The sequence below is a fragment of the Metopolophium dirhodum genome, chromosome 2 (assembly GCF_019925205.1).
Source record: "Metopolophium dirhodum isolate CAU chromosome 2, ASM1992520v1, whole genome shotgun sequence".
Taxonomy (NCBI): Eukaryota; Metazoa; Arthropoda; class Insecta; order Hemiptera; family Aphididae; genus Metopolophium; species Metopolophium dirhodum.
The window spans coordinates 41,345,507-41,489,685 of NC_083561.1; the positions used below are offsets into that span (position 1 = coordinate 41,345,507).

The 144,179-nt window shown below is 30.1% G+C and overlaps 4 protein-coding genes and 1 pseudogene across 9 annotated transcripts; 2 read left to right on the plus strand and 3 right to left on the minus strand.

Annotated features, from left to right (window-relative positions):
- The first annotated feature begins 8,732 nt into the window (after nucleotides 1-8,732).
- On the plus strand, nucleotides 8,733-62,791 carry LOC132939229 (2,3-bisphosphoglycerate-dependent phosphoglycerate mutase-like). 3 transcript variants are annotated; one of them, XM_061006301.1, is made up of 5 exons: nucleotides 8,733-8,846; nucleotides 57,733-57,837; nucleotides 58,311-58,543; nucleotides 62,096-62,366; nucleotides 62,448-62,791. In XM_061006301.1, the coding sequence occupies exons 1-5, from the start codon at nucleotides 8,822-8,824 to the stop codon at nucleotides 62,609-62,611; spliced, it is 798 nt and encodes a 265-aa protein (XP_060862284.1). In that variant the 5' UTR covers nucleotides 8,733-8,821; the 3' UTR covers nucleotides 62,612-62,791. The 3 variants fall into 3 exon arrangements, with proteins under 3 accessions (XP_060862284.1, XP_060862285.1, XP_060862286.1); XM_061006302.1 differs by lacking the exon at nucleotides 8,733-8,846 and adding an exon at nucleotides 44,805-45,975; XM_061006303.1 differs by lacking the exon at nucleotides 8,733-8,846 and adding an exon at nucleotides 45,982-46,199.
- LOC132939231 (uncharacterized) lies at nucleotides 18,153-77,488 on the minus strand. Of its 2 annotated transcripts, none has more exons than XM_061006304.1 (3): nucleotides 77,332-77,488; nucleotides 22,685-23,117; nucleotides 18,153-18,531 (listed from the first exon to the last, which is right to left on the minus strand). In XM_061006304.1, the coding sequence occupies exons 1-3, from the start codon at nucleotides 77,382-77,384 to the stop codon at nucleotides 18,379-18,381; spliced, it is 639 nt and encodes a 212-aa protein (XP_060862287.1). In that variant the 5' UTR covers nucleotides 77,385-77,488; the 3' UTR covers nucleotides 18,153-18,378. The 2 variants fall into 2 exon arrangements, with proteins under 2 accessions (XP_060862287.1, XP_060862288.1); XM_061006305.1 differs by lacking the exon at nucleotides 77,332-77,488 and adding an exon at nucleotides 28,821-29,134.
- Nucleotides 32,960-50,622, minus strand: LOC132939232 (uncharacterized; annotated as a pseudogene).
- On the plus strand, nucleotides 66,454-99,589 carry LOC132939228 (protein neuralized). Of its 3 annotated transcripts, none has more exons than XM_061006300.1 (6): nucleotides 66,454-66,898; nucleotides 95,735-96,016; nucleotides 96,161-96,416; nucleotides 97,138-97,586; nucleotides 97,886-98,370; nucleotides 98,499-99,589. In XM_061006300.1, the coding sequence occupies exons 1-6, from the start codon at nucleotides 66,871-66,873 to the stop codon at nucleotides 98,676-98,678; spliced, it is 1,680 nt and encodes a 559-aa protein (XP_060862283.1). In that variant the 5' UTR covers nucleotides 66,454-66,870; the 3' UTR covers nucleotides 98,679-99,589. The 3 variants fall into 3 exon arrangements, with proteins under 3 accessions (XP_060862283.1, XP_060862281.1, XP_060862282.1); XM_061006298.1 differs by lacking the exon at nucleotides 66,454-66,898 and adding an exon at nucleotides 90,359-90,895; XM_061006299.1 differs by lacking the exon at nucleotides 66,454-66,898 and adding an exon at nucleotides 92,135-92,276.
- Nucleotides 99,590-111,670: 12,081 nt separating this feature from the next.
- Nucleotides 111,671-112,283, minus strand: LOC132938939 (uncharacterized). Its single transcript, XM_061005919.1, has 2 exons — nucleotides 111,921-112,283; nucleotides 111,671-111,781 (listed from the first exon to the last, which is right to left on the minus strand). Exons 1-2 carry the CDS (start codon nucleotides 112,281-112,283, stop codon nucleotides 111,671-111,673), a joined length of 474 nt encoding a protein of 157 aa, XP_060861902.1.
- Nucleotides 112,284-144,179: the final 31,896 nt, after the last annotated feature.

Here is a 144,179-nt window from a genome sequence, read left to right on the forward strand (position 1 = left end):
GGTTGGTGTTCCTGATTTTTACAATATTGTACCAATACGATATGTAGGAACTCGTAGATTTGCTAGTAAAATTATTTCTATGTTTAGTAGTAATTATCAATGTGAGCAACTTTTTTCAATAATGAACAGTAATAAATCACCCGTTAGATCCAGATTAATCGACACGCATCTAAATGCAGTATTAAAAGTGGCTTCGTAAAATAATATTTCTCCCGAAATTGAAAATTTGGTGGGAGAAAATAGATGTCAAATATCGTTTAAAAACAATTATTATTATGTTTTTTTTGTAATTTATATATCACCTATTTAAATAAATAATTAGTATGATTTATATTTTATTTAAATGTTAATGTTCATTTTTTTTTCATTTTTTAATTTAGTTGTAATTGCTGTATTCGTAAACATAAAGAATACAATTGAAAAATGTGTACAAAATATTTAGTTTTTCGCTAAATTTTTATGTGTGGCCCAAATAGTAAACTATTCAATATATTTGGCCCACTTGATACTTTATTGAGTTTGACATGCCTGCACTACAGTGTGTGCGCACACACACTAATGTTCATTTACACTCGCACACATTGGCATGGTCCGGTTGTACTCGCCACATAATTTGCCTAATTCTTACTCCTTAGAAAATAACTGACTGGAACCCAATTTTGCAAATTTATGCAATTTTATAAAACCCCAAGACAAAGTTTGACGTAATTTATCAAAATTTCGAAAATTTTCAAACTATTTTTCAGTTAGAAATTCATAAAAATTTTTTCTTTCACAGGTATAGCTAACATAAGACATTTTGATAAAATATTCCTCACAAATTTTCTTATCTTCAACTAAAAAAAAAAAAGCTTAGCGGAAAGTAACATTATATGTTTATAAGCATATGATTTTAAAATGTTTACGATATTGGATTTTCATCGGTAAATTAACGAATTTTATCCATACATTTTTGATAATATATTCTTGTAATTCAAAAACGAATATCCCTAGACAGTTGACATTTTTACCAAACGTTCAAATTACCATTTCCCATACATGTTACAATTGTCAAAAAATGTTGCTCTTTTGCGCTATTTATAGCCATGAGACATTTTTTAAATTTTGTGAGTTATTTTTTAGTTAGATTTTCATAAAATTTTTTATTTTCATAACTAAGATTAACAATGTTAATAGAAGATTTCACATAAGTTTTTCTACCTATAACTTATAACAAAGAAAAAAAGGTTACAGTACAATGGGTTTTTGATTACGTGGGGCTACTTTGATAGTTTGATATACTTGTAGTTTTATTCACAAGAGTACCATGATGATTTAATTTTTTCTATAAAGTGGGGTTACTTTTATATCACATTAAGAAATATAGGTATCAAAGTTGCTCACGACGTTGTGTAACTTTGATAGCATATTAAAAAGATTGATATTTCTGAAGATAATATAAAAAAATTTAAAAATTAAAACATTAAAAAATTGTGTGCTAAAACTAGCTGCAACTAGGATTTAATTTTGACTTTTGAGAGTTATATCACTAAGGCTATTGTATTTTTTTTACATATTTTTATTTATCTATATTGATATTGTTTTATTTATATTTATTTTAAAATAGACAAATTTAACAATATTTTAGTCCAAACCTAATTAATATAATATCAAAAACAAATGTATCAAATATCAATGTAGGTATTCCAGAGGTGAAACAATCCTACTAACTTTTCAATTAGATACTGGACGGTTTACCCTATCCCTATAGTCTATGGCCTACGAGTATTGGCTTATTGCTGTGTTAGCCATAAGGTCAGTCCCACGGTACCTACTAAAATCATTGAGTGAATTTATGGAGAACCACACAACATCTAATTTTCCCTGTCAGGTAAATTATTAATTTATTTTTTAAAAATGTTTACAAATAACAGAATTTAATTGTTTTCACATATTCTTCATGATCTCAATTCTTAATACATATTATTATTATACAGACGTACACTGGTACTCAGACACTCGCATTAGTCAATACTACTCGGTAGGTAGTATAATAGCCAATAGGTTCCTACTCGCTAATCACTGTATTATAGTCACTGGTCATTAGCTCAGTATCCACTAGTCACTAGTCAGTGGAAATTTTGCTGTCGCACTACAAATTTACAATCTTCATCGTTTGGTAATTATTGATAATTAACAAATCCAATTTATTATTTTTAATTTTAAATGTCTCAAAAAAATATGCATGGTAGTGTAGAGTATAAAAAAATGTAGGCATATTTGAACTTTTCATAGAATTATCATACTTAAAGGTACCTATGAATATTATTATCTGTATTCTCTCGTTGGTTTATTATCTTATTTTAATTTTTAAACTGAATAATATTATACCTAATAGTATTTAAAATATTACAACTTAAAAATGTAAGTAGGTAATGTAACTAGATCCAATTTACAACCAGAAAACACACACAAGAGCTGAAAACTGCAGCATTTTAATTGCTCCGAAAAGGCGATTTTAGTCTTACAAAAAAAAAAAAACGCTTCAGTTTAAAACCAATAATCATTCATTGATTCGTTCAAAATCTAAGAACAACAATATAATACATTTTTTTTTCTTTATACCGACTGCATTCGTATTGATACATTTTTTGTAGGGATCTATAATATTGATTATTTATTTTAAGTAAAACCTTTGTCCACCGAGTGTCTAAAATGGGTGTTCCCGCGGACTCCAGTGCAGTGTCTATTTGGAATTTGGATACGGAAAACCCCTTAAAATATGCCCAGACTACAATCGCGTAGTGCAGTGGTAAGTGGTCCTTCGCACACGGCATCGTATTTTTTTTTGTGCACCTGCACCTGCCTTCAAAGCGTTGATTTTTAAACCGATTTCGTCATTTATCAAAACCATCTTGTTCGTGGCCACCTGCCGACGACCGCCGCGCGCGGTCCACCAGATGACGCTCTTATAGGTAATCATCGTCAATCAGTGTTGTCCGTAGTTTTGGATTACAGGTACGCCGTTGATATTCGTGTTTCGTAATCACTAATCATTAGGTTGAGAAAATGCTGGAACAGCTGCTGCGGTGGATCGTTGCCGGCGGCGGTCCGTCTGTATCAGAAACAATATTTTGTATTGACATTGTGTATCGTTTAGGTGCGTTGTAATATAATTATGTCATTATAAATTGTAAATGTATTAAATATATATGGCTAAAAATTAACTTACTAGTTGCTTATGTAGTGATATATAGCGGAACACTGTACGATTACGGGATATAATAAATTTAATGTTTTATAACTACCGAAATGCTCATCCCCTGGGATTAATTTTTACGCGCGTTTACTAAAATCATAATAGTGGTGTTAAAGTCTTAGAAGAAAAACTGTTTATACAACATATTATGTCTATATGATATACGTGTGAATGTGAACCTATATTTTTTCAAAATATTCAGTATTTTGTAATATTTATTTATAGTCAAGTCAAAATAGGTAAACAATCGTAATAAATAATAACAGTTACCTCATTAGATCTGGCGTTCCACGGAGTATAGTTGCCAGTAGCCAGCGTAGGTAGGTACTTATACAGTCTTCCTTATTACATATTATATTATTATTATATATTTATAAGTAACTAGAAATTGGCATAATTAAGCTTAACATTGGTAATTCTTTAGATCGTGTATTTTAAACGGTAGAATTATTTTTAGTAAGAGTAATAGAATGATTTTATAATAACAATATTTCAATGCTAAAAACAAAATAACTTTTTATACATTTTTCATATTCAATTGGTAACACTACGATTACAAACATTTTTATTCGTTATATTTCATTATAATATATACCATATTATAATAACCTATCAGTAAATCAATACACAATGTAATTATTGAGATTTGCGACAGTTTAAACAGAGTAACTAACAGTTAACACTAAGTATTCGGGTAGGTATTATCGTATAGTTACATATTTTGATCAGAATTTACATTGAATTCAATAATAAAAAATCGTAGTCCAATCTCCGAGTCTACCGGTTTTAAATGTAAAATTTTTGTGGATCAATTATACGGTACCTTTTTGAAAAAAGGTTCATTGTGGCTTAATCCGGGTACCCTCACTATACTCGGCGATTGTAAACTGCGCCCAAGGTACAGGTAAACTCGAAATCATATATGTAAGCTGCGCCGAGTTTTTATCAAAATATGTAAAAAGGTGACATATGTTACATATTATGTAAACTGCGCCCGGCTAAACTTTTAAAATTGAATAACTATATTTTTGCAAAATTAAACAAAATTACAGAGTTACTTATCTAAAATTACAATCTTTAATTTATAACTATTTAATTCGTTACAGCCATATTATAGTAGGTATAATTGTATAAATATAAAATAATTAATAGAATTAAATTTTAAATTATAAAAAGATATATAATCTCAAAAAATATAATATTAGTACAAAAATAAAACATATTGACATATTGTTGATACATAATATTCATCAATTGGAGTTTGACCACTATTATATTTATTAATTAAATGTAGCGTTTAGCGTTTATTTTTTGTTTTAAAATTTTGATATTTAAAGGGTTTATTTATATTATTTAGTTTAATATATGTTTCTATTTTAACTTCATTTAACTTTTCTAAGAACATGAAAATATTTGGATGAGTAGTACCTATAAAAGCTAGAATTAGAGTGAGAATGAAATGACTCGCATGCCTTAGTGGTTAAAGTTGGCTCTGCTGATATTCCAGGTGAATACTGAGCTTCTTCACTTATATACCTACCTACCCTACTTACATCTACCAAATAAATTCGAATGCAGTTTACATTATACCTTTCTAACATAGATAAACATTTGGGCGCAGTTTACAAAAAAAGGTCATTTGGGCGCAGTTTACGTCTGCCCATTATATTACTACCTACACAAATATGTTAACACGAGGTACATTATTAAAAATGATTTATAATAAACCCAGACTTAACTTTATTGAATAAACAATTATTCTACGAAGCCAGTAGTATTCAGTATACCAGGTAACCTAACCTAACCTTCAGGGATAAGGAACAGCTACCCCAAACCTAATAACTATCTAGTTTAAAAATGTTTTAGTTGTTTACTTGTTTATAGTTAATTTTTCAATTTGTCTGTTTCTGAATACTGATCAATTATACTGATTATATTAATACGAATTAAATTTCTTTTACACGTTTAAATGCATAATGAGTAATATTACAAATAATAAGTTAAATGGTCACACAGGTCTCTATGGCTAAATAAAAATACAAAGATATACCAGCTACCTAAAACCTAAGTGCAATACTCATATCTCAGTTAAATATTTTTATGTTGACCTCAAATACAATAACTAAAATATTAATTTTTTTTTAGCATGTAGGACGTAGCAAAATAATTGTTTAATTCTTCAATTACAGAGATAAATGATTTCGCTCTCGTTCTTATTAAATGGTTCAACATTAAGCAGTTTATAAAAACTATTTGTGTAGGTCTCACTGTCTCAGAGTTAATAATTATAGCATAATCATCATGTTGATAATAAATTAATAAAGTAAATGTATATTTTAATTTTAAAGTGAGTTATGAGTATTTTAAAATTGTAAATTGTTTGTACATCTTAAAGTACTCATAACTCACTTAAAAATTAAAATATAATGAAAAGCTCAAGTGGTTGCCTAGATAATAATCTTACCTTTAGATTTTATAAGAGGTCAATTCATTCTAATTTTTAAATTAATGGAGCTACACGTGTTCTGCTGAGCGTAAAATTTGCTATGTTACGCACTTGTAAGACAGAGACAACATATGCGGGTATCACGTCCTCTTAAGAATCGTCACACACGCATGTATTGTTTTTTAACTAACGCACAAAATATTAAATTTAAGTTCATAATAATCTTTTTTACTATGCTGTTTTTAATATTTTAGTCATTTTACCTGTTATTAAAATAAAAATCTTTAGTGATAGTTGAATAGATTATGATGCAGTGTTATTCAGTTATATTACCATGTAATAATTATTACAATTTTATTATAGGTACTACTAAATAAATATTAAATTTACTATAATAATAGACAATATCATGTACCTAAGTATGATAAACATTTATCAATAAATTTGTCCAAACATAAAAAAATATACATCTGTTAGCGATTGGTATATACCTAATTTACATTTTACGGTATCTATTGTATATTAATAATTTATTATGATAGATTTTAGGTGGACACGTGAAACATAATACAATAATATTATATAGGTAAGCACAATTTATCAAATTATCAACGTTCAATATTTAAAACAAATATTAAACAAGCTCAATAGTCCATATATTATGTATACCTAATGATATTGAACCAATCCCATTTTTTAAAAATAAATAAAGAAACAATTCCATTCTTTTAAAGGATTAATTGAGAGTGAATGAATTTATTTTTTTAAAAAAGAACAAATACCTATATTATGATACTGTTAATTTGTTTGTCACACCTACACTGAATGTTTTATTTGTTTCCTAGCCACTGTGAAGCCAGATTGATATACATGTTTGAAGGAATGTTTTTTCTAATACGTCGAGTTCTGGAGGTATGCATTATTCACTGGTTTTTGTCGTGCTGTTCTAGAATCTATATTACGTTTATTGGCTTATCTAATGAAAGAAATATGCGTATTTGAGAGTGAACTTCGTGGGATGGGGCAAAGGAAGGCAAAGATACGGTTATATTTATTAACTTGTACACATTCTGGTGGACCTATTATTATACCAATACCATAACATAATTTTGTATTATACATACCAAATATTTTTTTATACAGAAAAAAAGAATTATTATTTGTTTAGTCATTAAATATAGAGACTTATAAAACAACATAAAATATGATTTGTAAAAAAATATCGGTGGGTTGATTTCCCCTATCCCTAATTTAAATACACCATTGCTGAGTGTTGAGAGCTGTTGGTTATACAGTACTACAGTAGAATACCTATAATTGGTACTATTTTTCTCAAAATTGTGTTTCAAACATAACGAAAGTCAGGAAGTGAAGTATATTTTTCTAGTTATCTGCAGTATTCCTTATTATTTGAATTTTATAAATTAATTAAGTATTTTATTATACTATGGAATTGTAAAAATGTTAGGGCAATCACTGAACGAGTATACGGAATGTTCAATTTTAACCAAAATAAATATATCGTTGGTACCTAAACAATATGATATATATATATATATTATAAACTTTGAATAATGTCGATGTCCGGAATTAATAATTAAAAGTTATCTATGTAAGTTATAACTGTATTGTAGGGTGTAATAGGTATGTATCATAATGTTCGGCGTACCTACGTATTAGGGAAGAACAAAATTATTCCCAATTTCTTTCTAAAAATGAAATTGATATTGTGTGTGAGTTTAAAAAGTCCTATTATGTGCATTTAGGAAATAAATACCATCAAAAACTAGTCGGAAAAAGGCCTTTGGTGAATTCCCCTCAGAAAATGTTCGGGTAAAATTATATATGTGAACTGTACAAGCATATAATATCTATTAACTGTATAGAAATCTGTGTTTTGTTTACGTTAAAAATTAAATTGTTAAGTATAACTATAATACCACACTATACTATAAATACCTATTATATTATTACCCTTTTCTGATCATTTCAGCGGATTTGACATGTACACAAAATTTACCTAAAGTGCCCTTGGTGGAGACTAACTTAAATTGAAAATTTGTTGGTGTTTTTTTTAAATTTTATATGCCAAGTAAATAAATTATAAAGAATTCTTGATGTCGAATACCGGAGCCGTTTGGGCATTTACGTATTCGTGAAACCTTTTTGGATGGGAGCCGTTTGGGAACAAACACACAATGGATGCGAGCCGTTTGGGTGGCACCTACAGTTTTCGTCTGCAGGTGACCGTTTAAACGCTTTCCTATCAGCAGGACAGATTTTTGTCTATGGAGTCTTTTAATCGTTATAATTTCGGTGGCTAAAGTTTTTCATAATAAGTCATAAGTGTAGGATATGGAATATTAAAATATTTTTATAACTATAGAATATTCTGTTATTTACTCTTAAAAATATACATTTTTATAGCATAATATGGTTTTTGTTTACTGTAAATAGTTAGTACATCTAGATAGGTAAATCGTGGTTTTATGTATTGCGTTATTTGGATAGAAAGTGGAGGGATGAAAATGTAAACTAAAAAAGAAGTAGGATGGCATCCCCCCGAACTCCTCCCATACTTCGTCTACCACATATACTTATATATACCGTAGTCTTCATTATTACAATGTTGCCATAGAACGAATAAAAATATAGAATATTGCTAACACCGATGGCGTTAAATTCGTGTTCCTCAAAATTGGATTCATAAATAATAATAATAATAATAACAATAATAATAAAGTGTTTCCAAAAACGTACTAAATTTCCTGTACGTTAAAAGCAAAACGAGGATAATATCGTTTCTGAATATACACTAAATGTTACATTGTTCACCGTATAGGAGGGTTCAAATCCAGCACATTTACCTGGAATTCTACCGATCTGGCAACGCCGGACCTTATAATGACAATAGGCCGGGACGAGCCGCTGCAGCCACCTGCCAGGTGTGATTTTATTGGCCGCCGTGCCCTTGGTCCTCGACAATCGTGGCCATATCGACGACGGGTAACGACTATTATCGTTATAGGTTAGGTACTCCCGTGGGTGTGCAGTGCTCTAGACGAAAACGCTCGTCATATTGAAGATTCGTCCAGCAACGACTACGTGAACGTCCCTTCCGCAAAATCCACTCCAAGATGGCGGGTTCAAGTTCATGGTCAGGTCGGTATAATATAATATAATAATACATAACATAGTGATCCTTAGTTTTAATTATTATACCTATAGATATGAGCGTTAGTTCACAAAAATATAGTCGAGCGCATATCATAAGATACCGCTTAATATTTGTCGACATAATAGTCCCCATGGCGATGCCATAAAATTCAGTCATCCAATTAATGTATTATTACATACTTATATGTAGGTGAAGTAGGATATTAAATTAATTTGGAGTTTCTCGAGGCTTCGAGCCCCGAATTTAATTTTTACAAACAATATATAATTGTGAACTAGGTGAATAAATACAAATATTTTTATTAGAAAAATAAATATTTACAGCCAGGGCTCAGATATATGTTTTTATATAATGAATAATATATAATACTCTTAACTATATAAATAACTAAAATAAATACAATGTGTGTTTGTAGGAGCTAATTTAATGTTTGGTATGGTGGTTATAGCTTAGCCCCACCAACGGTAATAAAATTGGTAGTATGGATACATTTTTGGACTGTTTATAATACTAACACCTATACACTATATCCGATTAACTATGACTAATCTAAAACGCACTATGCGTTTTTCTAAAAAACTGAATGGGGGTCTCGGCAAACGACTCCGATACTGTAATTTTACACTGTTGTATGAGGACGGTAAAAGAGGACATTTAACGTCTAATTTTATCGACCATTTTAATGACGGGTCTGTTTAATGATATTTTAGTATGTTCAATGTTGTATGATTAACCATCAAATATATTTTTCGTTGCCTTTATTAATCGTCAATCATCATAACTCATTATGTTGTATTTAGACGGAAATAGTATCAACAATTTTTGGATTCAAATTGTATAATTGTTATTTGGATATAAATGTATAATACGTATATTAGGTAATCAACGTTTATCTACTTCGTTGTCCTATCCAACAATGTGGAGTAGTATTATAATATCGTATACAGCTGGTAACACGGACGTCATGGTGGACGGATGACATATAATACCTTAGTGCGTTAGGTAGGTACATATTTTTGTCGCGGTGATTATTGTCAAGTGGGGAAAAATTCATGTAATGTATCGATTTTGTGTTTATGTTTCGCTGCCGTTTCCGGTCTATATTTTCTCAGTTAATAGGTTCTATAGCGCCATATTTTTAGCAGAAAAATATTCATTCGAATTCCAGCAATATACTTACTTGATCTTTAATCTAAAAAATATTTTAATTATCCCTGACATGTCGAATTAGGTTATGATCAAGCCATATTTTTATTTTTCGTCATTTGAATATTGATATTTGTCATTTGCGCCGAATAACATTGTTATAGTAGAAACGCCACAAATTTATCGGCACACGAATTCGGTTAACGTCGCCGTCGCTATAAAGGTACGAGCAGCGTGCAGGATTATAAGTGTATGGCGGGGGGTTCACTGAATACTGGGTGTGGCCCTGTGGTGGGAATGGCCGACGACGGTTACATTTTTGTCCGAAACGGAATAGGTACAATGAAAAAAAATATGTTCTTACGACTGAACGACCCACTGCGTGTGAAAACAGGAGTGTTGTTTTCTATATGCATGTATCAGAACATTATAGGATATCGAGTGATATTCATATACATACGGTGCATATAATACAATTTAACACAATTTCTTCTTTTAATAGGAATTCCTTAGTTAGATCCCAAATCCTGCACAGGAAATTTGATGATATATTATAGTAATATAAATATTAGATATACCTATATACAATGTATGATATATTATACATGATATGAGTTTTGTTATTTAAAACCAAAATTCGTATACCAAATGAATATGCTCACTTAGTGTACCTACCCATCTAATTATTATGTTATCCACGCAAATAATGACCAACACCTACTCAGTTCAAATCAGTACGTAGTTATAATGCGTGCAATTTTACATAACTTATCATTGTTTATTATCTAAGATTGTATTATGTATACGCATACAGTGCAATTATTTTAATGACATGTCATCAGTGTCAATATGCTAAAAACAAAAAAAAATATAGAATATTTGTTAAAAATTATAAACGTAAAAACCGGCTATAAATATACGTAGGTACCTTCATAATTAAACCAACAGTACATTTTTAAGTAATAATATGGTAGTGTTTTGTTAGTTGTTAATAACTTGATTGATTATCGTTGGAAATGTAAAGGTATTTCAAAATGATTAGGTCTATTTTTTTCGTTTAAAAGTAGTTAATGCAACAATCTATTACCTACATATTTACATTTCTGTAAAGCAATTAAAACGGTATTTGGTGTAATTTATTCGAGAAGTTCAATGTTTTTAAGATGATGGAACTGACTGGTTAAAAAATCTAAACTATGATACAAGAATTCTTAAGACCCTGCATGATCATGATCAATATAGAGGTCAACCAAGACCTCATTATAGTAGGTACAAAAATAAGCATCAAAGATCTCAACACAAATACATATGCTTACTTCTAATAATGTAAACATAATAATAACAATAATAATAGGTAATAATTATAATAATCTTAAAAATTAGTAGAAGAAAAATCTTGTATAATATATTAGTATGTAGGTACCTCATTGTACCTGGTACATGCTATTTATTTGAATATTTCAATTAAAATGTAATGAAACTACAGGCGAGTAACGGCAATTGCCTATTATCATAATACCTAGTATATTAAAAACATTCATTTTACTTATCTAAGTCAAGAATTTCATTCAATGTTTTCCATTTTTTTCCACGAGAACAGTCGTACCTATCTATGATAATTAAAAATAGTCTAGCCGACTAGCCAGCTGCTTTTATCAAAGATTGTAAAGCTGTAGACACTAGACACATCAAATATTCAAATGATAATTTAAAATCATCTATATAGGTAGGTACTTATGGATATAATTCCTGTAAGATAACAATGACCTTATTGTTGTAACAAAACGTAAGTTATCAGTTATCACAATAGTTTAATGTCATTCTAACTATGGTAATATTTTAATAACTAATATGTTATAATTATCGTTTATGAATATATTATATTATATTATGTTATTATCATTGAGTATATATTGTAAAATATAAACCACAGTTATCATAAAAAGTTCCATGACATATTTTGTTATAATTATAATTTATTAATTATATTTACAAATTAATATTATCTTAAATTATAATATATTTTAGATTCTGAGCAAAGCGATGAATGTATTGATTCTACAATGATGTGTGTTTTTTAGATTCTGAGCGAAGCGATGAATGTATTGATTCTACAATGATGTGTGTTTTTTTTTTATTTTTTTTTTATTTTTTTTTTATTTTTGTGTCTGTCATCACCTTTTAGGACAGTAAAAGTGCTTGGATTTTCTTCAATAGTAACTTTTCTGATAGGAAAGTGAATCTAGTTGGTACTTTGGGGGGTCAAAAGTAAAAATTTCCCAGTAATTTTCACAAGCGACGTGAAAAACAAAAGAAAAATTAAGGAAAAACGGGAATTTTTACGCAAAATCTGTTTTCGAGAAAATCGATTTTGGTTTTTGGTGTAACTCTAAAACAAATGACCGTAGGGACATGAAATTTTGACTGAATGTTTATATTAGAATTTTCTATACACCATAAAATTTACAAAATATTTTGACTCTTTTTGAGCTGTTTACGGCCATTGTCAGTTTTCAATTTTTTTAGTTTTTTTTTCTATAAATATCAATAAAATTTTATCTGTTGATGAAAAAAGCTTGAAAATTTAATAGAAGGCTCCTAGGTTATTGTTTCAAAGGCAGATGAAAAAAATTAAAAATCCTTAGTCACAGTTTTTAATTATAAGCATTTAAAGTTCAAATTTTGACAAAATACGGAAAAATCACGAAAAATAGCAAATTATTTTGAGTTGAGAATTCATAAAAATTTTTCTTTTTAAATCTAAGATTTGAAAATGTAATATAAGATTACTCATAAGTTTGTCTACCTTTATGAAAAAAAAAATGTCTAGAAGAAACTTAAATTAAATTTTTATGAGCGTCTGAAATTTATATTTTTCAACATTTGATATTTACTCGATTTCTCATGTAACAATTTTCTTATTTTATTGTAATTAAAAAACGAATGACTGTAGATACTTGAAAATTTCACTGAATGTTTATATTAGCATTTTCTATACACCATAACATTTTGAAAATATTTGACTCTTTTTGAGCGGTTAACGGACATTGTGATTTTCAATTTTTTTAGTTTTTCTTTCTATAAATATCAATAAAAAATTTTTTGTTGGGTAAAAAAGCGTGAAAATGTAATATAAGGCTCCTGATATATCGTTCTAATAGCAGTTGAAAAATATTAAAAATACATAGGCACAATTTTTTTTTATAAGCATTTAAAGTTCAAATTTTGACAACATTTATCAAATTTATAATTTATTAATTATTTTGTGGTTAAAAATGTATAAAATGTTTAACTTTTATGGCTAAAGATTGAAAATTTAAAACAAGGCTCCGAGTAAATAGGTTATATATAAATTACCTTATTCACAATAATATCATCAAATATACTTGGTAAAATCATAGGCTGACTGACTGTTTTTGCTCAGAATCGTTTTTCTTATACAATGTATATTATATCATTGAATTCAAATTTAACACCATCCATTACAGTGACCCACTTGTAACCTACTGTACAGCAGAGCGACATCCACTTATCCACCTTTTTTTTATTGCTTGCTTAACTACTCAAGTTTGGTCTGTTTATTAAACATACCAGAAATTAATTTCGATTCTTCAGCAGTTTGCGGTAATTTTATATTTTTAGCCGCACCACCCATTTATTTTTTTTAGGTCATATTTTGCTCAAATTAAAAGATTAATGTAAACACGCGTCACGCAAAAAATTAATTTTAATTTAGGTAGAATAAGGTACTCAACTAAATTAACACAATACGCAGAATAGTTGAATCATACACGATTGTCGCAAGTTAGCGTCCGTGACCAATAATAATTAATAAGAGTGCCAATCGGTTGTTGTTTTTAGAATTTGTATTAATTTTAGATTTTTGAAATTAAACTATACGAGATTATGATACTAATTATTATTATTGTTGTGCATACAACAATATTAATATGTTAATTTTTCTTCACAAAACACACTCACACAAACAAACATGAATAAATACATACCCATACATACAATGTGTACGTCCCCGCATACGTCTAAATATAAATGTATTCCAACTACATAGGTAGTATAATATTTTCTGAAAATATTATAAAATAGGCATGTTTTTGTGCTAATAAAATATAATAATGGTAAAACGGCAACAACTGGGCCGCTCTTAAAATCAAACAGGGCAAATGCCCAACAGTTATTGAGCAGGCAATTTGTTTTGCTCTTTAAAAACGTTGTGTATTTCTAGTAGTAAATTTCACCTACTTGGTACTTTATAGAGTCAAAAGTGCAAAAATTACATTTCATTTCCTAAAAATATTGAAAAAAAACAACTGTAAAACGGGAATATATTTTAGTTCACAACATCAGTTTTTGAGAAAATGTATTTGATTTTTTTGTAGTACACATAGTACATACCTTCTACCTTCATACCCAAATTATTAACTGTAGAGACTTGAAGTTTCTATTAAACATTCATGATGATTGATGACATTGTATAGACAAGTATAATTTTCAAAATATTTTCAAAATATTTTGAATTTTATTGATCTGTTTATAGACATTTTAAATGTTTTAGTTTTTTTAGTTTTTTTTTTTTGTTCTATGTAGATAATATTTCATTTTTAGCCTGAAAGCTTTAAAATGTAATGCAAGGTTCATAATTTTTTTTAAAAAATTTTTTAAGAATCTGAAGTTCAATTGTTTACTAAATTTGTTGAAATCACGAAAATTTGCAAAAAAATTTGTGGTTAAGAATGTACCTATAATACCTGTACCCAGTTTTTAATTTGAATGCTTAAAGGTTTGAAAATGAAATAGAAAGTTAATCTGTTAATTCGGAAATTAAAAATATCGACAATCGACATCCTAAACTTTTTGTTTCATTCAATCATTAGAAATAGATGCTGCTGGACCCGTCTCCTTCGCTGACAATTGTTTTTTCGTATAAAATTATTTATCATTGAATTCAAAATATTAATACATACATCACAGTGACCTCCTCAATAACTAAATAAATTCAAAACCTACTATATATCTGATGTGAGTTCACTGGTTTGTTTTACTAAATTCTTGCATGATTATAGGATAGACATTTAAAACCAGTAAGTACTAATCAAACCAGTATATAGCCAATGGCCAATGCCATTAACTTATTATCCAGTTTGCATTTAGAATTTTTTTTATGATTGTACATGACATTTTATGATTAAAATACTTTAACTTGGTTTAATATGTTCAGTTTGGTTTTTAAATAATGAAGATTTTTTACTTTTTGATGTACCTATAATCGTATTCTAGAATCTAGATACTACTAATAATATTATATGTACACACATCTACTTCCAACATCTAGATTTCATGTGTCCATGAATTTAGATGATTTATTTCAAAATATATAAACGATTTATATAAATAATACGCAATAACGCACTAGTGCTCTACTACGCAGTATTTTATTTAAACGTTTATAAAAATAAAGAGTAGTATTATATTTTGTATATCTTACTAAAAAATTTATAAAAATAAAGAGTAGTATTATGTTTCGTATATCTTATAAAAAAATCAAAAAAACCGGTCGGTTGCTACACCATGCAATAATATGTTTATACGTAGTATTTTAAAATGTTTAAATAAATAGGTACGTTCTGTTTTATCATCATTCATCTTACGGCAATAGGATTAGATTTGGAATAAACAATTATAAGTATAGGCATAATATTATATTGTAAACTGTGATATTTTGAACTAGAGATTAATCATTAATGTACTTCGATTTGGAATGATTGTAATTGTATTTGGAAATGTGGTTTGAGATTAGAATTATATGATTCTAATTTGTATTATGAAACAAAACATCATATTTAAGTATCCATAGTTTGGTGAAATCTGTATGAGTCCGTAACATCAACTCAAATCATTTTTAGCGAAACTGTTTTAATTAACTATGTACTTTTCGGGTTGTTCCTAAAAAAAAGTGATATATAACGGAAAATGAAAATCGAAGAATAATATTACTTGAATAAGGAAGGGTCTAGTAAGTTTCAAGGATTGAATTAATATAAACTGAATATACCAAACCAACAAAATGCTGTCTTTTGATGAAAAATAATAAGTACCTACCTACTTAATGTTTTTTTTCTTGCAGCAAATGAAACATATTAAAAACACAGAGTAAATACTAAATAGTAACACATAGAGATTCGTAAAAATCGCGAATATTTTTGACATGTAGGCTGCCTAGGTTCAGAATCGTTTTTCATTATATTTAATAAATTACAATTGAATTAAAATTAAAATATTAATACATCCATTAGTGATGTATATACATTCATTTATTATGGTATCGATATTACAGACAAATTTAGATTAAGATTAATGTAAGGCTATTAAGTTCATATATACATTTACACCAAAGGCCCACATTCAGATCCATTCAGGATTCATCAGTTTTAAAAATATTTATATTTGCATATTTATTTAAATGTTAATATGGTCTGAAAGTGTCACGTGTTAGACAAATAATTATATGTAATACAATTTAAAGCTTTGTAAATAAAAAAATGTATTGAATTTGCATATTTACAGTATATTTTTTTATGATACATTATATTATTACAATATTTCACTTCAATAATGCCATTTAGTTTATTCTTCCTATATAGCATTATATTGTGGTAAAATAAATCATAAAATAAATTATGCAAGATGAATGAAATGCATAATATGACGAAAACAAATTATTATTATAGTTAATATTTTTTATTTTATTTTGATTCAAATGTTATTTTATAAATTTAAATTGTTTAAAATTGTTGGCCTAATTTTCTTTCCGTTGATCCAGTCAGTGGTTGATACGGGGGAAGGCGATAGGGTGATCGCTCCACCACCGCTTAGACCATGATTTTTAACGTACCTAATTCTATTAATATTATATAATTGTTTATATGGTACTAATATTAATATAAAATAATTTGATGGTAATAGAAAATATCATATAGGTAGTACAAATCTGATAGTATCTTATAAATATTTTTTGAAACCTCCCACTCGAACAACCTTTGGATCCGGTAACTTATTCCTGCCTTGATAATTTGCTGGTGGAGTAAGAATAGTACCTAAAGGACAACAGACCTCCTGTATTTTCTATATTTTGAGAATAAACATGTACCTTATATTAAGGGTCCCGGTGCCAGTTTTTCAAGTTTTCCACAATTCAATAAAATTTGAAAATAAAATATTATATTTTAGTTGCCCTTTCAATTATAAGACTTTTCCACTTATCTACTACTCGATACCTATTTAGGGGGGTTGATAGGGTGTATTACATCGAAAAAACGACTACGGGAATAACTCTTGCAAGCTTTGTAGAATTGTCGGATTTTAATGACTATTTTTTTATCTGAAAGAAGAAGACTTCCTACAGCCCGCATCGATCTCTGATTTTGTATTTTATTTCAAATAGTTATATTAAAAAAATTGTAAAAAAAATGCTTTTTATCTTGTATTTTTTTAGATATATTATGAAGTTTGAGAATAAAATATTGAAAAACAGAGATCAATGCGGGCTGTAGAATATTTCCCTCTAGCAATTAAAAAAAAAAATTATGAAATTTGGTTGATTCTACAAGGTGGTATCGTTATTCCCGCAGAGTGTATTTTTGAGGACAAGATGACATCGGCACTGGGCGCCTTAAAGTATAATATAGCGTATGTAAATGTACGATTAATATACAACCATACTATATTCAATTTTTAGTTGTATTTGTTTAATGTTTATAGTTTATTGATTGACTATTGTTATAAGTACTTTTGTATTAATCGATAAATAATATTATATAACACATAATGAGATAGGTACCTCTCACCTCTACCTATTAGTAAGTACCAACTTTATATTATATTATTATTGTTTGTAAGTTTGAATTTAATTGTTATAAATAAAAATATTTATACAGATATAATCAGCTCTTTTAAGTTTGTTCCGTACACATATTTAAAGAACTATAGTTTATAGGAAAAATATAATTTTAAATGTGGGCTATTTTTGTTTGAAAATAGATTCAATTTAGAAATATAGTCTGAAATATTACAAGTTGTGATAAAATGTCAAATATCATGTATAAAAATACAAAAAAAAACATAGGTAGTTGTAAACATTATTGTTGTTTTATATGTATTTCTATTGTATCATTAAATTTAAAAATATTCCCCAATGTATTGGTTTTAACTTATAAATTATACAATAAATCATGCCACGAATAAATATTTTTTGGATAACTCTCGGCAGGTTTAGGCCAACCGATGTAGAGGCAGTGTAGAAAGTTTGAAGTAGATTATATCATAATATAAATTTAATTCATGAAATTAGTTATTTTAAACTAGTTGTTTTTGAATATTATCCTTTTCTTTGTGTAGTATATTTTCAGACACCAATGCCATTTCACCATCGTTATTAAATACAAACAACGATGAATATCTTGGGGCGCTTTCTACCACATCTTCGTACTTAGGCGGAGATTCTAATTCCTATACAAAAAAACATAGGTATCGTTAGTTAATTAAATTAATTAACACGTATTTGAAAACCATAAACACACACTTTTAAAAGTAGGTTAGGTAGTTTAGGTAGGTACATAATACATATATCTACATTTAACATAACGCCGAGCTGTCGCCGTGGCATGTTATATAATATACAATGAAGTAGGCTGTAGCATTATTATCTTATCCCTATTGTAAATTTGTCAATATTTTTATGTGAATTGTTCCAAGTATGAATATTCATTAAAAGAAATTATTAATAGTATTGTTATTTTTTCAGAAGAGAGACGATGTATTATTTTCCTATATATACATTATACATATAGGTCTCTTGTTGTTAGTACAATGACATCATCAATAACAGTTGGCAACAACTGACAATAAACATACAGTTTAAAAAATTTGTATAGGTATGTGAATGTTAACTATTATTTATCGATGTACAAATACTAAGCTTTATTACAATTAATTTTAAATCACAGAGTTAAGTTTCGTGATCGGATTTAGTGGCGGACGGGAAAAATTGTAGCCCTGTAAATTAAAAAATTTAATTTACTAACTTTTGTTATAATTTGTAATAATTTGGGATTATTATTTGTTTAGGTTATAAGTTATAAGTTTTTTTTTTTTTTTTTATTAGAACTTCAAGTATATAACTATTATAGTTCGACAATTATTACAATATATAATATAGATAAGGTTTATAATATATAGCATCTTATTCTAGCATAATTTAGATAATTAGATAATTAGAAAGAATATAAAATGAAATGATACAATATATTATGGTGGACGTATAACGGTATATGGAATTACAATTTACCTTTATTTAATAAAGCCGTTAGCAGAGACAGGAGGGGTTTTATGATTGCAGTGAACTCGGTATGAGTTATAAGTTATAAGCAATAATATTATATTAGTGTATAGTATATCGTGTGTTAAACTTGTGAACTGTGACTTGTGTGTACAAAACATGTATCTATGTCGTATATATTACGTATATATATATTAGGTAGACAAATGTATTTATTATTTAAGTAGCATTAAAATAACAAATTATAAAATAAATATTTTAGGGACCTTATTCGTTTTTATTCTATTCTATTCAGTATGATTCTGTTAAATATTTTATACACGTTTTTATATTTTATTTTGTTCACTATCTAACTAGTGTGATAATTTTTAATGGATTAAATTATTGTTAAATTTAAAACTATAGTAGCGAAATTCTGGAAAAATTTAAATATAATATTGTACATAAACATAATTTAACATTTTCAACATATTTAACTGATCGGAATGTCGACGTAATCATCTTGTTTTCGAAGATAATTTTTATAATTCTGACTTTCTGAATCTTTTTAAGGAATTTCAAACTTCTTCATAATATTTAATTGGTTAACAGAATTCTAGAATTTTCAGCTTAGATATAAATGTAATAAATATAATATATTAAGCAGATCAAGATCGAATCATTCAAACTGTTAAAACAAATCACATTTAACTCATAATATTATGAAATCTAAAAATTCTTGTGGATAACCAGCCGTCTATAATATTCGAACCCTACTTTGAAAAAATTATAAAATGTTCAATTACTTTTGAATACTTCTGGTATGCCACCGAGGCACCGTTCCAATTCGTGACTGATCATATGATCTATATAATATTTTTATCTGTTTTAAAGCATTTCAATATTATATAATATTACATATTGGAATACATTCAGTTAATGATTTAATTCTGAATACTTGATGAGTATTATAGGTAATGTAGGCAGGTGGTACTTGTTGTAAGATGTAAAAAAATATATAATCTATAATAGTTATTTAAAAAATTCATCTCGTCTGGCAGTCTCAGGCGTGTTAAATAATTATTATTTTCAAGGCGTTGTATTATCAGAGTAAATAATATGAAATTATATCAAGTATTTTTTTAAGCATTATAATAATATATAGTAAAATATAAATTACCATATTAATGTAATAAAAAAACTAGTTGTGTACACCGGGGTAAATAAATTACCTACCATCAATATGACAAAAGCATCGTGGTTGTTTCGGTAAATGATTAATTGTTCGGAAATTGCAATTTCTCTGTTAATGTCTTGACGATATACAATAAACAAAACAAATGCGTTTCGATTACAATAATTATTACCGCTGTCGCGTAATACCATTGATTATAATAAATATACCAAAGCAGTATACTTAATACTTATACTTAATCAATAGTAATACACTATAGCGTGGGAAAGCGATTAGAGCTGTAATTTTGGTCCCTAATAATGACTTGACCTATCTACGTATAGAGTGCGCCGAATATCAAATAACTCTAAAGACAGAGGGGTGCACCGCGTGTGCAGCAATAAGATGTGCTTTCGATACATCTGATCGCGTTTAGTTAGAATGGGTGGAAGTATCCTGGTGGTAGTCGCTGCGGGTATTTATAAGCTATAATAGGCTAATAGCGATATGGAAATTATATTATAATAATATACTGATTGGACCTCAAAAGTTAAAATATTACCACAATATAACGCATATTATGTAACATTATTATTTATTATAGAAGTACTTACATTATATTAAAAACTAATAATTTAAGTATACCTTAAGTTATAGGTAATGATTTTCTAATGATTTAATTCGCGTAAAACTTGATTAGAAATACAATTTTTTAAAAAAATATTTTTATTTGACGTAAACAATCTATAGAAATTAGCACAATAAATTTAAATGATGATAGACGATGAGAGTAGTATATGACATGAAAGGTATGATTAAAGTAGCCACCCGTTAGTTTTTTTTTTATAGTTATTTTGGTACCCGCCGTTTTTCCCGAATCGAAATTCCCGAATGAACTTTTTCCCGAATGCGTTTTTCCCGACGATTATTGTTCCCGAAACAAAAAATTTCAAAATTTAATTAATAGCATATTGTCACGGTTCATTACTGCTGATTTTAATACATATCAGGAGCTACAATTGCTGAGGGCGATCGCGCATAATATTGTTTTGTAAGTAATAAATATTATATTGTTTATTTTATTTTAGATTCTGAGCGGAGCGAGGAAGCTAGTGGTTTTACAATGGTGTTTATTTTTTTTTCCTGTATACAAAATTTCTACCAGATAGAGTGCTTTGATTTTAACATATAGTACCTTATCTTTTAGCAAATCGGATCAAGATGGTACTTTAAAGAGGTCATTTTTCGATTTTCTCAATAGTTATTTAATGCCACGGGAAAAACTACCGACAAATTACGAAAAACCGCTTAAAATGGGATCTTAATTTCTAACGATTTGTTTATCACCGTAGCAACAAATAAAAATTATAATATTATAATATTAATTCTACTTAAAGGCTATGATAAATAATAATAATTTAAAAAATCCAGACTGATACACCGTCTCCGCTCAGAATTGTTTTTCTTATACAATGATATTATATCATTGAATTCAAGTTTAATACAATCCATCATACATTGTCCCACTTGTAACCTACTGTACAGCAGAGCGACATCCACTTTTAGGGTATACGGACTTGTGGAAAAAATACCATTCGAAATAAAGTTTATTCGGGAATTTCGATTCGAGAAAAAGGCGTTCGGGAAAATAGGTTACGGGTTTTCGGATTTTCGGGCAAAATACCACTGACAATAACCTAATCTGACCGTCTCCGCTAAGAATCCTTTTTCGTGTACGATGGTATTATATCATTGAATTCAAATTTAATACCATTATCCATTATAGAGTGACCCACTTGCAAACCTACTGTACAGCAGAGCGACATCCACTCTTAGGTACCCATATTTTTATGTTTATGCTTAAGTTTCGTTATAATCTGTACTCTGTATGACCGTCTCCATTATAACATGTATTATCAAAATTATTTGCAAACAAATACATATTATGTGAATGTTGTAATAATATCAATAATTAACGCGTTCAATTATTACCTACAATGATACTGAGATGGCCCTTTTGTAGGGAAGAAGAACCGATAAAAATACTTCACCCGAAACTATTATGTACGTAGACGACCAACTACCAAAATAATAATATAACCTGCTGAACACCTATATAATATTATAATTAAGTTTTACGTTCGTTTTTTGTATCGACGCGCTATGCTCACCGTGTCCAGGATCCTTTTCTTGCGTTTCTCGATCATTTTCATCACCATGATCGTGGGACTGATGATCAACATGATCACCGCGATCGCGATCATCACTACGCCGGCCACCACGGCAGGCGCACCGTTTTCGTCGAACGACTTTTCCGGCGTCCCTTGATGATGGTGGCCGGTGTCCGTGGCCGCGGTCGATGTCGCGTTGCTGTCGCCGAACGCTGCGACCGAACCGCCGTACGGTTTGCTGCCGTACGGTGACGACGGCGGTTGCTGCGAGCTAGCGTTCACCTGGTTCAGGCCCCTCCGCAACAGCATCGCGCTAACCGTGCACCAAGCGATCACTTGCGACACCATGACCAAGTACTTGGCCAACGCGTTGCCGTTTATCGGCATCACGCTCGCTCTTCGGTTTCTCCGCAAACATTGCTGTCCATCGTTTCTGAAAAAATCGAGAATCGTACACTAAGTATGCATACCTATATCTACTTCTTGAATAACTTAAGATGACGCCATAACCAGTGACGGAACTAGGATTTTTTAATGGTGGATGCTATGTTGATAATAAAGCTCCTTAGGTTTACCTACTTATCATGAACAACACAACTTCGGTGTAGAAACAAATTTAACCTATTTTTTTGGTAGTTGCTTACATTAATACGTTTAGTTCTACCTTCTATACGTGATAGGTACCTGACATCTAAGTAATTTATAATTTAAAAAAAGTTAATATGCGGAGCGGTAGGTGCTTCAATTCCCAAGAAACCCCCTCCCCCCTTTAAATCCACCACTGCACCATACCCACATGGGCCACATGTGTTGTACTATTGTCTCCGTCTTACTATATAACGTACAGCATAGCAAATTTTACGTTCACAATATTCCTTTATTTTACTGTTATTTTTAAAATTAGAGTGAACTGACCATATATATTTGTATTGAGTGTAGGTATAATAGAATTTAAAAGTGATATTATTATTATATTATCTATCGGAGCTTTTATGGATATTTTAATTTTAAAGAAAGTTATGACTTATATGATCACTTAAAAATGTACAGATTTAAAATGCTCATTACTTGCTTCGCAATTAAAATAACAATACAAGCCTACCAGATAGCATAGATAATAAATAAGATAAAATTTTACCTTAAAATTACATAATAGGTCAATTCACTTTAATTTTAAAAATTCAGAGTAAAATGAAGTATTGTGAACCTACAATTTGCCATGTTGTAGGAACGTAAGACGGATACGATACAATGTAATGCGGATGTGGGGTCCTCTTATAAGTAACTCAAGTTCTATATCTAATATCTAATATCTATAGTATAATTAACGCGTATCACATAGGTAGACAATTTATGTATTATATTATAAGATCTTCTTATTGTTCTTATACATTTACCGGCTTACAAATACTATTTTGTATTTATTTTCTATTAGGTAAAAAATTTAATATTATTTTCATCTCTATCAATAATTAAGTAGGTACGTATATAGAACTATAGTTAGATAGCTCGTCAAGCTAGTCATTAAAGTATTTTTTTAAACAATTTTTAAACACATCCCGACTGACTCGGCCGACTTTTTATCTGCTTTATTTTTTTTTGTTTTTTTTCGGCGTCACAACAAATATTTTATCTTTGCAAATAGTTCCTTCACGAATTTATTATTTTTCAGTCGTTTTGTAGACTTTAGTTTACTAACACTCATCAGTCAACTATTCTTTGTACATACACTTATATTTGCATTTCTACATTTTATATTTTTAATACATTCTTAACGATACTAAGCAGAGTTCATACTTTAATGCAGCAGTCCCCACTAGGATTTTAGAAAGGGCCAAATATTATTTTTGAAAACTAATGAGGGCCGCATGCAGTAAATAAATTTAAATTTGCGTATAATATTGACCAAAGGCATATTTTTTCCGCCGGGACCAGGGTGTAAAGATTCCTAGTTTCTAGTTACATTTTAAATGATAATAATTATAAGTTATGTATCTATGCACTATTAACTAATTTTAAGCGTATCGTTCTTATATAAAAAAAATACCTTATACATATCGAGCAATAAGTAATAATTTAGTATGAATGAAAACAAGTATTGCATTGACACAAGTATTTCTGTTTTTTAAACGCACGTGTGTGATATTATATTTTAATTTTAATCTTGTTGTGTTAGGTATAACTTATAAACTTAAAATGCAAGTCAATACCTACGTTTTTACTACTTATAAAATCCTATATATCTGCAGGTTACTATAGCTTATGACGACTTGAACTATATACTATATAGTTTTAATACTATAATTGGATCAAGAACTGTAGGTATATAAACTATAAAGTTACAAATATACTGTAGTAGTTTAAGTATTTGTATAGCCTCTATCATTATATTGTAGGTACCTACCTATATTAATTATTTTACTAGGAGTGAAACCTTTATCATCCGATTTTATACAAATTAATCATTCAATTTAACACGTGCCCTAGTAAAATATATTTTTCTCAAAATAAAGTTTACATGCAGAAAATAAAAATGTATTATTGTACAGTATTACGTCTTAAATATAAGGTATTCAGAAAATTAAGTCCAGGCTTTTAAAGCATTTAGATATGATTATATGAACACCTTTCAACTCCCGTTAACGAGTGGATAAATATAAAATATAATAATTTCAAAATAATTAAAATTGTGCAATCTATTCAATTTAGTATTAGATTAATTTAATATTTTAAGATGTTTCAACGTTGGACAACATCATATCCAAATATTTAATTTATAGTGAAATTGAACGTTTATTATTCAAGACGAGAGTTTTATTCTCTTGTTGCTGAATATTAAAATCATTACAATTTAAAATTAAAATAAAAGTAACGTTTGCTTTTCTGGGTTAATAATAAAAATAATTGTATATTGATATTACACACATAATATGATTTAGGGGCTAAGCTCCCCCCCCCCCCCCAAATGTCCATAGCCCTCACAAACATTTCTTACATTAAGCTTATTCAATATTATCAAAGTAAGGCTTTAGCCCCGCCAAATCCCAAACGCTATTTGCGCCTATGATTACACACATATTATCCAGCCTGATCTGGGTAAAAATAACCATGATATAATTGATGTTATAGCACTCGATGAAAAATGTCATCTGTGTGTTTAAACTATATCGATTTTCTAATAATCAATTTAATACCTACGACTTACGTCCTACATTAATACATAACAGTGTCATATCAAATATAATTTTTTTTAAACCCCTTTAGAATAGCAATTAAATATTTTTATCAGTGGAGTATTCAATAATAGACAGCTTTTTTTTTTGCAACAAAGAATTTTGTGGAACAAATTTAATGTACCTATCATCTATTTTATTTTTATCTCGAGCCTCGAGGGTGGTATCCAGTGTCTCTTTCATGGGCCCACGCTTAGTACGTCATGTTTCCCCTCTGTATAGGCCTAAGTGGGTAAATAGTTTAAAGTAGAATTTTTGGCCAAAATGATATTGCACCCCCCCCCCCCCCCCGCCCAAAAAAAAAGACTAATCAAATCCGCTACTGCCTCTCTCCCCAAGACAAATCAAATCCGCTATTGCCCCTCTCCTTGTCTATATAGTAGGAGTAAGGGCCCTCTACAAGCATAGGCGGATATTTGGTCACATCCGTGGGGGGCTTAACATTTTTGTCTTATCCATTAGCGTAAACATACATTTTTAAACGCTTCAACCTACTAACTAGTGGCTACTCAGTACTCCTATTTTATTCTAGCAGAGGTACCAAGTATATATAGGTATATTAAAATACACAATTTATTTTGAAATCTAGTGTGGTTTGTTACATTCAGGGGGGGGCTTAAGCAAGGGGCTTACCCCCCCCCCAATATCCGCCTATGTCTACAAGTCTACAAGATTCTATATAGTATAGGGATATACCTACGACCTACCTATTGGCTAGCAATATAATTATTATAGTGCTTACTGATTGGGAAAAATATGATTGTCATTAGTTTTCGATTGAACGTTTCCATATTATATAGTGTTACGTGGTTTCCGGCCTTCTTGGATAGATGCCTTCTTATCAGTACAATACTACCTATAGTGACTAGTACCTAGTCTGTATAACGACCGTGGAAGCAGTGATTGACATTATAATATAATATATTTCTAGATTGTAATCGCCACAACAGCGAATGGCTTTGAAATCCTAATCACGTGTGTGGTTTGTTTGCAAAATATACGATCGTGTATTCGTGTCCTTGACTTTTTCAATAACGCGCGGACGCGCACTGCGCAGTCACGACTCGCGATGAACAACAACGAAATAATAAACAATAGATACCTACCTCATACCTACTACCTACTAATATAATAAAATTGAAATGAATCGTTATGATATTATAATAAATAAAACCTCAAACTTTCATTGACATTACCATCGTGCATTTTTTTAGATAATGACCTCGCGTACTTGCTCCTTTACGTTACTTATTCTAACAGAATACCTACTTAAATATTATAAATTCTTCAGGTGGTCGAATGGATCTCGTCATGCACCTCGTGAGTTTGTGGTTTGTTCCATACTTAGAAATTCAATATAATAAAGCGACTGTGACATTGTATACCATCTGCAACGACAATATTACGCTAACGACGACGCAATACGCATTGTTCACTATACGTCATAATCATTTATGATTTATCATACAATATGCATGTTTATCGTTTGTATAAATATTAGAAATATTATCGTAGATACTTAAATATTAGTCAACGTAGGCGTACAAAACAACAACTTAAAATTTTACAATGAAATCGTTTAATTTTCTAAATTGTGTTAATGTTGGTAATTTGTCAAAAAGTATGAACATAATTTTGATTATATTTTTAATCAAATCCATTGTATGTTAAACATATTTAAAGAACTTAAACGCAATAATTGCAGTAGTCATTACTTTTTTATACAACTAATTTATTATGGTAGCATACCTATAATATTATATATTATAATATATTTTTAATTATTCAACTATAATTATACATAATTTCCTTTAACAAACTATTGATAAGACTTTAGTACGAAATGAGCTTTGTACGTTTTTACGTCAGTCATACACTCATACCGGTGTAAAAATATTAATAAATTATTTATATTTTTATACAATTTATTATAATTGCGGAATTCAATGTTTGTAATCGTATATCGTTGATACTGTTAAGAAATGTTAATGTTTTTAATAGTATAGTGGCTTATGGCGGTATTAATTATAAGTATAATTATTACAAATTTATTTTATAACGGAGAATGACAAATATTTATTGACTTGTGTAATTTGTTACAAATAACAACACGTCTTATTGTTATTGATTAGAAAAAATTTAATTTTAATATTACAAGTGGAAATAAAAGTAAAACTGAAAATCATATTTTTAATCAACGGCTTTTTTTTTAATACGTATCCAAGTGACAAAAATACGCATTATACCTATGAATAAGCCAGCATAACTGTCTCTGTTATATTAGTAAGGAAAAATAAATAATGAATCGATCATTTTTAAATGAATAATAGCCAATAATTACACGTAAGAAAGTATATACATAGGTATTAGTCAGATCTCAGCAGAATGTCAAGTTAGTGTATGTACATATATTTAAACAAATGATTTTGGTAATTATGATTTATAATAAATATTATTAAGCATATTATAGTTATTAATTACAAGCATTTGAATAGTCTTAAATAAGTTTCAACGAAAACATGCAATTTTAAATGTTGAAAGAAATTAAATGATTTTTAGAAAAAAAATTATTTTTATCATATAACGACTGTATACAACAATAAAAAGGTTGGAAGTACAAAAATAATAAAATAAAATAATTTGTGATCAATTGTTCAACTACTCGTCACCATATATTGTTAACTTGATAGTATCGTGAATCATTGTATAATAATGTGGCCGATGCTGTTTGATTAATTGAAACAATATATATTTTCACAGTTCTTTAATTAACGTAGAGTATATATTCATATTTCATGCTGACATTCGAACAAATAGTAAACGAAAATGCAAAATGTCCAAAGCAAAAAACATATGCGTGATAACTGATAAAAGCTAGTATAATATGGATATAAGATACTTACTATTAAAACTAGGCGCGTATAGAAAAGAATTCGGTTGTGCGTTTATCATGTTATTATAATGTATTATTAAGTATTTGATTGACATTTATAATTTAAATGCGAATCCACATTGACACTGTACACAGTCACCGTTCGATTTTTGTCACTATGTCATATTATTTTGAGTACTTTTAATGAAATTTCTCAGTCAAACTCATCTCAGCGTACAATGTCCTGATGTCTGCTGGAAGAATATATAATATAAACTGCGCACAGAAACGTCCATGAGTCACTAAAACCGGCAATTTAATATTTTAGCGTACAACCTTAGTCGTTCCTATATTGTGAGCCACTATAATAGTGTTTATTGTTTTTTTCCCCCGATGCTGACGAATTGTATATGCAGTGTAGCCTCTATTGATTTCTTAACTGTTCATAGATTCTCGGCGATTTTGCTCTTATAATTTTCTTGTAGGCGGGTAGGCATCGATCACATATATTTTCATATTAAATCAATTATTTTATAATGTATAATAAATAATTTGTACATTGTATGCATTGAGAAATTATTGTTTTGTGTTTTTCGGGAAGGGGAGATGTAATTTTATTTAACAGTGCCTAATAAATATAACAAATATTTTTAATTGTATTATAATTTTTAATGTAGAACTGTATTATATAAACTTGTAGCTCAAGAGGATATTATTCTTCATAACTCAACTCTCTCTACCCTCGCAAATACGCCACTTTTCAGTGCAGCTCAGAATAAAACATGTTTTACGATACTTGTCATTCATCACAAATTCCATTACATTTTTTATCGTTCAGTTTGTATAAATTCATATTAAAATATTTTGTACCTATAGGTAATTAGAATTTTTTTTTAATTTGTAACGTTGTAATATGATAATATTGTTATATGTTATTATTATTTGACTATGCATAATATTTAAATAGTCCACAGTCCTCGTAATATTATACAAAATACAAAAAAATATCAAACTGGTAAATTTAATTTGTTTACGTAGATATTGTATATATATATTTATAGCTATTGCAACAATTGCAACTATTGCAATATGCAACCATATATATTTTTAATATGATTTTACCCAAAACCAGTATATTATAATAAAAGTATACAATTTCCAGAATCTATTTTAATTTTTAGTATAATATTAATTTGTTATTTCCATATTTTATAAATATTTAAACTACCATGGATAAATTAATATGTCAAACAGTTAATATAGGTATTTATAAATCGTCAGTATTCGCATGTTAATGTTTCGGAGAAAACCTTCTTAAAGTAACTAGATACGTTCCGTAAAATAATTTAGTTTTGACGTAGAAGTAATTTTTTACTTAAATGGTGTACGTTTGTACCTAAATATTCATACAAATTTATCACTTTTATATTTTCATTTAGATATAGTCATATAGGCATTATAGTACATTGTACATAGTAAAACATTCCGTATTTACGTCTGACATTTATTAAAACGAAAGATAGTGATAGTTCAATTTTTATTCATTTATCGGTTATTTGGTTTTGTCCTGTTTATTTTACTGATATACATTGTGCCTACGCATTACTTTTTATTTAAGATTACAACTTAACCTATTTTAATTTTATTCATTATTTTTATGATATAACGGGTGCTATATTATCCTAGTTTGAATGTTCAATTACTTAAAATTATTATACCTAGTAGTTTTCTTAAGTTACTATCAAAACCGGAGCTATGACATAGTGATTTACGATCTTTTAAATTCTGAAAAAGTTCAAATCTTTTACTAGATTGTTAGAGACTTTAATATCCTTAAGAATGCAATATAATATTTACCACAAATTATAATACATCTTTGTTTGAGCTTTACGCAATTGTTATCTTATATGTATGTTATATTATTGGTGTAAAAGCTGATTTGAATGTTATACATTATGAATGAGGTGTACGTGTAAATAAATTAATGAATATTGTTAATTGTACCTATGCAACTTATTTAATTACAATAATATATAATATAGATTGCACGCTGAAACAAGGGAATTAATATTAATAAATTGTTATGCGATACATTTTTTTCTATACAAATATTTATTTTAAGTATAAGGATCTGAAGATAGGCAGGTAAATCTATTTAAATTAATAATTATTTCATAGTTTTATATTTATAGGTTTATAATTATAAGATTTACACTTTAAATTAGAATCTGGTGTTACTTTTGTTTATCATAATTAAAAATTTGCTACCTACTTGTTTTCATTAGATAAAAATTACATCTAAAGATCGTAATGCAATATCATCAATATGTGTACATATTATTTTCTACATTTTGACCTAGTTAAAGAAGTTATTGATATATTTAGCCTAAAGACATATGACTATGAAAGTATGGCAAAATAATTTTGACATTCCACTGCACGTTTTCCTTAATAGATTTCATTCCAAACCATAGGCTATAATATAATATAAAAACCAAGTTATGTGATTTTTTTTATTTTAAGCTTATCAATGAAAATTTCTGAAATAATTGAGGAATTTAAATATTTATACGGTATGAATAAAAATTAATCAATTTGTCGGAACATTCTTAGATTTATAGATTTATTTAATTCTGTAAAAATTATTTTATTATCATGCAATATATTCATTAAGCATTTAGCAATATAATATTATAATAATGTATAATTTGTTTATTGCATATATGATATAATATGATATTTGGTGGTCACCTTCAATAATAATGTCAAACATGACATGTTTCTGAGGAGTTAAGACCTGGATAGTGATAAACCATTGAAATAATATTGAATCTGTAGTGATGTAAATTATAAAGTTGGTGTTGAGAATTACCAACCTATTATTTTTAATTTTGTATTTCATATTGGGTCCCAAGCAAAAATAAAAATAAACTCTTTTGGGTGGGTAGGTACTTTATATTTATATATTCAATATAATATTTCAAATAAAATAAAATTTTATGAAGCTTATAAAAATAATAATTTGAAATATAATAAAGATAATAACTAGATACAGCCAAGGTTGGGCCAGTTAATGAAAATAATTAACTATGACAAGTTAAGTTAATTTAATTAAATTTCCTTCAGTTAAAAGTTAACAAAAGTTGAGTTAATAAGTTAAAAACAAAAAAAATTTACTAATTACTGTCATCCATAGAAAAAAATACTAATAAAATTGGAAACTGAAAATGTCCGTAAACTCGATTTCTCATGTAACATTTTTCTTATTTTATTGTAATTAAAAAACGAATGACTGTAGATACTTGAAAATTTCACTGAATGTTTATATTAGCATTTTCTATACACCATAACATTTTGAAAATATTTGACTCTTTTTGAGCGGTTAACGGACATTGTGATTTTCAATTTTTTTAGTTTTTTTTTCTATAAATATCAATAAAAAATTTTTTGTTGGGTAAAAAAGCGTGAAAATGTAATATAAGGCTCCTGATATATCGTTCTAATAGCAGTTGAAATATATTAAAAATACATAGGCACAATTTTTTCTTATAAGCTTTCAAAGTTCAAATTTTGACAACATTTATCAAATGTATAATTTAATAATTATTTTGTAGTTAAAAATTTATAAAATGTTCAACTTTTATAGCTAAGGAATGAAAATTTAAAACAAGGCTCCACGTAAATAGGTTATATTATATAAATTACTTTATTCACAATAATATCATCAAATATACTTAGTGATGTCATAGGCTGAGTGCTGACTGACCGTTTTCGCTCAGAATCGTTTTTCTTATACAATGATGTTATATCATTGAATTCAAATTTAACACCATCCATTACAGTGACCCACTTTAACCTACTGTACATCAGAGACATCCACTTATCCATTTTTTTTTTTTAATAATCTAAGTAAATACTAAATAAAAGTATTTTTGTTTTTTGCACTCAACCTATTACTTACCACTGTTGAAGACACATTTAATTCGTTTCAATATAAGGATCTAGGACTGGTTGAATAAATGTTTTATGAAACATGATTTATAACTCAGGCTGAGTAAACGTATTCGGAAAAAATCAAAACAATTAGGCTTTTGTAAAACAACCATCAATTTATTCTTAAATAATTTACAATTTATTTTATTTAATTAGATATGTAGGTTTTTTTTTCAAGTGTATCTATATAATATAGTCTTCTGTATTTGACAATAATAACTCGTTAAAATCAAATGTATTTTGTATTTTAAGACAAATTTTGAAAGTATTTCGCCAATTCCTGATTTACACTATTGTAATTGTTCAACCGGTCGATTACCGTCGAGTAGAAACGCTGGTTTTTGATATCAGGGAATGTCCGGCTTAAGGACATATTGCACTGAGGACGACGAGAGGACATTTTTCGGCGCGCTGTCGGACCAGGACACCTGGCGGCCACTGAGCCACCCCCGCGGGGGGTTCTCATCAGGCCGCGACGACGGCGCGAGGTGCACTACAACAAGCGGCCGAACCAAGCCGGCAGTTTTCTGGAGAGGAGAATGCTCTGGTGCTCGACGGCGATTTCTATGGCATGCAGCGGCGGCAGTAGCCTGCACGGGACCAAGCAGAGGACAAGTCTGGAAACCAACCTTTGCCGGAGGACCACCACAACGGAAATGCTGCCCGCGTTCGCGAAACCGGCCCGAGTGTTCGTTCTGGGGTCCGGCAGGCGGTCGGCCGGGCGGTTTGGACTAGAAAGCTTCTACTGCAGATCGAAGTGCAGCCCGTGCGTGCCGGAACCGGAGATGGTGACTAGAGGAGGATGAGGAACTTTCGGAGATGACGGTGAAACTGATAAAAGGGTAAGATGGTTTGAAGACGATGGCAGTTCCGAGGAGTGCGATATGGCTTTAAGAATTCCAGCGAGCATTTCATTTGGAAGCTCGCCGGTCAATCGTAGGCATGCTGAAATTGTAATTTTGAGAATAATTATTAACAATTTTGACGATTTTTCGACACACTGTTATGATATAGTATATTATATTATAATAAGTCGTAACACTTTTACTTCATAAATACTGTATACTTATAACTTACGTTATAATGTAATGTGTTGTCATGTTGTCTGTTTGGTAATTGGTAGTATAGGTAATATTTGATTTGGATTTTGAACATGGGTTTGGCTGATCTATAAGTGCCGACTTTTGCTGTTATGTATAAAAATTATATAGTCCTTTTCTATCGGAACTGCTACGTCTCTTCTTACCCCGTTCAGTTTCACCGTCACTCCGTTTGTTCCTCCTCAACTTCGACTCTGTTGTCACCATCTCCCGGTCCCGACACCTGCAACTCTAGCACGCGCACCTCGACATCTGCAGCAGGCTTTCTAGTCCCGTTCGCCCGGCTGCTTGCCCGCCCCGACCACAGCAGAACGAACACCATCCTCGCTCACCGGCGGGCCGGTTTCCCGGACGCGGGCAGCATTTCCATGACATTATGCCTTCGGTGGTCCTCCGGCGGCGGCTGATCTCCAAACTCGTCCTCGCCGATCCCGATCCTCTTCTTCAGCTGCTGCAAGTGCCGCTGCACGCCATAGTTTTTTTTATCCATCTCCACCGTCGAGCTCGCATCTCCTCCTCCGCCGCCGGCCATTCGGCCGCATATTACGTTGTAGTACACCAATCCTAAGCCGTCGTCGCTGCCCAACGAGAACGTGGCCCGGTCACCGCAGAGGAGGCCGACCGCGTCCACTCAGGATCGGCCTCGTGGCGTCCAGGTCCGTCTGCCCGTCGCTAGTCCTCTCTTTGTCCTCGGTGCAGTATGTCTCATTATTGTATAGGCGCCATTCCAGTCTGGCGCCACTGCAGTTCCTGGACATTCCCCGATGATTCTATCTAACTCAACCAGCGTTTCTCTCTAAGTTCGTCCGGTATGGGTTTGATCGGACGCCTGTGGTCGTGTACATAATTAATTCTAAAAACTTAAATTTAAATAAGCAAATCTCGTTACTATGGTCCAAGATATTATTTATTACATTATGGCATTATATTTAATATTATATTAGTTCGTTTTTAGCATTTAAAACGGTAAAGTTGTTTATTCAATTATAGCCAGATGCCTATTATATTATAGTTGTGTAACTATGTATACGATATTAATGTTATACCTACCTAATAAGTTATACGTTTTAGAATTAATATGACAATGAACAACGGATATAGATTATGGACATAAGCTCAACTAAGGAGGCTGGAATGGTGGAGTGGCCAGGCACTTTCAAAAGTTACGCATAGCCTCCTTCCCTCCTAAATGAATTAATCTCTGAACTCACATGGTATTATTAAAGGAAAATTAATAAATAAAAAATTGAATTTACTTGAATTTTTTTTTATCATAACCTATGGTAATAAATATAGTTACGACATAAAAAATACTGAATTCGATCGAAATAATATAATATGTTGTACTCGTGAAGTGCTTGTAAAATGTACGAGCGTGTATAAAAATAGCATATATTTTTAAGCACATTAAAACGATTGGTAAAAAAAAATGTCTACTAGTTCAATTTATTTTTACGTCTTAAACTCTTGAAACCTCTCGGAACGTTTCATTTTTTAGATTCTGAGCGAAGCGATGAATGTATTGATTTTACAATGATGTGTGTTTTTTTTTTTATTTTTATGTCTGTCATCACCTTTTAGGACAGTAAAAATGCTTCGATTTTCTTCAACAGTAACTTTTCTGATAGGAAAGTGAATCTAGTTGGTACTTTTGAGGGTCAAAAGTAAAAATTTCCCAGTAGTTTTCAAAAGTGACGTGAAAAACAAAAGAAAGATTAAGGAAAAACGGGAATTTTTACGCAAAATCTGTTTTCGAGAAAATCGATTTTGGTTTTTGGTGTAACTCTAAAACAAATGACCGTAGGGACATGAAATTTTGACTGAATGTTTATAATTGCATTTCCTATACACCATAACATTTTCCAAATATTTTGACTTATTTTGAGCAGTTTACTGACATTGTCAATTTCCATTTTTTTTAGTTTTTTTTTTCTATAAATATCAATAAAATTTTATCTGTTGAGTAAAAATGCTTGAAAATTTAATAGAAGGCTCCTAGGTTATTGTTTCAAAGGCAGATGAAAAAAATTAAAAATCCTTAGTCACAGTTTTTATTTATAAGCATTTAAAGTTCAAATTTTGACAAAATACGGAAATATCACGAAAATTAGCAAATTATTTTGAGTTGAGAATTCATAAAAATTTTTCTTTTTAAATCTAAGATTTGAAAATGTAATACAAGATTATCCATTAGTTTGTCTACCTTTATCAAAAAAAAAAGTCCACAAGAAAGTCAAATTAAATTTTTATGAGCGTTTGAAATTCATATTTTTACAACATTTGATATTCACTCGATTTCTCGTGTAAAGATTTTCTCATTTTGTTGTAATTAAAAAACGTATGACTGTATATACTTGAAAATTTCACTGAATGTTTATATTAGCATTTTCTATACACGATAAAATTTTGAAAGTAATTTGACACTTTTTGAGCTGTTTACGGACATTGTCTGTTATAAATTTTTTTAGTTTTTTTTTTCTATAAATATCATTAAAATTGTATTTGTTGGGTAAAAAAGCGTGAAAATTTAATATAAGGCTCCTGATATTTTGTTACAATAGCAGCTGAAAAATATTGAAAATATAAAGGCACAACTTTTGTTTACAAGCATTTAAAGTTCAAATTTTGACAAAATTTAACAAATTTATAATGTAATAATTATTTTGTAGATAAACATTTATAAAATGTTCAACTTTTGTAGCTAAGGATTAAAAATTTAAAACAAGGTTCCACGTAAATAGGTTATATATAAATTACTTTATTCACAATAATATCATCAAATATACTTGGTAAAATCATAGGCTGACGGACCGTTTTCGCTCAGAATCGTTTTTCTTATACAATGATATTATATCATTGAATTCAAATTTAATACCATCCATTACAGTGACCCACTTGTAACATACTGTACAGCAGAGCGACATCCACTTACCCAACTTTTCTAGTTTTTTTCTATAAAGTTAATAACATTTTTTTCGTCGGTCGAAATGCTTGAAAGTTAAATACAAGATTCCTTATAAGTTTTTATGATAGCAGTTGATAAATATTAAAGGTCAATAGTCCCATTTTTTTTTATAAGTATTTAAAGTTCAGATAGCTAATATACATCAGAGCGTTACCCGTCTACCCATTTTTTTATAAAATGATAATGTTGTCAAATAATATAATATAATATTATTTAATGAAAACTTTTACAATTGAAACTCGATATCTAGTGTATAGCCGTATAATTCTGCAACAATAAAAATATTCCGTCGTAGACTTGTAGCCCGTAGGTATGTAGAGTTAAATATATTTTGTATGTACCTACTGGCTACTACCAGACTATCTATCTACCTACTACCTAGTTACATGTACTGTGGTCCTAATTATTAAATTATGTATCATTATGTTGTATAAAAGTATAGTATATATAGACGTGACACGTGTAGTCGTGTTAAGTGTATAGTGTATACTGTATACACAATATTGCTATAAACTATATAATTATTATAATTGTAGTCTGTTATGTTCAGTAGATATATTGTAAATTTGTAACTATACGGTAAGCTACAATAAATTTTAAGATAGGCTTTTATATAGTATTTTAATTTGAAAAATATAGATGCAATCATGTAGCTTCTGATATCTTTGACTTTAATACATTGTAGAATTTTAGATTCTGAGCTGAGCGATGAATGTATTGATTTTACAATGATGTGTGTTTTTTTTTATTATTTATTTATTTTTTTTTTTTGCGTGTCTGTCATCACTATAATCACCTATTAGAACAGTAAAAATCATTAGATTTTCTTCAACAGTATCTTTTCTGATAGGAACGTGAATCTAGTTGGTACTTTGGGGGGTCAAAAGTGAAAATTTTTCAATAGTTTTCAAAAGCGCCGTGAAAAAAAAAAGAAAAATTAAGGAAAAATGGGAATTTTTACACAAAATCTGTTTTTGAGAAAATCGATTTTGGTTTTTGGTTTAACTCTTAAACAAATGACTGTAGGTACATGAAATGTTGACTAAATGTTTATATTAGCATTTTCTATACCCCATAATATTTTCCAAATATTTTGACTTATTTTGAGCGGTTCACGGACATTTTCGGTTTTCAATTTTTTGAATTTTATTTGTTGGTTAAAAAAGCTTGAAAATTTAATAGAAGGCTCCTAGTATATTGTTTCAAAGGCAGATGAAAAAAATTGAAAATCCAGTCACAATTTTTTTTATAAGCATTTAAAGTTCAAATATTAACAAAATACGGAAAAATCACGAAAATTAGCAAATTATTTTAAGTTGAAAATTTATAAAAATTTTTTTTTTTTAATCTATGATTTAAAAGTGTAATACAATATTTGCTCATAAGTTTGTCTATCTTTATCAAAAAAGAAATGTCTACAAGTAAATCAAATTAAATTTTTATGAGCGTTTGAAGTTCATATTTTTACAATATTGGATATTCACTCGATTTCTCATATAACGGTTTTGTTATTTTATTGTTATTGAAAAACGAATAACTAGTAGATACATGAATATTTTACTGAATGTTTATATTTTCATTTTCTATACACCATAACATTTTGACTTTTTTTGAGCTGTTTACGGACATTGTCAGTTTTCAATGTTTTTAGTTTTTTTTTCTATAAATTACAATAAAATTTTATTTGTTTGGTAAAAAAGCGTGAAAATGTAATGCAAGGCTCTTGATATATTGTTACAATAGAATTTGAAAAATATTAAAAGTACACAGGCACAATTTTATTTTATAAGGATTTAAAAATCGAAAATTGGCAAAATGTATCAAATTTAAAATTTAATAATTATTTTGTAGTTAAAAATTTATAAAATGTTCAAATTTTATAGCTAAGGATTGAAAATTTAAAACAAAGTTCCACGTAAATATGTTATATATAAATTAATTTATGCACAATAATATCATCTAATATACTTAGTAATATCATCGTTTTCGCTCAGAATCGTTTTTCTTATAAAATGATATTATATCATTGAATTCAAATTTAACACCATCCATTACAGCGACCCACTTGTAACTACTGTACAGAAGAGCGACATCCACTTACCCACCTTTTTACTATTGTTTTTGTAAGCTATTTGTTGTAAAAATTAATAATAATAAAATAAATGGGGACACGGGGTTACGAAAATTTAGCAATATAGTTAAGGTAAATAATAATATTGGATCCATTTAAACTATTTGTGTATAATTCATTTTTGAACACATGTAATATTGTAGTAATACTATAATAAACATCTTGACTAAATATTCAGTTAATATAGTAAGATAAAAACGTGATTTGTAGAATAATTCGGTGCATCCCAAACGGCTCCCATCGAAAAAGGTTTCACACAAATTTACCCAATGTATGATTTTTATATAATTATATATTTTTTTATTTTTTAACGCTACAATTTAAAACATAATAACACATTTTATTATATCAAATATGAACTACCTATATATATGGTTTGTTATAATTTTCATAAAATATTAAATGTAAAACAACACCACCACATTTTTAACCACACCTCTTTTAAGACAGTCCTAAGTTTCTGTATGAAGTGGGAAGGAATTGATGTTGTGAAAAACCAGAGCCGTCTGGGAATTAACCTTTAGTAAAACGGGAGCCGAATGTGCTACGTCCAAATACATGTGTATAAATTATATATAGGCAATTACAGTTACATATTTATATTACATTATATTATTATAATAATGTTGTAAGTTTCAACCAATTAAAATAAAAATAATAAAAATATTTTATATAACATTAATTTCATCAATATGGTAAATGTTGATCATGAAATGTGAATAGATAAAATAAACGTCCAAGAATTTGTTCAACACTCAATGCTCATGTAATTATATGTGCTAATAAAACATAAAAACAAAATTGAATGTTAGAATATTAAATATACTATAATAGGTATAGGTAGGTACCTATTATTATCATTATTATTTATTAAAATTTTAATTCTGTATATTATGCTTGTAACTAAACAATAAAATAGATAAACTCGATAAATCATGAAACTATGTGTATGGTATCGATTACATTTAAAAGTTTATAATATTATATTATAAAATCAACATATTTATTGCCAATGTTGGACCCTTAATACATAGTAATAGAGCAGTATTAAAATATATTACATGTAATGTGTTAAAAAAAATTATGATAACGAAAAGTGGCCAGGATTTTTGATTGGAAGGGAGAGGCAGTCATATCACGTATACCTACCTATATATATACTTAGTTCACTAGAAAAATATGTCACAAATGTTAATATTTTGTCTAGTAACTTGTGAGGAAATACTTTACAAGGTTAAAATTTGTTTGAATGGTAATTTTTTTTTTGATTGACATACGTAATAAAAATCATTTTAAGTTTAAAACTAACAGGTATATAGACAGAAATCGTCCAGAATCAGAGTGGTCCATCACCTTCCACTTAAGGTAAAATAATTGTTTTTGTATTTTTTTATTAAAAATAAAAAATATTTACATTCGTATAGATTTATCATTTATATAAAAAAATTAATTTTGTTGTAAAGAAATAACAAAACATGGTCGCGTGAAACATGCAGTGGCACTACTTTAAGGATACGATCTCAGGGTTTGATTGAAAATAATTTGTAACTTATAATTTATATTTATTAATAATAATGCATTATAACATTTACTTTTTAACCAGACGAAAACTAAATGTACCTTTGAAACTAAGTGTTTAGTAAATTATGTATTATGTATTGTGTAATTCTTATACTTACATAAATACATATTTTAATCTGGATCAAATAGAACCATAAAAAAAAAGTCCTGATATTTTTGTATTGGATCTTTATATTTTCAATTTTATCGGCAAAAAATAGGCCAACATTTTTCAATCAGGATAATTCTTTAACTGTTATAATATTATAGATGCGTGTCCCTCATATTATATGCATCTGTCAACTTATTGTAATATCATATTTTACTTAATGGAATACCGAAAGCTTATGGTACTATTGGTACTTTAATATCAATAATTTGTAATGTGATTTATTTTATTGATAGATATCCGAAAATCAATTAATATACGACGAGCCGTGACACGCATTTTGTGATTTAGTCTGTATTTGTTGTTTATGCGCTATCAAAAAAAGGATTGATAATATTTTATATTCATAGGCGTTGCTAGGAGAGTGGAAGTTTACACCCTCAATATATTTCCAAGCCTACCACCAAAAAAATAATGAATAACCACGTTGTAGAGTAAGTTAGGTTAGATCTTGATAATATTTTTTTTTATAATAATTTTAAATTGTTGTAAAATTGGAACGATTTATTATCGGTATAATTTACAAATTTGATTAAATTTTGGTCTGTTATTACTTTTTGGAGTCGATATTAATTTATTCTTTGATTAACTTGTCTTTTCCTGGAAATAAAAATCGTTTAAAATGTCAAACAAAAAGGAGTATCACATTATACATATTAATATATACTTTTGTAGACTGTAGGTTAGTTTAGGTTAAGTACAGAGCATCGGAACTGTGATCGTAACTATATCGTTTTGAAAAAAAAAATGTTTGCTAATTTTCCGTTTTAGTAATAGCTACACTCACTGTTATTTTAAGCCCATCACTTACAAATCGTGTTTTTTATAAATTGAAATGTATTCATAATGGAAAAAATTTGTTTGATATTTTGAAATATAAACAAACTTCAAATAGAGAGCTGTCATCTAGTGATAATTTGTCTACGAGTTATGACTAGTAATAGTATAAGCGTATTAAATTCGCCATATTTGCATGTTTCTAAAACTACTATCGTCTATTGAGCAATATATTATTTTATTGAAGTAGGTGTATTTCTAGGTACCTAATGTCCTAATTGTATATGTGTAGATGTATAATGTATTAAACTCTTTTTCATAAAACAATAGAAATATTGCTATTAAGTAATTAATTGTTATTTTTACCATAAAAAAAAAATGCAGCCAATAATAACTTTTACATTTTACTGTTTAGAAATAATATATTTGTAATTATTATTATAATTATTATTTATTATTTGTAACTTTAATTTATACGTCTTATATATAATATTCTATTGAAAGATAGTACCTCTACCTATTTACTATTTATGACAGAGGAAACATAAACGTTTCAGATATTATTATTTATTAGGGGATGTGATTAGGTATGTGAATTTCTTCGACACTTTACAATAACATATTTTGTTAAAAGAAAATTATCAATAATTGTTGAATCAATATAAGTCAGCTTTTCACATCTAAATTGGCGATCATTTTTAATAAATCATACATTTTAAAATGTAAGTACATGTATGTGATATCCATTGCAATTATAAAGGTAATTCAATTTTATGACATTAATGTTTCGTAATAGTAAGTATAAACTTGTATTTAATTTATTAATAGTTAAAAATTATAAATAAATAAAATATGTTGATTTTGTAGCATATATTTATGCATACAAAGTACATGAGCTTTTGATGTAATAAATACATACAAATCTAATCCTTACATATTACTATATTAGAAACCGTGATAATATAATTAATTACATCGGAACACTTACATCCAATCGTTGTAAATAATCACTGCGTGAACTTCAATAAACTATGACGTATATAAAAAACGATTAAAAAATGAAAGTATGTTAATTTATACAAATCGTCTGTATTAGGTGTTATAATGATTTGATCATTGTACTTTGCATTAATATTAGTAGTCGATCCGGTAATGAATCTTTATCTGTTTTTTAAATATACCTAAACATTAATTATAGAGATATGTCCTCTCCAAATGATGGTTATCCACAAACACGATTCAATTTCGAAAACGTTCGCGCTTGCCACAATATGAGGCACAATTATGCGAATGGGGAGGGATAACGACGCGTCGTTGTGTTCGATAGAAAAAATTGGTACTTAAATAATTACGAAAACGATTATAATATATTATGCCGATGTGCATAAATTATATTAATGGTGGTCGATATTATTATATAGTTACAATAGATATAACGTATTTTAATTTTTGATCGCGGTGCATTTTTTATCGGTGGTGTATATTCTTGTACATACAAAGAGTATACCTATACGTGACTACATGTTGATATAATATCATATACTGTGATACTAGTTAATGACGAGTAGTTGATATCGTGGTCGCGTGTTGACTGTCGAGAGGGGCACGGATCAGTTTAACTGTACATCGCAAAGTACCTACGCATGGAACGTGTCGGTTTATGTGCGGGCGAAAAGGGGAGAATTTTCGCGGTAGAGAAAGTGTGATAACTGATAATACGTGACAGCACACGAAGGCGGATTAGCCGTGAACAGGGCCGGCGCTATACATTTTTTTAGGAGGGGGTGTATTCACTATAATTTGCTGACTGAAAATTAAGTGATTTGCCGACTATATTATTCTATATATACACATATATATATATATATTATATACTATATACATTCAACATACTCAATGACTCACGTAATTTACATACTTCAAGTAAAATTTTTATCAAATACATTTAACTTGTTCGTCTCATGAAAACAGGATATTTGTATCGTTATTCGTTGAGATACTATCCAATGAATTAATAATATCCGCAATTAGGTTGAATAAGTTACTAAATAAGTTAGAGGGGCCTCGCTACGGTGATTACTTAAAGGGCAACAATTAGGCTAATCTTGTCATAGCCACCCGGGATCTATGTGTTAGTTGTAAATGATTAATAGTGTGAGTGAAATTAAATGAGGGTATCCTCTCTCGTACGCGCATGCACATGTCAATAACTCGATAACCATATCAATTTCACTACATGAATTTTACAAAAATATACATTTGTTTTGACAAAATTAAAGTTAGTTAACGTTGTCTGATTTTTATTCTGAAAAAAATATTTGAATTCAGCAGAAAAATGTCTGTAGATCGTACTAAACCTTTTCCGTTTTTAATATTAATTTTAATTATGATTCGAAAAAGTCGATATTTTCAAGTTTTTAATTACAGTTCACAATAATATAAAATTTAGATTTTACAAAGTGCTTCATAGGATCTATAGACAATTTTCTGGTGAGCTCAAATTTTTTTCAGAATCAAAATCGGACAACGTTAACTAACTTTTTGTCAATACTTAAGGTCTTCAGCGGCAGTTTGTGTTTTTGTAACACCCCCCCCTCCACACCCCCATACCCCCCACTAAAATCGGCCATGGCCGTGGATGGAACGGCCGTGAATTTCTCGGCGTGTCGCTCAGAAAACTGCAAATCCTGTGGGAAACCGATATGGCGTTCGGACGAAAAACTGATAGGTAATGGATATCTGTGATATGATAAATTGTTCGAATCGCGCCGAAGCGGCAGGAAATATCTGAGAGCTGTTTTCTATCAATACAGCCCACACACACACACACACATTCAGCAGTGGCATAACCACCGGTTGGGTGAGTGGTGGGGTCCAACTGTACAAGGATTACAAAATATCTATTATTATCGTGAGATTAAAAAAGTGTATACATCATTTTAGTGCAAAACTAATTTATTATGGAGTCCAAAATCAGAAAAATATTATTTTATAATACTAAACCTCTACCAACCGTTCCTATAGAAATTACCACGCTCAATTTACAAAATATAAAAAAATGTAATTTAAAAATAAAAAAATTGTATTTTTGATTAATTTTACATTTGACATTCTCCGGGGGCCCCGAGTCTACCGCTTCAGAACGATACTAACACTCACATACCCACACCCACTCACACCTCTCACCCTCAAACACACACACACACACACACACACACACACACACACCGTATACACTGACGATTTTCGACACGATCCGTGTCGGTCTGTCTGACGTTGTTGCACTCGGCGGCCTGCGCGGAGGCGGCTGCGGTGTTTCGGTGTGATCGACCCGATAAAACGAGCGTGGTGCGAGTGTGCGACCGTGTATTTACGTTGTGTTCGGCGGCGGCGCCACGCGACAATACCACCGAGCTCCGCAATTTCGTATAGTGCGTGAACGTGTGCGTGTGCGTGTGCGTGCGCGCATCGAACACTGCGAGGTTGCGGCATCCCTTATACGTCGAAAAAGAGCAAGATATTTCGTCAGCAATAATTTTTACTGCGCACCGTTTTTTAAACATTCCGACATCCCTCCCCTGTGCGGCCGCCGACGCCATCGCGCAGACACACCGCCGCATACCTTATATACGCGGTGTACATTTCATTCACGAAACGAACAATAATAATATAATCCACGCTGTTTCCGGTGCGTTGTGCATGTGCGTGTATAGTATTATACCTATTATAAAATAAAATATAGTGCACGTATAATATGTCCGAGGACACCCGTTAAAACCGCACTCGGCGGCGCTGCAGCGATAGCACATACTACGCGCGCACCAAAAGTCGGCCGTCGGCCACCCGGTTTCTTCCCCTCTCCATGGGTAACATTATTCCCCCGCACTCGCTGACGTCTCCTACCGCCATCACTCGTCGATTAGGACGGCACACAGGTAAAACTTCCCCCGGAAAAACGAATTCAGGGAAGTGGGGGGAGGCCCTCCCCGCCTAAGGCACAATTGCGCCGTACATGTCCGTCTGCAGTGATCGGTGCAACGGCCGCGCGGTGCAGATCCGATTCGAGAAAAAACTAACAACAACAACAACAACAACAAAAACAACAACAACAGCAGCAGCAGCAGCCATAACAACAACGGCGCATCAGTACAGGCTAGTACAGCAGCAGCAGCAGCAGCAGCAGACACAGAGCCAAAACACGCGGTGCGTGTACACAAAACGCCACCGCCGCCGTCTACGAACAGCAGCAGCAGCAGCACCAGCAGGCTGTCGGCTGTGCCGCGCTATTATAACTTCGGTACGGCCGTCCACGTTTAGACGTTTAGTGTTGGAACTGCCCTGGTGTGCAAGCGAACGGCAAGGCGGCGGCGCGTTGCGACCCGCGCGCCACAAACACACGCACACTCACACACACGCAAGCGCGCGATCGGCGCACGCACACACACATACACGGCCACGATATATTATTATATCAGTAGTGCTCTATCGCAAGTAGGTGGTAAACATTACACATTGTTTTGTTTTTGCTATTTCAGTTTGTTTTTAAGTTTTTTTTTTTAGTTCTGTATGCGTTTTTATTTTTGTTAGTGTAATTATTATTTATAATTATTAATGTAATTTTATTATTATTTTTCCATTACTTTTATTTATTTAATTGCTAACGCCGTACATAATATATAATATATATATATAAAATATATATAGCCATATTATAGGTACGTACCTTATACGAAAATAAAATAATACCTACTCATAATATTTAGGTAGGTGCTCTAAACGTTCGCTTAATTGCTCTTTGCTTTGCCCAATATTTAATCGCTATCGTTAATTTTTATTGCAATATTATAATATTATCAGCTATCGTATCGTATTATTATTATTATTATTATTGTTATTCGTACGGCCGTATTTGATGTTTTCACGTAATACTATGCATGTTATTATTGTGCCCGCCCGCCTGTCTCGTTGTAGTCGTCTCGGTCTGCAGCGTGCGTGTGCTTAGAACAATAATTCACGTTTATGGATATTAAGTACATAATATTATATCGTACGTGTGTGCATGATGTGTAAAATTATGTCGATGACCGATGTGGTTCACGTTTTTTTTTTCTGCGTCTTGGTCTTATCTCCGTCGACGTAACCAAAAAATAACAACAAAGTCGTTGTCGCCTGTCGAATAATAATAATATTATATTGATCCCGTCGCCGTGTCTCGCACCGTGTCAGACTGCTTGGAGTGTGGACACACGCAGTAAAAATATGTTTCGGCCGCGTATTGTTTTGGCGCCAATTGTTTAATCAAAATCTCCGACGACGATAACGGCGCCGACACTTTAATTTTTCCGTCACGATCGATTCACCGTGTTCCGACGTTGCTATTCGACACTACAGCAACAATAATAATAATATAACATTATGGGAACGCAATCAATAATCATCGTTTATTATTGTTATTTCGAATCTTGATATTTTTTTTATTCGCTATCTGTCGCATTGCTGTTATCGCTATGTGTTCTTCGCTCTTCCATTCGGTTCGTCTCCGGTTGCGCTACAAAGACACAGACAGACATGTAACCACGGACATCACTATTATAATAATATCGACCAGTTTCCCGATTAATTGTTGCCTGCGATATCCTCCGACGCCACGATAGATTTGCTCAAACACCGCCAAGTCGGTGCGCGAATAAATCGTTTCTGAAGGACCGTGCGCCATGCACATAATACACCATTATCATGCGCGCCCACCCAATTGTTGCGGGCACGGCGTAGTGTACATTAACTACATATAATAATGCCTACTTTATTACGCGTTAAACGGGTATTACGACTTGCTCTTCTTCTCACAAACGATCGACATTGAAAATCTTACGCTCGGAATGATTTATTGTACCCTACTGCGTAATTTTTATACCGCAGTATAATGCGAATATTGACCTATTATCAAATTTAAAGACGAGAACATTGTCGGAGAGACCCACGTGTAGGCTTCGCTTATTAATACTTAAATTTATTCTAAAGCGAGTTATGGGCGTTTAAAAATTGTAAATGTCTTGTAAAATCTAAAGTGCTCATGATTTGCTTCAAAATTAAAATATTAAAACAAGCGGGTCTCCGGCTAATATTCTTACCTTTATATTCTATAGTACCTAAGTACGCCAATTCACTGTGATGTTAAAAATTACTGTGTAAAAGGGATCGTTCTGAATTTCTAACGAATTTTTAACGTTCAATTTGCCGCGTTAGTGGGACGATATTAGTAGGACGGAGATAACGCTATATGCGTGTATAACGTCCTTTTAATTGTTGATTGTTGATGCGTAAATTATGTAGACCATTAATATCAAAATTCCGGTACGTTTAAAAAAAAAATCTAAATCTAATCTATAAAACAGTACAATTACGACTTATATAATAATTATGTGGGTTTCCTAAGATATTTTGCCAAATATTTTTCTCAACAATCCTGACGGTGTAAGATAATAATATAATACAATTATTGTCTTTATAACAGTTAATTTTTTTTATACGCCAATATTAGATATTTAATAGGTACCTCTGTTATGTAATCATTATTTTTCTTCAACGTTTTTTATATTTTATTCATCCAGAAAAAGGTATTACAACCAAGAATACTACTAAAATAAAGATTCCGTTTCGAGTTTTTCCATAAAATAAAATAATCTAGTATCCATGCTTGATTTTAATTGGTGAATTAAAACAAAACTTTAAATAATAATATAAACCATATGATAATGTATTAATGTAACATTAAAGTGTATTAATTTAATCGTACATGGAGATTTTAAGAAAAAATTAAACTTTTTTACATAATTGTAATGTAAGTACCAGTGCTACTGCATTATAATACCAACGAGAATGATTTTTAATTATTATCTTCGTTTGTATACATTTATAATGTCAACGATAGTATTATGAAAACGCGCATACTCGTCTAGTATAATGGGTATTGTATGAATAACCATAACCACAATCTTATCTATACTGTTGTGTTTTGTCTTTAGTATAGGTACACTGTAGTCTGTAGATTATTATAGAAAGGCATTTAATAGTAAAATAGGTACCTAAAAACATGAATATTTGATTCAATAGAATTGTAATAGAAGTAGTAAGTATTAACTTGGAAGTATAGGTACCTATATTACATGTATATATAATCACCTATATAATCACGTATTCACCAAACTATATTAATATAATATTGTGAACTTTCAAAGCGCTAACTGGTAAATCATTATTATAATATTGTATTAATATAGTTTGTTGAAAATTGAAATGTTATGGTTCTGTTTAGATCCAAAATAACTAATATAAATATTTAATAGTAATACCTATGCCAGCATAATATTATGCTTAGATGAAATTAAATATAATAATATAATAATTACGAATTTCAAAGCGCAAACTGGTTAATCATTATTATGATATTGTATTAATATAGTTTGTTGAAAATTGAAATGTTATGGTTCTGTTTAGATCCAAAATAACTAATATAAATATTTAATAGTAATACCTAATACCTATGCTAGCATAATATTATGCTTAGATGAAATTAAATATAATAATATAATAATTAAGAATGAAAAAAGTGCGTATTATATAATTGTATCATATATTCATATGGATAAACAATTTCTTATAGTACCTACATGTACTATAATAGTTTTCCATAATATTATGATTTTTATGTACAATTTATCAAACAAATTGATCAATTATAAATCTATATGAAGTAATTGAATCAATCAATCAAATCGATTTGTTTTTGTTCTGTGGTCAGTTAACAATTAAAATAATAATAAAATGAAACTTATTTTGAAACGTTATAATGAATAATATTGTCGAGTAGGTATCTACCTATTTTTATTTAAAGTAAATATTAAAGTACTTATAGAAAATAAATTATGCTAAAGTAATAATAATCAAGTTGTAGATAAAAGTAACAGTTGAAAATCCAGATTTATATTATGTTATATTTAAATTATATAAAATATTAAAATTATATACCAAAATAACGTCACTGCATGGTTCTTACTTCTTTCCCCACGCCTTCAAGTCTTGTTAATGTATTAAATAAATAAATATCATCACTTATGACAGTTTTATTTTTAAATTTGGTAAATAAAACCTCAACTACAAGGGTTTTAAGACTACATAAACTTCTTATGACTTTTATACTATATAATTTTATAACAGATTGTAAATTGATCAAAAAAAAAAAAAAAATAAAATATTGTATATTGAGTATGTAACATAATACGACTTTGGCTTACTGTTTTCATTGATTTGATAACATAAGCTATATATTAATTTATCTCTTTATAGCTAATTTTTATAAAAGTATTGTAATGTTAAATACGAGATAAGAGTTAAATTCATAAGTAAGTTTGTTTGACAACATTTTGTTTTATATTGATAATTATTTATCTAAAACTATAATATTACCAACATAATATCGCTATTGAATTTCTAAAATATTTTTTATATAATAAATAAAAAACTAAGTTATTCGTGTTAATTAATTAGATAGTTAGGTAGTTTGTCACAAAAGACGTTAAATTATATACAATTTGCCGATAATAACGTCATTAACTATCACTCATGTAGGTAATTCAATTTTAATTTTTAGTTTTTACAACACAATCATAAAAATTGTAGATCAGACAAATTTTATTTTATTACTTGTACACAAATACTACGGGTAATTTTCAAAATTATTTGTATTATGATTTATAATTAAACTTATTAAACTATTTCTACATTCAACTATACGCTATTCCGTTGATTTTGGTATTATTATTACAAAAAAATGTTCATAGTTTTAAAGCAAGCACTTACATAAATTTAATTTTGTTTGTATTATTGATAGTGTTTGCAAAATTGCAAACATACCATGGTATATTTATTCTAATGCAATCAAAAATGAAAACATATTTTGTGAACTAATAAAAAAGTTTGTTTCGTGGTGCATTCATAATGAGCAGGTATTGATTATTCAATTTAAGTGAAAAAAAATTCAAAGTATACTATATAAGATTTTAATAAAACATGATACTTTGGAAACCCCGTTTAAACGATTAAAGAAATTATTTGTACAGTTTTTTTATGTTACCACTTAAGGATATGTAATCAAATTCATATGTTTATTATAAAACCACAATATCAACTTAAATCGTATGTCTAGTGTACACTGTGTAGGAGAGTGAGAGAGAGGTAAAGAGAGGCAAATGCCTCCGGCAGAACAGGGTTCTAAAGTAGATAGGTGCTGTATATAAGTGATAACAATTTAAACTTTAAATTTGTTTTCATTCATTAAATGAGGAACTACTGCTTTATTTCATGTTTCAAAGAAATTATTAAACGTACTATTACTACTTATTTTGATTTTCTTTACAACAAAGAAAAAAAATGTTTATTTATAAATATATTTTAAGTAATTCATACATTGAATAGATTTATGTCTTCCAGAATTTTATCATTATACTATTATAGTTTTTAAATAATTTAATAATAAAACTTATATTTATCACACAATTATCAACGTTTATACTTAATAAGTTCATCATGGTGTCATTTGATTATTAAAATTATATAATTCCTAATTTCTAGGATTTGTTTCTTTGCTAGTTGGTTAATTTAACTTATGTTTAAGTACGAGTATATATATATATATCTGTAAAATTGTATACAAATTAAAGTATAATTCAATTATTTTATCATGGCTAAAACTGATTAAGGAGCTAAATTAAACTATATGTAATGCGTATTTTAAATTTAAAAACTCATCGATAAAAACCTTATATTTTATTATTTTGTTATGAGAATAAAGGAAGTGTTCTTACATTCCTATAGGATTAATAATATTATGTAATTTATATAAAAATGGAGCTTTCGTGCAAATCACATACGAGGGTATTTTAATGTATTAGATAATTATGTTGTAATTTTCATACTATATTATAATATATCACAGATGTAAGTTAAATTGTAGGTATACGTATTGTTAGAAAATTGCAAAAGCAGAACAAATTACTAAGTTATGTTTATAAATACATAGTCAATAGGTAATGTTTATAAATAATCGATTTATTAGTCAACGGTAAGAAAATGATAATCAGTTATAATAAGTATATCGGCAGTATACCTCTCTGGCAGACCATTCTTTGACACTTTGCCAAATGTATACTAATAGGTACATAATATGTATATAATACAATTAATGTATAATTGTATTTAAGGAAGGGATTTTATTAACTTATTTGCTAGTACGTACCTACGTTTATTTCTGAAATATTTATGGAAGATACTTCAGGGTTACAGCCTATCATATTATTTATATTAAATCATTGCAATTGAATTATTTTGTGCGATTTTATAGTCGCAATATAATTTATATTTGAAATTGAAAATATTGAACTTTATCTTCTAACTATTACAGTCGATATTTTATTATGGTAGACATTTTTATCTTATTTTTCGATTCTTTCAATGTTGTTTTAAGAAAATGTAAACAGAAACACAAAACTATAAAAAAATATTAAGTTACTGCTCTTATAATACGGCCCAAGTGCGACGTACACTGCACTGTAGGACATAGTGGTCAGAGACACGGTTCATTGCATTCTATATAGATACAAAATTATATTATGGTATGGACATTTGATATTTAAATAATATATTAATTAATTATATTTTTTATACAATGTAGAACATGTATTGTTAAAATGGGTTGAATAAAAAGTATTCATTTTTAATAAGTTTTCGTAGTGGGTCATACTTTTAAGCTATAACTTAAATTATATTATATATTTATATATATTACATATTAGTCATTTAAAAAAAAAATATGTCGAAATACGTAGTTAAATGATTAATTTTGCATGAGATTTGTTAGTGACTTAAAACGTATATCACTTTCAGTATATTTAGAAAGAAAAAAGATTTATGACCAGATAAATGTATGATACACTTAAACTCACGTCGTTTCTAATGTAAATAATATTATTACTTTTAATGAATTTTGAACAGTATATCATATTATATGTGTTTAGACCTACATTGTATAATATATGTTTGCTTTTGATAAATAACAAATTCGTTGACACATTTTCATTTTGCTATCGTATTACGTAATACATTTATTGAACGGTGTGTGTGATGAATGTGGTTATTAATAATGCTCAGGTATTAATTACTTTATTTTGCAGTTTATTGAATTATTTCAAAACTATGCAAATTAATGAGTTGAGTTACAATACGATATTATAAGTTATTATTATTATTATTATTATTGTTATTATAATTTTTTTAATACACTGCAGTAATTCATTCAACCCGAGTCTGAGGAATTCCAAACGTCCTCGAACTCCTCTTATAATAATACGCCAGCTAATTTATCTCATCTCTTGATTACTGTAGTTAACTTCGTACTTCAAGACCGGCTTTCGTTCCCATACAATCATCCGTGGTATCCTTTACATTTAAAGCATTCCAACTGACAACAATTCAATCGTTTGTATATAATATATCATCGAAAATAACAACAATAACATCTGGAAATTACATTAAAAAAAAAAAGGTCATTCAGAATTCGTATTCGATAGAAAACAAGTCTTCTTAAATATATAAATAAATTAGGAACGATGTAATAGGTATTAAAAACAATTTTCAGATGTTCAAATGTTGATGCCGATTGGTGAATTTATGTAGATTGTAGGTATATTAAAAATGTGCACTATTAATTATTATTATATACAAACATTTAATCCGTCTTTTCGTCTTTATTTGAATTTATATAGATGACCTTCGTTTTTTAAATTTAAAAATATGGCATAACGATGAGACAAGGTACTCTTAAAAATAAATATATTCTTCGACGCATCTTCGCATGTTATGTTTCTGTATAGCTTCGAATAGATTCTGGACGGATCGAGAAAGTTTTCAATTTCACAATAATACATATAGGTATCTAATATTTTCCCCAGAGTGTTTTATTGTTATAGTTATTGTGTATTTCATAGTAGCAATCGTGAACATCTCACTTTGTATACACTATAGTAGTATAGTAAGTAGGTACTATACCTATACGATAATTTGAGATCAGAAACTATCGCTTTAAGAAAATTGAAAATTAGCTAGACGGAAAATATTATGAACAATACAAACATTATTTAATTTATACTATTGATAGTAGTTAGTGTATACTATATATAGTACTCTCAAACTCACAAGTTACAACTACTTTATACATAGTTTGTACCTATTTGATTCGTTGGTTTATGGCAACCTACTAAAATATTGCTAATTTTTTAATATCGAGTTTTTAATACTTTTTTCTATAATTACGAATTTAGATATAAGTAATACTTGTTAGTTGGAACATTTGAACAAATACCAAGTCCTAATTTGTGAAGGGCTTTTACATTTGAATTGTCCATGAAATTATACATATTATGATTTTATAAAAACCAAATAACAAAACATATTTTAATTATTAACTTATTATTATCCAGGCATAAATTCGTATAATATGTTTTTGTAAAGACTCGTTTTATGTTAATATTTATGCACAAAACAAACTGTTACGAAAATGGTTGAATAGAAGGTATAATAATAATAGTGGTACTAACCATACAAACCTTTTATGATTAGTATGTACAACTATAAGTATATATAAACATTTTAGTCATGACTCATGATATTAACCAAAAAGCCTGAAAACATATTTGAATAGGTACACAAATATTAATGAAATGTGTTAAAAAACTTTTAATTATTATTGAAAAGCATAAGCGATTTTCAATGAGTCGACTATATTTAATTTAACCAAGTTTTTTTTCTTCAAATTGTTATGATTTTTGCGTATTTTAGCAGAATTTAAACAATTTCAACGAATAAATAAAAAAATATTTATAATTTATAACTTACTACCTACCTAACTAATTGTTTTGGGTGTTATTTTATTTAAGATTTATTTTAAAAAATATATATATTCTGTTTTGACCTACGTTGTAAATTCAGAAGGATATTATATTAACATATTTATACAATAATAATTCATGATATATAACATGTAAATGGAAATTAATAAAGATTAATAAATAAATTTATGGTTTAATGAATTTTATGCTTTTGCCCATCATGAAAAAAAACTTCAATTTATAATTTTAATTGACGTGTCAGATTATTAAATAATTCTTGTCTGCTTGTAGCAAAATACTATATAATATGTATGAATATGATTTGAAAAATTATGATGTAAATATTAAAACGATAAAACATATTGTATTGAAAACATCCATATTATATTTTATCATTCGATATTCATGATGTTTATTTTAGTAACGATAATTAAAACAGGTTCATTATATTTTAGATTTAATATTATACATTATTTTCCGATCACTAATTAGTATTTAATTTTTATTGATTTTATTGTTTTATGATATAAACTGTTTTATTTTATTAAATTATAATATAAAATATCGTGTTCGATTGTCTAGAAACTACTTATTATTCATTTTATGTTTTGTACGTCGGTCATTTTTTCGTAATGAGAATTTTAATTTTTCCAATTAAATGTTGTTCTAGTTTGGCGTGAGAACTTCACTAAGCAATTTACTATATTTTAATACATTGCATAGTAGATTTAAAAAACTCTGAATTTCTTATTACAATTACAATAATTGAGCTTTCGAGAAAGCTAATTACCTACTGCAGTTTGAAAATGTCTACATAATAAAATCGCGTAAAGGTAATGGTTACTTACTACCTAATTTCTTATGTCGTGCACGGGATATTAATTTTGTGGTTGAAGAATGTTATTATTTTGTACAATATCTACCCAACTCTTGTGAAAATATACACATGTGTGTTAAAATTCGTTTAAAAAAATTTACTTATTTCGATAGCCAATAATTAATTAGGTACAGAAATGCTTATTTCTACAAAATATCTTAAACATTTTTTAAATTTAATTATTATAATATCACTATTAACATTTACTAGCCAATAGGTTTAGGTATATTAATATATTGATAGTAATTAGTAGTATTATTTTATGCTCAATGACCATAATATTATGCAATTCTATGTTTTAAAAAATGCTTATTTTGCACTGAAAAGCCTACCTATAACCTATTACCATGCAATATTATGTTTTCATATTTTTTACAACCTATAGTTTATTGCAAACAAATTTAAAGCTTTATCGATGTAATATAGGAGTGACAATAACTAATTATAATATTTTATAGTTATTACCTTTTTAAACTTGCACTGTTAATTGGACATTTTGTATGAGTAAGGGAGCGAAATATATATAAAAAATAAACTAGGTATGTTCTATGTACCTACTATTCGTCCACATAATTGGAGGAAAAAAGAAGTATCCACACTGCATGTAGATACATCGGTACATCGTGCATGTATGCCTTGTATGCCACGTATGCTACGCTCAGAATCGAAAAAGTACCTAGGAACCTATGAACTTTTTAAGATTAATTTCATCTTTGTTATTGTTTGATTGTCATAGCAATTGGCAACTTTAACGCGTAATCAGAAAAATACAATATATTTTAGACTTCCATCCTCAATGATGACATCACGGTAACGCTCTCCGTGTCGCACAAAATATAAAATGACCCTTGGCCATAAGACAGTTACATGTCAAAATAATTTGCTTTTTAGTAACCTCTGAGTGGAGATTTAATTTAATAATAAAAATCAAAATTATCTTATAAACAGCCTCAGTTTCCGGTGAACTTTTTTTCTTTATAAAAGTATAAAAACTTTTAGAGAATCTTCTATTAAAATGTCTAATTCAAGCTATGTAAAGAAAATAATTATGAATTTCTAACCAAAAAATAATTTACAAATTTTAGGGATTTTTATGAATTTTGATAAAACTTGAACTTTAAATGCTTATAAAAAATAATCGTGCCTATGTATTTTTAATATTTTTGAACTGATATTACAGCATTTTATGTGGAGCCTTGCATTTAATAGTCAACAATATTTACCAAGTAAAAAAGTTTTTATTGACAATAAGTTAAAAAAAATTCTCAAATTTATTAATAGTTCAAAAAGTTATGAAAATGTTCAAATAATTAATATTTGGTAAAAATTACAAGTGTCTACGATTATTAGTTTTTTAGTTGAACCTAAATAAAAAACAAGAATATAACCGATTTTTTCAAAAAATTGGTGTTGCTTAAAAATTAACATTTTAGTTTCACTTTTTTTTTGTTTTTCTTTAAGCTTTTAAAAAGTAATGAGAATTTTCAATGGTTACCTCTTAAAAGTACCAACTATATCAAATTTTCTATCAGAAACCACACTTGAAGTTGAAAATTAAAGCTTTATCTAGACTACTTACCTATCAAGTATACATATAAGTACTTTAAAAATAAAATAAAATAAAAAAACACATCATTGTAAATACAATACATTCATTGCTACGCTCGGAATATAAAATTGTAAATTATATATTATATTATATTATATTATAATGTATTTTAACTAAAATATATTTTTGGGTTTGGGATACACAATAAAATATTTGTGACCGATTTCGCGTAAGGTTTTTGTTGTCATGGTTACTTATTATTAATTAGTTATTAACAAAATCATATTTATGATTCGTAGATTTTCTTTGTAGAGTTGAAAACTATTGTTGAAAACCATCGAGTGGTGTGTCATAGTTTTATGTATTTACTTTGGTATAAAAAGAGATTCATTTTTATTTATTCTGGTGTTGAAAGGTAAGATGTAACTATATGAGATTTTATAATAAAAATAGTGGAATTAGTACATTTAGTTAAAAATAGTACATTTATTATAATTTTAATTTCTTACTATATCTAACTATTAAATAATAATATTGTTGATATAGTAATAATCTTATACATACCTATCTGAAAGTTAAAAGTTGAATCTCTTGTTTATCTTAGTGTAATAAAGTAGTTATTTTTAAAAAATAAATATGCTGATGTATGTGCCTCTATTCGCGGTGCTATACATAATAACAATTATCATTATCTCTGCCTTCCTATAAGAAGGTCGCTTTAATTAAATAAAAGTCGTGTCAAGTCTTGTATCATTCCCTTGCTGTACATGTATTTGTTGTTAAATGTCGAAATATATCGTTGTATATAATTAAAATTATTTTTTTGCTAATCTAATTTTTAAATTTAATAAAACAACAATTTTATTTTTGTAATATTTCAGAAATGACGGGAAGACGAATTGTAGTAATGGCCAGACATGGTGAAAGTGAATGGTCTAAAAACAATGTGTTTTGTGGATGGTACGATTCACATTTATCTGATCGAGGTAATTAAAATTATATGCCTACTCAGTACTCATATAGGTACAAATTAATATGATCTTAATAATATTCATTTATGATAGTAACTTCGAGATAGTTATAAAAGATAAATATTATAATTATTTTATAATGTTAATATTTATAAATTCAAAAACTATATTAGTATAACAGCAAATTAATATCACCTAAATATTTTATAAATGCATAACATATTTATTTAATTTCAATAATTGACAAAACTAAAAATGTTCTATTAAATATTGTTGTAATATTTACCTGATATTAATTACAGTATGTATAATGCATACAAACAAAAATTAATTATTTACTTTAATATTATTAATTATTTTATCTACACAGTACATATTATTATATTAATGTTTCTTACATTATACATTCTATTAGTTACTATTTTATCTTACTAATTGCATACATTTCATAAATGTATATAATTCAAAACGTGTTTTTGGCGTATTAGGTATGAACGAAGCCCTCGAATGCGCAGAATTGTTGAAACAATCAAATTATAAATTTGACAAAGCTTATACATCTCTGTTGACTAGAGCTCATCAGACTTTAAAGATAATCACTGAACACATTGGTCAGCCAACTCTGCCAGTAGAAGAATCATGGAGGCTAAACGAAAGACATTACGGAGCTTTGACAGGATTTAATAAAGCTGAATTAGCTGAAGAATATGGTGAAAGTCAGGTATTATATTATTTACTATAATATAGTTTTTATATGGTGACTCTCTATCTGTAATTATCATAATTTTATTAAAATCTTTATATGACCGAATTGTATTTATAACACTCAGTTTCATTATAACATAACAGTGGATTTGATGGGTTCATATATTTCTTGTGGGTATTAAAAAAATAACCGTGGAAATCGATCCGCTGTAGGTAGGTATATGCATAATAGAATTATTTGAGTGTATCTCGTAATTGTTTACCGATTCTTTGTCCAGCGAGAGAACGCACTGATTCTGTGCATACCCTGCATCACCTTGCTATAGAAACCGTTTCCCCTAAGGCAGGGTGTTGTGTGGGAGAACCAGTTATGGTCGGTGCATGGCGCGTTTTCTCGCTGGACAGGCTATAGGTCACTGCAATAATGGATGTGTTAAACTTTAATTGAATGATTTACAATTTTATCTAAAAAATTATTTTCAGTGGAAAAGATGCAGTCAGATGTCTCTATTTCTGAAGATATTTTATAATTTTTTCAAACTCCTATTAGTATAATTTATTTTTCAATTAGTAATAGGGTGGATCGACATATTTTTTTTTAAAAATACCCCATATATTATAATATTATATAGGTAGGTGGGTATAAATAGAATTATTAGAGTGTGTCTCGTCATAGAGTACCTAGGTCACTGCAATAATGGATATATCGTATATTTCTTGTTATTATCACTTATAAGTTCTAAGTCAATACCGCGATGTATCTTAGTATGGCGTGAATAGGATTGTGGTATAAATATCTTGAAATAAGTCTAAATATTTTGAAAGTTTAGTTATATATAGAAAACAATAACATAAGCCGCTGCAATTAATATTTGTTGAATTACAACAAAATCGCTAAAATCGTTAGATGAAATATCGTTATTTTTCATTTGTGTATACAATTTTTTGAAATTTTTAAACAGATGTTTTCAAAACAAGATTGTCACTAGGCTGACCTGTTTGTAGTCAGTATGTGCCTTTTATTTTCGAATGCTCTTTTTGCCTGTGCTATTCTGCAGTTTATGTTTGTTTTGCTGCGACCATCTTCTGTTATGTTCCTTCCTAAATATTATGTAAAATGTTGTACTTGAGGTATTTTGTTAATTATTTATGTTTATGTTGAGTCGAATGGGTTTAGTATTACTACAAACCATAATTTTTGTATACTTTTTATTAAATTGCATTCTAAACTTATTTTTTAGTATTCTATCTACTGCTATTATGATATTTTGTAGGTTTTCTTCTTTTTCCGCGCAGAATACTATGTCGTCCGCGAATCTAATACCTTCTTGTATTTCTGTTCTTACCTCTTTCATTGCTTCTTAAATATATAAATAGAACACCATCTTGTATTACGGCATCTTGTATTGCGGTTTTTGATTATGTTATAGATAACTCTTATTGTTATACTTCATTCCTATTCCCTTGAGAATTTTAAATAATTCATTCCATTGTAGTCTATAAAAAAACTTTTCTACAAAGGCGATGAAGGTTTCCTTGTTCCGTCTAATTTTTTTTTCTTACATTATCCTTAGTGCTAAAGTCGCCACTCTAGTTCCTATATTTCTTCTAAATCCGAATTGGTCATCGCCGAGGTTTGCATCTATAATTTTCTCCATTTTGTTCTTAATTACTCTAGTTAGTATTTTTGATGCATACGCGTGTTAAGATTTATGGTTATTTGTTCTTCGATGACCACGGTTCCCTTCTTCTTTAGAATATCTATTAAAAGGCCTTTGGTGAAATCTTCGTATATTTCCTCATATATATACATTTCGTTGCATATTTTTCCGAGCTATGATTTTTTATTCATAAAATAATTTGTGTTATTGTTCGTGATTTTGAAAAATGTTGTCTAAATTTGTATTTAAAACTTTTTAGTTATTCTTTTTTGAATTACAACGAACTAACAAAATTTGATTTTGTCAAAAACTGATGTTGCGTGAATATTCCAGTTTTTGATGCTTCTTTTATTTTAAGTTTTTTCAAACTCCAGATATACCAAATAACATATCAACTTCAATATTGAAACATTTCTACTGGTTTTAAACGTGATGACAAAAAAAAAAAATTAATAAAAACACATTATTCTAAAACCAATACATTCAATGATCCGACCAGAATCTATATGTGTAGAGATATACTTACTAAGATGAGTACAAAAAATTTTTTTTAGATTACTCATAAAACGACGGCTAATTAATTTGTTTGTTATGGTATTGTGTCCACATCTAGAGAATTCATAATCAATATTTATGTATACGATAGGATTATAATGTATTATATTTTTTACACTTATTCTTTATACAAATTATTTGTTATATTATTATACAGGCCGATTCACCAAGCATGCTCGCTCCCTTTTTATTCTTCTATAGTGCGGTTAGTCAAAATTTGATTTTTGAAATTATTTAATATACTTTATACTTTAATATACCATATTTTGAAATTCTTGAGATTTTTTGAACTACTTAAGGAGTCTCCCGTGGAGATACAAACTTCTGTTTTTCAAATGAGAACACCCCTTTTCAACTGTAAATTATACAGTGGATACAGGATAATTTTTCTGAAAATGTTGACGTATCAGAATCAAAATTCGTACGAGTAGTTTTTTAGTTATTTATCTTGGTGTTTTAAGGAAAAAACGTTCATGAATAATAGGTTTATAAGATTTAGGGGCTATAGTGATTTTAATATTTTAGTCATTAATATTTATCTATCAATATCAATAATTTGTAAAAATGATGGCCCGTGTATAATAAATACTAGATCCAATTTGACATCTATTTTATATTTTTGTAAAACCATTTTTAAGGACTATTATTCTTTGTACAAATATTTTAACAACTAAGAAACTTACACATTTAAATTTTAAAATTTTAAGTAGGTACATCAAAAATTTAAAAAACAAAAATTATCCACTAAACTATTTACAGTAAAAAAATGGGGGTCTCATTTGAAAAACAAAAGTTTAAATCACCACTGGACACTCTAAACTAGTACTAAAAATTCAAGTATTTGAAAATATGATCTGTCTTTGAGTATATTTACAAAATTCCAAATACCAATTTTTGAATAAATTCATTATTGAAGAAAAAATAGGAGTAAGCATGCTTGGTAAATCACCCTGTCTACGATAATTAAAAAAATTATAATTTTATCAACATATTCAATTTATTTTGAATTTTAAATAATACAAAATATAAAGGTATATATTGTTAGTTACAACAGATAGGTAGGTACTCATATTAGAATTTCAAGTAACTACAATAAATTAATTACTTGTAAGCTGTATGTATTAATTATAAAAACATTTCTATTTGAAAAAATATTTTTTTTAATTATTTTATGATAAGTATAATATCATTTATGTGTTAGTCTTATAAAAGAACCATTGTTATAGGTTTTTGGAGATATTTCACTTTAAATTATTTGTATTAGAGTAAATCAAAATAAATTTACACCTGCATGGCTGCATGATTACACATACATTTTTTATGTAACTAACACATAATTTTGTTATTTTTAGGTACAAATTTGGAGACGAAGTTTTGACGTTCTTCCACCTGTGATGGACAAGTCACATGCATATTATATGTCTATTTGGTGCCACCCAAAAATCGTAGCTCACTCATACACTTCAAGCGAAAAATTTCCTTCAACCGAATCACTTAAAGAGACGATGGAAAGGGTTATACCTTATTGGGATAATTTTATCGTGCCTAATATTAAACGAGGACAACGCGTTTTGATTGTTGCCCATGGTACGGTTTTGCGAAGTCTTATCAAGTATTTAGATGGTAAATATTATTTTTTGTTTTCATATTATGATAAAATATTAAATTCAATAATCATTATTGTTTATTTTTTTTTTAAACCAGGAGTATCAGATAATGACATTTGCTCAATAAACATCCCTTCGGGTATTCCATTCGTTTACGAATTTGATGATGACATGAATGTTGTGTCTTCAAAAAAATTTTTGGGTGATAAAAAACGAATAGAGGAAGGAATAGCAAGAGCTGCATCAATCGGTTCTCATTAAACTGCCAATTATGAAATCGACTTCAGCAAATGACTATTTTTAATCTGAAATTTTGTCAGATTTTTGCTATTTAATTATTACGTTTTATTTAATTTTATAAGTTAATTTTTAAATATATAATTATTGATAAACTATTCTTTTTATAATAAAAATATATTATTAATAATTTAATGAAAATTATGTTTGTGAGTTAAATGCATTGCAGAAAGGTAAAATCATGATCGAAAATCAAAATATAGTTTTCTATAAATTATATACAAAATAAATATTGTACATCAATGTGCCTTAAAAATAATTACCTAATACTCAGTGTATAATGTGGGGGTACAGCCACTTATTTTATAGTAGTATTTTTCCAACCCCCGCTTATTTGTTTCAAGTTACCCTATCACCCCTTTTAGATATTGAAATATTAATTGTTTACATAATCTGTGTCCCTTATTATGAACGATGTCGACTACATCTTTTTTTACAAAAATATCTTTAAATAATCTTAATTGTATAAAATTGATGTTGTTTTCAAAAATGTTAATACATGTCAACGAAAGTCAACGAACCAAAGTCACTTAGTCGCTTAATATATAATTTTGCAATATTTACAATATTAGAATATCACGAAATTCGAATCACTAATCACTGACGTAGATAACCAGTAGTGCACTCAGAACCATACAGATCACTTTTGTACTGTACTGGATCTTACGAAAACACATAATGTAGGAATTAACTGGATTTGTGCCATCCCCCCCACTTCTTTTGATCCACTTCAACAACTGCTAAATGCTAATAGTACTAAAATATTAGCATAAAACTGCAACATTAAATAATCGTTGGTAATAACTTATAAGTTATAAGGTTATAACTGATAATCAACTGTCAATTGTTAAATATCAAAATGTTTTTAATAAAATCGGATTTCTAAAATTCAAAATTCAAAACTAGTTTGGGAAATTTCAAATTTATAATGATCAGAGCATTGTGGACCAAATTTAAAATGTACATTACAAGACACACCCAGTGGTGTATTGGTAAATATATTTATGGGTATACGAACTAATAAAATATGTATGTAAGCTACAAAATTTTTTCTCGCTTAGCTCCAAAACATTAATTAATCTATAATACGTTTAGAACTTCTAATTGATATTACGTTCAAATTATATTATCGTAAATAACGTTATTGCAATTCAATTAGTAGGTACATAGCTTTTAACATTAGGCATTTTATTAATGTTTTAATAATATAACAATAGAAAATAAAACAAAATCAACTTGAATGTCAAAAAAAGAGGTGGACCGTTTATATTTAAAAACTAATAAATCAAATTCTTTGAATTTAAAAATTAAAATGGACACCAGTCACCAGTCAATACACCTTACGGGTTATACATTTTACACACTTGTAGTTTCTTGAGAGTTTAAATTGTTTAATTCTTACATTTTAGGGAAAATACCCATTATTGCAGTAACAATAATTTATAAATAAATACATAAGTAAACCAAAAACAATAAGCCATTCAATTGGCCCATGCCTGATAAACACTTAATAGCGTCAGTGGGTTACCGCTTACCAATATACAACACCGCAAGGAACACGTTTGTCGCATTTAAATTGAACTTTTTTTTATTATTCATTTAAGTAATTTACAATCTATACAACGGTATGTACAATGAGCAAATAGGATATTTAATATAATATAAAGTAACCATAGGCGTGCGCAGACTTTTGGTTCCGGGGGTGCACACTAAAAATTAGGGTCCACAATAATTTTGAAAACAATTATAGATACAGACAAATGTTTTAAAGATATCAAATGCACTAAAAGTATTTATTTTATTTTATTATTCATTCTAATAAATATTACATAACAATATATAGATATACAATCTTATAAGTTATAATGATAATCGACGTTTAAAAAGAACAACGTTTTTGAATTCGTCAATAATTTCGTTAATTTAATTTGCACTTAATTAATAATTGGGGCCCTCGTCGTTTTTGGCGAACGGTCCGGGGGAGCCCAGGCACTCCCGGCACCTCCCGTGCGCACGCCTATGATTAAGTAACAGAATTTAACATTAGTGGGCAGGCACTCAGCAGCACCACCCGACTGAGAACATTTTAGATGTGGTTTTTTTTTTTCATTTTAGTAGGTCTCTAGGCCACTATATTTTAGTAGGTCTTTCTTAACTTACATTAAACACAACGCAAATTGTTATATTCAATACTTCTTCAATAGATAAATAATTCATTAAAACATCATAAAAATGTTTTCCTATGAACTATGAACTTTCCTATTCAATAAAGAAGTTTTAACTTTTATTCGGTTTTCGGGTTATTTTAGGAGCGTAAACCCGTACAATGAGATTTTACATGGGGTATACGCCGAAAAACAAAAATCTGCTGACGGGTATAATACGGCGATACCCACGTATCCGTATCAACGCACCCCTGGACACACCTAAGGAAAATATATTTGAAAATTAATTATCAACGAAACCATAGCACGCGCTACTCGATATTTTTCCTCTTCAAGGAAAATCTATGATCATATTATATAGGGATGTTTTTGTTAATAAATAACCATCATGTCATCAAAATCAGTTGGAAAAAAACATCTGTACCCAGGTACCCAGCCCAATAAACATATTATTATATATGTTATAAAATTCCATACTACTGTATTTAATTCAAAATAAAAACCGAGTATAAAATAAACAACTATTATCGAATCAATTCTTTGTACTTTTTTTAGTAGAATATTTATACATTTAATAAAAATTATCGCTCAATAAAATATTATTTAAACATTCTAATTACTTACTCCCCGAAACATATAACTATATGTATATGTACCTATACAATTTATATAGAACAATATTATTATATGGATAATAAAACCTATTCGGTATTTTTTAAGAGCTAAGACCGATCGACAGTAAATACCATGGTTACATTTACGTCGAGTTAATAGATATTTTATACATTCTAGTAAAAACTTGGAATTATAAAAATGTGTGAACAATAAGCTTTTGGTAGTATAGTTTAAAAATATCAGTATAATCTTGGTTTAAGATATACTACTCAGTTGTTGTACAACACACTGTGCTTTTGGTCTTTGTATTTTTCCAAAACGCGTTGTGACAATTGGAAAATTGCCAGAACGCGTTTCGATCGTTTGAAAACGTCCTAAACGTAAAATTTAAATGTATTTTGGTGTTTGGCGAATATGTATTACCCGCTGTGCATTCTTCGCTGCTAATTTAGTAATCGAGACATCGAGTGTAACCATATTGGCACATTATTATATTATTATTGTACAACTGGGCACACGGTTCAAAATCGAAAATCGTTGACGGTAATAATAATATTAGCTTGCAATTTACGATCGTTAACAAAAATAATATGTTTTAATCAGTAGTGGTCGATGCAATGAAACGTCAGAACGATACGTTCGGTTTGCACTTTATTATATTATTAATAAATATAGCATAGAATGATTGGCCGCACAACAGTTGTGGACTAAAAATAAAAGCTAGCAGAAACGGTTACGGGAAAATAAAAATAAAATAGTTGGTTCTCCGTTCGACGAAAAGCGATGATTTAATAATATGAATATTATGAAAAAACGATAATAATATTATTACAGTCGGCCGCGCCGTGGCGTCTAAGCGCCTAGGCAACACAACGGACGTCGGTCACGTGTCCCCGTACCCGATCGCTAGATGGCGCCGTCTGTTGTAAAGCTCGCCGCTTCGAGGTTATCAGTGGGACGGGGAAAAAAACGAATTAACGCCGCTCCGCTTATCAGCAATAATAATATCGTAATACGATAGGACGTCGTGCCCGTGTATTATAATCAACATTCAACCGCAATAATAATTATTTATTGCTATTATTACTGTCGTCGGCTCGACCGTTTTCTTCGGCGCCGCACCGAACATTATCGCAACAACGACCATTGCTATATACGGCCAACTACGACGACAGTGTTGTACTTGCTCGTGTGTGCCCATCACTCTCTGTCCGACAGAGTCTGTCGTGCGCCCTGCGGAACGTTTATCTACCGGGACCGTGGAGCGGTATACCGCTGGTATCCGTTGCGTGCCGAACAATAATGCCTCTATTACTATCATTATTATTGAATTAGTCGCCACAACTACTAACTCTTCAACCAGCTCTATCGTTCGTGTCGCGTCGTTTTCGTCGTATAAATGTGTGCATCGCCGTCGTTCGGGGGACACGCGCAGACACCATCATGGGGCAGACGGAGAGTCACAGATCAGGTGAGAGCGACCGCATGTCGTCATCGATAATACCATTTCATAATATTATAACACAATAACAATAACAACAACAATATCATATTATTGTTACGAGACGACGCGCGATCTTTTGGTTATCCGTTTCTCGCGCCGCGTTGGAGCACGTTGCAGCGGTCAATGTGATTTCTGTTGTAGATATTTCTCCGACGATTGTCCGGCCGGTCTCGCGCGAAAACTGTTTGCGTATTGTAAAATATTGTTATCACACCAAAAAGTACCCAGCGGAGGTTCGGCGACCGCGTGTCTTACGTACAACTACGTAGGTGTAATTATGATATTGATCCTTGTTACGTTGCGTAGGTACCACGGTATATTATATTATTATTATGTCACCGCTCGTGCGATGTGCAAAAGATTTGATTTTTGGCGAAATTCGAACGCGTGCCGCCGAGTAACCTCCGTCTTCGTCGTCGTCGTCGTCACGACGTTACGTCTCAACTGTTATTATGATGATTAATGGGCGTATTGTATTATACACAGTTATTGTTGTTACTTGTTGTTGTTGTACGGCAGCGCGGGTCTCGACGAAGCCGAGCAAGGAGCAACCCATCACGGTGCTGGTGGGCCCCCGCACGGTTTAAAGTTCTTTGCCGAGGTGGCCGCTGTGCACCGTGCATACGTTCTAATGAATTACGACTGTTACAGCAACAATATTATAACGATGATCATTATAATAATAATTAATAATTATTAGGATTTTTCCCTAGTGGGTTTTTTTAGGGGGCCATGAGCACATGACTCGAAATAAATGTGCGTGTGTGTGTGCGCGCGCGCGAGCGCTCTCTGCCTGACTGACTCAGTTTGCTGTCGAGTTTCGCATTCTAATTATGGAATCATGCACGAGCTCGAATAACAAAAAAAATAACGAGTTTAATACTTTGATAACAAAATAAATGAGTTTCCATAAGTTTTCAGAAAGACTAAAATTAAAAATACAATTATCGGTGGATCGATATAAGTCTAGTTAATCGTGTATACTCGTGATGATTACGTGATGATTTTTACAATCTACTATTTCATTTAATAGGTATATATATAAATATATAATATAGAGAACATAATTTTGTTCATGTGTTTTTTGTGGGACATAATCATTAATTCACGAGTTCAAAGTTTCTATCGGAAGGGGTGAGAATGTTATATAATAGTATTATAGTAACGGTTAACGATCGACCCGCGGCCGCTCAGTGGGTTTTACTTTAAGAATTATTTGTTTTCGCCTCCGCGTTTTGTTTCCAAAATATTTCTAATCACATTTTCAGGCTGTGAGCCTGTGAACATTAAATAAACAATCGTAATTCGTGTGGTTTGTGCACATCCTGACAAATAGCTAGTGCCTGACGCCTGTGAGATATTTCAATAAAGAGACGCTCTGATTGCCGCTTATATGATAAATTGTAATGTTGATAAAAAAAAAAATGATGAATACACCCGGATGTTCCTAAAATACAATTTGCAATCGCTGACAGTAACATTTTGTGTGTTTATGTAATCTATCATATATTATCTATACATTTCGAATTGTATGTAATTTATAAACCATTCCTAAGATTGTATATTATCCAATATCTATTTTGCATTTTTGCATTATATTACAATTTACAATGTAATGTTTAAACTATCATTAGTTTATAATTGAATGCTATTTTTTTTTTTTGTTATGTAATGAATATTGAATTTTGTGTTACAACTTATAAAAGTAAAATACTCAAGATTTTTAGCATTATAATTTTAAATTGTTAGGTACATATTATGAACTTAATAAGTTTATAGTTATAATAATATTTAGTAAGACCGGTGTCCTAAATAAAGCATTTCTCTGAAAGCCAATAAGATAATGTAATAAAAATTATTTTCATTTTTCGGATATGAGAAAGAATTGGGATTTAAGAAAAACGGTCTACGGTGCCCGTAAAAAGATTGGTTACCCTTTGTAAAAAATATTTTTTATTTTTTTTTAATATTAAGTTAATGTTTATCATACAAACTTTTACATTTCTCAATCAATATACTAAAGTCAAAATCCCATAACTATCCAACTTGAATAAATAATATATTCACATTTTTTGTCACGCCTGCTCCGAAAGTTAAGTTTTCGATGACGGTTGAAGCGTTGGAAAGTAACCTTTTTCCGTCTAGTAGGCGGTAAAGTGGAAATCCCTAAAAGTGCTGGGCGCGCATATTACGTGTATCCCATGCACAACCAGACACTGAAATCTATACCACGGTCTTTACAAAACCTACTTTTGATTACATCTTATATTCATATTATAACCTCCTTGCATGACACGTAAACATATTTCTTTCATGAAAATGTTTTCGTAGAATAATCTGGTTGTTGCATGGAACCCTGCATTACCTTTGCCGTGATCAAAGAACGCAGAGACGTTACAAAAAATAGTATGACGTGTAGCTCGTGTGGGAAGGAAATTTCACTCTTGGGCGAATTCGTCGCCCGCGACTGAAATAGCTAATTTCTCGCCCTTGCCACACAATAAACTATATCAACTTATTGGAAATAAACGTGATACTTATACAAAAGATATAACAATAAAAAATAAAATACAATTAGGCACCTACATAGGATTTATTTAATTTCAAAAATGTATCTAATAAAATAATACGTAAAACTGTATGTAAGCAATTTTAATTAAATTGCATTGCGACAACTACACAGTACGGAAATAAAAAATTAAAAGATAATTTATATTTTGTATTGAAAAAAAACATTGTGGATGGACATAGCCACATAGGTCCCTAAATCCGTGGTCAGTTACAGTCTTGTTGGCTGTAGCCTACGCTGATTAAGCCTCATTTCGTACCTTTTATTTTTACTGTTTTAGTATCTACATAGTACATAGTACATAACCACTTATGATTTAAAAATATTTCTGTTTTTTTCTTTATGGTAAAGTTTATTGATTCTTATTGGTGGTTTCTAGGACTCATACCAAGTAATAAATGCCTTGTAGAAAAATTCAAAATTATTAAATATAAAGCACCTTTTATTTGCTAAACCCTACATGTTTGTACATTAGTAGTTACTTGATTTAAGTAATTATATAGAGTATTTTTAATTTAATTCCTTATTTAACTAAACATATTAAGGTCGAATTATTTCCATAGTATATTTAGTATTTACCCAGAATATTACATTTTTATCAAAAATAATAGTATATTATAATTAATAATAATAAAATGTATATTGACAAAAAATGTTCTCATAATATTATAAGGTTGTTTTAATGAGTATTGAAATATTAAATTAGGATGTCAGCGCATTATTCGTTTTCTCTTTCTGACCCCTGCGCACAGCACATTTGCGTTTAGCAAAAGTTCTGCTGCAGAACCAACCTTGCGTTAATATTTTAAGTTAATACTATAATGAGTGAATTGAGTTATTATCAAACTTGAAGTTAAGAACATTATCTGTGTTCTTACGTTAGATTTTGTATGATATTTACATTTTAAAGAGAGATATCCTAAAAAAGCCAACGTAAGAACTCGTTAGAAACATATTATATTATATATTCTTAACTTAAAAACACAAAATTGGTTCTACTAAACGCAAATTTGATATGTTGCGCGTGTGTCTGAGAGAGAAAACAAAATATACTGAGCTGACATCTTCTTAAATATCTCACTTAAAATAGAACGTACTGGTTTTTACAATGCTGATAATTTAGATAAATAATTATAAACTATCAATTCGCTTTGAAATATTTTGATACACGTTGTTACCTAGTTTTGTGGGTACCATTTGTTATAAAATAACAGTTATGATAACATTTATTGATCACTTTAACTCAGACTTCAGAGTTTAAAATTTAAATACACTATACATATATAGTATAGCCGTATAGATAGCAATACTATGCAATATGATAAATATAGTACCTACATTTACTTTTAAATTCTTAGTGGATTATCGAAAGAAGGATCGTAAGTATTGGATTATTTTTTTTTTGTCTTAAAATTTAATACAAGGTTCCTCATAAGTTGTACTTCCAGCAATTAAAAATAACAAAAATACATGTTATTATATGTAGTGACAATTTTATTTATGAGCGTTTGAATTTCAAATGTTAACAAAATTGGATATCTCTATTTCAACAAAAATAATAATTTTGCCTTTAACGAGTTATTACGTGGTAATTTAAAAAATATTGATCGTAGGGACTTATACTTTTTGCAATTACGTATATTATTATTTTCTAAAATACCTACGCAATGAAATTTACAAAATATTTTCACTAATTTCAAGGATTTAAGATATCTATACTACGAACCTATAATTTACACCGTTCGCGTTCTATGATACCAATAGTGTAATACCATATTGTCATATTGATTATATATTGTTCATGATTGTATAAGGCTCTATCAGGCTATAATGATTCGGATACAGAACATAATATTCTACAAATATAACTATAGAAAAATGTAAAGGAAAAAATATAAAAGGATTAAAGAAACCCATTTTAAAGTAAAATATAAATAAATAATATGCCATACATCATATTATTATCAAATACATATTTTGTATTTGGATTAGATATAAAAAAAAACATTTGAAATTGGAAATTATTATTATAGTATAAGGTTGAAACGCCTAATTTTTGGGCAGATATATTAAGAACATCTTCTGCAGGATGAATAATATTAGATAAGTCTCTTTCAATATGAAGTAACGATAGATTTTCAAATCTATCGTTAGTCATAGAATTTCTAAGCCATGTTTTTATTCTCTATAATAATAGAAAATTTTTCAGCTCTCACATAGTATGTTCGTATGGACGTATAAAACAATTAACTTTTACACTGGGGGCTAAACAGATTTCCGGGGGGCTTAATGGAATTCTGGAGCGGCTATAGCCCCCTTAGCCCTCACCATTCTACGCATATGGCAGGGTGAATACTTTTATTATTAACGGATCAATATGTACTATGTAGTCCATTATTGTCCATACTTAATACTGAAATTATGTTACTATTTCTATATAGTTTCAATTTTTATAAATCTGAAATGTTTCACAACAAAATTATACGGTCAAATGGGCGTAATGACTATTATGAATATAGTTTCGCATTGCAAACTGAGTGCACACCAACCAAATGTTCATTTTACAACACTATATTTTGGCCATTACTTTATCTGCCATAAGGTATAATATTTTATGGGGAAATATACCACCGTGAGACACGGTTGTCCATTGTAAATTGTATAAATACCCTATACTCTAGACTCTAGAGTAAAGCCCTACCGTTATGAATTAAGGTACTGGTCACCCAGTGGTCAGTATTGTGTGGGTGTACATCTGGGTTGGGTATACTGGTGTACAATGTACATCTGCTCCAACTATTTTAAAGTGGCTTTTTGTAATTTATACCTTATCCGTTGACCATCAATTATTTTGTATGGTACCTATTGTAATATAAATAGTTTTCATTTTGTTAAACTATAATAATTGTTTGTAATAAATAATGATCATGGAAACATTTTTTTTTTATTTACTTATCGGTATCGTGGATTCAGTGGGTTATGAATATTGGATTAGATAAAAGTTCAAGATTTTATATTACAAAAGTAACACAATAAAGCAATTATTGTGGACCACTGTTTTTTCATTAAATAATTTTTACCATAAGGCTAATAATAGGAAAACGCAGTAACTGCCTTGTATTCATAATTTATTTTCTTCCAATACGTTGTGTGCTAAAAGAAGGTTTATTTTTAATAGTTTCAGGTCAAAAACTCAAAATGTAACTTCCAACTAGTAACTATACCTATTAGATAAACCGTTAAATGTTGCGTCCCAATAAAAAGGCCCCAATAACAATATACGTAAGTTGCGGCCCGTGTTTCTGTGGTGTATTCGTTAATTGCGTCCGATGGAAAATCCATAAAATAACTTAGGTAATTAATAATAATATATTATTATGTTTTTATTTTTATTGACGAAGCAAGTAGTAATAACAATATAGACTTAAGTTGTAAATTGTAAATTATAATATATAATTTAATAATTTACAAAGGACAAACTTGAAAAGTCGAAACTATATTGTATGCAATCTATGAACATTTCTTTTTTTTTATCAAACAAGTAAAGTTGGTCCCAACACTACATGTTATAATATAAATCTATAAAACAACATTATTAGTTCTGACGTTCATAATCGAGTGTGTATAGGTAATAAAAATCAGGGTACTCTTTAAAAAAGTTTTTATTTTCAATTTAAAAAATATTAATTTTGTGATATTTTATATTACATATAGGTAATGATCGAGGTTGGGATTTCTACGCACAATAATGCATTGATTTCCGAATCTAGCTACGCGATACTCGTTTTATAACATACACGAATAGAATAAGAAACTTTTATTTTGTATTTTTTGAAGATTTTAAATTTAGATATAAATTTTTTTCATTTTAGAAATTTAGAGCATTTTAAAGTTTTTCTGAATTTTATTTTAAAATTTGTACCTGCTTTTACATGATTTTAATATAAATTAAACAAACTATATCTATGTACAGGTAAATAAATGTATATATATGATCTAAACCTTTAGAAAAAAGAAATAATTAATTTTCAGATTAAAGAAGTCCAAAACCATCAGAACTGTATGTAAAACAATTTTTACGATCCATTAAAAGTTTAAAATTTATGTTATTATTTATACCAAATTTATATTAGAATTTATATCAACATAATTCAAAAATTTTAGGGCATTAAAATCCCAGCCCTTAAAATAATTATAATAATTGACCCAGAAAAAGCCAAGCGGGAACTGCCCCTACTTGCCCCTACATAATGTGTATATACTATAATATTTAAGTTATAGGTATATAATTATAATGTTGGTCACATAAGAACTTATATTAACAACTAAAAATATTTCTTATATATTGTAGATAAAACTTAAAATAAATATTTTCTGAAAGTTTTCAAATAACTTTTTTATACATGAATAATAATAATAATTATAATAATAATAATAATAATTTAAGTTTAAAATTGAGAGTGTAGGTAGTAAAATATGTACTTCCATAGTTCCATATGAAGTTGAGATTTTTTATCTAGACGACTGTACACCGAACTGTACACGTCGTGTTGTAGGTGTTCAAAATTAAAAGTAATTTACTACCATAATATTTATTTTTAAATCTTAATTTATAGATTATTCAATTTTAGCCGAAATTGTTAAATAAAAAAATTAAATACCGGTTTTATTTTTTGTGCTATATATTTTTTCAATTAAAATAAATTCAAAAGTAAAATTATTCGACCTCACGTACGTGTATCTTTGAATTTAAATTCAAATGAAACCACTGCATCCAATCAGCAGTACTTCGTAGGTATTTTGTTGCAGTTTTTTTGGTTTATATATTATATCTGATAATGTTTGCAGCAGGCGTGCACATTTTGCTTTTATCTTATCCTCGTACAGAGTGTAAAAGAAAAAACAAATCCTGTTTAGAGCAATAAAAACCAAGGGGGCCGCGTGCACGTTGCAGCTGTTCTATTTATCGTAATGCTCGAAGCCCGTATAAATGCGAAGGGACCCGTCAACCGGAACAGGATTTAGACCAAAAAATATTCCCCTAATTCTTTCGTACAGGGTGAGGGGAGGGGGGCTGAATGTTTTACAATGCGACAGGTAAGTTCCGGTCTGTATGGTCTACGATCACCGCCCATAAGAACAATATTCTTTTAGAACTATAAGAGTACTTATAACACAACGATAATAGACAATGTGAGTCTTTCGTCCAATTGTTCAAGCTGAAATCTATTTAATAAAATTGCTTTTAATTAATACGTTATATAACAAGTATTCCTACACCGCCTCCGTCACGGTATTTCGTTGATGATTAAATAAGAAAATACAATTTTTCATAGACGAATATTCCGGTTTTTGGTGTTCTCAGTCACGCTTTCGATGTAACAACCTCGATACTTGGGCACGAATAATATGTGCAGGTTTATCCAGACTTTGATAATTGACTCGAGCAACTAGCAAGGAACGTAAAAGTACCGGCATAATAACATAATATAATGGTATTTATTTACTGATATAGGATGAATGTGTTTGAGATCCATGCTTGAGATTATATATTTACACTTGTTGTACAATGTAGATTCTAGGCGTCAATTTATTTTACTGAAATTAAATATTTGAATTCGGAAAAAAATAACAATGTTATATACAATTTAACAATTGCACTAGGATAACACTAATATATATGTATTTTGTATTATGTCTTTAGGATTGAGTTGGTTATAAAAATCAAAACATTAAGTATTTAAGTATACCGAATGTATGTTTTATTGCAACAGTCCGTAGATTTATGAAAATTATTTAATAGAAATGATTCGCCCTCATTAAAAATATACATATCGCTGAAATTATTATATTAATATAAGTACCTATAATTAGGTTAGGTTATACGCGTATAATGTTTTATACTTATTGTATTATCTCTGATCGATTATTATTATAGCAAATGTTAAATAGCTAGTGAAATTTCTATTTCTATTTATGGTTTATGTTATAAATTATAATTTATTGTATACAAACAAAAAACGACATAATTGTCTTTAGTAATACTATTTATAATTATATGAAATATTAAATAGTAAATACGTAGAATTAATGTGGAATATAATATATTATTATTGGTCGTTCGTCGAATCTAGATATAATGAAATTAATAAATAATAATTATTACAGTTATTACTTATAAGTTATAACTATTATAATATTTGCTTCTCAAGAAAACGAATTCCTTTTCATTGATTATTATTATTATTAATTTATTTACGGCAATTTTTGGAGTTCACAGGTTAGATAAAATTTGTAGATCTTAAATTATTCATTAAATTAATTTGATTGTTGCACGCCATAATGCATAATACCTACGATGTGTGCTGTCTATTGTAATTATTTCACAATTTTATATTTTATAGATTAAAATCCTATTAATTGGTCCTCTAAATAAAACAAAAAATAGGTAATTATCAATAAGTCGTCGTCGCTGTTATATAATATTAATGTAATATCGTCAATCATTCACTAGACTTGACTACTTGCAGTAGTGTACTACTACCTACTACGTGTCTACTACATTGCAGTTATTATAATATTATAATAATATTACCCAGCAATAGGTAGTTGTGGTCGTACGAATTTATGTGCTCGGCGTGGGTTTATATTTAGGCTGTAGTTTCTCGGCGTGTAATGTATTGCTAGCAGCTGTGCCAGAATAACACCCGATGTTATGTAGGGAAAAAAACCGAATGCCCGACATTGGCTTGTGCCCCAGTACTCTGCAGCTATTGATTACCTATACATTTTTTTCACCGGTTTAATAAATGTTGCGCAGTTGGACGTCTCCCGAAATATTTTAATGTTTCGATTTGACTTTTTTTCATAATACAGTTGCGTTCGTTTTGGTAATGAAATTAAAATATATATTTATCTACTTATATTATTATGCATGTACTCAAATTTAATACAAATTATTGTGATTAATGATTTTCAATAATCTTGTCTCTTGTCGATAATCTTTAAAACGGGTTAACTGTGTAGACATGGCCGTCGTCGATCTTCGTGACCCTTTTCATCTTATAAAAGAAATCATTAACAATAACACACCTTTTTTCCGTCAAACCAATAAATGGCGCCAAATGTGGTGGTCCGCTTCAACCCCCGGTGTACTATATTGTATATATATATATTGATCCTTCTGCACTTCTGCAGCAACCCTTTACTACAACACCCGTTCGTAATCGGGGCAACAACCCTATTCTTATACGAATATCGATGCGATCCGATGGTTTCATTGTAATCCGTTCAAGACCCTTTTCGCGTATCGTAAATCGCTCCGCGTACGAATATAATAGCGTGCGGTTTATCCATATATCATACGCTGGTTGCGATTGACAGGAAAGTTTCCGTTGCCCCGTACGACAAAAATCGAGACTACACTATATGATTCGCGAAGTTCGCGAGTGCTTGTGAAGTCCGAAATCATCGGACACGGTCGTATTATATGGGTAGTATTTTATGATATAGATCGGTGGCATTGTTGGTGCCGCGGTGCGCACGCACCATTAGATATGTCTTTTTCTCGGAAAAAAAACCTGCGGTTTTGAACACAAAAACCGAACGCTTGTCCCCCAAAACCGCATCTCGTATCTGATTAGCATTTTTCGCACTGCGTATATGTATGTATATTATGCCACGCACGAATAAAATATGTGTTTTTGTGCGACCCGGGGCGTAATACCCATCGGATCTCACGCGGAGAAAAGACTTTTCGGGCTGGGAACGCAACGCATTATTTTTCGCCATAACACCAAACACACATAATATTATACGTAGGTATACTCACAAAAGCCGTCGTCGATCAGCTGTTGCGCGATGTGCAGTTTCTTTGTCGATCATATGGTCCGAGGGACCCGAGAGCCGTGTCGACCAAACGATATAATAACGGTGCGCCCCGGTACAACAGTCTTCGGTCCTCTTCTCCTATTGTTGCGCAATCGTGAGAATCTGTACAGGACCTCGCGGGGGTTTCCTCCGGTTCGTCTACAAATAATAATATATGAAAATATAAAAATGTCCGTGTACAAAGGAACAGCTGACTGCGCGTGTTCGGCGTGTGTGTGTGTGTGTGTGTGTGTGTGTGCGTGTGTGTGCGAGTGTGTGTGTCGGTGTCGGTGCATAATGTGTACGCCTAAAATAAAATACGTGTGTACGCGCCAGGTGACACCACCCGGCGGTGTTCAGTGGCGGAGGGCAGATGCGGGAAACACCAGGCACGCGACCGGGACCGTCGATACGCGTGCCCATACCCCCGCGGGCCCTACTCCGCCGCCGATGACGACTCGACGGTAATAGAAGTAATATATTATTATTACTATTATACAAGTATAATAATAATAATAATAGTAATAAGTGAGCACCGCATAAACCTTATACGGCGAGGCGAGTAGACGACGGCAGCTGTCGCCCCTGATGCTTTGGGCCGCTGCAGGTCGGGCGGCTGCTGCTGTTGCCGCCGCTGCTATCGGATTTTTACGCGTATAATTATTATTACCGCCGATCGCAGACTGCTGACGGCCGCGGGCCAGTTGTTTTCTCGACGCGCGCGCTTGTTCCGCAAATCGCCGGCACGGAGCATCTGCCGTCCGGTTCTTAAATCGCGACACAATAATATATAAGTACAAAATATTGTATAATAATGTGTATCGACGAATCGTGTATACATATTATAATAATATTCCTACTCAACCCTTTTGGCTGCACGCGCGCGAGTGTACGCGTGCCCAGGCCATTATATTATTATTGTTATGATATTATGTTGTTATACCGGTGGCAGATCCAGTGCACCTCCCCCCCTCCACTAATAGCTCACAACACATAACTATACATTTTTCTTAAAGAAATATTTGATCTAATAATATTGAATTATATAGGTAATCAAATAAATTTACAAAAAATATAATCCAGGACATTTTTAATAAAATATATAGTTTACTTATATAAAAATAAGAAATTTAAAATGTTATGGCGATATTTTTATATTTTAATTTATTTTATATAAGTAATATAAAATATATAGGTATTATATTACTCGTAAATATTACACAAAGAGCCAGTTTCACCATCTACTTTAAACCTCGATTAAAGTTAACCGGGGTTTAATCGGCCGAATTTGCCCGGTTAAATATCTGTTATCAGTCGATTTTAATCGTAATCGAATTTTAAAGTAGTTGGTGAAACTGGCCCTAAATGATGATTTAACAATAAGCGCAAGTGATGGATTTGATAAATAATATTTGTGTTGCAATAAGTCTCCCTCCAGATCCAGATCCTTTAGATTCGTCCCGGGTTGTTATGATCATATTAATATATTATTATTATAACGTGTTGGAACTTGGAACTCGGGGAACTTGTCACGAAATCAAACGTCGTCGTATTGACATAACGTCGTTATTATGGTATACTATTTAGGTTACACGTAATCGATGGGCTCGAGTGGTTCGATTTTCGGTTGTCATCGTTAACTGTTTTGTTTTACGGTTTTCCTAATAATTTATCATTATGTTTCTTTCGGCGATTAGTATACACGGAAATTCGTTTTTCTCTTCACAAGTGCGTCGTCCGGGCGCTGTCCTCAATATAATATTATAATAACGTAGTCGTCGTTTCCGGTCCACGTCTTATAATAATAATTTCACATTGTTATATCCGTTAACGAAATCGTGAATGACATTCCGCATTATTATTATTATTTTTTAATTCGTTTCTTTTCCTTTTTTTCTCATTGTTTTTTTTTCTAGTTTCAAGATATGAGTTGTCGTTACGAATGTACAGCTCGATCGTTATCAAACATCGTTTTTTTATTATCAATTATTTTTAAAGTATTCGATTTAAGTTTTTCAACTTTGAACGTATCCACGTTAGAAGCCTATAAATATTATTTTTATGAACGATCGTATACTATTGTTTTCATTAATTTTGATTGATTGTCAATAACAATATGAACATCATAAATAAATAATAATACGAATAAAACATAAAAGGTATCTTATTAGATTTTAGTGTAAAAATACTATTATCATCATATCAACTTTAAAATATAATATTTTATACCCACTTGCTGTACCTTTGAGTTTAGATTAAAAAAATATCTTGTGTTATGAATTATGATTTATTAGGTAATTGTATATTTTAGAAATACTAATAAATTTTTAATTAAACGAGTCAATTATTAATCGGTCTAGTAGCTGACTATTTATTTTGGATAGTATACTTATACACAATTTTAACTTCTAAGTGAAAACAATTTAATATTTCATTATTTTATATTATGTACCTTGTACTTATCATTTAATGGTATCAGACAGTTGTAGAAAGTCAATAAATATCGAGAAAACGCATGGTTATTCGTCATTAGTTTATTGATCATTTCTTAATTTAGGTTATTTTTAATGTTTCCAATAAACTATATATTATTATTATTTATAAGAAAATATCTAAATTTTGAATTTTTAGCTTTAATTATGAATATTATTAATTTTTTTTATTTTTTTACTGATATATAATTATTATGCTAACAACATTTTGTGTTTGTTGTTTACTTTCTATATAATTATATTATTAATTAAGGTTTTAAAAATGTTCTCACCAAAGTTGAATTCAAAATATATAACAAGATATTAAAATTAATTTAATTAGGTGTAGTTAAAAAAAAAACTGATGACAAAAAAAATAGCAAGTATAAATATATAATATGGCCTAGACGAACGTAGTTCAACTGGTTTTCTGGTCTGATCTTTGAAAAACAACCGACTATAATATGCCTAAGTAGAATATTGTACATTGATATGCAAGCGAAAATATACATAGGATATAATAAATAAATGTAACTATAATTTAAAAATATAACGTATTATGATTTAAGTTTATAAACTATTGTTTTATTTCGTTGAAATCAATATAATTTGATTAATAAATAAAGTTTTTGTCCGCGGCCACATTGGTTTTTAATCGGAATATATAGATAGGTATTATAAATACGCAATATATAGGTACATATTCATGTAAATGTCACCATTTTCATTTGTTCTAGGTAACAAAATATCGTATAAAACAAAACTTCATTGTTTAAAAGTTTATAATTTTGTACTTACACATGCAGTATTTCTATTTCATAATGATATATAATATTTTTATTTTTATTATTTTATAGACTAAATTTTAGTAAGTATAATATAATATAATTATACTTTTCACGTTTACATACTATTATTTTAATACCTTTATCTCTATCATTCATTTGCATACAATATATTTTATTGACAAGTCAATAATTTTGACTAATATAATGACAGTATAATTTTTCGCAGTAAAATTGCATTGTAATTGTAAAATTATTAAATTGTAATACTATAATTAGAGTGTTTTTATTAAATGTATAAGAATAACATTTTTCCTATACATGACACATGTTTACTGAAGTTGCTTACTGTGCAGGCAGTTTTACTTTTAGAAGTCGTGTTTGTCTTTAATATACAGGGGCAACAAGTTTATTTTGAAACTTCTCCCGGTGTGATCTGTGTAACCAAATTCATTGTTTATTTCCCCCCAACATGTGCAAGCAACAGTTGCTTAGTAGGGGTACTTTTTTTTGTGTGTGCGTAATTATTTTAGTCGTACATTTCATATTTAGAGGCTTTTCATCCTATCTCCCCTGTGAGAGACGATAGCCGTATGACGCCAGATGTTGTCCTTCTCATATATAGAAGGGATCCCGTCCTCGATGCTTCCAGTTGGGCAAAAAAAAAATAATATGTATACAGTGTCGTCATATTTTTAGTATTCTTATATGTATACATATCTATAACTACAAATAAAATGATATGATCGAAACATGCCTCTATTATTGTGCAGGCGTCTTTGAATGATTGCGTAGTGTGGGTCCGTTACTAAAAATAATTTAGGTTTAAAATAAGTAGGTACATAAGTTAAATTTATTAAACTTGTCATCAAGTAGATCCATTTTTATAATTATAATTATTATTATTTTTATATGGTTATATGTTATTTTGTTAAAGGTATTTTTCATTTTTAGCTTAAATCCTTAAAATGTCTATTATTTAAGTAGTTAGATATATTATTTTTATCCATTCGTACTTGATCTTTAAGATGAGTTTTACTGCTTCGAGTGTAGTCCGGACTCCGGAATAATAAACGGTGGCGGTTACCTTATTTATTACCTTACACAACAAGTCGTACCAGCCGCAGAATTGTCTATAGGCTAAACGCTCCCACGCTATCGCAAATCGTGCTTTCCCGTCGTTCAAAAATATAAAAAAAAATATTATGAGAGTATTTAATAATCTTTTATGATACAGGGGAAAACTTTTTAATTCCCCTGGAACTTTATACAATAAATTAAAATTCCTTCTGTTATTTTGACTTGATATATTATGATAATTCATATACCTACCTACCTATGTTTAATAATTTCAGAGTATTATTTATAAGGCGAGTAATGTATAGTAATATAATGTATACCTACTTGTATAATATATTAATATACAATAATATAATATTTGAATTCTTTTTATTTTATCAATTTTTATAAGTTTAAAAATTAATTGTATGTTATTTTAAGATGTTCGCTACGCAGAATGTATATTATTATATTCTTTACCTATAATGACCAAGACCTATTATTTAAGTCGATAACGAGGAATTAAAATCTTGAAGATAAATTATTGTCATAAATATTTTTTTAAGCTTCGCATATATTGCGTACAATATGCAAATACAATCATAAATACATCATACAATTAATAAATCTGTACCTATCATCAATACTACCAAACACTTAATACAATTGAATCAATGTTTTTAGGTTTCATCCCATTTTGCCGAAAAATCCCAGGTTTTCACTGATCAGAGCTTGGATGGGTACTTGGGTAGGCATTACACCACCCTAATGTGGGAATTATCTCTTACAAAATTCTTACATGTAAACTCAGATATTGGGATTTAAATTAAAAAAGCGTGTTAAATTTGAATTTAAAGATATAATGCTGTCAAAATGTTAACTTTAAATAAATATTAAAAAAAATCTTGCGTAAATATGTTTTTAATATTTTTAACCCCAAAAACCAAAAATTCACTTTTTTCCCGGCGCTTTCGAAGAAAATCCATGTATTATTAAAGCGGGAAGTAAGCTATTTCAGGTGACATCCAATTTACATAGGTATAGGTATAGGTATAGGTACTATAGGTTTTATAATATGAATATATGATGGTAATAATTAATATACATTATAATCCTATATCAAGCGTTCAGTTTAAAATAAAAAAATATATGATATATATTTTTATTGAGAAAAATCCTAAGCAAAGGTGGGCAAATAAAATATTGAACTCAAATTAAGTTAAGAGAACACAAGATCGATAAATTAGTAGATATGTGAATAACATAAAGAGTGAATGCGTTCTTTATAATTTCCTAAATTATAATAAACAATTTTATTGAACTTTCAACGTAATGTACAGTGTATGTTCCTATTTTACTTTACATGATTATGAAATATTTTAACTATATATTAACACATCCCAATTAATAATTTAACAGATATTAATTATTATATTTTAAATAGCAATTTGAGGTCATATTATAATATTATGCCTATCTAACCTACTAAAATATGTATCTATTTAGGTACACATTGCATGTAATTTATAAATTACACAGCTATGTCGCAGGAATAATGATACCATTGGTAATTATAATTATAAAAGTAAATGAATATGATTTTTTTAGTACATAATTATTGATTATATTACATAGACTTTTAAGGCTTATGCAGTGCTACCGATAATAATACTGCAACTTATTCCAGAATGTTTAAAGTAATAAGAGAAGCTGCTCTAAGAAATGGTCTAGTATTTAGCCTAAATACATTTCAAATTGACTTGGAAATTGGTATGATTGTTTCAATTAGAGAAACTTTTGGCTATGAAATATCTATAAAAGGATGTTTATTCCACTCAGGTCAAGAAATTTGAAAAAAAATTCTATTTTATTACGATTCGGCAAGACGGATTCTCAGTGAGATGAGATTCGGCGAAATGGGCCTAAATCATCTTTTTTAGTATATAACAATATTATATACCTAGGTATATGTATTATGTTTATTTTTCAATTTATATTTGTTCAAGTAAATATTTTTATTTATGTAAATTTATTAAGTATTATATTTTATAAGACATGCCTTGCTAGTATTTAACATTTCAAATTAATATTCACGTTATCCAGTTATAATTTATACGCATTAGCTAAGTCCTTTGCCTATTGTACAGGTAATAGATATATTTTATTATTATTTTTAACTCTTATTTCCGGCTTTACCTGGATAAAATAAACATTAATGCTGAAGTTAATGTCGAAGTTGGTGTATTATGATCGTATGGGTGACGTGTATATAAAAACATTGGACATAGGTAGTAAAAAATTATAATAATTAAATAAATAACAATGGTTATTGAACTGTTCTTGTGCACTGTGTATTGAATAGTTTAGTATTGTATTTATTTTTTAAACATATTAATTTAGATATAGTGTAATATTAAGATATGCTGTTGGTTATTAATAATTATTTTAAAAATTCTTATTGTTTTGAGGAATATTAATTTTAATAAACTAATATTAAATGGGTAATTAGGTTAGTTATATTTTTCTAATACATTTAATAATTTTGTACTATTTTTTTGCCCGTTTAAAATGTTTGTATAACATTTATATTACCATAATACTTAATAATTATTATAGTTACTACTACTAGTAAGTACTTGTAATTTATAAATATATAATATTATTTTTAAAAAAAATAAGAAATTTGGCATTAATAATTAATATTTAACCTTATAAGTTATTACCTTATATATTCTAGCCAGTATTATCTTTGATCATACTTATTATTATGTTATGTTATCAACAACATAATTTTAAAAAATGTATGGTACTTATTTTTAGTACCTATTTTAATATGTTGTAACTTCAAACTTATATTCTGTTATTTTAGCTACTTTATGACTTGTACGCATTGTTATATCAATAGATAAATATATGCCTATATAGGCCATGTCTTTAGGTTTTGGTTTATTTAATATTTTGTTTTATTATTATTGTTAGTTTTTCATTTAAATTTTGCAAAACAAAAAAATATATACATCAGCATAGGTAATGTTTTTCTATAAGAAATTAAATCTTCTTTCAAAGTTGAAAGTTGTATACATATTGTACCTAACATTCTTATATATTATTATGTCATAAAAAGTTGTATTAACCTATTAATGGAATCTATTATAGAAATTGAATTTAATATACCTCAAACACGCATATAGGCATGATCTAATTATTCTTCGATTATTATTCAAAATAATAAGCCTAATAATAATATATGCATAACACTAATTAGCTGTATATAGACATCGCAATAACAATTCAGTATTGAAAATATTTCATAATGATAATTATATCATCAAGTTCCAACTTATATAAAGAGCATTAACGACGAACGTTTTTATTACCTCATCGGTATAGATTAAATTGATTTTGAAAATCAGAGGATATTATTTTTATTTACTGCCCATTTAATGAAATGAAGTCAGTTTTAAGCACACGGCCTACTCACTTTCTATCATTATTTATATTATAATAGCGTTTATCATAATATTGTAGAGTTCAACAATAAATCAGTTGGCTGCATGATTCCATTATTCATCAAACATTAAAACCAAATTATATAGAGCAATATATTTATATTTTATTTTAATATGCTCTGTTCTATAATACGTACTTATATTAACTAGGCGGTTATTAAGTGATAGTCTATTAAATAAAATTATTTGGCTGTCCTTAGTCTTAAATAAAACTAAAATATATAATATTTATTAATAATACTAAAACATGTCACAAAAAAGCGTCTATGAGATAATGATTTGTGTGTATATATATATATAGGTACTAATGTAAGCAATTTATTATCAAAAAAAACACGATGAAAATTAATATTAAAAATATCATGACCACATAATATAATATAATATAATATACATGTATTATATTATTATAAACACTCTGGCTAAATACTCATATATGTTTGTTTTGAACAGATCGTACGGTATGTAAACAAATATTTGTTTCCATTTGAATGAGGAAAAAAAATGAGTGATACGATTTCGGCGCGGCCGCTGATGAGTGGGAGCATCCGTATATCACGACGATGTCCGGTGCGTGCGACCGGATGGAAATAATAGCCTAAACTCTTACTTAGTGACTATGGTGCCATGGAACTCCACCGAACTGGAATACCGTCGTCATACGATGTCTATCCGGTGCTAGATTTAACCTTTTGAGTTTTTGGGTTGCCGTTATATAAATACAATATATAATATGATTTGCTGCTGATTGTTCTTTAGCTGTGTTCGATCCTTGCCAAGACACAAATTACGTTGCATCCGATGCCTGTATCAATATACATACGCGCTGTATGCACTTTTTGTAGCATATTTGTATACAAACACAATCGCCCCCTTAGGATTTTGCACGACGGATTCACACGATCGACGATCGATGGTCTATACCTCTCCCTCCCACAAGCCCCGGCCGTAAGGTCCCCTGCAGTCCCCACCGACGGATGACCCGTTTGCGAGAGGGGAAAGGCCCGCGCGATATAACAGACGTGCGCCCGCGGTCAACGTCGTGAGAATCGCGCTCCACACGCAAACACACGCACACACACCTCCGTCCCGATGCAGCAATCGTTTCTAATGCCACCGCCGTCTAAATACCGACTGTACAGCTCAGATTTTTACCGTTTCCCACGATCGTCGGTCCTATACATTATATATATATAGGTAATCATCATGCGCCCAGCCACGTCTTCTGCAGCCGACCTATACTCGCGGGGGCGACCTCCCCACCACGCCGACGACTTTTTAAACTCGGGTTGCGTCGCAGTATATTTCTGTTTAATCGATCGCATTATAATATTCTCTCCTATCATCCACGCCGTCGTAGTTCGCCGCGTTAATGTGTTATACGTATCGCGCCATAGTAATGTAGGCATAAAAAAGTATAATATAGTATACATATAATAATAATTGTTATGTCGTCACCGCGCACAGAAATCGCGACGAATCCATTATATTATTAAACCGCCGACCGCGATTTACGTTCTACGTCTATATAGAGATAATATATGAGGTGGTTGTATATAGATAGACGGATAGTACACGCGTATATAGTAACATTATTTGGTGGTATATACACCAGCGGAATCTCCGCTACCGCTGTCGCGCGATTCCTTCATGCGTGGCCCTCTGCGGCACTGCAGAACCGTGACCGTTTCCGGCGGATGTGATTTATCGGGCCGTAAAGAATTTCACAGTCTTTTGCGCTCGTATCTTCGCCCGAGCAGGAAGCCCGAGGTCGAGTGCTGCCGCCCCGAATCGGTGTTACTCGTGTTACGATACTGCAGCGAAGATATCGCCATCGGTGTGTATATGTATAGGTTCGCCGTCCGTCGTCGTTTCCCCGCTAATCGCCACCGCAACAAGTCGGTTTTCGGTTACCAGCTCCGACCGCGTTTATAGTAGGTAGGTATCCCGTAACGCACGCGCGTTTATGACATCGTTTATACCACAAACAGCACGACTACAACTCCCGTAGACTTGAGGCGGTTCAGGCGGTTCCCTGTAATAGCTGTTATTGCAGTCCGACTTAAATATTAGATTATATCATACATAATATGCGCGTATGCGTGCGTATAACGTATAGGTGGTGTATACGTAGGTAGATACTTATGATTAACGTTGTATATAGTTCGATCCACGTCTCAGATTTAGATACGTATAAATATAATAGTATATATCTGTAGAGCCCGACGACCTATTTAAATTGTATATTATATTAAATTATAATATTATATACGCGCGCGTGTATAACATTATAATATCATAATAATATGGGTAAGACTTAAGTATTACTGTCGCCGCGGTATAATACGTGTCGAAATCATTTTTTTTAGCCGCAAACTGATAATGGTTTTGCGTCAATCGTTGCGGGGAAAAAATCAATAAACTATTGTTGAACCCGCGTTGTAATGTTTTCAATCTATTTTTATTTGAATCAGACCGAATAGATATTTCTATGTCATGTCTTTGTATTGAAAATTACTTTGATATGTTACCACGGTAAATGTCAACGTGTATGACACATTTCAATGAAAAACATAATAGTTAAAGATCTAAGCCCGGAACCAAGTAACTTTGTATAAAACTACTAAAATTCATATATTATCAAGAATAAACTTCATCATTCGTTAATCGTGTATAATAATATTATGTACTCATATTATAATATAGTATAATACTTAATATAATTTAATTTTTTATCATATAATGTAGCCTTATTATTTTAAACAAAAATCAATGTTACGTCTATAATACCGGATAACCTCTAAATCCTAATAATGACAATAATAATAATTGTACGATATCGGAGTGCAAACCCATGATGTTTATTGACAAAATTCGTATTAATATTATTAAATAAATATTGAATGTATTTTTTAGTGACTAATTATTAATAAAAAAATTTGTGTATCGCTGACCGCTGGTTATATTTGTGATCGATTTCAATTGATAGTTCGTTCGTATTTTTACCAGTACAGACTACAGAGTGTCAACAGTGGTAATAATCGTTTTTAAAATATTAAATTACACGTAGATACAGACATACAGTAATATAATTAATTACAGAGGCCGCGTTGCAATGTGTGTAATAATAAAAACAAAATGCCTGAAATCATTCCATTGTGATACGAGATCGCACAGACAAGACCGTGGGATACAGGAAAATATAGTCGCCATGAAATTACTTTTTTTCCTGCTTAATTCTGTAAGATCAACAGGTGTAATGTACAGACTAGGTAAAAAATAATAACTATGTCTGATCGTATAGTAATTTCTCTGTTGATCCTTAAAACCAGATGTACATGTTTAAACGTTTGTTTTTTTTTGCTTTAAGTTGTGACAGGTGTATGTTAAGAATAAAATTAACATTATATGGGTACTGTTTTTAATATTATATTTTATATAAATTACTGTTATATAGTTTGTTGTATAAAATAATTAATTGTTTCGAGACATCAAAACGATTTTTAAAAACAAAATCCCTATCAAATAATTTAATCGTATCAATTAGATCAAAATTCAATGGCTCAATGCTCAAATAGATTTTTTTTGTATTTCTTTGGTATTGGTGATAATTTTATTTGCTGTTGTTAGCTATTGCCTCATAGCCTATAGGTTATCATTAAAGATAATTTAGTTACGTTATCATTTAGATAAGACGAGTGTCAACTTGAAAGTAAAAATATTTTAGCACACTAAAACGATAGAAGATTAGGTTTTCCATGTGTTTAAATAGTTAGATATATTAATATAGTATATTATAGTGTTTAACTATAAGTAATAAACTACTAATCGTACAAATATGAGACCAATTGGCTATTAAAGTAAGTTATCGTAGAAAAGATGATTTAGAAATTCAAACCAGTAAAATGTTTACCATAATAATGTGAACTAAATGAAGAAAATAAATGGGTTTTTAACGAATGTAAAAATGTGTAGCGCATATTGTTCAATTGTGAAGTCAATTATTAAGACTACAGTGAAATACTTCTGTGAATACAGAATGGGTGGTCTGTACGGTTATTTAAGTCGTCGACTCATCACTCATCAGTAGGTGTCCTCGTTTGTTCACGTTTCGGTAATCATTATATCATTATATATTATTAACAACGTATCTAATAAATTGTTATTGTATTGGCATGTATAATTTTATTATTTACGATATATTCTATATTGTTATAAACGTATAACTTATAATTGTTGTTCGAATACTGGATGATTACAAAATCAATTGATCAGTGACCAATATAATTATTGGGGAATCACCGTATAGCCGGAACACATTAATTATCAGTACCTATATAGTTATTAGTTATATAGTTATTGGTTACCTTAAACTTATTACTTATTACTCGTTACTTGCTTACGCGTTGGTAGTCATCTTCGATGTTCTTCGAATCAATTACGATTTTCATTTTCGAAAAATATTTCACTGCATCATAATATTATACATTTTATATAGTTTTGGGAGTTGAATAAGCGAAGAAACCTGTTGGCCTGTAACTCAGTGGAAACCTTTGAAATTCGCGCATTGTCGAAAGCGATTTCGTCGGAAACGATTGTTGTGCGAGTCGTAAGACGCACGCCATCGTCGGCGTATCATAATAATAATAATTGCCGGTAGCAGGTCCTCCTCAAGTCCCGAGAAACCAAATCGTCTTAACACGTCTCCCAGGGGGTAGTATTCAATATATTGTATTATATTCTTGGTGTACAAGACGTTATGTATATGCCTTTTTTTTTACGACGGTCGGCTGGTTTCATTGTTTCGGTCAAAGGACGTACACGCTTCGGTCGCGCGCGCGCGCTCCGGTGTTTCCTCCTCTTCGCGTTTCATTCCCTCTCGCCGCCCATTATTCGCGCACCAGGTGAAAACGTTCTTCCATATAATATTACGTATGATGATATATAATTATAATATTCCCGTATTACGATGCGCACTATATAGTTTATAATATTTTATGTATTTATGTATATACGCGACGTGCTTGGCGGCGGCGTATCGCTGTCGTCGTCGTCGTCGTCGCGTTCGGCGGCGCTGCACCACCTGCGCGCGAGTGCTTGCCCCCCACCAATGCACCACCGCCGGGTGAGCAGATGTCGCCCGCGGGAGACGCGTGCCCTCACACCGTACTGCGGGCGGTCGCTCGCTTTCGGCAGCATTGCAGCAACACTCGGCAGTTCCTTTCCGGAGCCGATCACGTTCAGTACGCGCTCGCTCCTCGTCGCGTTCACCGTTCCGACGTCCGTAACGACGGCAGTGTGGTATCGTCATCGTATGATCCACCTCACGCGAAACAAGTTTATAAATTAATATACCAATATAGATCAGCGATATACGCGTGTTTAGATTTATAATAATATTTTCGCTATTTTTCTATTATCATCATCGTCATCCGACCGTATTATAAGATATCGCACGCGACGACACGTTTGTCCGCCGCCGTCGCCACTTTGTGTTATAAAAGATCATCGCGCACCCACGAAATCCCGCTAAATGGGTGTACTGGGCAACGCCGACAACCGCAGCAACAACGTCGTCAACCTCAGCAGGTCCGTCGCTGTAGCCCCCGAACCGCCGTGTCAGTGTACCGTAGACCATTTCTTGGCACCGCTCAAGTTCAAAATGAAAGGGCTCAAGAAAATCCGCAAGAAAATCGGCTTGGGTATGTGTCATCAACCGTCATAACAAATCGTAATAATATGTATTAGTATTTAGACGTCGTTGCGGATAGTAGAATAACGCACAATATAAACCTAACCTAACCTAACCTAATCGTTTTCCGGCTTTCTCAGTCGTGCAAAACCTTATGAATAATAGCACTGTACACATTATTGTAGACGAATATAGTGGTGAAGTGAGATTGAGTATAAAAAAAAAAAATAAAAACCGGGAAACAATAACGTACCGGCCGTAAGTCTCTTTTACCGTCTCGTATGTATATGTATTATTATTACGCCGGCGCCACTGACGTGTTAATTACCGTCGCCGTGTAAGGCACGTCGTCCGCCGCGGTCGTTATTAATAATAATAATAATAATGACAAATTGTCGGTCGCTGCAGACTCGCCGGTCGACTCAATTCCCTTAACTAACCAAAATTAACGCGATCCGTCAATTATTGTCGTCGTCGTCGTAGTCGACCGTCTCGTAAATTTTGCGGCACCCGTCGCGTATACAATTTATTATAGAGAGTATAGTATCATATACCTACGCACTACAAGTGGTGCAGTCCCCGAGGACCATTTTCTAGATGTCGCAGTGGTTTTATTAATATATTATACTCTTCTTCGCATTATCGTCGGGAGAGGGTAGTCGCGTTCTGCGGCCACTCGTACTGGCTTATAGTAGATGTACATGCATAATATATGATGCGTAGGGTATATCTGGTATGGATATGACGGCCGGTCGTTTAAGTTGTAGTTTAAAATTTTAATTGTAAAATCCTCCAAACGCGCACCCCTGTTATGTACTCGCTCGCGATCGCATGTTGCTCATCGCGTGTATTGTGATACACGCCCCCGCGGGTTTGGTTTTCTCTCGACTTTTCGCCCTTGTCCGCCGAGAGCGTAAAGCCGGTGTACGAGCGCAGCGATGTACACCCCCGGGGACGCGACGCCAATACGGGGATTAACGGCCTTGTCGGTCCATCGCAAAGTGCCGCCCGAGAATAGCTACAGATGGCCCGCGTTCCCACGAGGGTCGACACTATGATATTATAATACCCTCGGGTCGCCGAACTCACCCTCCCCCCCCCAACCACGATGATTTGCGAGCACAACGAAAAACCGTTACGTTTTTCGGCTGGCATTCACCCCGTCGTCGTTTTTTCCATGAGCGCGCGCGGCATACAATATAACAACAACAGTAATAATAATTTTTTCGCTGCCAGACGTCGTGCGCGTAATAGGTAGGCCGCAGGCGGAGGTAATAATCCAATAATAATATGACGGACGATCGGATTTTCGGCGATCTTGGATCGAGCGACAGCTGAAGGACGGACGATGCTGCGAAATGACGACGACGACGACGACGACGACGGTGGCCGTAAGCGACGTGCACAATATATTTTATAGTTATTTCGATATTGTCACGTCACGTAACATTATCAATATTATAATATTATAGTAGACATCGGCCCGACGCGGTAATCCCGGGTTATATGGATATCGAACGAATCGCCGGATTATAATATTAGGTTTGGGGGCGCCCCCCACGTACCACGATAATAATGTATTATAGGTGGGTACGCCGTCGTCATTATCATCGATGATAATAATATTATTGTCGACCGTCGTAAAAATAATATAACGTGCGCGGGGATTTGACGCGACGCGGCTCTCTCTCTCCGGGTATGTACACGATTTAATAATACATTGATACACATAATATAGGTACGTCTCCGCGCAATGGTCGTGTACCTATCGTGGTGTAGCTACAGGCACGGCTCGGGTATAATGATAACGTACCGATAATAAGTTGTGCCTGCGACGACGTAATTGCGCAAATAATACGGACGAGTGCCGCCGACCGTAGTGTATTGTATCATTATCTATAGTAAATTTCATGTCGTACCGTTTTGGCCGTTCGCCGCTCGCTCCGCGCGCACACAGTGACATCATTCCGTTCTCACGGTTTATTACAACTACTATTACTATTATTATTTTTTTTTTATTTTTATTATTATTCGTAACCGCCCGTGCCTGATACGCATACACAAAAAGCGCCGCCGCGCGGCCGACGTGATCCATTTAAATGCGCGCGGCGGCCGCTGCGGTTTTCCGATGTCTATGATGCGATTATTGAAATAATAATAATATGATATTATTATTGTTTTTACTGCCATAATCGTACCAATAATATACGTCATGTATGCAACATCGTTTATTGTTGTGCCCGGGACATTGGCGCAAGTAGGGCGGGATGCTCTCCGGGCTTAGCCCCCCCCCCCCAGAACAATGTACCCTGCTAAGGGCTTAGGACTATAACCCCCAGAGCGCGCAGTGTTCGAATAACGCGGTAAAATGTGACTTTATAGTGGTCTCTTCTCGCGGTCAAATCAAATAATCATATATACGCCGTATACGTTTTATAGGTATCACAATATAACACCACAATCAACATACATGATATAAATAACGCGAAAATATTGACTCGGTAATCATGTAAAAATGTATGTTGGAAAATATCGAGGCGCCATACAATAGTATAGGTGCCAAAAATCACACGGACGGACATAAATAAATAATACACGCGCATGTAAATCGGCGTGCCGCGCCGCAGTCGGTTATTGTGTTCATAATATTATATAGTTTTGATTATAATTTTGTTTTCGCACTTTTTCAACCAAGAACAATAATACCTTGCCGTCCGGGCGATGATTATTTCCGGTTTCTATCTCTCCTGAACCGGGAGCTCCATCTCCCCCCCCCCCCCCCACATTTGCACAACGACCGCGATCTCGACCGCCGTGACGGTGCGCGCCTGCGCAGCTGAAGTGTATAATATACATTGCGCCCCGCGATCGTGTCGTATTTAAACGTCGTCGTCTTTGGCGCTCTACGAATTCGGACTTCCGGCGGACGTGCGCGAGAACCAGCCGCGGTTGTGCGCGATGGGCGGGCGGGCGGGACACCGGAAACCGCGCGCCCCGCGCAGCACACAATAAAAGACCGGTCCCCCTCGCGCGATTGTAATACGAAATTTTCTGGTGCACAAGACCGGATCGTCTCCGTTTCCCCTCTTGTTGCGCGCGTAATAATAATATTATATTATAATTTTTTTTTTGTCCACTATTATTATATAGGTTGGTTTTTTCGTGTTGCCTCTCACTCTCACCGTCTCTCTCTCTCTCTCGCTCGAGACCGTCTCGCGGGTCTTGTCTTTCGCGCGTCCCGCGGACAATGCGACCGAGTAATCGAAACGCCGCTCTTGTTACAATACACGTATTTCACGTGTATAATAATATATCATCATCTTTTGTACGCACTGCGCATATTATATTAAATACTTGACGTGGATGGAGGTATACGATGACGCGCAGGTCGTCGGCGGTGGGCCCAGATCCCCAACCCCCTGCCCGTCTGTCGCCGCCTCCGCAGTTCTCGAGTCTCCGCGGCTCGTGCGTGATGCTCGTCAAAGTTCCCGTTATAATAGCGTGCGTGTCCCGCGCGTAACGATATCGTTATTATTATAATTCGTATCATATTATCGTGGATTATGATATTAAATAATGTACCTACATACATATTACAATAATACGCGAATTCGTATGCATATTCGTTAGGGCCCCATAATATATTATGTGTTCCCGACTGCTGCACAGATAACGTTCAAATGTATATTATTTTATGATATTCGTATAATAATTCGACGTTTTTAACCGATTCAGTGGGCCGTTTTCCTTTTTCCTTCGCGTTGTTCATAGTCATTCGGTTTTCGTCGTGAACCCACCCACACTCCAAGACGTCGTCGTCGTGTATTTAATATTATTATGACCGTCTTTCGTATGTTATACTATTATAATAACCCTTTTTTACGTGCCCGCTCAAACCACCGGATATACGAATCACTAACGCGCGTTCAACCACCTGGCAACCACACATGCGAAACATACTACGGTATATAGTTCACGGTCTGCCGGGGGAAAATTACACATGCACGAAACCGACTACCATATCTGAGCTACCTACCGAGCAGTTTTTTTGTTTATTATTTTATATTTTCATCTTGGTTCGGTCTGATGCGACGGTAGTCCGATTCGAATCTTTCTATGTAAAAAATATAATATCAAACTGTCGAATCAAAAAGCGGCGGCGGCGGCGCCTTTCTGGTTTTTGTACTCTAGCACCACTGTTCCATATTATTGTGTAATTAAAATATAATCGAGAACGTTGATAAAAAAACGAATTTCATATTATACGACTGGGACCGAAAAATGTTTACCACTCGATTCCGGCTTTATTATTATATATACCGTACTGGTCGTCCGCCCGTCATCTCATTGTTCCATTTATGACATGTCACATTCGACTACCCCACGGCCATCGGCGGCCGCTTTTCATGTGCATTGTCGCGGCCATCGTATATACGTATAATACGCAGTCACCATGCGTGTAGGGAACCACTCACATTGTCCCACACCAATCGTAATGGCATACCTATGTATATAATATAATATTATGATGTGTACCTACGTACGAAACACATTTTTATATTAACCGTACGTCGTCGTCGTGGGAAACTCGACCGTGACAATCGCCGAATGAAAGAAACTCGACGATTCCTCGCTTCGTATACCCACACGGCCTCACACATACACACGCACACACACACACCCATATCGGGCCACAATATTATTATTGTACTTGTGAATTTGTCGTACCGAGTTTAAATTTTAAAGAAAATTAATTAAAATTATAACATTACGTTATTGCTGTATATAAACATATACGCGCCGTGTTGTTTATTGTCATCTCTAACGGTCTTGCTTTTTTCGTTTACAGCTCCGAAATCGGGAACCGGCGCCGTCAATCCCAACCTGCCGCCATTAAGGTTTCATAACGTGCATGGCGAAAATGTCCGGCTGTACAAGGACGGGTTCGTCGCCAGACGGGTGGACAGCTTTTGCAAAGGTGTGGCGTTCAGCAGTCGGCCGGTCGCCATCAACGAAAAGGTGTACATCAAGTTCCTGGAGATATCCGACAACTGGAGCGGCGTACTCCGGTTCGGGTTCACCAGCGAAGACCCGTCGAACGTCAAGAAAGTGCCGAAATACGCTTGTCCCGGTGAGTGATCGGATATAATATTCCACTATTTGTTTTTATAATATTATTATGTACCCCCGAAGACACGCGGAGGAGACACGATATTATTATCAGCTTTATTTTTATATTTTTACTTATTTTCGATTTCTCTCGTTCTTCCTGCAGATCTGACCAGCAAATCAGGATTTTGGGCGAAAGCGCTTAGCGAACGACACGCGGTGCACGACGGCTTGCTATTTTTCTACGTCGACGCGGGCGGTGACGTGCACTACGGCCTCAACGGCGAGTCCAAAGGCGTGTTCATGCAGGGCATTGACACCAGGTCGCCGCTCTGGGTGCTGTTGGACATTTACGGCAATTCGACCATCGTCGAGTTTCTCGATTGCCGTCCGCAGCTGAACAACAACAGGATATCCAGAAGGTACGTGTTTACGGACTGACGTCACACCCGATGTACAGTTATAATATTATAAGGTGTAATCAAATGTAATACTGCAGATTATAAACAGTAAACACTCTTAGCAGACACCTCATTATCATACGAAAATCTATTGAAATCCTTTCGCAGTAGGTATAGTCTGATCGCGATTAGATATTATGGTGGTACACATCGCGCTCAAAGGCGCCATCCAACAGGTTGAAATTCGGAGGGGGTGTCAAACGAAATCGCCAGTTGTGCATAATAATACCACTGTAAAAAATACAAACTATCGTTTTCAAATCTATATCATACACTCGACAACGAGGGCGCCCGCAGGGGGCATGGAGTCCATTCGTGCCTCTGGGAATTTTTGATTGCATGCACTTAAATATCAATATCACTATAACCGTTATTAGATTGTAAGTATAGTTCTCATATCTTGCCCCGGGTGGGATTTTAGCCTGCGGGCGTGCTTGCTCGATTACAATAACTATCGACCTGTGGTGTATAATTTAAAAACATTTTTTTTTCTCTATCGAATTAAACACGCAATCCCTACATAGGAGTAGGTATAATACAAACTATATACCTACTGATGATTCCGTCCGTAAAATTGTCATCATCGATATTCGAGTGACGTCCGATACTCGACAATAATATTATATTTATGAAATAGGTGCCGTTGTGTGCGATATTAACTCGTTTTTTTCTCCGTCTATAGCGATGAACTGGAAATCTCCTCTCAGATGTCCGCCGTGACCTTGTCGTCGGCGGCAGTTCCGTCTCCCCCGCGCGTCCTCCAATCCGCGGACAACGTGGAACCGCTGGGACTGGTGCGCAAGGGCCGGCACGTGATGATCAGCATGAAAGACGGTGTGCCGTGCGTGGGCACCAGGCTGTCGACGGCCTTCTTCCAGGGGTACACGTTCACGAAACAGCCGCTGCAGATCGGCGAGAAGTACCTGGTGCAGATCACAAAGACCAGTCAGCTGTACGTGGGCAGCCTGTCGTTCGGCGTCACGTGCTGCGACCCGAGCAGCATCGGCATCGGTGAACTGCCCGACGACCCCAACCAGCTGGTCGACCGTCGCGAGTACTGGGTCATGAGCAGGAACGTCGCGGAAGACACCAAACCCGGCGACGTGCTGATATTCTCCATCAACAACAACGGTACATAACATTGCACGGCTATAATTTTATTAATGACGCGCGTGCACTGTACGCACGCCGCAGAATGAGAGCTCACAATAATCGACGGTTGCAATATTATTATTTTAAAACCAATAAATATTGACTAAATATGAGAATGTTGTCATAAAGTAAAATATAATAGCCCGTTCTGGCATCGGCGTCGCGTCTCATAAAATATGTTTAAACGACGCACCGTGTATAGGCCGCAGGGCTGCAGTGCTCGTGACGCGTATCCCGGAAACTGGACTTGACGGTTTTTTCGTTTTTATTTGTTCCAGGCGAAGTATTGTGCAGCAAAAACGGAAACCCGGAAATCGTGCTGATGTGCGTGGACCACTCGCAAACGCTGTGGGGCGTGTTCGACATATATGGCACGACCACGCAGATCGTCGTGTCGAAAATGTTGTCCAGGCCGTCCATGGGCTGCTCCCCGAACGCCGTCGTCCACTCCTCACCGCAACCGTCGACCTCCTACGAGACGGTCTCGGCCGTTTCGCCGACCGTGTGCTACGCGCCGCAGCAACCGATGGTCCGGTCCAACATCCTAGAAGTGAACACCGACGCCAACGGCGGCACAGTGCTCATCGTCAACTTGCCTGCCGCCCAGAGCAATCAGATGTGCCATCCGTCGCCGGCCCTATCGCAGGCGTCTTCCGGCATGCAGCAGCATCAGCAGGTGTCTGCTAGACCGCCGTCCGTCACCATCCAACAGATACAGCCGAGAGTCGCTCCTGTTGTTGTCCAACAACCACATCTTCCGGAGGTAAGACAAACGACCTGGCCATAATATCAATAAAATAACGTTACGTTGTGCCCGTACGATGGTGTGGAGTGCACAATTTATGTATTCGTGTAACACATGAGTAATAATTGACATTTCTTTTTCCTCAGCAATTACCTTCCGGCGAAGGAGAATGTTCAATTTGTTTCGAAAGAGCAGTTGACTGTGCTTTGTACACATGCGGTCATCTTTGCATGTGCTACGAATGCGCTAAGAAGCAGTGGGTCCGTTTGGGCCGTTGTCCAATTTGCCGTGCTATCATTAAGGACGTTATTAAGATATACAAATAAATATTGTCTTCCTTGGTTTTTCTGTTATTCTTCTAGGGCATTTTTGTTAACTTTTTTTTTACTCATTATTATTGTAAATAACTATTGCCAAACATTGCTAATTTAAAAAGTTTTCATCAGTCATTTTTAATATTATATTATGTTATCAACTGTTTTTTTAATATTTATGTGACCGTCTTGTCATCTATATCGGTTGATTGAAATACATTTATATATATATATACATATTTTTTTTAACTTCATATTCTTACAAATTAGTTTTTTTTATATAAATTGTATTAACATAATCCATATTTTAACAAATAGAAAAAAAATGACTGATTTTATTCAATAATTATTTTAGGTGTAAGCACCAGGTGTGCACAATGGTAAGCCAGGAAGACTGGCTTTTTTTTTGTAAAATTAAGTTTTATTATTGTTGTTATTGTTATATAGACATAATTATTGTACTGTATATTTAATAAAATATTGGTTATTAAAATTAAGTAAGGGAAATGAAAATGATTCTCCGTGAATTGTTTTGATACTAATTACAGGCCGTTCTAGTCAATAGTCAGTTAGGGCTGGTTTCTTTATTCAAATTTGTATTTTAATAATTTATTGTAGGCACAAACATTGTTGTAGTATTATGCTAAGCTAAACTTGTATTTTTTCTAAGTCATAATTTAATGTAATAATATAGTCATGATATTTTAATGGACACCACATAAGTGATCGTACAATAATTTATAATATGTATACCTATGCATCACAAAATGTGATAATTGTAAATATCACAATTAACAGAACAATATTGTACCAAATTAACTCTGAATAATATGTAATAATGTACTTTTTTTTAATCATTTCCACTTTTCCACTTTTAATTAACAAGTGAAAACAGAAAAAAATAAAGTTAATATTTATTACTATGTGCGTTTTTTTAAGTTTATTCAATTCTTTATTCATTTCTTCTATTGTTATGTTCCTCATATTTAAGCAGATAATATAATTTTTGTGCCACCAAATGACAATTTGGAATTCTTTTAACAATGTGATAAGTATTTTGGTAAACAATACCTAATTATTATTATTTGTTTATTAACTGTCATTTGTTTTTTTTCCATATTATTAAACATTGGTAGAACTTGTATTATGTACAATAAAATATATTTGACAGCGATACATTAATCCAAAACAATTTAAATGTTAGGATCACAGAACTAAGTCAAAAATTAAAATTCATAAGTTTGTTGACATAGCATAGCATTCTGTGCATATTATGCTGGTTGTGGCCATACTATAGGAATTGGCGTGGGATGGGACAGTAAAGAAGAATAATGAATAAATTATACCGGATAGAAGGTCGGGAGCCTCCAATGAGCTATTAAGCAGAGATGTAATAACATTTAGGTCAGTGTCCGAGAACCAAGTTGTGTAGGAATTTTTAGAGTATCACATAAAAGGGAGTAGTCAAGAGGAATAATAATTATTTGTGCCTTAAACTTGTCATACATTAAACTAATTAAAATATTTAATCATGTAAATGTAATATCTGGTGTTAATTAAAAAAATAATGATTTCATAATATCATTCCAGCAATGTTGACAAATCAACTATCGAGGTCAATTATTGCCGGGATAGTAATATAATATTATGTTAATGTTGTCTTATTCTGTGATGTTACTATTGATACCTAGTTTATAATTTTGTGAAAAACAATTTTACCATAAAATGTATGTCGCGCAATGTCAATTTAATTTATAGAATTGCATTTTATTGTTTTTAGCTAAAATATTACATTGAGGTTTTTTTTTTTTAGTCACTCCTACAAACATAATACATTATTGATTAATTAAAAAAATGTTTATGTTAAATATGCTTTGATTACTGCTGACACCACACTTTTAAGTGGTACCTACTACTTGGAATACGACATTTATCAAAAATATTTTACATTGTACTTTTTTATTTGAGTGAGTATCACTAAAATAGTTACACTAAAAAATTATACATACTGAACAACTTTATGGCAACAAAAAATTAATTATATTCAAATTTTAATTTTTGATTTATTAAATATTGAAATTTTTCCCAAAATTTTCATCAAAACATAAAAATGTATTTACTTTTTGTAGGTAGTAAGTATAAAATTTTGTTTTGGAACTATGTACCTATGCTTTATTAAATAATATTATATCATAGTTCGCATATTTATCTGTGGCCTGAGGGATAACCTACCTAACCTAACCTACCGTACCTATCTATTTATAAATGATTTTTCGTTGGCTACTTATAGCTTTGGTAGGTATAAGTACCTAATTGGTATTTGGTATAGTACCTAAAATGCAAATATATCAAGAATTGTATTTATATATCAATAAAATAAAATAATAATAATAATAACATGTTCCTCCTACAGTGGGTGCAATGCACAATATATCTTTGATGAATTAATTATATTGGATGTCGAGCCATCTAAATATCCGTTAAAAATGGTAAGAATTATCATAACAAATTGACAAATCGATAGATTTGTTTCCAAATGAATGATGGATAGGAGCTACCACTGTGTATATTGTCAGCAGATCAGCTATAATATAATTATTATTAAATGTTTAATTTTGGCACCTAATATTACTGTGTCAAATATTTTAAACTAACATTTTACCAGCTATTCGATGTAGACTGTAGCCCAGACACTTCTCAATATTTAAATAAACAATTCTGTTGTATTTAATTTGAAATTCTCTATAGGTACTCCGGTACAAGTACTAGTCGCACTCCTATATAGAATAATAATAAACATATACAATTTTAAACTCAAAGCGTTACACAGATAAGTTGTCTGGTTAACAAAGTTATAGTTAGGTACCTACAAGTTATACCACTTATACATATCTTGTTATTGAATCGGTACTCAAACAGGTGGCTCATCGGGCTTTGCCCGGTAGCCCGCCGCCCCAATTCGGGCCTGCCTATACAGGGTATCCCACTGAGATCTGACAAATGAAATAACTTTTGTTCTAATTAATATTTTTAAAAAATTTCTTTTAAATATAATTCATAGACTATTGCGCTACATTTTTTGTAAATCTGATTTTCAGAAAAATTTATATCGTAAAAACATTTATTTAAGTCAAGTGGCTGATTTTTTACCATTTTTTTAAATATCAATATTCTTGTTAAGTAATATACGATCTAGTTTATGTTAGAAACATTATAATTTCAAAAAATATAAATCATTTTGAAATTATTTTATATGAACATTTTGTAACATAATTTCAAAATGATTTATATTTTTTGAAATTATAATGTTTCTAACATAAACTAGATCGTATATTACTTAACAAGAATATTGATATTTAAAAAAATGGTAAAAAATCAGCCACTTGACTTAAATAAATGTTTTTACGATATAAATTTTTCTGAAAATCAGATTTACAAATTGGCTATTTTGGATATTTTCGAAATTTTTTTTATCAGTTTTTAAGTTTTTATTTTCAGTATTAAAAAATAAAAAATAAAAAATGTATACTAAAAATGTAGCGCAATAGTCTATGAATTATATTTGAAAGAAATTTTTTAAAAATATTAATTAGAACAAAAGTTATTTCATTTGTCAGATCTCAGTGGGACACCCTGTATAGGTTAGGTTATATTCTAACTATAATTATATTCAATCGACTTTTACCGACCACAACTTACTACACTTTGAATTGATTAATAATTTAGCAATAATAACTTTTAGGTTTTTAAAGTTTGATAACGAGCTCGTGAGTACCTTACGTAAATGTTTCTCGTGGTATATATATTAAAATATTATATGTTTTCAACATTACTGGTTACTTTAAGCTCTTCGCTCTTGTAATATATTTTTAAATTAATTTATTCGTTGGTAGGTAGCACATCTATCTATATTTTATATTTTAATTATAAGCAACGTTACATGATAAAATAAAATATATAATGAATATACCTAGCCACCTAAGTACCTACCAGAGAGTTAATACAATTTAATTTTACCGTTCGCATCGAATATTTCAATACTTTTATAATATATACTGAGGTACCTAATGAATAACGGTTAAATGGTTTAGCTAAATTTAATTTAATTAATAACATTTTTGACTGACAATCATAAGTTATTATTACTTAACGGCAAAATTAATATAACTACAAGTACCTAGTCTTTATTACGAACAATAAACTTATGATGATGGTCTAAAATATACCTATATAAATATATAATATTATATTATCATAATAAATTGTATAATATTATTATTAATAACAGACCAGCTTAAATTTATAAGATCATATAACTCACATTCGAGTTACAGTGACATTCAGGTACTGTATACATGTTTAATATAGTATATGAATATAAAATGATGTACGAAGGTAAGCCCAAATGTGTTTGATAAAATAATGGTATAGGTAGGTCGGTGGTTACCTACATATCATTATCAATTTTTTTTTATATTACGCCTCGACTGCGTGGCCATTAGCGTCTAAAATAATTACATTTTACTTCGTATAATATATAACAGTATTTAGATTATAAACATGGTTGGACTTGAACTATGTGTAAATTAATTGTCATAATTTGAAATTCAAAAAGTTTTCTTTCTTTAAAAATCGGCTCTTTTGATGAATCGAATTGGTTTTTTTTATACCGTCTCTCGATCATTCTATAATATGCTACCATGTTGGATCCTTCTTTAGGGAATCAAAGGTATATTGATAGATATTTATAATTTATAAGCATATAATATAATATACATGGGTACATATACATTTTTGTAAATGCAGTGTTTTTTAGTAATAAATACTTATAATGTAAAACAAATTTCGACTTACCCTAATTCCTTTTACCAAATGACAATCAAATGTAATATTTCATAACCGCCTGCAAATGGCTGCATACGAGTAAAGAGTCATCATATTTTATCCACGATGTGTGTTAATATTTTATAGTTAAGTAATTATTTGCACTATTTGCAGTATTCTTAATTTATGAAACATAAAAATATTAGGGTAATAAGGTAATAGGTATTTAGTTATATATTGGTATATTGGTATATTGGTATATCTTACACCAATAGCGACAAGCACATGGCAAACGCAGTGGCGTATCTAAACAGTTAGGCAGGGCGGGGGAAGTGATATATATTTTTTTTTTATCGCTGAATAATTTTATCTTTACCACAATACAATATTATACAATATTTACGTATCGAGGATTAAAATCTTATAATATTATATTAAGTATATTATTATATTGTTAAGCAGCAAGTTTACAGCTAAGCTACAGGTCAAACGCGTGGCTCTCGACCCTTCTTTTTTTTTGAATTTTTTTTTGGCGGTCACCAGGATCATTGGAAGACTAAGTGAAAATAATAATTTATACCTATCCATAGTAGGTAAATAATTTATTTAGTTTTATTTTGATTGGAATTCATATATTATAATAAATAATTAAAATACTCAAATAATTTAATAATGCCAGCTAATGTGGTCTTAATAATTAATACGATTATTAAACATTTGTGTAAAATGTTTTTTTTTCAATAAGTTTTTTTGTGCAGATCTCGTTGTATAATAATCTATTTAACACGCGTTTGGCCCAGTTAGTAATACTTTGAGTTTGACATGCTTGCGTCTTACACCGATCAAAATATACCCATTATAACAAACAACAAAGTATATCCGAAATGAGCGATGTAAAAGTATATTATATCTTGTACATTAATAATAAAATACGAAACACATAAATTATTCCTAATGATTTTATCAGGGAAACTTTGAACGCCCGTGGGCCAGATACACTCGCCCACATATCCAACTTTTGAAGACCGGAGTTCAATAGACCTCGTAGGCGAACCATTTCGGCCTTTCGTGAGGATATAGCGTATTTTGGTAGGTAAAGACTTGTAAGCAATGCAAACATATATTATAAACATTATGCGATTAATGTAATAGTAAGTACATGATATACCAATAGGCAATAATAGTGGTCAAACATTCATGAATCCAATCGACACATAATATTATGATTAATGATGATCTGTTTGGAACAATCGCACTTTTAAAAATATGTTTTACAAATTATATTATAATACAGTATGGTTTTTTTTTGAACTGTAGATATTTTTTGTTTTATAGAAGTTATTTCATACGTATTATATGGTTTTTGTTATCATAACAATGGACAATGCACGATAATTATATGCAGTGATCAAATTTAATGATTGCTTACACATACGAATATGGGATATAAAAGTACTATAGGTACAATGAATTCAATGCAAATTGTTTCCATATCGTATACTTCATTATTTCAACATTATATAATGACATATGATTAAAATTTATTGAAATACAATCATAACATTTTGACGGACAGTAATAATTATTACAAGTTTATTACATTTCGTGCATATAATAATAATTTTATTTATTTATTTTATACATAATAATAATTATAAGAACGTATAAAATATATTATTATAGTCTTTTTAATTGATAGTAAAAATTATATTCACCAAAATATAATGATGAATAATATTAATACCTATGTAATAAAATGCCTCAGCTATTGAGAGATCACAATTAATTTTAAAAGATAGCTATTAAATTAAGATTGAGTATAATATTATGTGCTGGAAACGTTGGGCTTTGTGCTTATGCCTATACGATTGTAAGTATACGATTTTTCGAGGGTCTCACCATATTTTCGGTGGTCGGACACCTTACACCACACATTATTTTGTATTAAATCTACTTATAAATATATATATATATATACCAGCTGATCCCGCTGGCACTTCGTTGCCCGTTAAATGTACCAATTCTATAAGACTCAAACTTTGTTTAATTCGTTATTTAATTTCGGTGTATGATGGTGTATTGTGTTCACAATTTATCCTAACTTTTCTGTTGCCCGGAACAAAAATTCTGATTCGGAGCAGTATTTTATCCGGTAGGCAATCCTTTTTACTTAACTCCACCCGCGGAGGATTAATATAATCAATTAATACAAAAGCCTAACGCAACCGTACTAAAATCCGACGAATAAAAATAAAAAAACAAATTTTATATATATATTATTATTATTAATTTGTGGTCTTGCAATAGTATTTTTATTGTAATAAAAAGTAGTGCATTAATCAGCTTTCACTAATACAATATGTACATCCCAGGGTGTACACAATGTTCTTAGAAAAAGCACGAATACAATTACTATGATTTTCAACTTTTGCTGAGTAAAAATAGAAAATCGTAGCATTAACTAGTAAATCCTAGCTTTACCAATGATTGAGCATTAATGGTACCATACAATATATGTATACTTTATAAGTAGACAGTGTTAAATGTTTTCGATCCATCGTTCAATATCTATATTTATTAATGTTTAAAATTATTTACGCTTTAGCTTTCGCTTTTGCATCAATCGTGTACATTATTTTACAACATCTCATGTGTACAATATAAATATAAATATTCGGTATAAGCACTATAATATTTGCGAAATCAACCACGAAGCTGTAGGCTTTCAATGATGGTTGTGAGTTCAAATGTCGAACGCATGAAAACAGCCCGGTAAACTGGCGGCAAAACCCGTACGTATATTTTCGGAGGGATGTTTAAGATGTTATATAGCAGGTGAAATGGCGGGATCGGAGAGTTGAACGGGGAAACTTCACTATACGCGGGAAAAGGGTTGTACGCGTATAAACACGAACGTGTTCCGGCGATGGGGCCCATTGTCGTATTCTCGAAGAATAAGTAAATATAAGGTAGTCATGCGCATCGTATATGTATGCTGCAGGTATAAATATTATTGTCGTATGATTCCGTCGGTACGATATTACAATAATAATAATAATAATATCATATACGTAGTACCTACACCTGACCCAACCTGCACGTCTACACAATATTATATTGTGACGATAATACTTCGAGCCGCAGCTGTGTCGTGTCTTGGCTCGGTTATGATATAATATAGTGAACGCGAATGAATAACATTTAAGACACAACACCTGTAGCCTGTGGTATAATGCATCCTGCAGAACGCGATGCATTTGGGTCACACGGACTGCGACAGACGCACATCGTTCACCTTTTGACCGATTTATATTTTTGCATCAAAAGCGGTGTTACCGATACTGACAAAAGGGTTGTGGTGCAGGTTCAATGGACCCAGTGCGTATACGGCGCCCATTTCTAGTCACGTAAAACACCTTTTGCCGCCAAACCGTATAGACGTATAGACGGTTTGGCGGCAAAAGGTGTTTATTGCAGGTAGGTACCTATATATTATATGAAATTTCAAAAAGATACTACGTGACTGTATTTCATATACTAAATATAATTATAGGCAGATACTGTATTCAACATGTAATATGGCACCTATATATTGCAGCTGCACCGTTTGCATTCGGTGGTACAGAAACTTAGAAATCGTAGTATAGGCCTAAATTGTGAGGTGAAAAACACCACCTGCACTATATTATGATTATATATAAGTATAGGTAATAGGTATATTTATTAATTAAAGGATAACACTCAATCAAATTTCTAGGAGGGAGAGGGTTTTCCGTACATTAGTGCTGTACTGCTGTCTGTTCTATTGGCTCGGGAAAAATTACTAAAATAACAATAATAGTCACAAAATAAAAGTTTTTTATATAATAGTTTTATAAAAATATAAATCGTAACTTGAATCTGCTACAAAAATTGAATGTACTAGGTGCATGATAAAAAAAAAAATCGCAAAACTTATAATTATTTTTGATAAAATGATTTTGTATGTATAACAATTACAGAGTATTTCATATTTGTTTATTATTTATATAAATAATTACTCGTACATCATTCTTTCTTTCTGATCATACATTACTTGCGTTTAGGATTTAGGCGGATATACCTACTTCATATTTGTTTAATTTTTAATACGTCTTTGATTTGCGTAATATACTATTATAAAGTATTATTATTATGTCAAATAATAAATAAATTCCATTTTGTTCACGGTTCAGCAGCGTCAACTTGTCTACCGATGAGGCGATGACTTCTTATAGTGATTACTTCCACGGTGTCGAATTATGTTAGAAACGATTAAACTTTTCTGACTACATTTTCCTCGCGCATATAAAACACTTCCGAAGAAACCCAGGAAATAAATTGAACAGTCGTTTGTCGTTGTCGTTGTTTCAGACGTAATTATAACGACGTGATGACATGATGTTAATAGAATTGTGCACATATTTAATCTCTAAAAGGCTTGAAAATCAATAATTTCAATTTTGTTTTTATATTGGAAAAATTCCTTGGTTAAAAACCACCTTCGCTTAGATTTTGATTAATTTAAGTTTTATAAAAATTATTAGTTCATCATGAGTTTTTATTATAGCTATTTAAAAATATTAACGTCACATAATAATAATATTATTTTTTATAAGCATTTAAACTTTAAAGTTCAAATTTTGGCAAATCAACAATTAATTTGTAGTTAAAAATTTATAAAATATTCATGTTTATAGCTAAGTCTTGAAAATGTAATATAAGATCCCCCATAAAAGTACCTACTTACTTCATTTCCGTATACATAGTCAATTTGTGTGTCACATAAATTGACTATATGCATACGGACGTCATACATAAATATGTATACTTAATCAATGGTCATACTGTTACCAACAAATCACTGATCGTTCGAGGAAAATTGGTAGGTATGCTGCTAATACAATGTTTTTCGCAAAAATGAATTCAAGCTATATTACAACTAATAAAAGCAATATTAAGATAAAATAAAATATCCTAGGCCTACTTAAAAATATATCTCACACCATCTTCACTCACATTCGTTTTTCGTATAGAATAATAATATATTGGTATCGTTGAATTCAATAATTAAACGCATCCATTACAATAGTGATACACCTACTTAACTGTATACAGCAGAGGCGGTTCCTACTGTCCCATTTTTATTTATGCATATAGGCTTACCTGATCCGTCAAAACGTATATGAATTTAAGTACTATTACTTACTAGTCGACTATACCATTGAAACTTTAAAAAAAATACGGACAATTGTGGTGGTGGGGGGGGGGGGTGCTTTAGCCCCTGTGTACGCCACTGATGATCTATATTCGAAAAACCTCTTAAAATTTCGAAGACAGATTAATGTTATTGGATGGAGCATTTCATATTCGGTTTTATTAAACCGACACGTGAACTATCGAAAATGGCGGGTTGAATTGACGGAAAGGTGCATTTTTCCCGCCATGTGTTTAATATAGGTACACCATAGTATATTACTTATAATACTTATGGTACCTATCCCTATACCAACATATATTTTAGCAGATGATAATGTGAATGGGTGCATATTATATTATAACCACGTGGTGTTTCGGGTCTTTTGCAATAACAAGGTTTCGTTACAACGATATAGTGGAATCGAGGTGAAGTACCTACGGTGCATGAAAGGGTTATTTTCAGAAGCAGATGCCCGAATATAAAAGGGTTTATCGATGCGTTCGAATGTTTGTCGAATAACTTCAACGTGGTCACAGTTCCTAGGTTAGGCCCCAGCGTAAAATAATTAAACATAATAATATTATATAGTAGGTATCCTGCAGATATTGACATATTGAAAATTGTACCTATATGCAAGTATTTGAAATGCATTAGGTATATTTTATTGATACCTACCACGTTTTGTACCCATTATAAATTGGATAAAGATACCCAAGAAACATTTTATCTGATAATCGGTTTATAAAATATTATACTAGTCAAGACGTGTCGAGTTGGGTCATATGAGCTTGGAGAGTCTGACAATCATTATGTCTGATATTGTTTTTTAGTTGAACACATGCATATTTGAATTTATTGTGTAACTTTGACTACACTTTTAAAAATGTTGTGAAAAGTTAATACACTATTATGATGTCTACATTTAAATGTACAATACTGTCAGTACTATTCATGCGAATTAATTTCACAGTTTCACACGAAGAAAATAAGTCATGATAATTATTAGTCATGATTAAACTAATATAGCTACAATATTGTAAAAATATAAAAACCTGTTATGGTATGATATAAATTTCAAACTATCGAATATAATTGAATTTACAAACCTCACGTTTTGTTATGTTAATTTGCTACAAAATGATTGTTTGGAGTTATTTTAATAATATGATAAGTATATTGGTAAATAATAATAATAATAATTTTCTTTAACGCCTAAACAGGCAATTTGTACTTTTGAACATTGGTAGAAGTGTAAAACTTAAATACAGTGAAGTATACACAATAGCGAAAAATGAATCCAAAACAATTTACATGTTGGGGTCACAGAACTATGTCAAAAATTGAAATTTATAAAATTGCAGCAGTAAGATTCTGTGCATAAGCTGATAGTGGCCATAGGAAGTAGTGCGGGTGTGGACATTAAAGAAAGGAATTGTTTCAACGAATTATAACACATTTTATTACAAGTTTGATAAATTGTTTAGGTATACATTATATATATAGGTATTACAAATTACATACTGTAACTATATTAAATTATTAAATTATGAAGGAACTATCAAGTATAGGTTGTAAATTTACGAACCACACGATTTATAGCATGTATATTTTCATTTTGATTTCAAATTACAATTTTAAACATAACGCGAGTCGAATGAGTGATGACAACATTTTATATTAATTTCAAACAAATATTTTATGAAGCGTATTAATTAATATAATAACTGTATTTCGTAGTATCAACTAAAACAAAATTATTTTGGCAAATCAAAAATTAATATTACCATTTCCTTATGTTTTATTTTTAAATTTAGTATTAAGCCATTATCAAATTTTACATTTACCAAATAAATCAGCTGTTGATGGAATTAAAAACAAGAACAAATTAATGTTATAATTGAGGATTTATCATATAGGCAATATTATTAATAAATATCAATGTTTAGTTGGCGTTGAATTGCCTTAATTTATTATGTTAATGAAAAATGCTAAAGTATTATACCTATTATTTTAAATATTCACCAACTCAAAGATTACAACTTTTACAAAATAATAGTCAAAATTATATTTATGTAATTATTATTATTATTTTTATTATTAAGTTAAGAAAATCATTATTTATTAGTAAATAATAATTATTACAATTTATTATAAACGAAATCCATCACTGAAACAATTACGTATAAATATAGTGTTTATTTGTTTTTTAATGTGATTAAGATTATTTTTATGACTAAGAAAAATATTATATTCATATAACAATATAAAAATGTAAATAATAAACTTAATGCAATTTAACGGGGACAAAGACAAATATTGTGAGCAAAGACTGTAAAAATGTAATAGTAAAAAGAATCTAAAATTATATATTTACAGAAAAACTAATAATTGAATTGAATTAAATGAATTTTAAAAAATAATATTTAAGAGCAAAATCGAGATACCCGTTAATAATAACGGCAGAATAATTTCGTGAAAAATAAATGTTGACAGTTAAAAGTGCGGACAGTCCTATGTCCACCACTGTTAAAAAAAAATTAACAATAAAATATTTTCATGGTAGCTACACAGTTATTGTTATGGCGTGTTATACGCATTTGGAAAATATTTTCACTAAAAGTCTTGATATAGTTAATTTCTCCAAGTATGGAATAGGTATAGGTACTGTTCAATCGTTACTGAATTATAGTAAAAGTTTCTCCGGAAAAACCGATGGAGTGAACTTGTTTTTACGTGATATAGTACCCCACCCCACCTCACCCTAAATCCGTTCCAGATTGATCAATATATCCAAATGACGACGAAACGTCATCGTCCGTGATTTGGACTTGTAACATTTTAAACCCATGTCCAGTTGTACGCGACCTGCTGTCGACGTCACTGTGACCCTCCCCCCGCACCCTTTAAACATATTTTACTAAGACACCGTCACCTTGCTCTTAGAAGTTATGACCAGATTTGGTTACCCTTTCCATTTCCCACCCCACAGAAGTTCTAGGCCAATGACGGTTCTTGGTCCACTAGTGTCGATACCCGTGTCGAGTTTTGTAATAATTAATAAAAGTAATACAAGCTGTGGTATAAATGTAAAAACATAAACAAATTTAGTAAAATAATGTTAAAACCTATGTATATTTTTTTCCAAATATAGTGTGTTAAAAAATGTAGTTTCTTGTTACCTATAGTGTTAATTTGTACAGTAAATATGGTACTGGTCTCTCGACAAATTTTGTCAATAATTGATTACACTCGTCACATTTCAAATAGTATAGATTGATAAGAATTCGAGAATCTTCACTAGTGTATATTCGGTTCTTAATTACAAAAGAAGTGTTGACGTATTTCCACACCTGGTCGTCCTGTTCCATTTTAAATTGTGCACATTGTTCACAGTATACACCTCGTTCTGGTATATTGACATAATTTACAACTATCAGATGTGAGCACATTGTCCGATATCTGTTGTTTAGTTTCTCTTGAGGAATATTAGTGTAATCGAGCTTGATTGTCCTGAACATTTCGAGTAGCTCGTACGGTAAGCTGAACAAATCTTGTGGCTGTTGCGCTTCGGACATAATGACCGGTAAAAAATAATTTCACAATATGATATTATGTCTTCGTACTGTAATTTCTAAAATATATGAATGTGTATAATTATATCATTAAGGGGTATCATTTATATGTACAGGATATGGTTTGACCAAATCCCACTCACCCTATTTTAAAGTACCTATGGAGTCATACACCAATGAAATCACGGCTTGGGTTCTGACGATTTCTAATGCTGTGGATTTTAAATAAATAGAGAGCAATTGATTCCAAATCTATATAATATAAAAGAGTGAAAGCGTGATGTGTGTCAATAATGAAGGCGGAATAATTTTATGAAAAATAAAATATGTTGAAAGTTGAAAGTGTGGACAGTTCACCACTGTTAAATAAAAATAATAATAAAATATTGTCATGGTAGCTACACAGTTGTCATGTGTTACACACATTTTGAAACGTCTTGATAATTAATTTCCCCAGGTATGGAAAAGGTATATAGGTATAAGTACTAATGTACTGTTCAATCATTACTGAATTATAGTAAAAGTTTCTCTGGAAAAAACGACGTGGTGAGCTTGTTTTTAGGTGGCATAGTGCCCTGCCTCATCCTAAATCCGTTCCCGATTCATGACATATGACCAAATGTATATCTAAAACCAGGACAAATATCGTTACACATATACGTGAAAGGAATATCCTTGTCTAATTATCAAAATAAACACATTTGAAACAGCTTGTATATAGTAAAGAGATTTTCAAAATATACAATAATCAATTAATGGACGAATGGAGTAGGTAAATAAGTTGGTACTATTATACAGGGTTCATATTCTCAACTAAAAATCGAAATTCATAATATTTTAGCTTAGAAGAAAAATTAAATAATAATTTAATTGACTCCGAAACAATCCCATAATATTACGGGTATACAGTAGATACATATTATAAAACACATAGGTAAAGCTCGATTTTAATGAAAAACTTACACGGACGATAAACTTTTCTAAGAAATGTTGTTATACGCAAGAATTAATAAAAGCAATATAAAAACCTATACAGAAAAAAAAAATGGACTTAATCGATTAATCGATTGACGTTTAGTAATAATTTTTAGATGCATATATTTTATCTCGACAAACTTATATTTTATGGTTATTGGTTTGTATTTCATCGTGTCGAACGTGTGTTACATATACGAGTACTTTATTTACTATGCGCATACGAGGGTATAAACATTTTTTTTTATTATAATCACTTAGATTTTATTTTATCTTAGGTTGTGTTATTTTTGTCTACATGTACGCGCACGCATGTACACATCACTAAAGACAGAGTGGTTTATATTCAAAAAAAAAAAAAATTAAATGTGTAAGTTTTGACATTCGTCTGGGTGCAATCCAATATATTAAATAGATGTACAAATCTGTAATATGTTAATTTTTACTATACGTTTGTATGATCAAGTATTGAATAACAACTTCGATATATTATCTTTGTTTAAATGTTATGAGAATAATTAAAAATATCTAGAACCGCAGTCAAAATGTTAAGTAATATTTAATACATTTTTTTTTCTAATATTAGTGTTAAATGATTTTGTGCTGGGAAGCAATAAAGTGCTATATTACATACCTATTATATTTTTTAGTTTTATAATACGAACAATATGCAATTATTACTTATTACGCACATCCTATAACAGGTATTAGATGGAGAATTTTGTTGCATCGAATTCTGCACGGTTTTATTTCTTATTAACTTATAATCTTCTAGTTTATTAGGTACTGGTTTTAAATTAAATTCAAATTTTATTTTTGTATTCAGTCATTATTTCATATTAATGTGATTATTATAAAACATAATATTATTATTAATGTAAGCGTACAGCTATACATACTACAGGGGATCCACTAACTTGGATCAGAAAAACTTTTCAATATAACCTACCTGGCCACCTATTAAGTTTGACTTTGTTAAATGTTCAATATTTTTTAACTTCATAGTTTATAAACATTTTTTCGGTACTTTTTAAAATATGTTTATTCATGTATAAACTAGCTAGAGCATTTATTCTAGATTTTGAAATGGAAAATACATATTTAAATTTAAATAATTAAATGGAAAATTGTTAACTGAAAATGTTGATGTAGGATACACGTCATATTATATAACATGATGAACAAGCTGCTTATAAAAATAATTATTTGAAGTTTAGGAAAAAAAAGTAGGTAAGGGTAAAAATTGTCTTTTCTATTTTTACATAACCTTGCTCTACATTTATGTAATGATATTAGAAAACTAACGTCCGTCATTTCCTACCTGATATTTTACTGAAATACTAACATAGTACGATTTTTCAAAATTAACTAATTTGTACTTGTGAACTGCACTTTTAGTTTTACGTAGCGAAATTTCTGCAGTCACGTAACCACCACAACAACTAAAACTTAAAATAAATCTGTTACTTGTCCTGTTTTGATTTTAAGGGAATTTAATTGTAAGTGATTATAGTTTCACTAGTAAATTGTATTAATTAAAATGTTCATATGACTATATATATGAGCTATTTAGGACCACCGTTACAATAGTTTATGAGGAATTTATGACATTTTAGAAAAGTTCAAATCATCACAACCGTGGACGCAGTTTTACATAATATGAACGCGAAATGGGTATACATGAACCCATACAGTGCTATTAGTATTTATTAGTAATATAATAATAAAGTTAGATAAAACTTGTAATTCACTTTATGTTGAGACTTTGAGAGTATTATCATTTATAATTGTTGAGTTTAAGTTCGATTATTTAATTTGATCCAACCACACATATTAGAATTCAATCGTGTTTTAAATTTGTTTTTATAGGACGTAAGTGATAAAACAGTTAAAAAGTATTTTTCAAGGCTAAAATATTTAAGTATGCAGTAGGTATTTGGTATAATAAATATATTAAAGACTTGGATTTTTTTTTAAAGTATTTGATTAAGTTAAATCAAATATTTATGGATCGTTCAAAACCATCAAAACTGATTCGATCATTTTTTCATTAAGTCATATAAATAGTATTTCACTATTTTAGAGAATTAAATATAAGAGAATTAATTATACAAGAAGTTATACCTACGTTCACAGTTTATGGTCTATCAGCTAAAATTTTTGTTGTATTCTATTAAAAATGCGATTTGATTACGATTGTCGCTGTCCCGATAAAATGGATAATCTTTATTTTTTTCAGTTAACGTTTCAATATTTTCTTCAATAGGTATTTAAAACGATGTCTCTATTTTAAACAGGGAGTGGATAAAAGTCATATTATATAATTTTATTATTTATTCATTTATAGTAATTTACTGTGTAATTTTGAAATTTACGGTGAAAATGTTTATAATTCCACACTAATACACTATAATTATCCAGAAACATAATATTATGTTTTAACATTAATTATTGTATTCTGAATTTATCGATACTACAATAGTGTATTGTTTGTTCATAAAACTAATAACATAACAGATTATTACCAGAGCGACTTATTAGTTATTGTACCGACGCACATATATTATTATGTTACCGATACCGAATGTTACACACAGTAAATTGTTATTATTATACGTACGTGTAGGTACTTACCTTAATCAGTCTCCAAATTATTCAAATATTGATCAAGTGTCCATAACGATGACGGTAAGATGATAACAATTAACTAACGCTGTAGAAAATATATCAAAATATATGCCATCCTGATTTGCATTGAGATTATAAAGGAGAGGTTATCCGGTAACGATTACCGTTATTCGTTATAAGCTAAAACGTCGGAAGCACGCGAAAAGATATAGTGTTGCCCAAACGGATAATACGGAAGCACAGCACTTATTGGTACAGCACAAGAGAGACGAGGATGAAGTAATATTAGAGCATATCACTCTGAGAGAGACTTAGGCGCATAACGTATATGCCGTGAGTTGAAAAATAGCAACAATTACTGCACACGACACAACGTTAAGAAATTATAATTACAAGTTATAACTTATAATCCTGCAGGTTCGCGGATATATGTAATCAAAATAAAACTTAGAACCGTGTTTTGTGAAAGGTGTGGCCCTTTAAATACATAATATAAAATATACGTATGGAGTTGCGCGCTATGCCCATAATTCATAATGTGTATCATAATGAATAATGATACATCTGATGAAAACGAATAGGAAGGGTTCATTGGCGATGTTAGAATTCGTCGGCGTCCTTTGAAATAAAAAAAAAGCGGTTTACACGATTGTGATTTTAAAACGACAAAAACGGTTTTATTTTTCTCTATACATCAATAGGTCGTACAACGAAAGTCTATTTATTTTGTACGTTGACAAGCAAAATACGATAAAAGTGTTGAAATAGTGTTTGGTAGATAATTGATAAATGAAAACTATTTTAAAGGTTCAATGCATAATAATATATATTACATAATATACACTACGATCGGTAGATTGTTATAGGTTTTTGTTTTTGTAAATTAATATAATTAATATAAAATGATTTGGTTAAAAAAATAATTTAAAAAAACTAGGTACTGTAAATACAATATATCTGATTGATAAATGTACCGTTTCAAAGTATTTTTAACTAAATTCTTAGTAAGTCAACTTAAAATACTATAAACATATACATATACATATATATTATATACTACATTTACGTATAAGATAGCTTATCCAGATAGTGTGTCAAAATAGTGTATGACAGTCAATAATAAATTTAATAAATTAAACGAAAGTAGAGCATAAGTTTAGTCTTTGAGTTGATCCGTTCTAGTAAAACATATCTATATACATACTCTACTGCAGGTACAGTATTTTATTATTTTTAATTAGAAAGGTATAACTTTTTTTAATTTTAGGTTTTGAATTATTTAATTATGATGAGTGGTTTTTATGTTACGCCGGCTCTAGTGGTATCATCAATGTATTTTAGATTGTTTTTATTGGCCGTGGTGTTATCGTACATAATTGTATGGACAAAAACAACGGCTATAATATTGAAGTTTTCTTAAAACGTGTGTTTACTTTAGTCATATACGAGTTATGTTTTGTTATTTTATAGTTTATTTTTATTTTGAAACGCAATAATATTGATAAACTAATACTAAGATATCTAACTGTATTTATTAGATTATCACTATAATATCACCAATTGAATTATAACCCTCGAGCCCTTCTATAAATACAATAGCAAAAACGCGTAAGTGTAACTTTAAGTTTACTAGCATAGGCGTGCACAGCGAGTTTCAAATCAAGTGCAGCGAATATCATTACCTGCCCATTTTTGCGTCCATTTATAGTTATATAATTATTTATGTACGGTAAATATTTAATTTTAAAATAAAATAAACAAGCCCCCGATTTAAAATAATTCATCGGTCCAATGAAATTTAATTTTATGGAACCTTATTCGCCTACCTCGACTCATCGTCTTTATCTTCAACTTCAAAAAGTACTATTATATCAATATATCATTTATGCACAACGTATTTGTACGAATTATTTTGCATTTACGAACGCTCTTGTAATTATTCGTAGATTTTTGGTTGTATTGAATCACAATATAAAATGTTGTTCTACGATTACACTTTAGTTGTTGAAACAAAATGTGAACACACATTTCTAAAAAAAAATATTACTTTACAATCTGTAGGGCAGGGCCTATTACGTCTCATGCCCGTCTTGACCGAGTCTTTCGGGACGGTCAGGCGTGCAGCAAACATACACTCTGTTGTACCTGTGCGTGTATCCATGGTACTACTATTACGTCTTCTATTTACTTATACTACTATCAGACATGGATAAAATACTTTTTAATAAGAAGTATTTGGAAAAATATTCGAATAATTATAAAAAAGTATTTCGAATACTTTTTGAAATACTTAGGTATACGATTATTTTGTTTCTGAATATTCTTGTATCAAATTTAATTATTCGTGTCATAAATTGTTTTCTAGGTTTTCTCAGTTATTTCCTCTATTAAAGTTATTAGTTTAGTTTTAATTATTCACACATTAACAAATACCAAAGATTTAACTATTACCCAATGAAAAATAAAATATTTGGAGATTATTGCGGTTAATATATAAAAAGGTAATTTTCAAAATTGGCTTCCACAATAAAAAATAAAAACGAATAAAATAAAGCATTACTTAGAGGTACTTTTAATTAACTATCCAAAAATGATTAAATAAATATTCAAACGTTTTATAATCGTACACTTAACTCATTGGTCAATAATATGTAACATAGTATAATAATATGTTTAGAAAGTTATTATGTTTTGAGATATAACTATTTTAATTAAATATAAACAATTTTTTTCTTGTTTCATAAGTGATATGTACAAAATTGGGAGTATTAATTGAACAATCGTAATTTAATGAAATATAATTAGTAATTACAATTTGGTGTATAATTGTATTGGGACTTAACAATAAAATATCAGATAAATTACCTTTAAGATCCCTATTCCTGCCGAAAGAAGGCTATAGATAGTAATTAGTCATTGTCAAAAACGATAGACGATGTATAAAATGCCCATTTCAATTACTTGCTAGTCATTTAAACTAATCAAAATGGACAATAAGAACAAAATCTGTAATATTGTCAAGGTTGATTAGGCATTATCATTAATGGCCGAGATTGAGTAATGTTCTTTGGGTTGTATATTACAATGTAAAATTATAAATGTCAAATTGATTTGATTATTATTTTTTTTTTTTTGTAATTCAAAAAGAAATTCTTGTTGAGACTTGAATTTTTTACACAATCATTTTCTAGACACGATATAGTTTTTATAATGTTTTAGCGACTCATTAACGTTTTACATTTTCAAATTTTTTTCGGTTTTTCATTTATTCTTGATTCCTTACAAGTTGTTGTTTTAGAAATGTAAAAATATCAAAAATGTCTTATGCGCAGAGAACAACCTGTAATTTTCCAAACCTGCGGAGAACCTCTCACAGTCAAGCACCTCCTTGTTTTAAGTCGAAACATATAGATTCCATAAAAGCCTAGAAATGCCTGACAACCTCTTCGAAGCCTTTAGCCCAATCCAAGGCAACGCCAACAAAATCATTACATTTCTAAAACTTATTGATATGTACAACTTAATCTAAGAAAATTATTGTATTATTTATATGTAACTAATTCTTTTTTTTTATTGCAAACTAATAAGTAATAACCTAGTAGTTGATGCTGTACCATAAATAAAAAAAAAATTGTTTGTAAATTGTACCTACACGATTAATTTTTTTGAAACAATTGGAAATTAGATACAGGTGGTTAATTTTTGAGTATTTTTAGTCGAAATTCTTAAATAAACTTTTTACTTTTTTTTATTTAACTGTTTTACAATTAGTTTTGACAATTCAAATATTGAATTTAAATTCACAAGATTTAAATATTATATATTTTAAATTATACACAATACCAAAATTAAATAATTTAGCCTGTAGAGTTAAAGAATGATAATAAGACAATTTTAGGAACTTATTTATGCTCAGAATTTTATATTAAATGTATTTGTGTAATGATTGTAGCTTTAAAGTTTAAATCTTCATGAATCATGATAGACACAGTAGAAAATCAAATTCCTGGTATTTCACATTTTGTTTATAATTTAGTTTTGACGTTATACATTTTTGAAAACTAAGGCTCATTTAAAATCTTTATATTTCATAATAATTAAACTTGAATTGGTACATTTATGCCAAACAGTAAAAAATTAGTGAAAATTGAAAATTATAATTGTATGAGCTACGAATAAAATATTAGCAACTGATTCAAACATAAGTTAGTTATAATCTATCATTAATTAGAGAGTTTAAGTTTATGGTAATTAAAAATGTATGTTCAATGTATTTAGTTAATTAATTGAGTTGTATTATACGCTAATTTATAAGTATTTTTTTACTTATAAATGATGCCAATGATTTTTTATTCCACTATGAATAAAGGTTGAATTTTTTATGAATCCAATTAGGTTTTAAGATAAATGTTTTAAGGATAAAATATGTATGAAATATATATTTTGTTATATTATCACTAGTTTGTAGTCAAACACTTTTTATAATTTATTTATTACATTTAGTAGACCAATTAAATCGGTATTCAGACTCTTGAGCGCTGTATATATTTCCTTCACGATGGTATTTTCACAGCACTGGACATTTATCACCGATTAAGATATTTGTCTCTCTTAAAATTTAATATTGGACATTTTCATTTACAATTCGGGCTGTGATATATTCAACACAGTCTACTGCTTAATTTCATTAAAACGAATAACACTCGATAAATTATCTATGCAAATTAGAATAATATTATTATGGGACATTTCAATATCCAGATTCATGGGGAGATGGCCAACGCAACGAAGCGAGAACGGAGCTTTGAGGAAACGTCTCGGATACATATTATAAATTATTTTCAATGCATATTAGCATTAAGGAATTCGGTGACCGGTTTTTCAAATTTTCCGTAATTATATAATATTTGAAAATTATATTTTATATTTTAGTTGCCACCTTAATTATAATTGTTTTCCACTAATCTACTGCTCGATACCTATTTAGGAGTGGAGGGGGGTAGGGTTGATACGGTGCATTATATCGAAACAAAATGAATTCACAGGAATTATTCTCAGGCCTCGTAGAATTGTCGGATTTTGATAACTATTTTTTTTACATGAAAGAAGAAAACTTCATATAGGTCGCATTGAACTCTTAATTTTTATTTTATTTCAAATAATAGTAGATTATAATTTGTAAATAACCTTAAAATTGTATTATTTTTGAAGACATATCATACAATTTGAGATTAAAATATTGAAAAACGGAGTTCAATGAGGCCTGTAGAATATTACCTCCAAATAGTTAAAAAAAAAATTTATCAAATTTGGTCGATTCTGCAGAATCGGATCATTATTTTCGTATAGTGCATTTTTGTGCACAAAATTACATTGGTGCCTTAAAAGGATGTTTGCGCAATATTGTTTTCTCTCTCATGCGCTTACATTGTCTTAAAGATATAACTCAAGAACACAATATAATGTTATTATATTTGTAATATATCTAATTGTACCTAAGCCTATTTAAATTAATGTCACAATTTATTCTATTTTTGTTACTAGGTACTACAATCTATTCAATTTCTACGATTTATTAATTATTTTCGTTTCAAAAAACACACTGTGAGATTTATTTTTCATTAATTTCAAATATCATCGATATAATACAGTCTTAAGAGCGGGTGTATTGAATGAGTTAAAGAATCTATAGTGTAGGTACCTAAGGTATTTCGCAGCTATATAGTCACGGAATTTTTCCATGGATCAGGTTTAACTTTTTATACTTTTTCGTGGTATAAAATGGAAGTAGATAAAGTATTTTTGAATTTCAAATTCTGTTTTCTGTAATTTATCCACGCCAAATAAACTATTCTTGTAGATTTAGATGTATCGGGTTCGATTTAGACGATGTTACGTTCGTGTTCCCGCGAGTCTATTATTTAGTTAAGCCATTTGAATAAATGATTTAGCTACATGCGCGCTTTGTGCATTTATTTATATATTCAAAATGTTATTAATGTTTTTGATACAAGTTTCTTTTGATGACTGCAAGACTGGCCATTATTGAAACACTTGAAATTTATGTACCATATGTAGCACAAACATCATTAATAATAGCAAACGCCAAATAGTTTTAAAGCTTAGATTTGTTTCGTTTAAATAATCTTTTACAAGTTATAACTTATAAAACTCGTAAAAACGCACTCGGTTGTCTGATGAACCTAAATATTAATATAATTTTCTTATATATGCATGTTTAAAGTTTTACTTATGAATGAAGTAAGTTAAAATTAAATATTCGTTCGTGTGAAGGGCAATATCATATTATAACTTCTGTTCCTTAATAGTAGTCTTATTAAGGCCCTACAGGTTAAACAATTTTGATTTGCTTACTGAAAGCAGTTTACATAGCTTCATTTACATTATATTAAATTATTGTTAAATTGGTATTGAAACTTATGACAAACCATTTAAAATCACAAATTTGTCTGGGAGTAAAATATTTTTATTTAAAATCGCATATTTCAGGCATTTACTGGATATTATAAAAAATAACACAAATTATCGTTGACCTAAACACAAATTCCTCTTATTACAAACAAATAATGGATTCTTAATGTTCGTCGTGTGCGCATTACATTGTAAATGTGTAGAACTACCTATAGCCCATAGGTAACCTGACTTGATATTATGATTTTATGATGCTTTTAAAATGCTTTTAAAATGCATTAGATTTATTTTTTATAATATGTTATAAGTATACATGATACATTTTGCTTAATATGAAAATATATTTCGAACTTTCAAATTAATTTATTATTTTGGTTGTGAACTAAATTATGAACTTAGGTAGAATGGATTTTACTCTGTTAATATTTTACTTTACCGCCAATCTGTTCTACTTTATTTGTTGTGGTAATAACCTACATGTATAAACTTATATCAAGAAGTACTAGCTCTATGAGACTATGCTTCCGAATTTCGTATGAAGTCAATTCGTGTGTCAAAACTCAGTGTAAATTATAAACTAGTGCTTAAACACTGTAAACATAATACCATATTTTCTTTGATATGAAATAATATTAATTTGCCAAATTAAGAATTATGTTGGAGTTTCTTAAAGATAATAAGATATTTTATAAAATATTTATATTTGATCGTATTTTAATTTATTATAATCGCCAGCTATTAATATAATATTATAATATTCATAAAAAAATATGGGTAAACATTTACGCAGTGTCGAATAAAATTAAATTCGTGGTAGAATCTTTTTTAATCTTATAATATCATATAATATATATATACCTAAATATTAAATTAATAATTACACTTTATGACAACGAGTGAAATTCAACAAAAACTCTTCGTTTGGTGGTGATTTTAATTGCGATCGAAAAGACGAGTGACTTGTCACCTCGTCGTGAGGATATTTGGATGTTAAAACCTTTGGGCGTATAGTGTAGCCCGAGGTTTTTTGATTTTTTGATATCGATAAATATGGAAAAAAATAAAAAAACAATATTTCTAATGACTATATGGCACGGTATATTGTGCCAAAAATATCAAAACCATTATTACGTATATTTTAATACTTATGTATAAAAATACATCCTTCGCGACCCTTGCAGCACTCCACAATATGTTACCGTGCCAAATCTGAGTTATTGTTTTTTTAGTTTGCACGTAAGTAGGTAGTACAAGTAAGGTAATTGGTATATTTTATTACAGACACTACAGTATGCAACAAGGAAATATAGTAGGTAAACAAAATATTGATAACAATTAATACATTTTTAGAATATTAATTTATGTTTTTTTTATAATTGCCCACCTATTTTTTTCCGTTATATCTATAAATTATTGCAGTTGATTAACAGTAAACATAAGTCATAAAGTATTGATTTTAAATATCAATAACTTTTTTAAATTTTTTTATTTTGATTCTTATAACTATACAATCTGTTAAGTATTATTTTTGGATTTATAAGGAATATTAAAACAATATAATAAAGTTAATTTAATTCAACATTTCATAAAAGGGGTTTGTATGAAGTGGCCATCCATTGATGGAACTGCTTATAGTTTTTCAATAACTAAACAATAATTATATAAGTAGCTCGTTAAAGTAAAAATAGCGAACAATTTAAAAAAAAAACAATTATAAAATAGCGTTGAGTTATGAAAATGCATAATGCATAATAAAAAATTGGTTTAATTCAAAGGTCAGCGTTAAGGTACATGTATATAATACTGTACGTATTTGAATCGTAAAAGTTATTTTACCACTCGAAAGTATAAAAACGAAACAACGTTTGCCGCTTTATATTTATAGATCAAAAGATCAAAGTATTTGATTTAAGAAAAGTTTTACTTTTATTACACATAATATAAGTGTTTGCTATGTGTTTTGAATTTTCGTGTTAATGTGTATATAATATATATGTAGGGACACTCTCTACAAGGCGATGCAAACGTTTTTTTTTTAAATCGAGAAAATAATAATATGTCGACATTTTAATATTTCCTCGCCGTGTAAAATACAATAAACATGTTCGGTCGAACCTTTAAAGCTCCATTTGGAGCTCATTTCAATCAGTTGTACGCACACGCGAATCAAAGGAACTTTGGAATGCGCCAGATAGAGCCGCAAGCGTGCAGTCGAAGCTCAACCGCTCATAGGGAGGCGCAAAATTCGTCAGTCGTGCCACGCGCTTGGAACGACCAACACGTCGCGCCCAACAACAACAACGATATAATTCACGTGCTTTTGACATGTCGTAACATTTTCGGTTTATTTACGTTTTTTCACTTCCGGCCGCGATCGTAATTCACACGTATCGACACGAAATTTATCACAATTTTTCCATTTCAATGATAATAATGATGTGACTGTCATTCAATCGTCCCGTGAAAATGATAATGAGACGAGTAAAAAAAAACTGAAACAAAAATAAAAACGAGATATTTATATTATTTTCACATTGATCGTGCAATATAAACACATACAGGTATGTTAGCTTTACAATTTTAATACAGCACCTAATATTATAGGTACGCAATAAACGAACTACCTAATTATTAATGTTATCGTATTAATTATCGGTTGGTTATTAATTGAACCCGGACATAATATATAGATACTATAATATTCACGTTGAGAGTATGTTATTTGAAGATAAAAAACATAGTATTATTATGTGCGTATATAAAAAAAGATTAATGATTTTTTTTTTTATTTGTACAGTTTTCAAACCAAACAATTAAACTAACATTTATGTAAAAAAGTTACAAAATATATTTTGCCGTATAATAGTTTGAAAACTATGCGTTTGAAGCATTATTAAGTCAATTAATAATATTTGAATAATAAGTAATAAGTAATAATAATAGCAGTTTAACAAATATTACCATTGATTATGTCATAGTATAACATGACGTATATATTATTATCGTAGGTATAGGTACATAATTATTATTTATTTATAATCTACCGGCCTGCAGCCATAGTTTATTGCTGATTTGTCATTTGAATATGATTCGTTTCTCATGGTATTTCTTTTGATTGTATGTCTTATAATTACATAAAATATGGTCTTTATGGTTTCAGTGCATGTACATTGTACATATTATACCTTTTAAAATGTATTTGACTGAAATCAGTGAAGTAGCTTAAAAACATGAAAAATAATGCGTTAAGTCACCTATAAAATGGTAAAACGTGCAATAAAAGTAATTAATGAGTAGAATGAAATAAATACAAATTTTACAAAACTACAATAACGTACTGTAATTACAAAATTCCACTTTTTTTTAAATCGTGTAACTTGTTAGAGTCTAGTTTTATATTCAATCTAGCCTTGTAAAATTGAAATAATTCATTTATTAAAATAATATATTTATGATTTTTAAATTTAAATTAATTCAATTATTACATACATAATATGTTTTAAATATACTATAATTATTTATAGGTAGCTATATTTCAAATAAGTTTTCAAATAATCATAGTTATATATAATAATAAATCATCACTTTTAAACGTTTTTCCAGAAATACTTCATGTCACCATATTTTCCAATATTTGTTTGTATCTTTCAGTGGGTACGTTTTAGAGAAATAAAAAAATTATAAAATATTTTCATGGCTCAGTTTAGGATTGATATACCTAGATCGACTGAAAACGTTTTGATACTTTTTAATGACTAAAATAGTGTTCATCGAGTTCTAAAATATTATTTTATATAATATAATTGTATTCATATCTTATATATTATAATATTGTTATCGATTTATTGTGGTTCAACATAAATCACTGAAATATAGATAAATACCTGAATATGCATATACCTGACTTTATTTACAATAAAGTTGTACATGTCATTTTTTATTTTTTACAAAACTTGAACACCTTTTTTTTTAAAATCTATATTTGTTCATATGGATTTGGCCTATAGTTCAATTTGAAATAACTGTGATTAGTTAAACGCACTATTTTGCTTTCCAGGAAATGATCATTATTATTTAATGTTTATTACCTATATCAATTCATTTGTGTTTAAGGTATTTTATTATAAATCTCTAAGCAGAGTGCAAAAGCTATTATTTAATATATATGCGCGTTTGTTGTTTATATGTTTCGAGAAACTTTTTTTGAAGCTGTTAAATGCAAAAATATCTTTTTCTTTAGTTTAAGCATTTTAATTTCACATTTTATTTTATCATACACAAACAAGTATTTTTGAATAATATCATTTGTTTTTGAGGACATTTTAACATTTGTGGTTTTAATGTTTATTTCAATAATTCATTGTACCTATTTGATGATGTAATATATTTAGGTAAATTAAATATTTGCGAGTTTGCGACCATGATCTAACCGTAAGTCCATAGGCAATTTTTTACAACTTCTCTTAATTAACTTTTCTAATATAATTTATTAAACACTAAATAACAATATAGGTTTTAATCACGTTTGGTGGCTTTGTTCATTTTGTATTTACTTTACAGTGTAATTGCGAATACTGATTAAACACATAAAAGCAATTATCGCATTTTAACCCCGCGTTAATAAAAGTGATTTTTGTTATAAAAGTAAAAAATTAAGCTTTTCATCATCATCAATTTGTTTATACGTACCTAAATTATAATGATCATCTAATCGGCTAAATGTTTAAGACACACACACACAATTTTTTTTTTTGGCGAGAAATCGATACGCCTAGTATATAGCTGCCGCAGAGATAACGCTTATAATATTATATATTATAATTGATGTTGGTTCATATTTTGCTTCGTTGTAGGTACCCTTTATTTTTCTCGACGCTTTGTTCACTATCACATTGTACCATACACATAAAATTCCGAAGTTCATTGAACACGAGATACGTGTCGGAAGTACACATTAGGTAACGTCTAGATGGTGGATAAAATTATTTCGATTGTTATCATTAGTCGATTCTTAAAACAGTATATTCGGTAAATAGTGTCGTTAATTTTTATCTAAAACCGAACGGTATGGATTAGCGTTACTATTATACAGCTGCAGCGTGTGTAATAAAAAATGTGTCCTATACGATGACGGGTTTTCAGTTTCATACTCAGCAATGACCAATAACACCGTTTATTTTTTCTACCGTGGCGATTAAAAATACTACGGAATGCAAGTACTTACCCGTATAACATAATATAGTTTTCCGATCAAATAAACCGATCTCGGACAATCAATGGACGTAGCCGTTTTAGCGGTGATGGGGACAATTGTTGGACGTAAAAAAAAAAAATCAATCAATCAATAGATATATGTATTAGTATAAAAATTAAAATAATATTTATTATAATACTCCCGGAAGATAAGTGTTAAAATATTCAAAGAAAAATTAAATATTTTGGTGATCCTACGTAAAATGTATGTTTTAGTTCTGGTTTATATATAAGCTGTTATAAAACCAATGGTAATGTTCATAATACAACTAAAATGGTATCGTATCGTGCATACCTACCTTATAGCTAATAATTGGATATTATTAGGCACTTACGTAATTCCGAATTTTATCATTTTTACGTGAAACCACCCAAAATATTTCATTTCATTAATATGTACCTATTATAACATTTCGATTACAATTGTATAGAGTAAATATAAATAACATGAACAACTGTTTTTGATGTTGTTTTTTAATTTTTAACTGTTGGCGTTTTATATGAAATAACTTTTTTTTGATTGATTTATTATATTTTTTTTTTACGTCCAATTATTTTCCCCGCGTTCGATCGGCCACGTCCATATTTTGTCCCTATTCACAAGTAAACACTGGCTGTATTAATTTTTTGTCAATAAACGTGTAATTTGTTCAAAATATGATTTTTACATTCTATCGTATCATAACGATAACTATACTGTTGCTTACGATAGTTAATTAATTAAATTTTTTTTAAAACTATATTTTCGTTGAGTCTTAAGTACTATAGTCTACGCACGTCTTTCGGTTACAATGTATACGTAAAATATTTGTTTTATTTTAGGTGGCTTATTTTTTTTTTACACCACGCGCTTTTAAATTTGGTACTCCTGTAGTCATAGATAGCTGAAATGTGTTAATATAGAGTACTTATAGCTTGTATATAGATTATTATTTATTATACATATCGGCGTTTCGATATGTGTTCGTAATCGAGAGAGCAGGTATACCTACATTGTTTGTTCCTATTATTTATCTGTAGTTTGAACATGTTCTATACATTGCACGTATACGTATATATTTATATGTTTACAAATAAGCAGACGTGTGTACAATTCACAAAAAATGTAACCAAGCTAACAAATAATAAAATATAATGTTTTGGATGATTTTGACTAGTCTATAGCGGCATTAGTATAAGTACACAACGAATAAAAACGATTTTCAATGATTTATATCCATCGGAAACGCATTAAAATAATCATTCCCGACTGATTTAATTTAGACCTAATTTTTCTGAGCCAATTATTTTAAAATCTAGTAAGTAATAATATGTACATACTTAGTTTGGTTGTATACATTTATTTGGACAACGATTTCGAATTTATCACATATTATGTGGTAGGTTGGTAGGTCAAGTCTATACATGTTATAAAATATATTTTGTACTCAAATCGGACTTTTTCCTCAAACTTCTTGCAACATATAAATCGCTGCAAAAAGGAAGTGATCGAATTGCGAGTTTATTTTTATTAGTTGGTATCAAGTGTAAGTTCATAAGTCATCGCGCGGTGTTTCGTATTATAATAAAAGGCTGAAAGCCACGGTTCATTGTTATATATAATAATAACAATTAAATAAAACAAATAAATTTGTAAAACATAAAAAAAATAGCATAAATAGTATAAACCTAACGTGAAATACCGTCAATCGCAGTTCATCATGTTTACAGTGGAATAGATGATAATGAATTTAAATATATTCTGAAATAGATTCAGGTATTATCATCTGAAACGTTATGCAATTAAATATGTCAACTGAGAATTACATTAATTATTAAAGTTGCACGTTTTTAAAGTACTTACAACATTATTAGTAGGTATATAATAATATTATGTATAATATTATAAAATATTTTTACGAACGAAAAGACTACTGAAATACTTCTGAAAACAGAAAAAAAAAACGGTGAAAGGCTTAACACAATTTACAATTCATGCTTGTTTAAATATTAATTGCCATTAATTGTATATTTCGGGAGAAATAAGTTAGACGGGCTCAAGAAAACAAAAATATTTATCGATAGTTATACGCATATATTATATAACTATATTCTTGTTTATTATGTACATAAATAGGGCTTTTATATTGCTGTTGACTTATTATACTTATGAGGCGTTATCATGAAATTAATATCAAAAGTTTTATTGGCAAACGCTTGAATAATATTTATCATTAAACACATTAGAAACTTCTTCAAGCGTTTTTTAAATCTTAGAAATAAATATAATGGCAGTGTTTTTTTTTTATGTTAAACTAAATAATTACTGTTGATTTCTTGGTAAGTACCTAACTATACTTATTAGGTTTTTTATTTTATAATTGGAGTTGAATAGATTTCACTACTTGAAAAAGTACATATTATACATTAGACCACTCATTATATTGGATCATAATATGTTTAAAATATGCACTGTGGTTGTATAAATTCAAATACATTGATAAATACGATAATTGCATAAGCTAAATTATAATTGACATTACCCAGGTATATAAGTTAGTTACAATTTACTGTTCAAGCTTTTTGGTTTCTTTACAAATATTCAAACATAACATCTGAATACAATACTGGTACAAGCTATAGAGCTCTGCACGGTCTGGTCTAGACCAGTCCGGACCGGACCGGACCGGATCATGGTCTGGTTTTTTTCGGTCTTTGTGTATTATAATTTAATGTGGTTCGGTCCGGTCCGGCTCGATCCTTAAAAAAAATGGTCCAGTCCAGTCCGCCTTCAAATTTATATTAGGTACACATTGTCCGATCTATAGTGATCTGCATTTTGAACGTTGATTTAATAATATAATTTATATTAGGTACGTTGAAAAATAAAAATCATTATCATAATAAAATAATCGTTCAGTCTGGCTTCATTTTTATTTTATCGGTCCGGTCCAGTCCTTGTCTCTGTTAAAAATTATCAGTCCGGTCCGGTCTATAAGAAAACGGACTGTGCAGAGCTCTAGTACGAGCAATCAATGTGAATAGATCCTATACATTCACACTCCAACAGAGTGCAAATGTACCTAAGATTGTTATAACTCTATTGGAAAAAAATTTAGATACTGGGTTAATCGGTTCCCAAATCCAAAACTTTAACGAAGAATTAAGATAATATTAGTTTGAGTTATAATTAAATTAGTTTTATACACGAGGTTTAACTTTTAGTTAATCGTTGATAATAACCACATTCATTCTATACAGAACTAAATAAATATTTGCATCGTTTAAAAATTCAAGTTAAGAGAGCAAACCGGCATAATTGTTTTCTCTGTCTTATAAACGTGCAATTATTGTAAAACTTCCGTATTTCACCCATTGTAATTACATTATTGAAATTATGGTACAATTATTAAATATTATAATGAACACCATTATCAGTGTTTTGTGAGAATATTTTTTTATTTCGATTTAGGAAAGTTATTAATATTCAGAAATAGGTAAAAAAAATAAAAAAATTATATACTAACTATACTCTCTTACGACAAAACACAGTTTATCAAATGGTCAATGACTGAAATACGGTTTGAGGCTTATTACTATATTCGATACTTATCAAAGTTATATTGTGTGTAATTTACAAAACTGTATCGTTTAATAGTAATCAAAATATAAAATAACTAAAATAGTTCTATTATAATGTACATACCGTTTTTAAATGTTTGATTAAATGTATTCTGTGTCGGTAAAATAGAAAATTGAGTTTTAGTGATTTTTGGCACTCTTTTCCAAAGATTTGATTACATAGATAAATAGGAATAACACCTTTAAATAAACTAATGTAAAGTTTGATAAAATCTAAACATTTTCATTTTGTCGATGAATATGGAGCATTGGTAATCGAATTACGTCTCTCCTGAGGGCCATTCATTTCAAAAGTATCTCACAAACGACAAACTTAATACTGCTACCATTGGATAAGTTCCCATTTTTTTATTCGTATCAGTATATTTATGAAATTTCATAGAAAGTTCTTTATTTCAAAACTAGGCAATTGCTGCAAATAAAAATGTTAATTGATTTAAAAAGTTTTAAAACACTATTGGTGGAGTAATATCCGTCGTAAGTTGAATTAAAAAATAAAAAAGTTGAGGATACGTTTTTTTTTTTTTGTAAGTAAACCGCGTCCGCCTACTTGCCTCCTTTGCCAATATTCAAGAGCAATATATAACTATAATAGATTGTGTATAAAGACTTCTCTGCTTCGCATTTCCTCTGCGATATAATTTAAATGCAAGACTCGGTGATTGTTAAAATATGAGATATAAACATTTTCTGAATTATAATTGTAAAATAAAGAAGGGTTTCCATTGAAAACCAGTGGTTGTTATTATTTTAAAACATAATAACGAGGATGATCATTTTAACGTTCTTGAATACATTATATAATTATTTCTGTATTAACAAAATATTTAAATCGGAATACACTGTCCTATGCGTACCGAAGATTAACCAAAGGCTTATTAAAATTTTTTTATACTATATTGTGCGTGTTTTGACATAATGAAAGTTTTACGATTAAAAAAAAACCGTTCTGTAGATACTTCGATAGAATAATAATATTATACAACATTGTAGACATAAAAATAAACCTATTCCGATGCATTGAGTTCAAATTTGTACATACAAATTTGAAACTATGGTAAATTAATGGATGCTTGGTATGAAGTCGTGTATAAAATGTATACAAGCTGAAAAATAAAAAAAAAAAATAAAACAGTTTATTGTATTATTTACGGATTTCGGATTTCTTGTACTGTTTAAATTCGCAAAATAGATATTATAATAGGAGGACAAGAGAATGTAAATCGGAATGTTTGTGTAGAATCGCTTCTTCGTTTTTTTTTTTTTTTTTTTACAACAAAAACATTTATTTTTAATATTCCATCATGAATAATTTATGTCTTTGAACTTGTAAGTATTTTTCTACACACATTATGACGTATATTCCAATAAACAAGCTCCAATAATTATTGTTAGTGTCTACCCGGGCTGGAAGAAATATTTATTTTTGTGTAGGTATAACCTACATTTGATATAATATAAGACACAAAAGTACGCGCTATCAATTTCTCATCGGCATCATTTGAGATCAGGATAATTTATTAATTAAAATTAACGCAAATACAAATCATTAAGGTTGGTACCGTTTCGTTAATGGATATTGCGACCGGAGTGCAATAATTTGAAAGAAAACGAATTATCTTTGAGAATAATAATAAAAGTATAAATAATAGGTACATTGTACGTGTTATTATAGTTAATAATTTATTGTAATATTATACTCTAGTCGTAGTTAGTGTAACGCAATATGTATAATAATGTAATAATAATATGGTAATAAGTAGGTACCCGTAATATTATAAAACCAACACATTTGTAGTGATATTTTGAAATTACCACGATAATGATATCGGATAGGTATACTTAAATTCATGCCTTGGTACTATAGTATGTTTATAGGTAGTCAGGAGAGACTTTTTCGTGTTGTTTGAAAACTTATTACAAATATTTCTATCGATTATCATTTGTTTTCAAATTTTTCTTCTTTTTTATTTGATCAGGTATATTATGCAGTTTAAACGTATTCTACACTACCTACTACCTATTGCTAATACCTCAAAAGTTAATGACAAAATGTATTGTCTAATATTTATTATACTGGCTATATTGTCGTATATACAAAAGTATTCGAGCTAACATGATATCGGATAGGTATACTTAAATTCATGCCTTGGTACTATAGTATGTTTATAGGTAGTCAGGAGAGACTTTTTCGTGTTGTTTGAAAACTTATACAAATATTTCTATCAATTATCATTTGTTTTCAAATGTTTCTTCTTTTTTACTTGATTATTTTTGACTTATTTGATTTTTATTTTGATGGTATATTATGCAGTTTAAACGTATTCTATACTACCTACTACCTATTACTAATACCTCAAAAGTTAATGAAAAAATGTATTGTCTAATATTTATTATACTGGCTATATTGTCGTATATACAAAAGTATTCGAGCACATAATAAATTACCTACCTACATAATTCAATAATTAATTATCTGTCGTTCTATAGACGGATGATATTTGTTTTTATATTGTTTTGTTTATTTTTGAGTACGTAATAAAATCTACTTAAATCTCCAAGATACTCATCCGTCATGTATATTGCATATTTATATTTTATCTATTTTAGACTATATTAGTGGTTCCCAAACTTTTTTTCCATAGTATCACATTATTATTAGTTATTATAAGAGACGCGACACGCTTTGGATAAATATTGGCTATTTGCCAAAAATAAGTACTTCAGGAGCTGGAAAAAGTTCAAGTTTTTACGGCAATCCTTAAAAAATTTACGGCATTCACTTTGGGAAACACTGGACTAATGTTTGGTACAAAAAAAAATTAGTAAATTTAATTCAAGTTTAATAGTAATTAGGCAGGTATGGTTATAATTTCGTTTGCTTATAAAATATGTATTATTTACAGACTTGTTTACAGAAAGAAATTTAAATTTATAAATCGACAATACTATTGTCTTAAAAATCATATAGGTATACAAAATATATAAAATATTTTGACAATAATTTATCAATTTATCAATTTATCAATTTATCAATCCTTCATTATTGGTTGTAAGGGACTTTCAAATGAGATATTTTTAGTAATATTTTGTTGTAACTAATTACAGAAGATAAGGACAAAAGAAAATATCATATGGCTCCTCAATATTTATAGAACCAAAAAACGATTAATGTCGTTTGGTAAAGTCAATAAGATATTTTTTTTTCTTTACTTTGAAATATGCTTGAAATAATAACCAATCATTTTTTCCATCTGTAAAAAAAAGGTAAACATAACGATCAGGATATTTTAATTATAAGCTATTTACTATCGAGTGAAGGAATATGTACTTAATAATTTAATAAATATTAATAAAATACAGATATATATATATGTATTTATAATATTATATAAATTATATTCTAATTGGACACAGTTAATCAATAATAATAAAAAAGTTAAATCTATTGTAAACTTAACCCACAAACATCTCATTTTGTGCGTTGCATACTTGCATTACCTATTGTTTATTACATTAATATATAATTATTAATTAATATACATTAATATATATTAAAATGTCGGAATTAAACCAACTTTAACTGTTAAGATTATGGCCTGAGCGTAAGAGCGTTAATACTTTAATTAAATGGTCGGTCCTTTTTTTTTTTGCTATGCATAATTCAGTATGATTTTGAATATTCAAACCCTATTCAAATAACTATTAATCTTCTTCAACTATATTGTTTGTAAGACGCTGCACCGATGCATAGAAAATCGTATGGATACAAACCGAATCGTATTGTCCATTAGACAGATAGAATAAGTGTAAACCGTATGACATCCTGTAATTCATTTTTATTGTTGAAATATGTGACGTGTTCGATGTTCATTAAAAAATGAACTTTTGCAAAAGTTATGTACAAAATCATATTGCTTTAATAGGCACCCGAATATTTTAACACCCGAAACATTATAACGGATAATTGTATAGACCTAATTATTTTGTTCGATGAATATTTACAATTATTTCATAGTATGTTGTTCAAATATATTGAAAATTGTCTGCATGTCACATTCCATGCTTTGGAATTATTCAAACAAAATTTAAAACGCATAGGTTATTTTTTTGTATAATAAAGTATCTACAGTGAATGGTGATAAAGATAGAGCATTGCTGCCATGTTTCTGCCGGCGTAGTTGATATAGCTTCAATTAAGTCTTGAAAAAAAGGTTTATTATTGGGACACGAGCCTACCTAACTAAATAATATGTTTGCCGCGCGATGAGATAAGTAATTTATAGGATTTCATATACATTGGGTGGGTAATAAAAAACATTTTGTTCGATGAGAATAATAGTATGATATGAATAGCTGAACAATGTGAGCCATCGTTAAATGTAAATTATACACGAATAATAAATTGTAATATTTTATAATCATAGAAACAATATTAGTATCTCAAGTAATATAAATATACTTTTTTTCACAATCTCTACAAAACTATTACAATAAGTAAATATATGATATTTACAAGAATAAAATTACATGAATTTCGTGATTGACGAAGAAACCCATTGGTAAAACACCTCTTTGTGTAATACACTTTTTACGATATTTTTTGATGTCAACATTTTGAGATGTACAAATGTTTGCTTTGTATAATGATCTGCAATCTTGTTAATTATATATTATAATTTTTTCTATTTCAAATGGTTTAAATCATATTTCAACACCACAATTTGCAGGTATTTTGTTTTTTGTTTGTGGTATACGGCGCTTGTACGTTTTTTGTTTTTGTCAGCCCTTCTCGGTATAGAGAAGACATCTTTTTTTTTGTTACCTACTTGTGGTTTAGAAATGATTGTGATAATTGAATAGTATAGTTGGGACAATAGTTATAATGGAACTGACAGAGCTTACGTTTTATGTAAAATTAATTTAAATTGCGCTTGTAATAGAAGTGACAAACAACTATTGTAAATTACTTTGTGTCATATAAAAACCATAATAAGTGTGGTTTAAAATATTTTTTCACCCACATGTTAAACATGAATCACATCGTACCTGTGTGCTTTTTAAGAGTTACAAAATTGTATATGTTGCACATTTTCGATAAAACTTCACCGGCCATCCATTGATCTCGCTCAACAGATAGTGTACACGAATTACATACCTACCAGCTATAGTCACCATTATCGTTTGCGCCGGTTCAGACCATTCAAATGTAACTATACGTATGCTGTGGATGCAGATAGATACATTAACGATGGCATCGCCTCAGTTGAATAATCCGATTGGAAATGATAGAATTATAAAGTATTAAAAAAAAAAAAAATCCGATTACGAGGGAATAAAACGTTATTGCATTACCTGCGTTCCGTGTATATACATATATATACATTTAGTGACAATTTTTTTGTCCTCCTGTTCGCGTATAATCGAGACTAGCTTTCGGCCGTGCAACAAAATGCGTTTGGCAGATGGCCAAAACGAACGCCACGCAGGATTTAAAATTTATAAGCAGGTACGCCTATGTGGTCGACGAGAATGGAGAGGGAAATACTATCTCTGCGTTTGCTGCTGGTCGATATGCACATAATGCTGCAGATAAATGAAAAGGACGAGCGATTAACGACAGAAGAGCTGTGGCCGTATATACCTTTACGTCGCGTTATCGAGGATTGTATAGTATTGCTATATTATGACCATATCAATAATTGTCAAAAATACCTACTTATGAAATGCATTTTGAAAAATTTTAAATATTATATTTCCCGGCATCAAGTATTTAAACATAATAACACACAAAACGATGCGTACTTTCATTAAAAATACATCGCAAATACTTTTAAATATTTACTTGTTTGCAAGAGCTCTATTCAAGACCAAATTTGTTTATGTAGGTTTTTTGTTCTATACCAGTATAATATATGATGATTAGGTAGGTATTTTTTTCCAGCTCAATCGTATACAGAGATTACCTGCGTTACATTTCATCATCCTTACGGAGATATTCACAGGCTAGACGTCCTACATGGTCTTTTGCACAGTTACACAAATGGTTCGTGAAAAAAATCTATTTTATTGTGTCATGTCATATTATGATCATGCAATGTAGACATTAGACAAAATGTGTAAATGAAGAAAGTTTAACAATTTATTTATGATTTATAAGACCTAAATAATATTACTAAAAGGGTTTTACTATTTCTTATAACGTGTAATATTATGTGTTGGGCACCTATCTATGTCGTAGTGTTTTATAACAGTTTTTAAAGTTTTTTTTTTTTTTTTATGTTTGTCGTCAAAACAGTTTTTACTTTTGTATTATTATAATAACTATACACACGGGGTAGTGTTTGTGTGAAAAACGTACATTTTTATTGCATAAACAGAAATAACGGTACCCATATGCGTGTATCACTTTACCACTGTTATTATGATATTGCAGTCAACAATATTTCTATCAATATTATCAGCCGATCCTTATTCTGCTGTAATTAATTTAACATATTATTACTGTCATGTGCTGGGACATCAACAAGTTGCAATGTACCGATCAGCGCCAAGTATTTCAATGTCGATAAATTATCGTTATAGTGCATACTGCAGAAGAGTCAATGGGCGAGTATATAGGAGTGAAAACCGATGGAAGAACCGTCGAACAAAAAATGTATTGTTCATAATATTTGTGTAAAAGGAATGGCGCGTATGTCTATTGTACTTTAGTGTGTTCTACATAATACATGATACTAATATAATACTCGTTAAAACCATTCGAAGGTTGCGACGGAATACGAAAATAAAAGATCTCTGGCCAGACTACACGCTCGACGTATACCTAGCTACACCACTCTGTATAGGTATACGCTTTATGCGGGGAACATTAAACCGGATATGCGCGTGTGTAACGTATTTCGTTGAGTACCTAGGTACTAGTAATACCTATACACGCCGGTTAAACTTATCCCATTATATGGTTTGCGTTATCGCGACATAATAATATAATGTATAATAATTCAATGGGGAAAAACTTGGACAATATAATAATTGTTCTATACGTTACACGAGCAGGAGTCGACGACTTACGGTGTTAAAAATAATAATATGATACCATCTTTGAAAAATCCAGACGGCGGTGGAGCACAAACGACAGACACGTCTATACCGGCAGAATAGGTATATATGATGAGTATAATAATATGCCATCTAAAGAACATATCCTCGTTCAGTACACTTTTATGTAACGAGATTTACCCGTATAAACAAAGAAGTATATTGTGTATTTGGTTGTCTGCAAAATTTCGCTCGATTATTATTACTATATCCTTTTATTTAGACGACGGGTAGCGGGTAGGTGGACTTTCGGGCAGAACATTTGAGAGCGTATACCTATATACTATTCCATAAACCGTAACAACTATATCGTTGATGTTACTACACGATTTAAACATAAACTTTCCAGAATCAGACGTTTTTCAGTACCTAACATTAATTATTATTGTCGCATTTTATACAATATTTTATTTGTAAATAATTAACAGTGTGGATTTAAGGGGATTCCATACCGTGATTTTCTGTTTTTGTCTAACACGCGCGCGACATAGGATTTTTGACGGATTCTTTGCCAAACATATCAATTATTGATCTCATGAAATGATGAGAATTCTGAAAACAGATTTGCAATTCGTCGTCGAGTCTACTTGAAATCAACTTTCCCACAATTTTGATTTTTTGATTTTAGCTTCTCCAAAAATTGAAATACAAAAATAGATCAATTGAAATGTTTGGCAAAAAACACGTCTAAAATACTATGTCGCGCGTGTGTTAGACAAAAACAGAAAATCACGGTATCGAATCCCTCTTAATAAAGCTTGAGCACAGGTTTATTTTGTGTTCTATTATTGAGTAGGTAATTTATTTCATGCGAAGACAAAATACAGTTTTGGGCCCAATAGATTATATCGCAATATGAGTTATGTGAATACCATGGAAATATTATATTTTGATCAATCAATGTTGTACGCCAATCAAAATGCAAGTATAATTTTTTTTTGGTAATTTAATATTTTGTTGCTCACATAAAGTAAAATTATTACAGCAGGAAATTGAGTCATTTAGACAGGTAATAGATATCCTAGATACTTAAATATTCAAATGGTTTTAGTAATTTAAAATGTTGTGGGATATTATTTTGATTAAAAGATAGGCAACGTTGTTATTTTTATAATTTATGACATATTTACCGTGTAATTTATTAGTAGTCGTAAGTAATTCGTATTTTTACATTATTTAAGTTCATATCGTTCATATCACACTGTCTACTTTTTTTACGCTGAAACATATTATATATGTGTAAGGTATATAAAGATGGTTCATATAATAGTGTGTTTGGTGAAAAGTGCGTATTTTTGCTTTATCGTTGTTTTATTTATGAACAGGACCAGTAAAAACATGCTAAAAAACCTATTATACTACCAAAATGTACTTAAAACCGAATTCGTACGAAAGTCGTCATTCAATAAATACATAACATTGACAAACTATAAATTATAGAATTTAAAATTTAAATAATTTTTATTTATGTTAGTAAATTCATATTATAAATTCAATGCATTAAACTTTAAGCTATGCAGGGTGATTCACCAAGCATGCTCACACCTATGTTTTCCTTTAATAATTAATTAATTTAAATTCTGATTTTCGGGATTTTTAAATATGATTAATAAGACTATATTTTAAAATTCTTGAGATTTTTCTACAACTTAAGCAGTGTCCTGTAGTGATACAAACTTGTGTTTTTCAAACGAGAACACCTCTTTTCAACAGTAAATAAATTAGATTACTTTTTTTTTTTAAATGTTTATGTACTCATACCCACCTAATTCAAAATTCTAACGAGTAGTTTCTTAGTTATTAAAATATATATACTAGGGATAATAATCCTCAAAAATGGCTTAAAAGTATGTAAAATAAATTTAATATCGGATCTACTATTTAATATACTTGGAAAATTTTGAAAATATGGTCTTAAACTATATTTAAAAATTCCAAAAATTAGATGTTAAAAAAGAGGTTTAGCGCATGCTTGGTGAATCACCCTGTATACAGTTCCTCTTAGACCGTTAATTAGATTTAAAGATTAAAATAATATTATATTATATAGTGTTACAACTCTGGGATCTGCTCAGAAAAGGGAAGTGCTGCGTAAATTTTTTTCTTTATAATATAGATTTGCATTAAATAGTATTTTGTTATATTTTGTTTGATATAGTTCGATAATTGATAAAATATAATGATTATATAACAATTTAAAAGTTAAAAACTTTTATTAACTCTTTAGCAATGCAAGGTACATTACCTCATTGCCTTATTATACTTACCTTAACTTTTCGCAGACAATAAACTACTACTGCTACTACTGCTAAAAAAAACTAATAATCATAATCATAAAAATCGAGAGAAAAAATCTAAATAAATAATTTATTTGAGGTTTTTATATTTTGTAATAAGATAATAATAATATATTGTGTTTAAGGTATGTATAATTTATTATGTTTGGAGATTAACATTTTAATAGCCAATAATGTTGATTAGAATATCATACTGTGGAGGTTGAATACTATTGTTTTGTGACATATTAACTAAAATAAATGCAAAGTCTCTTATATAGGTTAACACATTTTGTATAATATAATAAAGAAAAACATATTATTATATCTTCTGAAAGTGTAGCATGCCGAATGAGTACTACGTTTTTATTTAATTAAAACAAATAAAATAATGATCATAAATTTTAGAAACATAACACTGAAAAGTATATGGATCAACGGATAGCCATACATTAATTTCGACTTGCTCAAACGATCAATCATTCGAAGGATTTATTAAATACGTCAGCCACGTGTATAGAGTTTAAATGGAACAAGGAAACGAAAACAATGTTACAATGTACTAAATTAACATAAAATCATTGAATATGCGATTTGTAATAATATAGTCATACACGTATAATAGGTATCCTTCGGACTTTGACAGTGATCAACAATTTCCTAATTATGCATTTTCAATTGGAAAATCATATTTTCATTATTCAAATTCTGATCAGTGTAGTTTACTTAAAAATTTTCAAACGTATTTTCAGATACTTGGGTTTTTTTTATACCATTTGACGATTATCATTTTGTGATTTAAACTATTTTAGATTCTGAGCTGAGCGATGAATGTATTGGTTTTACAATAGTTTGTAAATCTAGGCTGACAGACATCTCTGCTCAGAATAGTTTTTCGTGTGAAATGATTTATCAACGCATTTGAATTCAACACACCTGTTACAGTTACCTACTCAATGTCATCGAGATACACTTGAAATCTTCTGTGCGTGTGTGCAGCAGAGCCATTTCCACAATATATTTCAAATGAGGACTGCCCTTTTCTGCTACACATTATTGTTAAGCCCACGATGTTGATTTGATTTTTTTGAATATTGATGTATTTAAATTAAAATATGAACGAGTAGTTTCTATATGGTATAAACATTATGTACTACGTATAGTTAATCCTAATAATGGTTTCACATCAAATATAAAATAGATTCTGTATTTAGTCTATTACAAACATAAAATGATAAAATATTTATATTAATATCGTTGGTACAATTTTCAAACTATCATAGTCACCATATACCTTTAAAGTTTAAACCTTAAATCCTATTATCGTGGACCTTCAGCCCGTAAATGTTAATAACTAAAAATAAACTTGTTCGGATTTCGATTGTCATCCACCCAAAAGAATTCTTCCATTCGTTGTCCGTTTTGTGACGATTGAATTCAAAGAATAATACCAAGCTTGAATACATTACCAAGCCTAAATACATTATTCAGTAGGTATTATCCACTCATATAATCGAAAAATTATATCCATTTACCGTGGAGACATAAGTTTTTTTGTATAAAAATAAAAGATATATTATATTAAGTTTTTCGCTCCTCACAAATTTTTTAAGACTGATTATTTGGCCCGACCTGTCGTTTCGTTTATACATACATCGTAAAACAAATACTTTTTAAACAAAATATAAGTAAAATGAATACATTTTACAAAGGTAAGTACAATTTCAAAATTAAGTAAAATATAAATATATAACATTATATTATTTGAAAACTTTTTTATAACACGGAAATATTAAAAAATCATTGTAAGCTTAAAATTACTTCATAGTTTTAAAATATATAAAAAGAGACGATTTTCAAAATAATATAGGTAGGTAGCTGCTTGGGGTTATAAAAAATAATTAAAACTAAAATCATAAACGCCTACCTTGGTAATTAATATTATATATTTCAAATAAGAAAATTAAATATTAATGTTTGTTTTGGGTTTTTAAATTCAAATTGAAGTGAAGCATGATATGCTGTTTTTTAAACCTTTTTTCTATGAACAATAATGGTTTTGTTTTTTAATTATTATTTCAAGGTCCTCTAGTGCTCTAAAAATAGTTGAATAGTATTATTAAACCGTTGGAATTTTTATACTTATTTTAAGTTCATGATATTTTTCATGTTTGTTTCTTTTGATTAATTAAAAATCGTTATGTACTTAATACTTATATTGTGTACAACAGTATAATACTATATTGGTATTTTCGTACGAAAGTCATTAAAATATGCATAGTATTTAATAATACATTTATATAATAAATTATAATTTATTTGAATTCATTTATACAAAAATTACTCATTTATCTACTTGTATTGGATAAATACAGTTATACTAAAAATATCGAGGAAATCCCATTCGCTCCATTGTATATATCAGGGGGTCACCAACTTATTTCTATGGGGGTCCGCATTGAAACTTACCAAACTTTGCACGGTTTAAACAGTTTCAATGATTTTTACACACGTTGATAAATAGGTGTTAATAGTCTCCATAATATCATTTTTACTATCAAATAACGCATTTCCAGCTTCAACCGTACATTCTTTGATTATATCAGCATCGGTAAACGGTTTCATGTGTTTAGCAAGAATCCACGAAATACGCATAGAAGTCTCTGTACATTTTTCTTGTTCACTCGTTGCCTTGTTAATGATTTGAGTTGATGTTGAATAAGATAAATATAAACTCTCAATTTTGGATTCAATATTTTTTATTATGTGATATACATTATATTATATGACACGTTTATAGTTTCTATAATATACAAATTTAAAAACTATTCCGTGGATAAGAGTCCGTAAAAAAAGTGCTCGCGATCCGTATCCGGTCCGCCAGTTATATTATGTATCTTTAGGTCTATCATAGGTTTCGAGTGATCTCGTCATTATCCATTGAGTAAGTTGTGTGATGCACAATAAACAATTATTTATGCCTATTACAGCTCAAAATGTTTTCAATATTATACAGTCTCAAGAAAATGGTGATGTTTTAGAGTTGTAGATAACATGAACATTGCAAGTTTCTGCGGTTATTCTTTTAAGAATAACAACAAAAAACGAAATTTTTTCAAATGCTGGTATAACGAACGTACCTATACTTACATTTTTCTGTTTTCCCGCTGGCTGCTCTAATTAGTTGTTCCCAATTATTTTGAAAAATAGGCACTGCGAATTATCCGCGTTTCCCTAAAGTATCAACTCTAGATAAAAATGCCTACAAAAAACACCATGAATGGTAAGGATGGCAGAAAATTGACTTTGGCTTGACGACACAAAAAAAGAAACACATCTTTGTAAAATCAATAGTCAATACATTTCTCACTCCGCTCAGAATCTCAAATATACAAGACAATATAAACAAATTATAATTTGGTTTTTTTTTATTATTAACAGTGTCAAATATACAGTATATTGAGCATTATATTTTTTTAATGTTCTGAAATAAACGCTCATAAAGGCGTTAAACTCAAACACTAAACGCATAACACTTGTGTTATATACTTATATGTCTCATTTTACCATTACAAAATATGCAAGAACGTGTAATTTACATTCAAACATAATT

Bases quoted from the DNA above. Each gene is read 5' to 3' on its own strand.
- LOC132939229 (XM_061006301.1), top strand. From the start codon at position 8,822: ATGGCGGGTTCAAGTTCATGGTCAG. The intron at 57,838-58,310 runs GTAATTAAAATT...TTGGCGTATTAG, and splicing joins TTCACATTTATCTGATCGAG to GTATGAACGAAGCCCTCGAA. The intron at 58,544-62,095 runs GTATTATATTAT...TGTTATTTTTAG, and splicing joins AAGAATATGGTGAAAGTCAG to GTACAAATTTGGAGACGAAG.
- LOC132939231 (XM_061006304.1), bottom strand. From the start codon at position 77,384: ATGATCGACAAAGAAACTGCACATCGCGCAACAGCTGATCGACGACGG. The intron at 23,118-77,331 runs GTGAGTATACCT...CGATTTTTTCAG, and splicing joins GCTGATCGACGACGGCTTTT to AAACGATGGACAGCAATGTT. The intron at 18,532-22,684 runs GTGAGCATAGCG...TTTTTTGTATAG, and splicing joins AGAAAAGGATCCTGGACACG to GAATTAGAATCTCCGCCTAA.
- LOC132939228 (XM_061006298.1), top strand. From the start codon at position 90,727: ATGGGTGTACTGGGCAACGCCGACAACCGCAGCAACAACGTCGTCAAC. The intron at 96,417-97,137 runs GTACGTGTTTAC...CTCCGTCTATAG, and splicing joins AACAACAGGATATCCAGAAG to CGATGAACTGGAAATCTCCT. The intron at 98,371-98,498 runs GTAAGACAAACG...CTTTTTCCTCAG, and splicing joins AACAACCACATCTTCCGGAG to CAATTACCTTCCGGCGAAGG.
- LOC132938939 (XM_061005919.1), bottom strand. From the start codon at position 112,283: ATGTCCGAAGCGCAACAGCCACAAGATTTGTTCAGCTTACCGTACGAG. The intron at 111,782-111,920 runs GTACCATATTTA...TTTATACCACAG, and splicing joins CAAAATTTGTCGAGAGACCA to CTTGTATTACTTTTATTAAT.